At 51.9% G+C, this 142,203-nt stretch overlaps 2 protein-coding genes across 2 annotated transcripts; both read right to left on the bottom strand.

The window, feature by feature from the left end:
- Window positions 1–28,448: 28,448 nt before the first annotated feature.
- On the bottom strand, window positions 28,449–39,906 carry SLC29A3 (solute carrier family 29 member 3). The gene is made up of 6 exons (XM_072871008.1): window positions 39,807–39,906; window positions 38,772–39,032; window positions 34,551–34,633; window positions 33,259–33,485; window positions 31,938–32,100; window positions 28,449–31,221 (listed from the first exon to the last, which is right to left on the bottom strand). The coding sequence occupies exons 2-6, from the start codon at window positions 39,018–39,020 to the stop codon at window positions 30,552–30,554; spliced, it is 1,392 nt and encodes a 463-aa protein (XP_072727109.1). The 5' UTR covers window positions 39,021–39,032; window positions 39,807–39,906; the 3' UTR covers window positions 28,449–30,551.
- Window positions 39,907–43,013: 3,107 nt separating this feature from the next.
- Window positions 43,014–98,923, bottom strand: UNC5B (unc-5 netrin receptor B). Its single transcript, XM_072869340.1, has 17 exons — window positions 98,754–98,923; window positions 59,904–60,125; window positions 56,024–56,167; window positions 54,166–54,269; window positions 53,103–53,283; window positions 52,406–52,573; window positions 51,895–52,059; window positions 51,096–51,128; window positions 49,856–50,050; window positions 48,985–49,377; window positions 48,810–48,897; window positions 48,552–48,720; window positions 48,201–48,434; window positions 47,102–47,251; window positions 46,660–46,824; window positions 46,385–46,569; window positions 43,014–45,897 (listed from the first exon to the last, which is right to left on the bottom strand). The coding sequence occupies exons 1-17, from the start codon at window positions 98,848–98,850 to the stop codon at window positions 45,732–45,734; spliced, it is 2,859 nt and encodes a 952-aa protein (XP_072725441.1). The 5' UTR covers window positions 98,851–98,923; the 3' UTR covers window positions 43,014–45,731.
- Between the last annotated feature and the right edge of the window lie 43,280 nt (window positions 98,924–142,203).

Raw genomic sequence — 142,203 nt, 5'->3', positions numbered from 1 at the left:
AGGCAGCCTTGGCAGAAGCCCTGGGGGAGACCGGCCTCCCCACCTGCCAGGCATCCCGGGCACCTTTCCCAGCTCTGCAGCTTTCACCAGCATCTTGTCACACTCACGTTGCCTGGGGGGTGGTCAAACCTTGCAACTAAATCCTGGCAGGTTTCCCCCTGTCGTGCACTGCTCAACCTCAGTAGGCTTTACAGAGGAGATCAGTCCTCCAAACTTAGTCCACTCTCCCAGTTTTAAGCAGGGCACGCAGGACCAAGGTCCAATAAGGAGGGATGACATGTTGTCCCCAGCCCGCCCAGGCAACCATGCCCCTGACACAGCCTGGTCCAAGAGCAAAGCCAAGTGCATGCTATCAGCTCGGGTGCAACAATTAAAGCGTTTCCCACTCTTTTAAGACATTATTCTAGTGATGCTAAAATGTTATTGCTAGGATGAAGGGAAAGTGGAATTGCACTCGTCTGAATGGCCTCTTTTGTCATGCATTTTGCAGGGCATCGAGGCATGAAAGCTTTCAGAGAAACTCGGGTGAATCCAAGCTAGGTGGTTATAAGGCTAGTTACAGACCCCACATGATGGATCGCCTTCATTTTCCCATTCCTGTCCTGCATGCAGCAAATCCATTTGCTGGGCAATTAGACTCCAGTCATTACATTATGCTAAGAAGATGTTGCTTTTGCAGCAGGGGGGACCCCAACCAAGAGAAACCAAGAGCACTGCCTGCCCATCCCCACTTGCTGACAAACCCAGGGCTACTGGTAACCCCACCTGCAGCAACGCCACCTCCCCGGCATGCCAGTGAGCATCTTGCCAGAGACCTCCAGCAACTCACTCTGCATCGCTATCCACGCCGCTCTCCCTTACCCACAGCCCTCTAAGAGGTTTGGGATTAAACGAAATGGCCCTCGGAATGATTTTGCCTACGGCAGTGTGTGGCACAATAAAGACGGATGGTCCCTCTTCTCCTGCAAACTCTTTTTCTAAGGGCTGTTAACTAGCCAGTACTTCTGCTTTCAGAGTAAAACACACCACGATCCAGCTACTGGGGCTCACCCGGTGTCCCACCTTGCCCATGCCACCGCAGCCCAACCCGTCATTATCCCTCCTCCTCCTCTCCAGGCATCTCCCCCCTTCTCCTGCAAATTTCTTCCCCGGCCCCTTCAATCGCTTTCGCCTTCCTCCAGCTCACATCTCCTACTCCCCATGCTCCCCCCTCCACGTGTGTGTGTGTGTTCCATTACTTCTGGGTGAAATAACTGACTAGAGGGTCAGTCCACCTGAAAATTGCTCTCCCTGGACCTAAATGAAACAGATGGGCATTGATGATGTTTTGGGAGAAATTAATCAGCCTGGACCGGCGGCAGCGCCAGCAGCTCCCTCGGTCCAATCTCGCCTAATGAATTCCAAGCTCTCTGTCTTAATAGCTCCTGACAAGACTAATTTACTCTTGTAAGTGATTAGAGGGGGAATGATCTCTTAATTGTTGCTTAAGATTCCTTTCAGCATGGCAGGCAGCAAGCAGGGACTGCTCGGTTTGGGGCTAGGTAGGGCTGCGCCCGGGGATACTGTAGGGAGGGGAGGATGGGGCTGAACAGGGGCATTCACTCAATGCCACAGTGATGGGCACTTCTAACAGACCCCAGAAAAGAAGCCCTGTTTTTTCTAGGTAAGAGGCACCACATACCGTTCTGCTACTTACACCCCAGTCAGGATATAAAGAAAGGTGTTTCCAGATGATGGGGGTTTTTTTTAAAAGTTAATAATCCTAACTCCAAAAACATCTACCAACAGCAGAAAACACAGAAATGCTGTTTGTCAACACTTTCAAGGCTGACATTTCCCTCTGGTGCATCTGGAAACAAAATCCCAGGGTGCCAATACTCTTAAGAGTGAATTTCATTTCTGTACAGTGTAATACAAAGTTTAAAAAAAATAAAATTCAACCCCAAAGTAATTCCAAGCACAATTTTACTCACACAACATCTCACTCAAAAGCAGACTGTCAGAAATCTTCCCCCATTTTCTGCCAAAATAGAAGTTCAGTCCAATTCCCACAAGGTATTTCAAGCTCAAGTACTTCAAGAACCACGTACTCGGTGAGGAAGCATTTCCATTAAGATGTTCCCAACCAGCTCTCACTCCTGCTCTTGCACAGCTGCTTCCTTCCCTGGGACTTGTCCAGGGCACATTCAGCACTAAGTGTGTTTTCAGAAACACCCGCAATTGAGGGGCAGGGAGCATACAGACAGCAAAGCAAAGAAACCAGGTGTGAAATGTCCTGTAAGGGGTGGGCTTGCTAAAGAAGGCTGTGAAAAGTGACATGGACGCAAGTCATCAGGGGTAAAAACTTACAATGAAGTCAAGTCCTTCCTTTCCTTACATTGTTCACAGCTTGTCTTCTGCGGCGCTGTGAGTAAAGGCACCCGAGCAGCGGTTTGCAGTATTATTTCCCATTGCAAATAAACCTGAGCATCCCTGCAAGACAAAACTCCCCAGGTAGATGGCTCCAGCTCCAGCAAGCCTTCTCCTGAGGACGCATCTCTGCGCAGAGCTCAGCTACCACTCAGGAGCTTCCACACCATCTATCCAAAACTCAGCACCAAGACTCCACGTCCTGCCTCCTTGCTCAGACACCACCCCAAGCCCCAAAAGCAAGACACTGGGGGCTGCAAAAGATGCAACCAAGGGGACCCCCCCATGAAGAGACAGAAGACTCAGCTGGAAGCCCTGGTTGAGCTGAGCAGTCACTAGAGGAGACCTCTCCAGAGTCCTCCAGCCCTTGACAGCTCCAGTGACAACTTAGGTGCAGCAAGAGCACTTTAAGGAGGCTGCTGCTCGGCTTGCATGGTTGAAGGCAGCAGTAGATGTGAGAAGGGGCCTCCATAGCCTCCATCCCAGCTGCCCTCCTCTCCTAATCGATTCCTCCCACATTAAAAGCCAGTCACAAGCCCTGATTGAAGAGCACAAGTTTAATGGACTGAGAGTCTGGAAAGAGGCCGAGAATGACCGGGTCGATTTCTGCATTTACTAAAAACTGTTCCCTAGCTAAATAAAGAAAGAAAAATAAGCTACATCTGTCAATCAAAAGAAAAGCATTTCTTTAATCCTTTTCCATCAGGGGGTCGGCAGCAGCGGAACTCCTGCCCACAGGCACACCCTACTTACCTACAGGAGTATCCTCGTTGATCAGCAGGTAGGTGTCAAAGAAGTAGTTTATGAAGTACGGCAGCCGATTGCCCTGACCTAGGAAGAGGACAAAAGCAAGATGTTATTTCCTTGGCATGTTGTGCACAGGCAAGCACAGCTAGGAAAGGCTCAGGACACAGAGAGGTGCATGCTTGCTGCTTGGCATTGTGATAGCGAGGGGTACCACCCCTGAGGTAAGGGCTAACACGAGGACAGAAAGCATGGCATGGTCCCCCATAGAAGCTGGCTGGGGAGCCACTTCCCTCCATCGGCCTTTCTTTTTTTAGTATTTTCTTTTGCAGGGTGGAGGCAGAGGGGAAGGGGGAAGCAAACAGCTCGGGGACCAGGAACATCAATTATTGTTTTAGCGCATGATTAATACCTTCGCTTTGTTCCCACGGTTGAGAGCCTTTCGCCTTGTCAGCCATCCCAGCAAAACCTGGTGCACCTCCGCTCTCCCATCACCCAATCGCCTTTCCCTCTAATTGCCTCCTTTCACCTTAATAACTAGGCTCACTTCTTTCTACTCCCTTTTTAAGGAGCTGGAAGCTCACGAGCCTGCCCCCAGACCGCAGCACCCCGTGCCGCAGCCTCATTAGGTGACAGAGTCAAGTGCAGAGCACGTAGGAGAAAAACAACCGCAACCTGAACCAGGGAAAAGTCAACCAGGAAAGATTCAAGGGATGCAGGAAAAGAGGTGCTGGGAGAGAAACACAATGATTTTCCAAGAAAGTTTGGCATTGACCGGCCTGCTTCCGAGGGATGGATTTTCCTCGATACGCAGCCAGAGCCAGCCAAGCCTGCAGGCTTTAAGAAATGCAGTTCAGCTGCCAGGCATCAAAAACAGGGCTGCACATGGGGAAGCAGAAGTTTGAACTGGTCTGGACAAAAGAGTTCACGCCCGTTGATAGGGAGTCCCAGGAGCCAGCCCCAGGAGGGGAAGAGGCAGGACCGGGATCCTAAGCCCAGCCCCTGTTAAGGAGACTCACTGGAAGCGATGGGGCATCACTTCCCCACTGTGACCCCTCATAACTGCCTTTGGTTTGAGCCGAGCCAAAACCCAAGATCACACAAGTATAAAAAATTGCCAGCAAAGTGGCAGCGTGACACCCCCTCACATACCCCCACCACACCAAATGCAGATCCAGCCAGGCTCTTTCAACACAGCCACCACAGAGCATCACCTCCATCATTACCCCAGCCACGCTGCAACAGCTAAGACGTTGCTTCAGGCAAAAGCATAGCAAACCCCAGATAAGATCAGGTGTCCAGGTTTTCCTCCTGACCATGCTACACTTTGCTACCACCCTCATGCCCTGCGCTTCAGCATCCCACCTTAAAAAAGAACCACCAGACCACGTTTCAGCATCCTCTTCACCTGCCCAAGCTCCCAAGGGAGGGAGATGTTCGAGACCTTTCAGGCGCAGGTCCCAGCTGTGCTCATACACAAGCCTGCTTAGCACCCATGGGAAACCCACCCGGGGGGAAGCGTGGGCACAGGATGGGGGGGTGCAGCCTGGGCTCCTCTGGGGCTCCCTCCATACCAAGACAGGGATTTTCAGCACTGCCCTCTTTCCCAAGGCACCAGCTTTGTTAAACACCTCGAGAAGTGGGAAAGCACTAGAGGCAGTGCTCTTGCAAAGGCACGTTTAAATCTCAGCCTCTGGAGTTGAGTACCTGGAAAGAAAATGAGAAGGACCCTGACAAAATGGGTTATTTAGAGCTAATGGCATCTCCAGAGGCTTCGAAGCACACTCGTAGCTGGCTACCATGCTGGGGCCAGCAGGCTTTGAAGGGGGCAGATGAGGCTAAAACACACCAAACAGCCCTTCCCACAGGAGACTGGCTTCTGCAAACCCCTCTATTTCAAAATATATTTCTTAAAATCTCTAGTTTACTAAGTTGCATCTTCCAAATCCAGCTGCATCAGGTGCTGGGAGGCATTCAACCATCAGTCTGCAAGGACACAGGGTCTATGTGTTAAGAGAGGAGGGCAACTGGCACCTGAGAGCTGGGGAAGGCTGAAGGAGGGTCCGGAGGCAGGACTCTGCTTTGGGCTGCAAATCCCAGGATAAAGAGCAAGGCTGTCACCATGCTGCCAGACTGTCAGTGTTCAGAAAGGCAGTGTGTGATGGGAGGGGATGGAGAGAAAGCATCTGAGTGATACAAAAATGTAGGTCAAAAGGTGCACACTATGACAAATGGAAACCATCCACCAAAAAATAAAACAGGGATGCTGTGGCTGAAGCCACAGCCCCATCAGCCCTGTCCCCCCGGTCACTCACATCAACACCCACGTCCTAACCACAACTATTTCCCACTCCCCCACAGCCCAGAGCACTGCCAAGGGCTGCATCCTTGGAGCACCTTCAGGAACCTTCTCCCCATCTCAGATGTGGCCATAAGCTCTTACCCTCATAACCTGGGTGCTGTCAAAAGCCAGTCTGTGAAACAAGTCTCCCACACGTACATCCTGCCACCTAGTCTAGGATGGCCAGAAGTTTTCCTTTCACATTTAATCCAGGACTGTCAATGTTTTGTTGGCTTTGGGCATGCCAGTCCTTTCACAGAAATTAATTTGGGAATCACATCCACACACCACATACCTTGAAAGCAAGTTCACGCTTTCCCAAAGGCATCACTGTGAACCAACCATCATCTGTGGCTTCATCTAATGGATCATCAGCTAGATTTTCCTTCTGCAAGACTGCTGCTATCACCCAGCCATACCCTGGGATGTACCATCACTGTGTCCCTCAACACAGCTCTTGCCCACGGTCCCCCAGCAAGGTGCATGGCAGAAAACCATCACTTCCACCACACACTTGTAACCCTTTATTCCTCCTTCAGGTGCTACCAACAGGCTCCAAGGGATCACGATCAACGTTGTTTTGATGTGCTGGGAGATTTTCTTCCCTACGTGTATCTTCCACACCTGCTGCACGTTATTCCTGTAAAACCTGCTGCTTCTTTGCCCTTCAGAGTCAGTACTCATGTCCTTGGCCATTGCTGGTGTGAGAGCTTGGTAATCAGAGCCGTTCTTCTAGCTACCATCCCTCAGTCCCTCCTAACCTAGAGATGATGGTCTTTGCCCATCTCTGGTGACTGCAGTGGTAGCTGGGTAGGAGCAAGCAGACTCCACTGCCATGCCAGAGCTAAACCAGCCTCTTCCAAGCAGCACGAGTGGGCTCGGTGTGTACTTCTGCATCTACCCTACCAAATTGCTTCACTAGGAGCTTTGCAAGTCTTCCAGGGGAGGAGCTCCCTCACCCGCAGTCCCCAGGCTGTATGGCAGGGCATCCACACATCTCTCCTCCTGATCCCAGGCACAAGCGTTGTACCAGAGCTTGCTTATTGGTAGCAGGCACTCCTCAGCAAGACGACAACCAAGTCCTGGGTGGGGCAGGGTTTAAGAGAGAGGGGCTGACACACTGCTGATCTGCAAGCTGCTAAATCCCCATTTCCCTGCGCTGCCTCTCCAAGGCTTTGCAGCTTGTTGTTGCCTATCTGCTGTGTCTACCCAGGCACCCAGAGCAGAGTCGCGCACACACCAGCTATTGGTGCTGCGACCATCCACACAGGGAGGGATGGAGGAGCAAGTCCCCATCCAGGCAAGCAAAACCCACCATCCCACCTCCAATGGGATGTACTGGACCACTCATGGCAAGTGGTCTCTCCAGGAGGCAAGTTTCAGGAGGGTCAGACTTGGGCAAAGGACTCACTGGGTTGCCTTTTTTACTTATTTTTCCCCTTCCAGAGGAGTGACAGGGCCGTTAACTGGTGAGGCTATACTTGATCCAATACAACACCAAAGGGAGATTGACTGCACTTGTCAGTCACAGCTAATGTCATCCACTGACTGCTTAATCAGGCTGCCAATCTGGGCAAGCCATCTTGAGGCTTTAGTACAGGAGAAAGGAAAAAAAAACAGCTCCTTTATTCCAAAGGGCACAGTGCTATCAAATGGACACATGCTCACTGTTGTTTATCAGCAAGCGCCACACAGGCACACCCCCCTCCCGGCCTCCCTTCCCCCCCCCCAGCACCAGGGGGCTTTAGCCCATTCATGCAACAATCCCAATTTTCACGGGGCTTTGCTGTATATTTACAGTACTTATGCATCCCGGGATACACCAAAGCCCGGCTCAAGAGGCACATTTGCTGCACCAGAAGGCAGTTGTCCCACAAGCTCCCACTCGGCAGCCAGGCTGGACCCCATGTCCCCCCACCAGAAGCCCACACACCGGGGAAGACCAAGAACATCATGCCCATGGGACAGAGCCTGGCAGTGGGAGGAAAGCTGACCACAGAGGCTCTGCCTGCCCAAAGTCCTGCCCTTCCCTCCAGCTGGAATTAGAAAAGAGGTTTTGCAGCTCGGAGAGGAGTTATTTCCCACACAGCATATATTAAAGCACAGTTCAAGTAATAATTTTGCTGCTGAAAGCACGGGGAGAGCCCTGCCAGTAATACCTCTGCTGTTGAACAGCTAATAAGCTTCTGGTTTGCATCCTTGCCTTGTGTCCACTCCCTCTAATTTCCTTTAGGTTTTATTTACATAAAATACCTAACGCTGTGTCTATCGCCAGGTTGACCAACAGCTTTGACTTCATGAACCCATATCTGGAAGTTGCCAAAGTCTTCCCACTGAGCTACACCAGGAGCATCTACCACCATTGGGTTCACCAGCACATCCTCCTCCTCCAAGCCTCTTTCCAGTCCCTCCCAGAAAGGGCCATCTGATGCCACGTGTGCCCTTTTACTGACTGCAGGAAAAGCAGCTGCAAGGGAGCACAACACACAGGTCCCCAGGACCGCATGCAATGGAGATGGGCAGTCTGCTTACCTGTACCATCCACATCTCCCCATCACCACAGCAAGGCTGCTCTGCCTTTAGATATTCACCAGGAGACCACAAACGCAGCACATATTACTCTTGTACCTTGCAAACATGAGACCCAAGCAGGGAGAGGAGAGCACGGCACTGGACAGACAGACAACTTACCCAGAGAGACCAGCTCCAGGAGCAAGAGGGGAAGCAGAAAGTTGCCTGCAGCAGTGTGACGCTTCATGGTTCCTGTCAAAGAAGAAAGGCAGCATCAAGTCCAGTGCTTTATGGATATTACCTTGTCTCCCCGAAGTAGGCTCAGGGATGCGGCCTTGTCCCAGCTTGCACCTTAGTGCCCCAATGCCACAGGGGGACACCCTGAAGATCAACATTTTGTTAACACTTGGCTTTTATACAAGGCATTTCACTCAAGAGTGCCACCACCAATTTCTTGGTTCATCCAACCCCAACCATCCTCTTGATGAGCGCCAAATCAAAACCAGGATTAACCTGGCAGAGGTGATACATTTTTTATTTTCACTTTCCAAAGTGTATTTGCTCATCTTGTGTGAGGGGATAAGTCACGGTGACCTCTGTGGTCAGGCCTGGAGCAGAAGCAGCCCCAGCTGAGACGAGCTGCTCGAGCACCGAGCAGGATGTTGAGGGTAAAGCAGAGCTGCTGCAACCTGGGAGCCATGCAGCAGCAAGCAATCAGCACTGGGATTTAAGATGTTTTGACGGAGCTCCATGGGAAGCTCAACCCAGAATCACTGAAGAGGCACCAGGATTTTGGAGGACATAGCAGAGCCCCTCAAACCTCTCAAACCACCCGGGGGCTGCAAAACAGGCATTGCAAGAGCACTGGGAGCAGACAGGCTTGCAAACATGCCTGCATCCCACTCTGCCTCTCAAATTTCCCTGGCTTTGCATTCAATACAGCACATGACTCCTCACAACGAGACAGCAGAATAAAACAGCAACAAGGAGCTGCTTAGCACGTCCGCATCCTCCCATGGTTTTCAGTCCATTTAATATGAAGCCCTTTCCGAACCAACCCCACAAAACCTTGGCAAAGTTCCACTTTGCAAGGAAATTCATACATGTGATATTTTAAAAACATTCCACCCCAGAGGCAAGTATAAATCATATGTTACACAGCATATAGGCACAACAGAAACCTCTGGGAAGCTCACACAGAGCCAAAGACCCCCTCTCTGCAGCAGACAGGACATATCAGTGACCTGTCTCCAAAGCTCTCCATATTTCTGCAGGTGCTATGAAAGGTGTGGGCCAGGGGAACATTTTCCTACCAGCTCAGCACATCTGTGCAGCAGCAGGCCCAGGGACATGAAAGACAGAGAGCATACACGGCAGCCAGCCTTTTGGGCAGCAAACACAGAGATGAACCCATAGTTAAATCCATAAGCAGCTCCCACTTGAGATCAAGTGCTGATCTGAGCCATGAGAGCTGAAACAAGTAATAAATCACATCTTCCATTTACCAGCCTAAGCAGGCACTTGTTATACTTGGAACTGGTTATATACACAGCAAGTTTTGGTTCACCCAGCGCTCGCAGCACTCTGAAAACAGATTACTAAAGCAACAGACCTGAATAAACTGCAGTGATATACACGATTCCCACTTGGGGAGCACCCAAACAGACAGCTTATCCATAAACCCAGGGTACCGCCTCGCCCACTATCGCTCTCAGTTTACCCTCAAAAGCAGCAGCTCAGCCTTCCCTTTACAGCATCCTGCTCTATACACACCAAATGCAAGGGCAATGTGCAGAGTTACCCAAAAGCATGGTGCTGTGATGGGCACAGGCTGCATCTGTAAGCCCAGCTAAGGGTGGAGGGGTCAGCACCCCATCGCCACCTTAAGAGATGCACGGGCACCCCATGGGGTGGTCCTTACCTCTGCAAGGGAGCCTGCACCCCAGCCCCACCTCTGCAGACACTCCTAAAGGAGCTTCAAAGCAATAGCTACGTGTATTTTATTTTTACTGCTGGATGTGTCAGGGAAGACAGTTCATAACAACTCTGTCACCGTAAAGGGTCCTAAATTCTAATTTCTTCAGCTATTTTGCCATGAGAGGGTCTCTAGGAGAAGGTCTGTGCCTAAGCAAGAAAAACAGTGCTGTGGTCTTTTTTTTGTGCATCTTTAGGCAATTCAGCAGAAGCCTGAGAAGGTGTTTGGCTTGTGCCAAAGCAGTGTGACACTTCATGCTTCCTATCAAAGAAGAAAGGCTTCAGAGATCAAAAAAGATCAATTTGGGATCAAAGTTAAGTGCTGCTTAACTTTTAGGTGTATTGTGCCAATCTCCCCAGAAGACTTGCCACAGGTCTGCGACACATGGACAGGGCAGGAGAGTTCAATCCTCCACCCCTTGACAAGCTTCTGACTTCTGAGTGTTCAGTGCCAGCAGTGCATCGAAAAACCCAGTTCCTAAACAAAAATTCCCTCTTCCCCAGGAGCCAGGCATCCTTATCAGGCCCTTTAAACCTTTAGATTCAGCCAACAAAAGCATAATAGACTTTTCTAACAAAGAAAATCCCCAAAGTTTTCCATTTTCCCCCTTCTTTAATAGGTTTCAGGGAGGAGAAAATCTTGGACATAGACAACACTGCTGTTTCAGGCCCCTGCATCCCCATGGCCAGCATCAAGCCCAGGGTGCAGAGCCAAAGCTCATCGTGCTGCCGCCAGAAAGGATGAGATGGACATGAGCAAGGCAGCACAACCCCGAGCTCTTCCTCCACCTTCTGCTGTGCCAAAATGCCATTGAGGAAAACGCTAACTTTCTTCTAAAATAGCACCGCTATCAGCCCAAGTGAGCGGAAACATTATTTTCCAGCTTCACAGACCATGTTTAAAAAGCAATAGGGCAGTGGAAAAACAATTTACGTGATACAGAAATAAAGGCAGTTGACAGCATCCCCTTTCGAGTGTCATGATAAATCTAAATATTGTATATTCCAAGTCAGTCACTTCATTACGTAAGTAATTGCCTGAAATGTCATTTTGATTTTGTCTGTCTTCATTAATATTGCAGCTCTTCACTGGTTCTCTGAGATGGTTCACTCAAATATTGCAAATTTAGGAATGGGATTGAGAAGTCTCCAGAGAGAACTTAAAAATTGTGACTAAGAGCATATTAAATTGCACCTTCTGCCTGAAAGAGGCTCTTTGTAGGAAGCATTCAGTGCAGTTTCCAGCATAATAAAGTCTCTGGGCAAGTCATCTCTGGGAACTTAACTGTTGTCTCCTGGCTGCAAAAGCACTAACGTTAAACCAGAGATTTCCCAGTCCGCTGGCAACCACTCCCCAAGGCACGGGAAGCAGCAGACAGAACGGCATTAAATGGTGATGGATGGGAACCCAAGGAGCCTCTACCACTGAAACACCACTCTACAAAGAAGTCCAGGGCTTGAAAGTTTAGGAACCAGCTCAGGTCAAGCAGAGGTTTTTCAACCCACTTGCCCCAAATGCCTCCTTCCCAAGCCCAGGAAGTGGCTTTTTTTGCTTCTTAAAGAGCATCACTGCATCCCTAAATGTGGCAAAGATCCCACCTTCTTGGCTACACAGACGAAGCCTGGCCGGCGCATGCTCCAGTCCTCAGCACACGTTAATCCCAGTGAAGTTGGCAATGAGGCTCCAAGAGCCTTCTAGCATCTCACCTCCGTGAAACATTGGAGTAGAGATGCTCCCACTTCTCAAGCCTGGGCCACATATTGCTCTTGGAGTGCTTAAGCATCGGCTTTCCAGGCTGTGCACCTGTATTGGTTATTTTTAAATGCACTATTGGGGTGCTTGCTCATGAGAATGGCTCGCACACATGCAAAACACTTAATTGCCTCCATCAGAGCAGCAGCAGCGGTGGCAGCTTCTGCAGCGGCTGTGCCTTACTGGCAGGGATGCTCTCACGTTCGAGCTGCTGCTGGCATCTTTAATCTGCCCCCGGCATCTTTAATCTGCCCCCAAACTCCCAGCCCCTCTCCCCCCCACCTGGTCTTCCCTTCCCCAAACAGCACTGCAACACTTGCACCTCAAAATTTATAGTGTCATCCTCTCTGTTTGCTCTGCACTGTCCCAGGAGCATAAAGAAGAAATGAAAGCATAAATCAAAGCGTCTCCCAAATGGCTTCCATGCAAGGAAACCATACGCGCCTTCCCAAAGAACCCCTTCTCCAGCAACGTGGCACAAATGACATCCCCCAAAGAGGGGAGCCAGGCAGCCAGTGCTGCCCACCCGCAGCATTTGCTCCTTCATAGGCAGAGTGGAAGTCCCTGAGATGCTACCAGGATCCCACCTTGCCTGTGGCATGCGTCCAGCCAGCTGCTGGAAGACCCCTCTCCCCCCAGCGCACCATCCATGCCCACTCTGCCCAGCTTCCTCCATCACATTGGCCACCTTGGAAGAACAGCCAGGAGACACTTCAACAAGGGCCACCACCAAACAAGCCTCGGAGAAACTACCTCCACAATGCTCTTCAGCAAAGCACACTGCCTGGCACCAACCCTCACGCCAGAACACAGCCCGCTGCAGAGGCACAGCAGCTCCCGCTTTCCCATCCCTCTGCTCCTCAAATGGAAGCACCGCTAGAAATTCACCTTTTCTTCTTCGTATTGCTTCTTGGCCAGGTCTTTACAATAGGTAGTATTCAAAAGGAAAAAAGTAAAAGTTAATTTTTTTTTCTCCCCCTCTACATATTGGCATGAGCTATACACAAATCATAATTCCTAAAAATAACAAATTACAGAACAGGGTAATCAGAAGTAAATTGATATTGATAAATAAGCTTTTCTTCAGCGCGGTAGGTGGTTTATTTTAATCTAATGAGTTTTATATTTTCTGAGCTTTCAGATTCCATGATGAAGAGCCGTCTGCGCTAGAATTACGAAGCACTTTGAAATATTGTAATTTTATGGCTCATTTTGTCAGGAGTCTTGAAAATGAGATTTGTTCCCAGTGAAAAAATTTGCCCCTTTTTTTTCTTCTATTCCCTGCAGCGAAGGAAAAAATTTCCTTGTTAAATAAATACAAGCCAGTATATTTGTATGCGGGGGGGGTGGATGCACACAGAACAAGGAGCAAGGGGGCATGGCTGCCGGCAGCTGCCACAACCCACCTAAGCCCTGAGACGGTGCTTACAGGAGAAAGAGTGTGAAAGATGCTCTCTCCCTTTCCTTCACCCCAAAAGCAAAGCTGAGGTTGGAGACACGGGTGTTTTCTCCCCACCCAGCCCAGGGGATGCCCACAAAGCTGACACTGAGTCCAAGCTGCTCTGCGCATCCCAGCTAGCACCAATTGGTGGTATTTAAACCTTTCTTCTAGCAGGGAAAAAGCTAGAGCTGTTACTTACTAACAACTACTAACACCAAAGTTTCCCACATTTCCAGCAGTTTACTCCCATTTCAAAACAAGCCAGGAGTGGAAACATTTTGTTTGGGGCTGTGAGATGTTTGCTTTCCCACAGGAAACAAGCATTAGCTGCAAGACAACATTAACACATTGTTTAACCAACAGCCCAAGACCAGAAGAAAATGTCGTATTTGAACTTCTCAGTCCATGCAGGAAAACTTGGTCTAGGTTGGAAGTGAAACTGGTTTTCAAAGTCACTGCAGCTGCCATAAAATAATCCCAATAACTGCCCATCTGCGTGTTAGCAACATGCAAACCCTCCACTGCAGCACACCCCAACCAAGGTATCCCCAAGGAAAGTCATTTAGTGCTACAGGTACATCCAATTCACCTCCTCATTCATGCAATATTAAAACAACACCCTGGGGGCTTTGGGAAGGGGGACCCCCATTCCCTGCTGCAGCAGGCATGGCCGCCCATCCTTCCACAGCAAAGGCAGTATCTTTCTTGGGTAGATGGAAGAGGAGATGCCTGATTTTTTTTTTTTTTTTTGAGTGGGGCAGCTCTGGTTGCTATGATGCCTACGGTGACTAGCAACCATTTTCCATCACAAAACCTCACTTAAGCTGGAACAGCAGCTCCTAAACTAGGAGGCAGACTAGGATGGGGTATGGAGACCAAGCCAACAGGCTCCCAGCTCTCCTGGTTCCTGGGCCACACCAACACAGAAGCACAGCACGTGGAGGCAAGGCAGCAAAGGAGCAGCAGGGCTGCAGAGCAGATGATGCTAGCGTGGGATGAAGAGGTGGAAAAGCAGCCAACACCAACAGAGCTTAGCTTAAAGAAAAAAGAGGGGGGGGAAAGGAGGAGGGAGAAGAAGGGTGGGAATTATTGCTTTAGGAGGAGGTAGAAAGCAGAACTCAGTGAAGCGACACTCACAGTCTGGTCTCACAAGACAGGAACCTCTCTCCAGACTCTTAAAAACATACAGCGATGGACAAAGTGGCAAATGTGAAGATGCCCAAAGCCTGACCCAAAGCCTGCTGTGAACAGGAGGCCAGACGCTTTCTTCTTGTGCCCTGCCTGGAAGACGGAAGGCTTGCCTGCTGACCGGGGCTGGGCAGTGCCTGGCTGGACTTCCAAGCACCACCATCAAAACGAAGCAGGAGAAGTGTCCAACATCCTCAGGCTCTGACACAACATTTTTGAGCAAGTTTGTAACGCTGCCATGCAGCCTGTGCTCACATATCCTAGGGCACTCCTGCCTGCACTGCTTCAGATGCAAGCACACAACTTCTGTTTGGTTTGGGTTTTTTAAAGAAAAAAAGAATAGAGGACATCTGTGAAGTGGAATTAAAGAAAAAAAGGCATTCGTCTAAATATTGCCCACTCCATTTACAGAATAATAAGCACACGTAGCAGACACACGGTAGATGACTATTGCTCAAGCCCTCTGGCTCAGGCTGGCCCCTGCAGCGCAGGAGAGAAGCCGGGGGCTCAGCAGGGCTGTGCACTTGCAGGGACAGGGAAGGACCGGCACAGCACCTCCCTCCTTACCACACTCAGGTGCAGCTTTCAGTGTGAGCATCATCTTTTTGCAGCAGCAGGAGGGAAGCATGCTATAAGCTTCACTCTAAGAAGTACACCCGTAACAGCGTGAGCAATGCAATAAGAAATTCAGCGTCAACTTCAAGAGCAAGCCATCAGCCACAGGACCAGGAGCTCTTGGCAATCAGTAGCCAAACTACATTTCAAAGCCCTACCAAAGAAGATGGGTTAGTTATTTCACTCCATCTTCCTTGGCAAACACTCATTGCAGCAGACACCACTCCAAGCCCCCATCAGCGCAGGGCCCCGGGTATGCGCACACCCAGGACCTCACCCCGTCCCCCTACCTCCAGCTACTCCTAAGCTCCAGGCTGGATGTTTGCATCACTAAAAAGCAGCAACAAGGCTATTTGTTCAGTCCTCTGGTGACTCAAATTGCAGGCTGGAAAGGTAGATCTCAAAAAGAGAGAAATAGGGGTTCTTCAGAGGAAGGGAAAAAAAACCACACACCAACCCAAACCAAAATAACACCTTCACACTGAGCAACCTGAGCTGCAAAAGCTCTCAGGCCATTTCTTGCCTCATCCAAATCAAGAGAGAAGTGTCCTTGCTGCTTTCGCACAAAGCTCACTTAACTTTCAGCAAGAGGCACTTTGCTGCAACAGACCTTTTCAAGGCCCACTGGCTGTTCAAGCTAATATAAGTGAGGCTTTTCCTGATGGAGTAACACCATGGGCACACTGTGGCTAATCACTCACTAGCTGAAATTTTAGGAGGGGGAAATAAACCCAAAGTGGTAAAGACAGCAAAGGGGAAGGAAGATGGGGCTACTGAGGAGGACACCCCCCCCAGCCCCAATCCCTCAATCCCAAACAGCAGCCCCTGAGAGCAGGGTGTCACATTGAAAGACAAAGGCATTCAGCAGAGATGAAGTTATTTGGAGTAATGACAGTAGTTCATCACTGGTGACAGGCTTGTTCATGCAAGCCCTCCTAGGACCCCAGCTGTGGCTGAGGACCCTCTAAGCTGTCCAGTCCCTCCCCTACATGCCCTTTTCAAAGCTCCAGCAGCCCAGGCACCAGCATATCCCCCTATTGCCATCAGGATTTTGCCCCCAGTGACTTTCTCCCCAGCATACTCCAAGTAGGACCTCTTTTTCCCCTGGAGATATCCCACTAGCAGCTGTTAATCAAATGTACAGATGAGGGCAAAGCAATTCAGGCTAAGGATGGAAAAAAGCCTCACTGCAACATTGGCTCTGGCAGAGGCTGGGGAAGGGACATGACGGCCCTCCCACGGCCAGATCAGAGTTTCCATTGCAAGACACATCCAGCAAGGTCCTTGGCCCTGGGGCGTGGGTTCAAGCAGATGCTTCTGCGAGGCTGTCTAGCAGAAAAAGAGAACACACATGCCTGGGATGGCCCCTCTGATCATTTATGGAGCACACCGTAGTGAGCAAGCACCCACCAAAGCCACGTGCTAACATCTTCATGGACTGAAAGCCACAAGGTTCCACAACCAAAGGTTTCCTGCCCACATCGACCAAAGCTTCGAGCTTGGCAAGCTACATGGCACAACCCATGCATAAATGCTATTCCAGCCCCTGCTGCAGTGTCCTGGTCATTAATGAACCATGGGCAAGATCGAGGACATCTGCAAGATTTGGGTGAGTCTTAACCACTGGGATTCCCCATTTCAGCTGCAGAACCTGAAATAGGGTCCAATAGCAACGCAAGCATGAAGGCATGAATTTTCATGTTTGTAAGTCTTGGGTCATAAAAGCCCCAAACTAACCCTCATCCTCCTGTAATATTATTAGAAGTCTTATTGGAGGAAGCAGGACACTGTAGAGGGAAAAAACACAGAAGTTTTGAGATGCACTTTGAACTATTTATGCTCACAAAGCAAACCTCCAGCTAAATTAGCCAGGCTGCAATAGTCCAGCTGCAAGCAGCTGGGACATTTTACACCCTAACGAGAGGCCACGGGCCAGCCCCTCAGCAAGCCAACCCCATATCCTAAAGCTTCTTAAATTTAAAAATAATCTGTGCTCAAGACCATTGGCACAGAACATCTAAGAAACTTCATAAATTAAATTATTTTTAAGATGTCCTCACCACCCCAGCTGCTCCTGGGGTGTGCTCTGAAGAGGATTGCAGTGCCCTTTTTCTTCATATACATCCACCAGGTCAGCAGAGAAGCTACCTTACCATGGACATTATTCTGGATATTATTGCAGCTGGACAGCAGAACACATTTTTGGTGCTACCTCCCTGCTATAGTCAGGTGATGCCCCTGGGAGGGACACGCAGCCTCTTTGCACATGGGCTGGGTGCCCTTCCCAGGCCCAGCTACAGCAAACAGCCAAGCTGCACAGCTCCCACCTCTTGCAAACATTGTTTCGCCCACTTACCACAAAAAAAAAATTAAAAAAAGATAACATCAATTTTTACAGTTTCCCATAAAGGGAGTGTTTTACAATTTGGTCTTAAAACAAAACATTGTATTTTCACGACACGATCTTGACTTGGTGCTACAAAAACTACAGTTTGCCTTCCGAAAGGGATTTCCTCTCCTCCTTCCTCAGGACAGCAGAGAAGGAGAGGCAATGGTAAAACTCTCTCCCTTGAAACACCTACATGGATTTTCACAAATATAGGTTTCCCATGGGAATACCTTATCCCACCAAAAAAAAAAAAAAGCCCAAGTTAAAAAATTCACACACCAGCTCTATCCTGTAGCCCGATCGTGCACCAAGGCCACACACACAAGGCATCCCAGGCTGCTGCAGGATGCGCTGGGAAGACCCCAGGAAGGAGCCAGGCTTGTTGCATGCAGCCCAGCCATGGTGGGCACCAGGACGCGGCAGCTCTGCCAGCCCTCCTGACCCCCTCGACATCTATCATGCCCGGGGGATCTGCCACCAGACAGGGCTTTACCCACAGCACAGGGGGGAAAACAAAGAAAGACAACCAACAACAAAAAACCACACACCAGTACAGAAAACTTCTCATTCCAGCATCACCCCCCCACACACAGAAAACACTGGTAGACAAGAGGAGAAGCAGCTTGGGGAAACAATAGTGGTTGGCAAGAGGGTGCTGGCAGCACCCCCAGGCATCGCTGGCACGGGACAGGTTTTGGATTTGCCCTCCCGACACAGGGTACCCACGGGAGAGTCCCGGGCTGCGCCCCTGCCCCACCCAGCTCCACTATTCACCTGCGCACAGGCAGCACATCACCCCGTCCTCCACATCCTTTTATTTGGCCAAATAAGCTACCCTAGCTCCGCTTTTCCTTCCTTTTTTTTTTTTTTAAAGGACTGTTGACTTTTCTATCAACAGCCTTATTAGTTTCTTTTTCTTTTTTCCAGACAGGTCTTTACTACCAACACCCCAGATTTTGTATTTTCACAATTAAATGCCCACAATGAAGACCCACACCTGTATTTCTAATTGCAAGCAGGCACGGGCTGTTATTTACCTTCATGTAGCATCCAAAAATCGTGGATCAGAACAAAGGGGCTGGTGCCGTGTAGATCAAACCGAAGAACACCACCAGGGGAAAAGCTATCCCTGCCGCAAAAAGCTTACAGCCAAAACACCCCTAACAAACCCCAAACTCTGCAAGTTAAAAGGAAGGGTAATGTAATTTAGCTGGCCAGTTTTAATAGGGACCAGACTCTTGAAGTTTGAGCATTTTCTTTAAATAAAAGCTCCGGCGACGACTCCAGGCAGTTCAAAGCTAAAGATGTCTGGCCAATGCCAAGTTGGATGCATGCAGGGGTCGGTGTTTCAGGTGGTCAGGAAAACATTTATTTAAATAAAAGAGGATTGCCGGTTTTGTCAGAGATTAAGGAGAAGAGGAACAAGCAAAGATGGGGGGGGGGGGGGGAACTCTCAAATACAGTGTTTTCTCAAGAAATAAAAAGAAACCATTCGGGGCAAGTTTGTAATTTTGAAAAGCTCTTTTTCCATTTAATATGTTTTTGAAGGGATTAAAAAACCCCTCTTTCATTGCAGTTCAGTCCCACCGGGCTCGGCTCAGACCCGCATGCTTCTCCCCACGCGGGCTGCAGCGCGGCACCCCCGCACGCCTCCATCCCCACGCCTCTGAAGAAGTTCAGCCCTGCCTCGCCCGAGAAACTTTGCAGCTTCTCGCCGCCTCCTCCTTCCAAGCCAAACTCAAAATTATAACCGAGGACGGGTTTGGGGGTGCGGCGGGGACGGTGCTTTCCGTTTCAGGGGCAGGACAGCAGAGACCAACACACGGTATTATAATTTTTTGCTATAAAGGGAGCAAGGTTGGGCTCCCCGCCTCCTGCCATTGAAACCACCGCGCTGAGCGAGCGACACCCCCCCAATAATAATAACGATGATGATGATGATGGCAGCGCTCACCCCAAACAAGTTGTCCCCTCGGTGGAAACAGATCAGCGAGGTTTGGGAAGGACGGCGCGCAAAGCCGCCGCCGCCGCCGCCCCTGGGGGGGGATGCCGGCAGCTCCGCGCCCGCGCATCCTCCCCGTAAATAGATAAACGCGGAATTAAAAAAAAAAAAACTCGCGGGGCATTACCTGTGGCGGCCGGTCCCGGTGTCAGCGGCGACCCCCCATGCCCCCCCCGCCGCCCTGCCAGCCGAGTGAGCCGCCGCGGGAGGAGGAGGAGGAGGAGGAGGAGGAGGAAGGGGTGGGGAAGGAGCCCGAACGGCGGCTGAGGCGGGCGGCGCAGCGCCCCTTGCCCAGGTAACGGGTATTTCAGCGCCGGCTCCCCCGAGCCCACGCTCCCCCTCCACCACCCCCCGGTGCGGCAGCCGGCCCCCCCCAAATCCCGGGCTCACCCCCAGGCTGGCGGGGGGCACCCCGAGACAGCGGTTGCCTCTTCAAATACAACTTCAGCCCGGGGCAGGCACCGGCCATGCGAAGTTTAACTCAGCCTCTTTGGTTTTAATTTTTTGTTTTTTATTATTATTATTTTTCTGACCTTTGTGCCAGGGCGGCTGGCAGGCCCGAGGAGCACGTAAATCATACATGAGCGGGAAAGCGATACGGGCAGCGCGCTGGCCTCAGCGGCGTGCTTGCAGGCATGCACAGCGGTTATTCCTCCCGAGCTCCTCTCCCTCGGGCACTCAGAGCCTCGGTTTCTACAGACACGGTGTTATTTTTGCCGTGCCACTGATGCACGTTTCCACCTAGAAACATGCTTCGCACCCTTGCCACCAGTCCCCTCTGACCCCCAGGTCCTTCTGGCTTTCCTAAGCCCATCAGGGCATCACAGGGCAAACCCCTGCCTCCAATCCAAGTCCTCCCTACTAACAGCTTTAGGGAAGGCAGCTAAATCCCACCACTTCACCCCATTTCTTGCCTTCTTAAAAGTGATAAAGCCATAGAAAGCAGCGTGCAACAACACCAGTCCGCAGCAACACTCCCTGTCCCCAGACCCGAAGAGGGCCAGGGCTCTAGATCCTGCCCTGCCACACACACATACACAAGCCTCCAGCCACTTACAGCTCGGAGGAGCTTTACCTTCCCACCAGACCCCATCCCGAGCAGCTTTAATTAAAACACTAAACAAGTGCGTTTGCTGCTGCTAAAGCCTCTCCTGGAGCTCTGCTTGGCAATGTCAGGAGCCTTCCCATCTACTCACCTTTGCATCCCTCCTCCCGGAGCAGCAGTGGGCAAGTGCCTCTGCAGGAGCAGGAGGGGATAATTAAGCCCTTGCCTCTCTTGAGCAGCTTCTGCTAATCATGCAATTACCACAGCTCCTGATTGATTTGAATTGGGCAGCCGTCTGCTCCTAGTGCCCTCACCTCGGCCCTGGGAGGGGGGCTCTGCAGCAGCCCCCCAGGTGTGGGGAGCTCCCCAGGGTGATAGAGCCCCCTCCCCCGTGCTGGGCAGGGGCCTCCCCCAAACCTGGTTAAGCCGCAGGAGGGGGCTGAGCCAGATGTTGCACACCAGAGCCAGCCCTGGCACACCTGTAGCAGCTTTGGGGTTCAAACCAAAAGCCCCTGACAAACAGCTGAGTGTGATGAGCTGCCTGCAGTTAACAAAGATGTTGGCAAATAATTTCCTCCCATCACACCTGTGTTGTACTGGGTTTGCTAAGGATTTGCCCTCCGTACCTGAGCTTGTCCTAAAGTTGTGGGTCATGAGGAGTACAAACAAAGGGCGCAGGCCTTACCGATGCAGGGCTCTGAGCATCCCGCCGAGCTGCGCCCGAGCTGGTCCGGGTGGTTTCTTTCTCCCAGGTTCTTCAACCCTCCCTTGTCCTCTTCATTGGCACAAGGCAGTGTGTATGCAGCCAGGATACCTACGCCATGCAGATCCCAGCTGCATCCATAAAATTAGGGGAAGAAACAACAAAAAAGGGGGGGGAACCCAAAGATAAATCATATGTTAAGTGACTTGAAGACACATTTCAGGCCTGCTTGTTGTCTGCAGCCACTCTGACTTTGCACAAGTGATGTCTCACTCAATGACTCTCATGATAAATTCAGGTCAGGGTTTCTATTTAAACAGAAACACACCTCTCCTCTGCTTAATCATTGTCCAGTTCCTATGCCTTGGCATCACACCACAACTTTCAGCGTGCAAGCCAGGCAGCTGGCTTTCAGCTCACATCCTAACCAGTTTGAAGGGCTGTCACCTCTTTTATGTAAGTCAGCTCTAACGAAGCTGAGTTCCTCCTGGCCTGTGGGTTCGGCTCGGACTCCTTGTCCAGTTCCCAGTGGAGCTTAGGCTGCAGCCTTTCCCACTGGGGGGAAGGAGTACTGGGATTTCACTGCCTAGATTCACAAAACCCACAGGAATTCAGTATCTTGTGAGCTGTATCTCCCTGTCAAGCTTGGTTTAAATCAGACAGCAACAGCAATAGCTGTGTGCAGGCTGGACCTCAAACCAACTTACTGAGTTGACGTACCCAAGCACCTGTTTGAAGGAAGCAACGCTGATCTGAGACGCAGCCCACGGGGGATGCACCGTCACAATTGCCATTTAACAAGCTCATAGCTAGGAAAAAAGGGACTAAAATGAAGTCATGCAATGTGAGCAGAGGGATGCTCCCACTTGCCATTCAGATCGGAGGCCACCACAATTAGTGCCTACCCTACAAGGCAGGGAACACAGTGGTTAGCAGGAGGGCTAGGATAACCTCCCTGCTATCCCAACCTTTCTCCACGGGCTCATTACTAGGAAACCTTATTTTTTTGAAGCCAGATCCCTTGACCTCCCCTCTCCACCCTGCCTGTGAAAGCGGAGCGGCTAGGCAGAGCCTTCACAGCCTCCTGGCACCACTCACTCAACCTTGAAATTGTACTGCAAGGCTTCTCCCCCTCTCATTTTCTATCTAACCACAGAACATTTCTCTATCCAACTATCCTCATTGTGTATCACTCTTCTCTCTGCCTTCCATGGCCCTTCTGCTGCGAGAGGCGGGATTGCCGTTCATCTCTAAATCTTTAAATAGATGAAATATCACATGGAAAGCAGGTAAAATGTAGGCATGTGCAAAATCCTGTCAAACTAAGGTACTGAATTATCTCTGCTTGCCATGGACCACGTACTGCCATGGACCCCAGGGTCTGCACGGACATCAGCTGCCTGACAACCAGCGTGTGCAATATAGTACCATCAGTCATTTCTTCACGCCTCCTTTTCCCCAGGAGTCTCCCACAAGGATCCCTTGATGTGCTTCCCCAAACTACCATCCTTTTTCCGTAAATAAAACCTGTGCAAAAGTGCAGGAGGGCTTTTTGCTCAGGAAGAAGCAGCCCCTGCCCCCTGCTTTCACTTCTTGGGGGACATGGTGATTTTGTCCCCCCAGACTGCAAGCCCCTTGGGGATGGTGGTATCCTCCACAGCCCACAGCTTCCCAGCACCCCACGTCGCGGCGTGGGTCAGGACGGCAGCACAAGAGAGGCAGCTCCCCTGTGCTACCCTCTCACCCGAGCTGCAGAATTAATTTGTAAAGTGGTTGCAGGGTTTTCTTTTTGACCACCTGTGCTGTGGCTGATGGCGAGCTGGTTTTTCCGGTGTGAAATTAATTTCCAGGTCCATTTCACACAGAATTTTAAGGCCAATATTAGGATCACGCTGTTTGTTTAGGAATTTATGAGTGAAGGAGGCTGGAGAGGAATCTGAGCAAAGTTAAGGGATTGCTCGCTTTTTCTCCTTCTGTAGAAGAAAAGCACTGAAAGAGCAGCTGGTTTCTTTTTTTCCTTTAGAAATATAGAAGTACTGCATTTCAAATTGCATCTTTATAAGGTGATAGTCCATATGGAGGGTAAAGCAAACATGTTTAAAGATGGTGGGAAGGGCAGGAGCTGGGCACACATTTGTAGCACGTAGCCCAATTCATGCAGCACCCTTCATCGGGGATCTGCCAGCTCGTGTTTACAGGTTGGTCCAGCCGAGCTACCCCTGGACCGGACATCCCCAGCTGGGTCAGGGTAACAGGGACTAGACAGCCAGAGCTGCAGCATGGTGATAACACGCAGCCAGAAGGATCAAGGTGTGAGCTCCAAAAAGCCTTGCGGGACCACCCCAAACAGACGTGGCTGAAGCCCTGAAGCTCTGCCCTTTGCAGGCTCCAAAGCAGCCCGTTTGCAAAATGCATTGTCTTCCTTTGTAGCCCAAGTTGGAAGCAGGCAGGACATGTCCCCTGCTAAGGACACTCAGAGCACCCAGTGGCCCCTGGCTGGGCTTGTTATATCCAGAAGGGGTTAATGAGGGTAAAAAAACCCTTCACACCAACTCTCTGAGCAGCTGGAGGTGCTTTTCACTGGCTTTTGAAGCAGCCCTCGGTGTAATTTCCTACTGATGGGGAATGTTAGTAAATTCACAGAGTAGCAACGATTTGGCGATGATTGCGACAGGCAATCTTGAGCAAGAGCAGTTAGAGTGAGAGGGGCAGCTTTGGGAGCCCTGTCCTTTACTCCCCGGGGGATGACTACCCTGAGTCACTTCATGCCACGCACCAGAAGCATCTTTCTCTTAGCTTGGAGCCCTACCTTACCAGCCAGGTTTTTTCCCGTTTTTCTTTCCTCCTCAGCAGAGTAAAAGGTGCCATCTACAGGCACAGCATCCGCACGACAGCCCCTGGATCTCCCCTGCCCGGGCCGGGCTGGACGTGCCCTCCTGTCACAAGCCACCATACCCTTGGCTGTGTCACCTTCCCTGCAGTGGGGCCTCCGAGCTGCGTGTCCGGGTTGCCCGCTTTTTGGGCTACCCAGAGCGCTGGGCCAGGCAGAAGACGACCTCCCTCTTGGCCAGCTCTTGGCACCCCTGTCTGTAAACGTGATGGTAACTCAGGGGAGCAGCAGGACAAAAACACAAAGGAAGGTGATCTCCATTTGCACAGCTGGGAGGGAAGGAGCAAAGGGGACACAAAGTAAATTCGGTCACACAGTTGCCTCAGGGGAAACCTGGAGGGCACCTATGCTGCTCGCCCAGTGACCCAACTTCCAGCCCCACGGGTCTACCTGAGCTGCCCAGGCCCACGTCGTGCTCCTCTTCTGTGTTGCTCTGCTCTTCCAGTTGCCTGTCATTAAATCCATTTTGGCGGGGTTCACACGCTTGTAATTTAAGGAAGTAAACCAGGAAAATAAGAAACTGTAGGGAAAAGTACACCTAACACCTGATAAATTCTCCTCTATGTGACTACAGGACAGTGAGGGAGGACTCCTGACCAGCTGGAGTGAGGGTGCATGCAAGGGAACACGGGCTTGGTGTGAAGGTACCTGCACTTTGGTTGTGAAGAGCTGTTGCTGCTGTTTAAAGTAAAAAATGAGGCTAAGCAGGTCTCCGAGGTGATGCATTTAAAATGGGAGTCAGGTCCTCAAGATGAAGATCCAATGGGCCAACCACACGTTGCTGTTGAAGCTCCCAAGGTTGGCCCCTGTAGAGGTGTAGGAGAGCTCTAACCACCTCGCCAAGCCGAGGGCTTGCCAGAGCGGCAGAGAAAAGGCGATGCCGAAGAGCAGAGCTAATGCCAGGCACACGCACTTGCTCCTCGTACACAGACGCAAGCCTGCAGCTTGCTCCGGCTTCAAAGCCCCTTCTCAAACCCAAGCCTTCTGCTTCATATTAAAAGCATTTGTCAAAGCAGACGCTCCATCCTGTGCTGTTGGGTACCCGAAGCTGTGCAGCACAGAGCGAGGCAGGGTTACAAAATCTGGAATCGAAGCTGAGCTGGGGAGGGGGTTGTGTGTGCACCCCATCCATCAGCAAGCAAGGATGGCAGAGGGAGCAGACCCGCCAGCTCTCTCAGCTTTGCCCAGCCTGCTACAGGCATGCTGGAGTTCGTGCTCAGCCAGCCCCAGATACTCTACCCCCCTGCCATGGCGTGATAAATTAGGAGGAAAACTTTCTCAGCTCAGTTTGTTCTCACAGTGCCGTCCAACAGAGCACAAGCCTGTCTAATCAGAAGCTACAGTCCTTCACCATCTGTTTAGAGCCTAATTACAAATGCAGAAAAATAATGTGCTTTACAATTGCACCAGTAAATGCTGTAAATGATTTAAATGCATGCATATGTTCCCTGCAGAATTCAGCATGCATCTGCGACTTCTCCTCACATTAGGCACACAAATCAAGGGAAAAAATACCCAGATCTGACGAACAGCATGTCCCTAGGATGGTGATTTTTATCCCTTTTTTTCCCCCTGCTGGAATGGCAAACAGGGCTTTTTTGTAACAATCCATTCAACAGCGTTTTCTTTGCTTCCATTTTAAAAACTGTTTATCACCGTTGTGTAAATATAGTACAAATTACTCCATAAAACATGTAAAAGGAGAACAGCAGCCAGGCAAGCCTGCAGCTGGCTGGCAAGGTTTCAAAGCTGAGGTTTTTTTTCTCTGGGGCACCCACAGAAGGGCAGGATCAGCTTGGCTCATCTGCTGGGGACCGCAGTCCTCCCCAAGCCCCTGCCGAAGACGACAACCACCAGCGTTTCAAGCCCTCGGCTCGCGTGCCCCTTTTCAGGAGGATGCTCGCCGGAGGCATGCCGCAAAGCCACAGAGGTTGGCGAAGGAGAAAAAGGGCCGAGAGATAAAATACCTTGAAACAGGTGTTTTCTGTGGCTGTGGAGGGCGAGGCAGCAGCGTTTTGGAGGGGCAGGGGTCAGAGAGCATCACCCCATCCGTGGGGGGGTGATGGCTCTCCGCGCACTGCCCGAGCCCATGGGGCCACACAGAACAGGGCACGGCCTGGAGACCCTGCTGCCCATACCAATGAAGCTACCACAGGGCAGTAATTAGGAGTGAGGTCAGGCACACCGGCCCTTGGCTGGCCATGGGGACTGCCAGAGCTCGTTAGGAGCTTTGTCTGGATGCCAGGGACAGGCACAGATGCAGACGTGCAGGGATGGCTCTGTGCTGCTGGGCGGAAGCTCTGCCGGGTGCCACATACCACCACCCTTGCAGCCCCTGCTCCCACAGTTGAGCCACCAAAAGCAATTTCACTTCAGCCGTGTAGGCTTTTGACTGTGCATCCCGGTGAAACACTGAAAGGGTGAGTCCTCCCCCAAAACACGTACAATGGAGCAGCTGAGAAGCAGCAGAGCTTCTTGTTGGTCACCACCAAGGTGATGCTGAAGGACAGTGAGGTTGTTTCAAAGATGCTTCCACCTCCCAAAGGGTCATAGTGCCGCACCAAGCCTCTGTAATGCAAAGGCTGGTATCACAGATGGAGAAGCGGCAGCATTTCTACCCTGTGGGGCACTCCACCGAGTTGGGACAGGCTAAACAAGGCTTTGGAGATCAGAGAGAAAGAGGGACAGTCACTTGTGACTGATGGGAGATGAGTATCACTCCATAACAAAAGTTTCCTTTCCTCCTAGGGTGCATTTGTTTGCTTTAAAACCCTCAATACCTACACTTAAAGGCTCCAGCTCTGAAGCAGGAAGGAGTAGTTGGCACCACCAAGCTGAAAGAGAGGACAAAAAAAGGTCGGGCATAGGCTCAGTTACTCTCCTTTGAGCAGAAGCTGCAACAGATGTGTCTCCTCCGCTTTCTGCCCTTTCATCCAACCCCCTCCTGCTCCCCGCACCCTCCCATCTTGCTGGCGTTGCTTTGCCAGTTCACAGCTTTCATCTCCCCTCGGCCAGTTGGATTTAACACCAAAGGCCATTTGAGAAGCCAGCGTGGGACAGGCGCAGCATCCCGACCACGCCGGGCTGCCAGCCCTCCGCAGAGCTGGGGGAGTGCGGGGCTCTCCATCCTCCTGGCTGCCGTGCCAGCAACGCTGGCCCCGAGTGCTGGGCAAACAGTGGCTTTGCCACTTGGCACTGAGCAGGGATTTGTGCACATCTTTGATTTAGTTTCACTTTGTAGGCCCACCTTCATGAATTTTGCAAGCGCCCACATTGCTCATTTTATGCCCACTGGTGAGAGGAGGCCAAGCCCTGCAGAGAGCACATGGTCCTTCCCCCGCCGGCCAGCTCACACCCCACATCCCTCAGCTGAAAGATGGTGAAAACATTTACAACCCTGCTAGTCTCTCTTAAGCAGCTGAGGGGATGGTGTTAATTAAAGATACAAATCTGGCAACGCCATTTTGGACAGGCAAGGAAGACCCATGGATCCAGCTCAGCTCCCAGCCCTCGGGTGTCCCAGGTCCAAACAAAGACCTGGGGAGCCACGCTCTCTTGTAAAGCTCTTTGAGACCTAGAAGTGTTATCTCCTGGCTAAATACCATGAAGTAGGTTTTGACCCCTGCAGCATTTCTGCTGGCTGTCCCACCTTGATGCTGGTGCAGAGCAGTGAGCATGTGTCATTCCTGAACTGGAAAGTGGGGTCAATGGCTGCATTCCTTATCAAAGATACATTATTTAAAACCATCAAGAAATAAACCGTGGTTGCATTTCCACTAACACGTCTGAAAAACAGCTCCACATGGCAGACACAGCATCCTTTGTTCTGCCTTGCAACCACCATTCCCCTTGTCATTCTGCATTTTCTTAGCTTGAGCTCTTCGATATGGCCTATGCAGAGCATCAGATGCGACTTTGCCCAGGCAGTATATAGCAGTAATTACTTCCCTGCCGTCATACGCAACGCCCTATGAATTACCTGTCCCCTTTTGCAGGGGGATCACCCACGTGCTCATGGCTCAGGCTGCCTGTCAGCATCCATCCCCGTACCATGGCACTCCCACCAGCAGCCCCTGCTTTACACTCAGACCTCATTCTTGCCCAATTTGAACCTGTATTGATTTTCCCCATCATTTCTCTAACTTTTCTTAGCTGAATACCATCAAAGACAAAGGATAAATTCCCTTTTTGCCTGCTTCCCCTGCAGATGCAGCAAGTACACTCTCCCCACCTACCTGCAGGTCATTTGGAGATATTAAATTAGAATAACTGGGCTCTCAAAGCAATTCTCTCGAGGCTCCTTCACCCGGCCCTTGTCAGTGATTTCTCCAAGTTTACAATCCAAGCTGGGAGAGAAGGATGACCAGAAGGAAAAATGCAAACTAAAAGCACATGCATCGGTGCATCTCCAAGAGAAATCACTTCAGACAGCAGCAGTTGGACAGTATCAAGAATTAACTTTATTAGCAATGGTACCGGATAATTAAGTTCTGTATCAAGAGGTATTCAGTCTGTAACATGAGGGAGAGGATCAGCAGAGGTGTAAAGCAACCAGCAAATGAGCAGAATCCCATTATACCTGGGACCGGGGGAAAACGAGTTGAGGAGAGAAGACCACGCGGCAGGCTCTCGAGTGGGAAGCACTGAAGGCCACAAAGGGACATTTCGGTTGCCAACACGAGGTTGGCTTAGGCTTTTCAGCCATGACCAACTTAGTGCATTACCCCAAGCAACATGGAGGCAATGGGAGCGCTCACCCTCGTGAGTGGCACCCAGCCGGCTGGCCAGCATCACTACCTCAGCCCTTGGGCTGCCCTTCGAGCTGAGGTCGACCTTCACCTGGGTCAACACTGGCCAAAGCGGTCTCTCGCCAAGCGTCGAGTGCCAAAGGGCTGCAAACCTAGCAAAGCGATAGGATTAAGAGCCCGCACGTGCAAAGTCGGGTGCCGTAAAGGTGCTCCTCAGTACCGCACACCCTGTAAATTTTCCACTCATGTCTGGATTTTATGTTTAAATAAAAATCAGCCATAAAGCAAAACTGTGTGTGTATTGCCATTGAGCCCAAATTAAACACTGGAAAGGATTTGTGTAACAAAAAAACCACCCACCAAGCCTACATTCCACCCCGTGGCAATAACCACTGTCAATCCTGCAGCTCTCCCAGCAAAGCCAGGGCGGCCGTGGGTGGAAAGGCACCAGCCCTGCATCCTCCCTCTTGCTAACCACCACATCCAGCACAGCAGGGAGACAGGCTGGCAACCCAGACCAGCAGCTTCTCCACTACTCGGTCAAGCAGGAGATGCTGAGAGAGCATCCATTAATGACCCAGACTTAAAGGAAGTATTTTCCATAGATAGCATCCCTGAGGTATCAGCTGTAATGCCAAGTTATGCCATTACATCCTCACTTACCAGTTCACCTCTCCTAGACCATAAATCCATGCAATTTGACTAAATAAATACAATAATTGTATTTAGTCCAGGCTGCATTTGCATATGGAATTTTAAGTGACTTTAAAAGCCGTTCCCCTTTGGGTGGGCCATCTTTTTGGGTGTCACAGTACCCCACCCCTCTGAAAGCATCTGGACACCATATGCCGCCTGTCTACCTAAATTAATCAGCTTTCTGCTGAGAACATCACATCAGAGCCTGTCTAATACCTCTCCCTGGCTTTTACAGACCTTTCTCAAGGCAGACTAAAGGCACCTTAAAAACCTTAGGTTAGGACCACTTAGCATTTCACTTTCCTTGGGGTTCAGCTGCAGACAGTAAGTTAGAGTCCACAACCGTCACACCGTGGTCACAGCAGGAGAAATGGTCTCAGGTTGGCCACGACATACAGCCCCGGCACTAGTAGCACTGTGCTGGGAGGTGGATGATCCCTCAGTTCAATCTTATCTGGAAAAATAAAAGCAAGAAGTCCAAGCAGAGAGGTTTCCCTTACATATGCTTTTTTGTGGCATGAATGTATGAAGACCCCCTGAAACGGTGCCCTGCTCCCTGGTGTAGCTGCTATCTGCTCCCGAAGCTCGCTTGAAGGTGCTCCAGGGCTCAAATCCCCTTTAGCTCACCACCACCATCACAGCTTGATGAAGGGGGGTCCCCCCGAGACCACCAAAACACTGCAGGGCTAAACTCATAACAGCGAGGCAGCAAAACCTGAGGTGCCATCAAAAGCCCTGGTTTCAGTTTAAAACCAGCGTGGTGGCACCAGCAAGCCACCCTTGCCCACTGGCACTGGGGTTAGGGACAGTTTTCCCTGTGCCCCTGGTGCTTCCCTGAGCTCCCTGGGGAGGATGAGGCTTTTTTGGTCTGTTTGCTCTGGTTGAGCCGGGGAGTGACAAATGTCCGACGGGACCTCCCAAGCACAGGGGACACACCTTCCCAGAAGGAGGACTTTCCCACTGGATGCAACCCGCCCCACCTCCCCACCCCAGACAGGCAGCCTGCCCTAAAACCGTGGCGTGCCTGGCTTTTTGGGGAAAAAATCCTTAAATATGCAACAGCAGCACTGCAAACCAAGGGCATCCCCCCCCGGCTGCTCCTCTACATGAGGTGGACAACAAGAACGGAGCAGGCAGACCCCACAGCCAGCCCCAGCATGAGGTAAAATGTCATCACCACCCCCGCCGCCTCGGCCAGCTCTTTTGGCACGATCTTGGGGCCATAGACAATGACCAGCGTCCCCAGGTAGCCGTTGCTCAGCCCCAGCAGCGCCGTGAAGACCACCGGGTAGATGTCTCGGTTGAAGACCACTGTCCGGATGTGAGCCCGGGGTTGGTAGTTGCTGAGGATGAAGAGAGGGAGGAAGATGGTCCTGAGGAGGACAAGGGCAGGCAGCATCTTGCTCTTGGGGCCGGGAGCCTGGATCCAGGCTGTGATCTGCCTCCCGCACCAGTCGGCAAAGTTGTAAAGCAGAAAACTGGTGAGCGGTGCAAAGTACTTGGTGCTCCACAGGCTTCCCGAGGACTTGCTGACCGACTCGATGTTGGAGGAGAGAGAAGGGAAGATGACAATAGAGATGAAGAAGACATAGAAGAGGCAGAAGCCGAGGAGGGCGGTCTTCTGCAGGATGGGGCAGAGTGGAGGGATGCCGGTGCCTTTTGCAAGGTAGGAGGTATTTGTGGTGCCTCCTGGCTCTGCCTCATCCTCCGCAGAGCTGTCGGGTGGCATGGCAGACAAAGATGGGCTCTCCTTCTGGCTGCTCATGTAATACCTGGAAAAAGAGAAGGAGGGAGATTATTAGCCAAGTGTGGGGGGGAACCCAAACTAAGATTTGGAGAGAGAGCAGGAGAGAAGTTGGTGACGCAGGGATGTCTGCTGGACCCAGTGAAGGCGGTTGCAGCGACCCCATCGCATCTCCAGCTCCCACCTCGTATGGCAAGGTGACCCTCAGGGACCCACCACCCCTCTTCCCCACCACGGGGATCCCTTTACACCTTCGGTGGTTCACAAGGAGCCCTACTGCATGCAGGAATTTGGGGGCCAGGTGGTTTCGGGGGTTGCAAGCACCAACAAGACCAATGGGTCGTACACATCAGTGCATGACATTACAGATATGGACGCCCTACAGGGACCCACCTAGCTGTCTCCTTCCAGATCACGGCTCTCTGCTGACTTCATGCATTTTAGAAGCCCCTGCATCAGCACCCCTCTCCCCCCAGGGGAGGCTTGCCAGAAACTCAGCACGCGCCGGGGCAGGCGCCCAGTTTCGGTCTGTGGTTTCAGTCAAATGGGGAAGTGTGGCTGGTGGAGGCACAGTGCTGGAGCCGGAGCATGTGCGGTGCCGGGTGGGATGCCGGGGGGCGATGGGGCAGGGACTGGCACAGCAAGCATCTCATGGGTCCCCCCAGCAAGCCTGCTCAGCACCGACAGTAGCAAACCCTCCCGACCCATGCTTGTGAGATGCCCACGGCAGGCTGGTGCACACACCTGGAGTACTCCAGCCTGGGAAGGAGGAGGTACACCATGATGCAGATGACGATGAAGATGTCGGCGGTGAGGAAGTAGGCCAGGGCGCTGTCTGTAACGTCGGCTGCTGCCGCCAGGTCTATCACGGAGGCGACGGCGCTGATCGTGCCGCCCATGGCCTGACCTGCGTGAGGGACCAGAGAATTGGAGCTCAGTGCCTGGGGCACAGTTGAGGGACATTGAGGTGGCAGAGAGCAACCCACAGCACCTCCAGCAAGGAGGACTTTGATAGAGGGGGAACCCAGAAACAGCAGCATCCTCTTATTAATACCTCCTGGTGTGCACAAACCCCCCAGGGGAAGCAGCTCACCCCCCTGCCCCACACACTGGTCCCCAAACCCAGCTCAGGGTGCAGCCGCACACACCACCTCATCTCCATTTCCATGCCTTGCTGCAACGCAGCTATTTGTGGGGCTGCATCACAGCCCAGGTCCCATCCTGCATCCATTCCAACACAGCTGCAGCACTGCACAAGGGTCAGGATGGGACCCAACCCGCTGGGCTTGCATGTGCTGAGTCCTGCAGAGAAGGTCCAAACCCTGCCCAAAGCCTAAACCTGGCTTTCCACTGGCACACATATAACCGCCTCTCTTCTGCACTCCCCTAGACAGGAATTCAAGCCACCAGCAACAGGTATGCCATCTCGGGAATGCAGTTATTTCCCCCACTGGGCTAAACTCATTAAAACACTCCTGTCTCAACCCCGGGAAAAAATTCTCCATCTTGATTTTTTTCCCCTTCCCCTCTTGGTTTGTCATCCATTCCACAGCACATTTATAACGTTATCAAACCTCCAGGGAGCTCATCACTCATGACTCCCAACGCCCCTCATCACTCATGGAAATGCACGGAAATGCTGAACAGAAAGGAGGAGACAATGCAAAGTTGAAGATTCCTCCAGCTGCAAATGGAGGAGCTGAGGGACGTATCTCCTTCCTCCCTTTCTCCCTGCACAGAACAAATAACCAGGTCAAGCCATCACGCTGGCTGGAGCTACTCTGCAGGGTGTTCACCCCCTGGGCAGGGACGGTGAAGGACTGCCACTCTCCTTGTCTCTGCTGAGCCCTCAGCACTTTGGTTTATGGATATTTACACAAACGACAGCACTGGCTCATGTGACCGAGCATGTTTCTCCTTCAGCAACTTCCCTTTATCTTTAAGGCAAAGTCAAGTTTCTAAAATAAACCCCATGTGATGAAATGCCAGATGCAGGAAAAAAAACCAACCACAGAAAACCCAAGAGCACGATCCCACCAGGACGGTGTGGCTGAGGAACACCAACCCGAGATCAGCGCCTGCAAGTTCTTCATGGGGAAGCAGCTGCTCAGGCCGAAGATGCTGCTGGTGAAGACGGTCGAGGCGCTGCTGACGATGACCACGCAGCCGATGGTGAGGGCAAAGAAGCAGGTGGTCCAGGCGGAGGTGTCGACCTTCACCAGCACCGTGATCACCAGGAAGACGGCCAGCATGACGAGGAGGGAGGACACGATCCGGACACTGGCAGGCACCCTGCGGACAAGGGGAAGGAGAGACTCCTGCGTTTAAAACTATAACATGAAGGCACGACGCAGAGGACACCAACTCCTCTGCTTGCAAGAAGCATCAAAGAAAATAAAGAAAGGTGGGGGAGATGAGGAATAAAAAGTACTGCTTTTTCTCAGAAGCCTTTAGATGTTAACCCTGCGATTTCCACTTCTGCCATCAGTAGGACTAAGTCTATCAGCCCAACTGAGCTGTAAATACCCATTTCTCCCAGAAATCAAGAGCTATCCCCATCACTGGCTGGAACAACGTACAGCAGCAGCGATAAAGCCTTCCTGGGGAACACGGCAGGCTGGGTGAAAGCAATCCCAGGCACATCACTACAAGTAAATTAGTTGCTTGAGCACGGAGGTTGCTTATTACCCAGCTGGGAGACTGGGGGCTGGCCTGGGGGCAGGACGAAGGGGGCGAAGGAGAGAGGTGGGGAGCCGGAGCGGCAGCCAGGATCTAGAGATTAAGCACACAAACACATTCCTCTGGGCCTGCAAACATGCGGGAGTTTGATCTGGGATAAGGAATGGTACAAATGAGGGGAAGCGGCTATTTTAGATTTACGTCAAGCTTGCAACAGGGCACAGATGGTCCGTTTCTTAACCCAGTTCAGCGGCTGGTAGGACTAGAGCAAGGCGTTACTCCTGCCTGGATGAGCCCAGCTCTTGTCAGTCAGCCAGTCCCCTGGTGACAACGATGGCATTTTTAAGAGGAAAGACAGTTTGCCAAGCAATTAACCAAGGAATTTATTAGGAATTTATTTACAGTGGTGCAACTCCAGGCACGGGTGCTGCTGGCAGGGAGCAGGGTGCTTCACCCCGCTTCATCGCAGCCGGCTGCAATTCAGGCAGGGACAGACAAGGGGATTTTGGCTGCACAGGGAGGCTGCGCTCACGATTCCCCGTGTGCCCCATCGCTTCCCCCCAAGGGAAGGGGAGGCTGAGCGGGGGGCCACAGCTGAAGCTGCAGAAAGGCAGGAGCGACACGGGCAAAGCCAGGGAGAGCCACGGCTAATGGACCCAGGAACGCAGCAGCACTTACTTGTTGACGAGCAAGAAGTTTCCTATCAGGCACAGCACTGAGGGCACAGTCGAAGCGATGGAGATGTAACTCTCAAAAAAGTCCTGCCAGGGGAAAAAAAAAAAAAAAAAAAAGAAAAAAAAGGTAGGAGGGGAACAACACATGAATTTCAAGTCCTACATACGGCACAATACAACACGCATAGGGAGTTGTGATGTAGGTGTCCACCTCATTGCATCGTAGCACGTGTTGCAAAGCTGCTCAGGTTGATGGGGAAAGGGAACGGGCGATGGAAACCACCCCGGGGCTGTCTCGTCCTGCAACAGGCCTGGGATATTTCAGGAAATTAGGGACATAAATTCAGAAGTAAAAATGGTGAAGGAAATACCTGCCTTACTGCTGCGCTGGCCCCGTGGGGCAGCAACCAGAATAAGGAGGTCTGAATTTCTCTGGCTGGCTCCAGTGGCCTGGACAAACCCCGTGAACATTTTACCCTACTTGGGCTCTGTGAGGGCTGGTTTTTATAAACTGGGACACAAAAGCATTAATATTATTAGCTAACTGCCTCAAAAGCCCAACCTGCGCACCCCTCTCCACCCGGAGCGACCAGGACACCATGCCTGAGAACGTGCTTGAGCAAAAGCAGCGCGGGTGGGGACACAGGGACATTATTTTCGCTTCCGGTCTCGCCCTCTGCACACACAAAACTCATTGAGAAACTATATTGAGACTCAACACACATTTACTCTGGGGACTCGTATATCGTCCGAGCAAGTCAGCTGCAGCATCAGTCAATATTCACCAGCCCGCCTCACACAGAGGTCAGGCTGGGCACGCAGAAAGCAATAACCACAGCAGAGAGAGAGATATTTCTCTGCCAAGATTGCAGCCAAACGCTTACATTTTCAATCCATTTTATGTATTATGTTGTTAAAGCATGTCTGCTCCATCTCCTCCCCTCGAGGTGCTTAATCCCCTGTTTTTTCTGTGGGAATCTCAGCCAGCAGGTAGGACGATGCTCACAAAGAGGATGACCTACATATCAACCCCCACCGTGATGGACTTTCATTTTCTGCAGTTACCTAGCTACAGAGACGGGGCCATGTCATGTCCGAGTGCGAGAAGGCACTTGGCACGTTTTCTCTGCACTTTTTTTTTTTTCAGCTTTGCCTCATAGTCTTTTAATCAGTTTACAAGCATGTTCATTTATTCTTCCCTATCAGGAGCTTTACTGTAAGCGACGGAAAATCTAATAATCACTCCTAGAGGGTCCATATAGATGGAGACATAAATGCCTGCACTTAGATCAGCTTGGCGAAGCAGGAAGCTCAAAGCTCTACGGCCACGTGATGAATTATAGGAGAAAAGACAAAGCAAAATGCAAAGTTGGCTGCTAAAACTAAAGCTTATTTATCAACCTACTTAAAACAAACCCCCAAACCAACCCAGGGATATTTAATATACTTCAAAGTTAATTTTCTTTTTCTTTTGGGGGGTGGGGAGGAAGACTTTATAATGCTTTCCACCAAGCAGAAGTATATCCACACTTGCAGTAATGAAGCATCTCTGCTGGATTACAAGCACCCCAGGGAAACATTCATTTGCTCCCAACAAACGTGCACACACCAGTGGTGGGAAGAGAACTGGGGAAAGTATTTAAGAAACTGAGGAGCCTGCACTGCACTAGGAAATTTTACCATGCCTTACCCACGGCCAAACCCTGCTGGAAAAGAAAAGCCAAGTAGAAGGGTTTCAATTGCTGTTGTTTCTGTGAAAAAGGAAAGCCCTCATGTCACATTTTTAATGCAGCAGCAGAATGGCGAGCGGCAAATTTAATCCATGCCTGGATCAAGGGAAAAATATCAGGCTCCAATACTCATCTCACCTCTTTGCTCCTGCTCATTAGGTGTTAATCCAGCTCAGATTGTAACTCTTCTCCCCGAGTGGGTATTCACACCCATCACAGACATGCTTTCAGAGCAAATTTTTGGCTATGCAACATATATCTAGTTCTTCCCCCTTTCTGCTGAGCGCTCCCTGACCAGCCGGCTCATCTCCTCCGGGCATCCCTTGCTTGCAAGGGCCGAACTCCCCATCACTGACATGGTTTTAGACGAGAAACGCAGGCACTGAAAGACTGTCACCCCTTTCCTTGCTAATAATAAATAATAATAATAATAATCCACAAAGCAAACCCAACACCTTCCTCCCACCTCTGCCTCTCGCGGGGGAAGGTGTCATCCCTCAGCCATGGAGCTGAGGTGTGTAATAGAGGTGTTTGACCCTGTATTAACTACAGCATCTTCAAACACGCTGCCATGGTGCACAGCACACACTCAGTACCTTAAAAAAACCCCAAACAAGAACAAAGCATCATGGTGGCAAATTAGTCACTGGCATCAGCCGGTGCTGCCCAGAGTTGCAGAGGTGCTGTGGCAAAGGAGTTTTTATTCTGCTCCAGCCTAGACTCGGCATCTGGGCTCCTGCCGGGCTGGAAAAGCAATCCAGGCCCACAGCGGCGGCTGAAGGCACCGGAGCATTACCTGGAGCACAGGGCATGAAGTCAGCAGCAGCGAGCAGGCTGGAGCCAAGAGCAGGCTGCCAGTCGCAGGTGCATCTTTCCGCAGTTGAGCTCTGTTTGCAGGTAAGCCCTCCTGCCACAGCGCCATGGCTCGCCATCCCAGGGCAGAAACGGGGCCGACTGGTTTATTTTTGATGAGACTCAACTGCCATGGAAAAGCCAAGTTGCTTTTCACCAGAGGAAGTAAAAAGCATTGCGCCACGGCCATACAGAAAGTGGAAAAACATCTTTTCAACAAAGTAATGGCTGATCCGACCAAAGTAATGGCTGTATTCCTATACAGCTGTGCAAGTGTTTTTAGGAAGAAGACACCTGGCGATACTTACTCTACTTGAAAACAGCTTTTCAAGAATTGCCTTGGCTAAGCATGACGTAGAAGCAATGAAGAGTGGGTGGGATGCAGGGAATGTGGGAGGACATCATGCCACGTGGTGGCGGAGCACCCTTCGCCCCTCTCTGAGCACCCTTGCTAGCAGAGGGGCACCTGTTTGTGATCTTTGGGCACCACAGGGGCTTGGTCTCCACCAGTTTAATGCACCCAGTACTCGATTTACACCAGCACCTGGTTCAGCATCCTGGTACAAGCACTGTTGGTGACACTCCGCTTCCTCCCCATCAAAAACACAGCCGGCTTAACAACTATGAAAATTAACGCAGCTGTGGGTGCCGCACTGGTGTGAGAAATCATAAAGAAAACATGAGTGTCACACCTGGCTCTGTGTTTATACAAAATTAAGATGTGCCCAAACCACTTCAACAAGCCTGGCAACAGGAGGAGGTCACGACGCAGCCTCATCACACCAACACTTTTTCCAGCCACAAAGAAAATGGCATTGCTTTGTCAGGGGGGCACAGGGAAATAATCCTGCTGTGGCAGGAGAAGCAAGAGAAGGCAGCTTTTTTGGGGAGAAAAAGAGAGGCCATCAAGCCTGCCGCCCCAAGGCTGGCTCATCAATCGCCCCGTGACAAGCTCCTCGTCCCATATGCCAAAAGCCAGATGTTTATCGCTGCAAGGAGATACTCTGGTCACACCTGCCAGATCTTGAAGGAAAAGCAGTAAAGCATCCGGGGGGGCTCGAGACTATCACAAGCCACGTGCTCCGGGGCTGGTGCTCCTGCAAAGCCCTGCTGCCACCTCCAAATGACGTGCTGCACCAGCCAGTGCAAGGGAGAAAATGCCCAAAATGTGTTTGATGCCTCACCACGGAGCCAGAAGTTCAGGCCAATTTATCTCCCAGCCCACAGGGAGTTGCGGCCGAGTCCGGCTGGAAAAGCACAGAGCCCTGCAGGGCTCAGGGGCTCACCAAGCATGAAGTAAAAAAAACCAAAAAACCCAACACAAACAGATTTTTACCTTGCACCGTAGAAATTACCCTATGAAAGGGAGCCTTGCTTATGGGGCAGGTTAAGCCAAATTTTTTAAATGCACCTTAAACCTTAGCACTTCAAATACAGGTAAGAGACAGACCTCAAAGTGCCACGCCTTTCAGTTTTAAGCACCTTTCTTGCTACTATTTGTGCTCCCCAAATAAACCGCTACCCAGGTTTGTGGCAGGCAAAACCCCAGAGGACATTCACTCACCTTTTGGGGAAGTGGAGGGGAAAAAGAGCAAGTAAGGAAGGAAAGCAGCTTTTTTTCTGCTTGAAAGTAGCACACTCACCCGCAGATCGGATGCTGCCTGTCCTGCCGGGCCTGCCTGACCCGAGCAGTTTTGCAGCTTGTACATCCAGTAGTGCTTTGCCGTGATGAAAAAATTCCAGGGCAGCAGGGACCCGATGCCCAGGAGGAAAAAAATAAGGTAGGCCCCATGTAAGCGGTCGCTGGGCTTTTGCCGGCTGTATCTGCTCACTGAGGGCTCCTCGATCAGGGGCTCATCATCCAGGGGAAAGCTGCGGGCTGCCGGGTGCATGATGCTGGCATGCTGCAAAAAACAACCACCAAAAAATATACTATCACGTGAGGGGTGCAAACCGTTGTTCGCAAGCCACTGTGCGTGGCTCCCTCCTCCTTTGGCCTGCGATCACGCAGTGAATGCCAGATGAGTGAGCTGAACCGACTTGGCACAGGGACAGCTGGCTCCCCGGAAAGCGTGGGAGAGGGGACCCGAGACACGGCAGGGATGGGCTCTGCCGTGGCAGCACCCACGTTTCCGTCCATAACTAATAATTAACCCATCCCCTTGGCCTTGCAAAAGCAGGAAACCTCAGCACGTACAAGGCTCCAAAAAAAATTAACAGCTTGTAAACTAACAACGCCATCAGGTTTTGCAGAGTGACCTATAAACTAGCATAACACCAGCGGGCTTTCTAAAACGACTTGTAAACTAATGCAACACCACCAGGCTTTGCAGACCGGCTTGTAAACTAATAGAACACCATCAAGGCTTTGCAAAAATTACTCATAAACTACCATTACACCATCGGGCTTTCGGCAAGGACTTGTAAACTAATGCAACACCAGCAGGCTTCGCGAAGCGAGTGTAAACTAACGCGGCTTTGCTAAACGACTACAGCACCGTCAGGCTTTGCAAAGCGGCTTGTAAACTCTCGCCCGGCGGCCCCGGGGGAAGGGCCGAGCCAAGTGCAGGGGGAAATGCCGGAAATCAGGGATTTTGCAAAAAGCGTTCCATTTCAGGAGGGGGAAGCGCCGCACCCCTCCCGCCCCCCGCGCCCGCGCCCCCCGCCGCAGCACTTACTGGGGCACCGCACGGCCCCGCCGCCTCCTTCCCCGCCGGGCCGGGCCGCCCCGCTCCGCTCCACCCCGACGGGGGTGGCTCCGGCCCGGCCCCGCGGGCGGTGCTGCGCGGGCGGAAGGGAGGCGAGGGGCGGTGCAGCTCGGCGGCGCTCGGGCACAGCCTGGCCCCTGCTCCCCGGCATCCAACAAATTCCCCCCCCCCCCCTTTTTTTTAACTATTAACTGCATCTGTCCCCAGCTGACCTCTTGCAGATGCACCGCAAGCAGCACCGGGGACCCCACGGTTTTAAATAAGCAGCGCTCTCTTACAATCAGTGTTACTTACGGCCTGGCTTACGGTGTGGGGATGATAAAAGCTTTCCCCTAGGCTTGGTTTTTGGTGGAATTCATCAAGGCGCGAGCACATCATCCACTACTGAGGTTGTGAGGGCTGAGAATGGGGAGCATCTTCTGGAGGGTGAGGGACCCCTTACCAGAGCTGGGACACGAGCTCCTCCTTCACTCGCTTCACTTCCTGCAATGCCCCATTAGGAAGAATTTCACTGTAAAGTCCTCAATTTCTTCCAAACTACACTTTCACAGTCACCTTGAGGGCACCGTGGGACTATGAAGGAAAACATCATTAGCCTTCTTCCTCTCCCCCACTCTTCTTCCCCTTTTTCCTTCCCCAAAGATGGGTACGGCTCCTTGGCACATAGGCAGCCACATGGGAAAATGATAAACTGGTGGGGCCCCAGCTTCTCTGTAACCCCACTACAATCAGACATGCTTTGCCAATTTGTTTGCACTTGTGTTGGCAATTAGTAGAGTTTTACATCTTATGTTTCCTGTTGCCAGCTGTTTGCCTTTAGCCTTCCCCATCTCCATAGCTAAGATAATTATAACCAACCTGGATCTCTTCCTTGCTTTTTCCTCCATTGCATGTGTATGCAGCCTTTCTTCATCGAAGCAAAATAGTCTCAATTTTTTGCAGAAGGCCCCGAGATGGTCTAGTCTGGATTTTTTTTGATTTGTCTGGATTTGTCTGCCTTGGGGACAAATGCAGATGGACCCAGATACCTCATCTCCCGGCAGCACCAGCACACGCACAGCTGGCCACCGCCTGGGAACCAGGGCCAGCCACCACACATCTCCAGCCTCTCTGAGCCTTCGAGGAGAGCAGATCAGATGGCATTGGCCACCCAGATGTCAAAATAGCCCAAGACACATGCACACTCTATCTTTTTTTTCCTCTTTCACAAGCAAACAAGCAGAAGCACATGACCAACCCACCGGCGATGTGCTGAAATTGAAAGGCTTTAGAGGAGCACATGCATTTCTCTCCAGAGGTTTCTCCTTGGGATTTTCATCCACATTGACATGCCAGGCTGGGACATCAGCTCAGAGGGATTTGCCTGATATTTCTGACCTGCTGCCATCTATCATGTCAAAAAACCCATTGCTGGAGAAGAGCCTCAGATCACATCAGCACAAGGGACCATGACAGCCGAGCAGGGGAAACAAAGCCAGTCCACGCTTAACCGAAGCCGTGACGGCCCCTCGAGACAATATTACCCACACTCGAGAGACCCTCCATAACGCAGACCCCCACATGGGCTTGGAGCAGATTTTAGGGACGCCCCTATGCTCAAAGTGGGGTTTGGCTGCTTCACTTCCACCCCAACCCCACATACAGGGCCAGCACTGGTTTGAAAGCAAGGCGACCTGTGCTGGAGCAGAGAGCGTTTCATGGTTATCCCAAAGGAATACCAGGCATCCCATAGTGCTGCTTGCTGTCGCTGTGCTGGAGACATAACGGAGCGAAGGGTGTGTAAGTAATGGTTAAAAGATTGAAATCTGTTAACCGGGACTTACAGAGCAGCTCTGCCCACCCCTCGGTACAGCCTGCTGCTGTACAGAGCGGCTCACGGTAAGTGAATTGTAAAATCCAGCGGGACTGGCCCAAAGGAAATTTCCTAAACGTGCAATGGAAAAGTCAAAGAGACCCTGATGTGGGCTGCTCTGGTGCTTCTGGGTGTCCTCTCTCTGGCAGAATAAATCTGTCAACGCTTAGCGATGGCATGGCACTTTTGAACTCTCATGGGGACCGAATTCAATGTATATCAACTGCAGAGAAGATTTGGGCCAGTTAAATTTTAAGAGGAATGAGTGAGCTGAATATTTCAATAGGAGAACATCAGATGAAATCAGTCACCAGTTGGTCAAAGCTATCCACAGATTTGGGCCCTTGGAAAGATGGGTTAGTGCAAAAGGTGCCTAGTTGAAAGCAACTTGGAAGACTGAGGTTAAAGGAATTAATATGCAAAGAAAAGAAAAGGTTATCACTTCTGAGAAGGTATCTGCCTCAGCATAGCACTTGGAGCTGGAAAGCGCAGCTGGGGGGGTTTTGCATCTTCGCATGGCTATGTTAGAATTGCTGTGGTGACAGGGCAGCAATTTTTTCCCCATTTCTTTCACTGGTCATAGAATCCCCATGCCTGCCCGGAGCAGGGACAACGTTGCCATCTCCTGGTGGCACCTTGTCCCCATAAGCTGGGCAAGGCGAGTGGCCCAGGCAGGGTGGGCAGGGGCAGCAGGACCCTCACCTCGCCCTGCAAACCCTTCTGGCTTTGCTTGCTCTGGCAGAGCCGGAGCGATGGGACTGAAGCAGGGGAGCAGCATGGCAGAGGTGGTCCCAAAGGGAGGTCCCAAAGAAGGATGGGGCAAGGCGAGGAGGCAGGGGCGCGAGGCGTGGGTTGGAGGACAGGGATGCCCCAGTCACGAATTGCACCTCCGTGCTCCATTCCCCCCTCCCAGACTAGGCACCCTGGTCCTGCTCCTTGCTGGAAGGGGCATTGCTTTCTGCAGGGCTGGCAGATATCCCCTGGGGAAGGAAATTAACTGCTTGAGATGGTGGCTTAGCCCACAGAGACACAGTTGTAGTGCTCCCCTCCTGCCTTGTAATCACCCATGCGAGTCCAAAACAAACCATAAATCAATCTCTGCAGCTCACCTCCATTAGGGACTCTGACAGCAACATCCTCCTGCTGCCGGCACTGGCATTCCTGCAGCATCCGACCCACAAACAGGTCGGAGGGATGCTGACGGGGATCCCCATGCTGCCGCCGCTGCTCAAGCTGGACCCGAATCCCTGCAGATGCTAAACCCAGCAGGAACTGGTGAGTGATGAACACGAGAGGAACAAGCAGATTGTTTCTTTTTTTTTTTTATTAGACTAGGAAATATAATTTATTGCATAAAAATTAATTTGTTACAATAGGAATGCTAAACTTTATTTACAGTTCTTTAGTTTACAGAATAAACAGATGCGGTTTTAGAGGATGCCACCAGGCCCATCCCCCGGACATATAAATATGGAAACAGACTGTGGAGCAAGAGACGGACACTGCCAGCACGACACGGACCATGGGTTTGCCTTCGCTGAAACACCCAGCCAGAGAAACCCCTGGTCGTGGAGGGAGGCACACTGGGCTCCCGGGAGCTGGCACCTGTGGGAGATGGGCACAGGTGCTTAGAGGGCCGGGGCGGGGGGTCAAACCCCGCTCCTGACGCACGTTCCCTGGTCTGAAAAATGGGGACAACCCCCCCAAACATGCACCTCGGCGGACCCAGGCGGCTGCTGCCCACTGAAAGGAAGGGGAAGATGAACACAGAGGGATGGGGATGGAGGCAGAGGCGCCCGCGGGCGGGATGGACGGACTGACGGACCGACAGGCACACACACCGGCGCAGAGTGATCCGTGAACCAGACACAGTGAGAATGACAGCAAGAGAGATTCAGACGCGACCCGAAAGAGCAGCATCTCGTCTCATGGAGAGCACTGCGGCGCTGAGAAAGGAGCCCTATAAAACGCCACCAGCTGGTTTGATCCATCTGTTTTTCATTTCTTCCCAAATTTGCTTATTCCCCCTCAGCTCAGAGATGGGGTCTCAGAAATCAGATGCTCAAATGCAACCTAAAGGATAGATAAAACCCTTCCTACGTGACACAGGAGTTCACCCAGCAGAAGTCTTCCCACCCAACACAAATGAAAAAAATCCCCTTTCTCCCACAGCCTTGAAAACCCAGCAAGAAATGAACCCCAGAAACCCTGAAACACAACAGGGAGTGGCTCTACACATTCAATCACCGCTTCAAGAGCTGTCAGAAGGAATCAAACCCGAGTCCGAGCAATACTTAAAACTCCCCCCGAGCCGTCCTGTGAAGGCGATGCTCTTGCTCATGGCAGGGCTCCCTGAGTTTGCTCCGGTCCCCACCATGCTGCAGGATGCTGCAGGCACCCCACGACACCGGTCCAGGGCTTTGCAGCCAGCAGGACACCGCGCATCACAGCCCAAAGCAGGACCTGCTCTTGGACCCTGCTCTTAATACTTTCACCGATGGAGAATCCACAGCCTTGCCGTGTGATCTAGCCTAATCCTGAGCTTACCATCCCCTTCCTATTTTTCTTTTAAAAACACAAATTTCTAAGATACAGCACTTGCTGAGTAACTATTTCTATCTGCAGGCAATCTAAATTTTTACCTTCATTGAGACACCGTATCTTTGTGAGGAACCTCGTTCCTGCCTACCCTTTGATTACTTTCCATTCATCCACAACTTCTCCATCGTTATAAAAAGTTTATTACGGGGAAAAAAACCAGAGCTGCAATGAGAGGATGGAAACCCGATCACCACTGATGATGCCATCCCTCACGTGAAAACACTCAGCCTGGCTCGCAACATGGAGATATCAAGGTCTCCCTCCCCAAATCCCCGCTGAAATACTGCATCAAAAAATGGGCATGAGTGCTCGGACCCAAGACCGATGTGGTTTGCAAGCGGCCGCATCCTGGCCCGCCAGCCCTCTGCTCTCCCCGGACCCCTCCACAAGCTGCTCACCTCCCTCCAACCCCAGGACTGAATTCTTTGGTTTGTACTGAAGTTATGTAAATGAAGGCATAGTCGTCCTAAAAAGCTCCCCCAAAGGATGCCAGGGAAGAAAGAAGTCATTAAAAATACCCATATCTGGATGTACTCCCCCCCGAACCCTAAATGCGGGGCAGCATCCCTCATCCCTCCTTGCAGGCGGAGGCAGACCCCTCACTCCGCTGGGCACTGCTGCTGGGGAAAAGGGGAGTTTGCAAGGAAAACACCTTGGGGAGGGTCTCAGCTGGCCCTGAACCAGAGGGGCGTAGAGGCACTTCACCCTACGGACTCCCCGGGGGTCCCAGGACATGTAAACATGTTTTGCTCCACTTGGATCGCACACTCTTCCCTACAAAAGTGTGTTCATTTAAATCTCTCTCTCTGCCACCCTGACCACAGCAACGCTCTTGCTCTCACGCACAAAAAAAGATTTATAAATCTGTCTTTTTTTTCTTTTTCTTTTTTTTTTTTTTTAAAAAGGACTCATCCAAAGATCTGGATAATAAATTATTTGCGTTTCCTAAGAAACTTTTTTTTTCCTTTTTTCTTTCTTATTTGCCTTGTTAAGCTGTCTGAAGCTTTTGACAGAAGTAAGCCGTTTGACTAGATTGTACTCATCTCTTCAACGCAGAAATGCTATTAAAGGAGGAGGAGAACCGGAGTGGAACCCAAAGAGAGAAGAAGGAAAGCCCCTGTCCCGACTTGAGAAGCCCTAATTCCTCCCCACGCCGCGAGTGCCACCAGCTGCCACCCTGGGGATGGCCAAGGAGAAGAGGAGGAGGAGGAGGAGGAGGAGGAGGAGGAATGCTGTGTAACAGTTGAATTGCTTGTAAACGCTGAGGACGGGTCTCTAAGGCTGACAGTGATGCAGGGAGGGAGGGAGGGAGAAGCCATGGCCTTGGCCCTTCCTCGCCCAGCCGCTGCCCAGGGATGAATGTGCCTCCCCCCACCGTCGGGAAGGGTCCCCCCTTCGCCTCTCATTTCGTCCTCCTGGCCCGTCAGCCACGGGGAGCATCATCAGCAGTCCCCCTCCGTGGCCATGACCACCAGCATCTCGCTCTTGCCCATCTCTTCTAAGGCACTGGCCAGGGTATTGAGATCGCCGTCGTCTTGGTGCTCAGCTTCCCATAAGTCCAGGAGCACCCCAGTGGGGCTGGCTTTGGTGGCGAAGTAGTTCAGATACCTATGAAGGGGAAGCAGAGAGGAGGTCCAGGTTGGTGCAGTGCCCTTCGGGGATGGAAGGAGGGAGGATGCCAGAGCAGCAAACCTGTTTGCAACGTGAACCCTGATGGAAATGCCATAATGCAAATGCCAAAGCCCTTGAGACATCGTCTTCAATTTTTGATACAGGCATTCATGCAAAAGCAATGCAAGCTTTGTTTGGCTGAAATTACCCTCCCTTCCTTCAGTCCTCAAAGGTGAACCCAGACAGGAACAGCCCAAGCACAGACCCAGATAAATAAGGGCCAGTTCAAGAGACCCAGGACTGTGGCACAGATGGATGCATGGATATAGATGGGTATAACTATGCATAGCTATATCCATATTTATGGGTGGACCTATATAGCTGGACATAACCTAGCTGGATGCACTGCAGCAGGGAGGGAGCGTGGAGCAAAGCCCCCCTGCCCAGGGCACAGGAGGGGAAAGCAAAACAAGGGGAGACCCACCGGTCCATGGAAAGCTTCTGGGCGAGAAGTCTCCAATCGTTTCCCCTGGAGTTGGGGGCATCCAGGCTGTTGCAGATCTTCTGCCGGATGGAGAGGGGGATTTTGAAGGCATAGGGTCCCAGCTGGGTGGTCGTGGTGGTGGCACCACTATGGTGGGAGCGGAGGGTGTCGAAGGAGCTGGCATGCTGTAAGGGGAAGGACGGGGAGAGATGTTGCAGCACAGGGCAGCTCCTGAGCACATCCCCTTGCTGTCCCCCCACCTCCCCACCACTCACCTCTCCCAGCATGACATGGAGCTGGAAGATCTGCCCTTCCCCTTCCACCTGCCGGACGCAGATCTTGCAGGTGAGCTCGGTGGAGGCCTGGCTGTACCTCTCCAGTGTGAAGGTGCAGTGCAGGGCTCGCTGGCTGCCGCTCCAGATGTGATAGAAGGGAATTTCCTGTGGACCACCAAAGCACGGGCTTAGCGAAAGCTCTAGCAGCTCCCCTGGGAGATCCCACCTCCTCTGGCCGCCCCATGGGGATGAGATGGGACAGAGGGACCCCACAGAGAGAATCCCACCAGGAAAGACCACATGAAAACCGGTCCCCCCTCCTCCTCCATCCCTTTGGGAGATAACTCTGGAGACAAGACCAGGGCACTCACAAGCTCATGGTGCCTGGCTGAAGATGGTGTCCCCAGTCTGGGACGCCAGCTGCCCTGCCTCAGCCCCTCACCTGGTATTTGGCCAGCAGCTTGCTCCTCCACAACGCATGGGGGATGTCATGGATGGAGAGACGCAGGTTGTGGTAGCTGTCCTTGAAGGGCAGGGGCTTGGGCTCCTCCAGCAGGTACCCGCCCAGTGTCCGCTCCAGCTCCAGCACCTCCTGTGGGCAGCGGGACAGGTAGCGTGAGACCCAAGAGACGAGCAGGGGCAGCTCCTCTCCCCTCTCCATACCCAAAGCCAGGCATGTTCCTGCCAAGAGGAGCCAGCAGCAGCAACAAGCCCATAGGGAGTTCTCCCCAGGAGAGCAGCCTTTGCCATCCTGACAGCCGCTGTCCAAGAACTTGCCAACTTATCTCACACAACAGCCCAACCTACGACTCGAATTTTATAACACATGAACATCTGTATATCCCTCTGTACTCCTCAGATGATGCAAAGGTCCAACACAAAGGTCAAGCACTTTAGTGGCACTCTTGAAGAGTGCCACCCAATCTGTTTTTAACACCATCCCACAATTACACTAGCAACTCTTAGGAGAAAAATGCAACCCAGGAGCCAGAATGCTGCCTACATCTCCACCTAGAGGCACTACAGCAATCCTGACGCCACAGGACAAGTCACAGGGAATTAAACAGCCACCGCACCAGTGGTCCAGGCAGCCAAAGCATCAAAACTCAAGCTTCCCGTGCTGCACTCGATGTTATCTATGCCACAAAACCCTCCCAAGGAGGGGAGAGACACGTCTCCCTGCAGGAATAACAGGATCTATAGAAAACCGAGGCAAATCACAGCAGCAAGTGTTTTTTGTGTAGGAGAGAGAAAACCCACCCAGCGGCAGCAAAACCTCTCGTGTAATGTCTGCAGAAAGGCGGCCTAGCATAGGAGCTAAGCAACACCCTCATTATTTCCTTCAGAGAGGGCGAGGAAGGATGGGGAGAGCAGTAAACATGCTTATTATTTCACTGTGGTCACTTTGCAGGCAGTTGCATCAGGTTGTCTGCTCCCTGGGGCCAGGCCATCCTGAGAGGCACCAGGCAGCATCTTGCCTCCAGCGCAAACAGCTTTGGGAAGCAGGGGCAGCCCGCGCCAGCATCACAAGGCGATGTTACCTTCAGAGCATCTGGCGTGTCCTCCAAGCAGTAGACCTTGAGGCTGTACTCCAGGGAGGTGCAAACGGTGGGGGCAAAGATCGCCAGCTGGAGCCTCTTGATGGCTGACCTGGAGTAGGACTCCCCCACAAAGACGTAGGTGCCAAGCTGGTCTAGCAAAATGTGGCAGGACTTGGCTTCCAGCTGGCAGTAGCAGGGAGTGTTGAGGGTCTCCTCATCCAGGGTCACAACTTCCTACAGATGGGAAATCAAGGCTGGGGGTCAGCCCGTCGTCCAGGGGGGTTTGCTAGGGGTTGTGTCCCACAACGCTCGTGGTCTTCACTGCCTGCAGGGTCTGGGTTCCCACCTTACCTCCCAGTTTCCCTGGTGGGACTGTGTTTTCAGTTGGTAAATCCAATCTGAGGAGCCGACATCTGCGCAGTGGGGAATGGTCAGGACGACAGGGCGGCACAGGAGCAAGCCGGTGGGTCCGCAGGTCACTGCTGGGCTCAGCACCGTCTGCGTGCCTTCGGAGGGCAGGCTGGGGAGGGGAGAGGGAACACCAGTTGGAAAGAAAGCCTCACAGCCACCAATGAAGAGCAGAAATGTGGGTGGCGTGGTGTGACTTACAGGGCGCTCTCTGCCTTGTTGAGGACCAGGTACATCTCGTAGAACTTCCCCTGGGGGATGGCCCCGTGGGGCACCAGCAGGCTCACCCCTAGCATGGCACACACAGGCTTTAGTCACAAAATGAGGGAGAAACCAAGGAGAAACCACCCCTCCACCCCAGCCAGTGAGGGCTTACCGGTGCCCGGGATGGTGAGCCTTCCCCCTAGGTAGCCAAAAGTGCCGCTGGCGCTGTTGCCGTGCTCCCGGGGCAAGCTGAGGAGATGCTGGGAGCCCAGGCCTTTGCTCCGCATGTTCGCAAAGTGGCTGTCCCTGGTGTTGTCCCCCGCGTAGGTGCCAGTGGCGGGGGCCACCCCGAGCAGGTCCGTCCCGTCGTGGAGCCCCGGCGAGGAAGAGGCAGTGGAGGAGTTGTACACCTTGATCTTGAGGTTGGGGAGGGGGTCGAGCAGGGGGGAGTTGGTCATGGGGATCTTGTCGGAGGAGTCCTGCAGGGCGTACATGGGGCCACGGTACACCCCCGCGCTGGCCGTCAGGTCCGGCTGCATCGAGGGGTGCAGCAGCTGAGGGTTGTCTGCAGGAGGAGGAAACGCGGATGGGATGAACACAGCAAAGTGGCCGTCAAGTGGAAACAAGGGGACGTAAAAGCACTGCTTGACTGGAAGAGATGCCTGTGAAAAGCCCTCCTCGCCCGGCAAGGGATGGAGGGTGCGCAGGAGGTACAGTGGGTACAGCTCTGGGCTACCTCCTGCTATCTGCTTTCCACCAGGCACCTGGAAAGGAACTGCTCAGTTCTGCATCACGACTAAGTGAGGAGCAGCATCCTGCAGTAAATCCCCACTGCATCTGCTTTGCAGATGCTTTGCCCCGACTCCCACCATCAACACCTGACCACCTCCATGGAGCCCTCAGCCTTCAAAAAATCAGCATATTCCCCTAGAAAACTGGGGCCGGGGGTCCACCAGGGACCCATCCCCTGCTGTGATTTGCAACCTGACTTTCTGCCTGGGCTTGAGCTGGCAAGCAAGGCCTGCATGGGCTACAGCTCCTACCATGCCGGGAGGTCTTGAAGTTGACGGGGTGGAAGCCTCCGGTCAGAGCAGCTGATGAGTCTGTGATGTCCGTGTCGAAATCCCGGCATCTCCTCCGGTACACCACCACCCCCACAGCCATGAGGATCACGATGAAGACGAAAATGGCCACCACCAGCCCGGCGTACAGGGCCACGTCACCTGTGGCCTCCAGCACTGGGAGGGATTAAAGAAATGGAGGTGAAAAAAGGAGCACCAGAAATGCACGTCAAGACGCGCTGGTGTTCCCCAACCCTACCGCTAACTCAGGACATAGGCACGAAGGGGAAGATGTGTACTGGGCCTGCTGGAAAGGCTGTGGCAGGAGGACGGAGGGTGTTTTCTAAGAGCAGTCCAGAAGTCAGAGCAATGCCAGAGAATGAGATGGGGTGAACCCCTCAAACCTTTGGAGGACACCTTACCATGGCTTGTGCAAACTTTACTTGAGCACCAAGAAGCCCAGAAACATTAAGTCTGTGCAGCTCAGATTTGTGAAGCTATCAACCCTCACATCCTAACAGAGGCAACCCTGAGGAGTAATTGTAACGCCTATCCATGCATCTCATACATATGTACCCACAAGGTTCTCGATCTTTAAACGCCTGGTGTGTCTTGGATACATCTGACCAGAAAGGGGAGGGATGAAGAGGGAAGGCAGAGCATGGTAAAGCCTCCAGCAGCAGGAGCTGAGCACACACAGCCCATCCTTCTCTCCTTCCTCCCTCCGTGCTCGCCCGCATCTCTTGGTTTCTATGGTTTCGTGCTGTAGCGAAGCCCTGTCCTAAGCCCAACGATCTCAACCGCGTTAGGACTATGCCACTTCTGGGAGGTGTCACTGAGTCCCCGAGTCCCCCCATCTGGATGCCAGAAACAGGAACCCTGATGTGCCCTGGGACCCCCGGCTTGAGGAAGGGAGCACTCGCGGGGGGTGACGCTGCCCGGAGTAGCTTTGGTGGTGTGACACCGGCTGCGTCGTGGTGCACCCAAGAACTGCAGGCAGCAAAAGGGGGACAGGAGAGGGGCTGCAAAAGCGGGTCGTATTTATAGCTTCAAGCAGAGCGTGTGATTTAATGTAGACAGGAGTTTTGGGGTGGGCTTTAGTTGCTCCCTCTTCTCACCCTCTCCTTCCCCAGCTGCTGAGGAGCCCTACCATGGATGTGACAGAACAAAACCAAAGCAATGCCTCGCAAAGAAACAAAATGGCCATGAAATGAGCACTTACGGTGGCTTTTGGGTTCGCTTAGAACTCTTTTATCTGTTAGGAAAAACAAAGTTAGAAAACAAAAGGTGAAGGTGGTGATGGTGAGATGGGGATGAGATGAAACAAAAGGCGCGGGGGGGCAGCCAAAGCTGGGCAGAAGCGTGGTGACAAGGATATCCCCATGCCCAGCCAGACCCTGGGGTGTGCGTCCCCGGCTGCCCAACCCCAGCTAACAGGTCTTTGGGCATTTCTGGCCATGGCAGCATCAAAGGGGACAGTGGTGTCACACAGCAGCAGGTGGCAGCATTGGCTGCTCAGCCTTCAGTGCATCCGCTTATAGTGTGGCAGCACCATTATTATTATTATTATTGGGTTTCTTCCTGGCTGCTGCTAGCTCCACGGCTCCTACCAAGCAATGACCCAGGTCAGGTGTTTTCGTGGTGGGGCTGAGAAGCCCCCTGGCTTGCCCCCACTAATGACAACCAGCCTTATTTCAGCAGAGACCCCAAACTTAGTGCTGTTTCAGAAGGCTTCGTGATTAGATCCCACCAAAAGATCCACATGTGGGATCCACATTTAGATCCCACCAAAAATCCCCCAAATCTTTCTTTCCACTGGGTGAGAACTAGCTTTGGAAGAGGTGAGTCTGGTTAAAAAAACCTTGTTAAGGACACAATTCAAAAACCAGGTGCTAGCGGCGCTGCTGCCCACTCTGTCAACTTGGAGGTACAGCCAACAACAGCGTGGCCAAGCGCCGGAGCACCACAGCCGCTGGCATTTTCTATGGCACGAGTCCCTGCCCGCCTGCCCGCATACTCACTCTGCAGGCAGAGCCCATCGGTGCAGTTTTTGGAGTCGAGCAGCACACCGCTGCAGTCCTTGCCGCCGTTGCGGGGGGCCGGGGCGGCGCACTCGCGGCTGCGCCAGTGGGTGCATTCAGTGCTGCATGCTGACCACTTGCTCCACTCCGTCCACGCGCCATCCACTGCGGGCCACCAAACACAGGTGCGTCGGTACACCCCTCGGCACGGCCCTGGGGCTCGTTCCCCAGTGCCGGGATGCCTCTGGCAGCAGAAATGCGCCCATGCCCATCTCAGAGCTTCCAGAGACCTTCAGGGAGCGTTATCCCAGCAAACCCAGCCCTGATACTATCTGGGGAGGCTAAGTTGTTTCTCTGCAGACATCTCCAGCTCTTTCAGGTCTTGGCAGACTAAAAGATGCTTCAGACTGGTCTCCTGAGCCCCTGTCTCCTTGGGGAGCACCAGGAGCACAGTTGGACCGTGCAACCTGGGGGACAGGCAGTGTGGGCAAGGTTTCTAAACCTGCCTTACCTGGGCAGAGGGTGGTGCAGGTGATTTTCTGGAAAGGCTGCCCATCGCAGAAGGAGCCGCCATTCAGCGGCGCAGGGTTGGTGCACGTCCGGGTGCGCTTCTGCCAGCCCCGGCCACAGCGGTTGTTGCAAGGAGACCACTCGGACCAGGTGGACCAGCCACCATTCACTGCAAGAGGAGACAGACAGCGTTAACACAGCAACGGAGCCCCTTTCAGCAGGGCTGAGCTAAGCCTACGGTTCACCAGGTCCTCTGTCCTTACATCTTCTTTGACACCCTGGCACAGCTCACCCTCATGAAAAGCAAATCGTGAGACTCCTTCTCGTGTTGCACACCCCACGCACAAGATACTCAAGCCTGCTTTGGTCCTTTTTCCACTTTGGAAATATTTTTGCATCTGGCCACAGCAGATCTTTGGTTTCATAGCAAAGTTCAGCCAAATGCAGCTTTTCAGCTGCTTTGACAGTCAAAGCAATCCAGCTCAGTCCAACCTCCACCCACCTGCAAACACCTCTCCTAACGGCCTGTGCAAGCTGGTAGAGGTTCCTGTTTTGCAGATGTTGGGTATTATACCTAATTTAATGCAATGCCCTGGTGGGGTTCACTCCTAGCACTCCCAGAAAGTGCCTGTATTTCCCCTTGGCTTGGAAACATGGCCGGCAGCAAAGGTCCCCTCCCCAAGAGCAATGGCTGGTACCATAGACAATGACGGCAGCCGTGGTGCTCCGGCGCTTGGCCACAATGTTCTTGGCCATGCAGGTGTAATTAGCAGTGTCCAAGAGCCGGGCCTGCTTGATGATGAGGTTATGATCGATGGTGATAAGGAAGTTGGTGTCCTGGGTGGGATCGATGACATCCTCGTTCCTCAGCCACTCCACCTGGCAATGCAAAGGAAGGGATGGGTAAGGACGGCGATTAAGCTGAACAAGAACTGAACACAGCCAGGAAAAGCACGTCATGGGTTTGGGTAGAAATGCCCATCCCATGTGCTCCCCACCACAAGGGTCTCCAAGGGCCCCAAAACTAAGCCAGGACACAACTGCTTAACTTAGGCTGTTTGGGAAGGGCGTGAGTCGATACTGGCACTGAGCATGGGTGTGGGCACAAGCAAGGACAAACATCAGGTTGGAGGGGCTGAATTCACCAGCCCTGATGGAGAGCAAACCCCCCCCAGACCAGCCTATGACCTGCCCCAAAACCCTCCCCATCTTCATCACTGAGACCACCGACGTTCTCAGCACCACAACCACTGGCTGGCCAACCTTGCCTCTGACTGTATTTATTTCTCCTTGAAAGCTGGGCCAAACCAGGCCTGACTGGGGCATGTTACTGCTGTTTTGGCCAAGGATGGGACATTGTGGCTACCAGGGAAAGCACCGCTATCGTGCTAGGGAAACCCATCTATATTGACTTTCCCAGCCCCTGTCTCTTGCTTGTGACTGCTCCCCTTCAGACAAGTCATTGGGTGCCTCCTCATTAGATCTTCCCTCTAACAGGTTAATGGCACATCAGGAAGCATGGGAGAGGTGGGTTGAGCAGGTGCTGAGGTTACATGTGTTATTAGATGTCAGAATAACAGAACCACTGCCCAAAATAAACAATTCTGCTGAATAATGAAAGCTGACGGTCTCGGTGCGAGGCCATCCATCACAGCCGCAAGCCATCTGCAAGGATGTGCCCCGTCTCTCCTCGGCCGTGGCTGCAGACGGTCGGGAGGGGACACCCCACTGGGCATTTCTTTGGGCTGCTGAGCTGCTCACCTCCGCCTGCGGCACCCCCTCGGGTGGGCGGCACTGCAGCAGGACCTCGTGCTCTAGTGGGACCTCCTTGCCCAGCGGCTCCTGGTCGAAGTTCTTCCGCAGGTCTGGGTAGGGGGGAAGGAAAACCCAGGGGTTACTAGCCCGCTGTGGAAGCAGGGCAACCCACAAAACCTTGGTGGGGAGAGAGCATCGCCTCAGCACCAGGAGCCCACGAGTAGGGAAATTGCTGTGGAGTAACACAGCTGGAGCAAAACACGTCCTGGGAGGAAGGAGCTAAAGAAGCATCTTTCCAGGATGGATTTGAGACAGCACGTGGTGCTTGAGGACAATGCCTTTCCTCCTTCGTGCGCTTGCTTATATCCCCTCCTGTCTTTTACTTTTGGGGCTAAACCTCAGCCTAACCACTGTTTCTTTCCCCCTCTGGGCTCTCTACACGAGCACCCTTCTTTGTTGAAGGGAGAAAAAACAAGATTTGCACAGCAGCCCAGCTCCCACATCAGTGCCAAAGCAAATCCCCAAATTTCAGGGCTACAGGGGGGTTGTTGCTCAGCTCTGCTCCAGTTGGTCCTGGCTGAGCCATGACCCCAGACGTGCTGGAAACCCAGACGTTACACTCCAGTGCCAAAACAGGGAATAGCCACTGCTGAAAAGCCAGGCTCGCCCAGCAAGAGGGGCTGGCCAGTGCTTTGGGGAAGGGGGAGAGGGAAGAAGCCCAGCAGAGCCCCCAGGGACGTGGGGGACATGGCAGGGTCCCGCTCCAGAGCCTTGAAAGGAGCAGGAGCAGGAGCATCACTAGATGGTGCTGCAATCCTCTGCTACAGCACTCAGCTCTACGGCTGCAGCTCCCGCTCGTCCAGGGCAGCGAACTCTCGGTTCATCTCATCTGCTCAGCTCCGAGAAACACCAAACCCTTGGTGGGGCCGGACAAAAGGGCTCCGTCAGTAGCCAGCCCTGTGCCTCGTAACATTTTCCTCATTCAGGCTAAATCCTTCAGCAGCATAGCTGATTCACCAGCCCCCTCCGTTTTGGACAACATGCTGGATTATTAGCCCTCTAATAGCAAAATCTGTTTACGACTAGGGAAGCCTGGTCGTTCTCCTATAGCTTTGCCATCTCATTTGCTAAGAGAGCAAATTCAGCCGGGTAACAGCCTGATTAACTCACCCTTAATCAGGCTGACACCCACAAACAGCAGCTTAGAGAAGTGACATATGACAGCAGGGACTCCAGGGACATGGAGTCGCTGATTCAGGCAAAGCATGCAAGGTGCTAACCGTTGGGTTATTAATGATAATAAAGCACCGGGAAGAGCTGAGCACGCTGATGGGCAACGCGGTGTTAACCTAGCTAGTGCCAGGGCCTCTCACCCAGGGAGGTCGGGATGACGCCCACTCAGATGCAAAGCCAGAGCTGGGATGGCAGCTAAGACCAGGGCCATCCAGCAAGGATGGGTCACCTCCAACTAATCAAAAAGCACTGCTTTTTGCTTACAAGGGAGGGAGCCAACTTTTGGAGACGGCTAACCCCACTCAGCTGCACCCACCGAGTCTCGGGGGTCATGGGAAGCTGGGAATGAACAGCCAGAAGCAGCACACACCTGGCTTGACAGCACTGCTTTTTCAGCCTAGGATCCAGGGATCACACCTCAGGCTTTGCAAACAATTTCTAAACCGGTGGGTTGTACCCTCTGGAAACCTTTTAGGGCCCTCAAAGTGGAAAAAAAAGTGGGAGAAGCATTCATTTAAAGGAAACAAGAACCAAGGCAGTGCAGGTAGGTGCACGCAGCTCTTGCAGAGGGGCAGGGAGCACTGCCGGAGGGGTCATGCCTGAGCAAGCACTATGTGTATCAGGCACTTACATGCTATGCGGACGTACGCCCTGCGGCTCTTCGTGGTGCCCGCGGAGCTCCAGGCCACGCACTGGCACCAGTAATCTTCTAAGCCGAAGAGCTCCTCCACCTGCTGCCGGGAGACCTCGATCTGCACTTCCCGCACCAGCATCCCTGGAAGGGGACAGAGGGACGGCATCAGCTCGGCAGGAGCACCTGGGAGGAGGGAAACTAAGGCAGCACCCAGGAGGAGGGCTGCTGGACGCACAAAGCTCGAGGGCGGAGGCAGTGGGTTGAAGGCATCTCAGAGGCATCCAGGTTTGGCACCTCCGCAAATCACGGAGATTGTTCCCTCCGGAGGGTGACGTGAAGCCAAAGTCAGGGCAGTGGCTCACGTGGAGGAGTCTTTTCCACCCTGTCCCCATCCAGCTCGGCAGGAACAGGACCTCTTGACCATTTCAAGAGGCATCACCCTCCTCTGCCAGCCCTCTCCCCCAGCACCGATGTCCCTGTCCCTGCGCAGACTCCTTCCCACCCGCCAGGTTTGAAGGATGCCTTGGAGGCTTTGCTGCGGGGAGAAACCATCTCCGTCAGCTGCCGCTGAAATACAATATAACAAGACAAACAAAAGATCTTAAGGAAATCATCCAACGACGATGGCACTTCATGCCCAATGACCCCAAAAAGGGTTACACGCCTCCGTCAACCCCCCAACACCTCCATGAAGTCTGCCAGGACACCCTGGCCTTGGCAGGGTTGCGATGACAAAGGGCGCTGCCACATGCAGGACATGGTCCCCTGGACCGCAGGATGCTGAGGCTTGCCTCAAGCATCAGCGCCTCGCGGCGTGCCCAATGCCAAGGGCAGGAGGGACTCAGGGCTTACTTTTCCTTATTTTCAGCAATAACTGCCCTTTTTTTGCAGCTTCTATTTATAAAAAGCCCTCAAGTTCATGGCAATAGAGAGCCGCATGCTCCACAGCTGTAATTTTGTTAGCTCGCTCCCAGTGCTGCGAGGAGCAATTACCATCTCTCTGCCACCTTCCTGCGGAATAGCTGACAAACGCGCACCAAGGAAATAAAATTTATTTTGCCCCTATTAAGGGAAAAAAAAAAAAAAAGAAAAGGCATTTGGGCCAAGGAGTTTTGGAAAAATGAGGGCTCTCAGAAGGACCCAGGACTGAGATGGCTCAAAACCATCTCGTCTCTCTGGAAAGCCCCAGTGGGGTGGGTTGAGCAGCCCTGGAAAGGTGGGGAGCATCCTGCAAATGCCCTGCTATCTCCGTAACCCCCGAAAGCAAAGCCTACCCAAAACTGTAGGCTGAGCTTACAGCTCACAGGAGTGACTATTTAAAGGGCTTACAGGCATCCAAACACAGCCGCTCTTACTGACCGTCCCTTTTCGCCCAGCTGAATTATCCTCTCTGACTTGGCCTATTTTTGCTTTCTTCCGCATGAAATGTTTCGGATCAGACACAGTCAGAGCATTACCGAGCCCGGCTCATTCAAGACGCGTCATCTTAAAAGTTGCCTTTTTTTTTTAAAGATCCCTTCTTCCAAGCTTTTAACTGAGGATACTTAAAAAGCCGTGAACACCTAACCATGTTAACCCGTCGCTTCATGGCCAGCTCTCCCCGGTGCCCTTTGCAGCAGCTTTCCCTACGGACGGCACGTGCTGCAAAACACAGGTTTTTTTAGCACAGCAAACCATTTTGGTTCCAGCTCCCTTTCTCAGGGTAGCTGCTGGGCAGATATGCCCACACCAGCAGAGTTTTACATGCACGGCATCACCTCCATACTGAAGGTATTATTGGTTTGTTCACTGATAGCAGCAATACCATCTTTGAAGCCTGGGTGACAAAGGTGTGCGTGCTGTTTCCTCCCCAAATTGCTGGCACGTGTTCTGCATCTGCAGACTGGGATCTGAGAGGGAGATGCTAGCCCAAAGCAAATGAGTCCCCCCTAGGCGATGAGTCCCCCCTAAAACAGGGTAAGCTCCTGCTGCACAGCACTTTCTGCTCCCTTTCTGCTATGTTTTCTCCAGCCTGTTTTGCTCAAGAGTTGCATGAGGCAGGTTATTCGGTAAGGGGTGTTCACCCAAGAGGTGGATCAAGCAGTGCGGCGAGAAATATAGTGCTTTTTCCACACTGCACATCGCTAAGCCATGAAACTCCCTGCTACAGGAGGCTGGGGCAACTTGGAGGAGAAATGAGTCCTAACAGCATTTAGACACATTAACAGGGGGAGAATCTAACCAGGGCTGGACCGCACTGCTAAGATATTGCTGCCAGACCATGGAGTCCCTAATCATGGACTGCAGGAAGCTGGGAGGGCATCAGAGCGGGGTCCATCGCTCCATCCTTGTCCCGGTTCAGTGCTCTTCCCCTAAGCATCCACCACTGTCACATGCAGGCCGCATGAACCTTTGGCTCGGCCCAGCGCGTTGACACGTTATAAATAAATTCATAACCCCTCGAAGGTGGCTGCTCGGTCACTAATCAGCACTGACTTTGCCCTAGAGCGGTGAAGGTTTCAAATCTGGCTTCCACGAGAGCTGGGAGGTGGAGACGCACCCCAAGAGAGAGAAACGGCGCTGCCGGTGTTAGCGACAGCCTCCAGAAAAGCAAGGGGACAGCCTTCCCGTGCACTTTCGACCATCCTTCACAAAGAGATCCTCTGGAAGAAAAACATCCCAGGAACAGATGAAGCAGCTTTAGGAGGAAAGGCTCAAAAAGCCACAAGAAATGATCTTCCCTTTGCAGAACAGGTTCAGAGACAAGGAAGGACCAGATCACAGCTAGCACTGGATGATACCGAGGAGATGCTGGGGAAGGGCAAGGCTGGGGAAAAAAATAGGGACAAGAGAAGATTCTGTAAAAGCACTTGTGCTCTTCCAGGCTGACAAAGTCTCTCCTCTAAACCCAGCCTGCCTCTAGGTCCAACACTGCAGCAGTTCAAAAGGTTGCTTTGGCTTAAAGCCCTCTGGAGATGAGGGATGCCACAGGCTCAGGATTTGCAGAGAACAGATCTTACACGAGAAACATGATCATTTTCCTCCCCTCCTGATCAGGACATGGGTACCAAAATTGGTGCAGAAAAGATGGGAGCTGAGCTAAAGCATCCCAATTTTAGCAGATCTACTTGACTACATGACATATCAAACCCCCACGCCTTGTTCTCATGCCAGGACGTTTTAAAGAACGGGGCAAGCACCTCTGTGGAGCCCAATCCCATGGAATAAGATACCCCGTAAGATGCCTAAACCGCCTTTTTGGCCCCCATTTCAGGCAGCCAGAGGCTGACTTGTCCTCTGAGGCAGGGGAGAACTCATCTGCCATTAAAGGGCATTTCAAATCCAACCTGCAAATGTTCTTATTACCCATTAAATATCTAATCCCTTTGTGAACCTGAGTAAGCTGCCAGCCTTTGCCACCCCTTGTGGCAATGACTCCTACGTGTTGATCAGGCGTTTTGTAGGAAGGCGTTTCCTTTTTTTAATCAGTTTTAAATGTGCTGCCTTTCATATTCCATTTAACAACCCCAAATCCTGCAAAAGCATAAGCATGTAAGCATGCAGGCTGACTTCCCTGAGCTTCTATGGGATATGGTGACCCATACCATCATCATGCCTTCATCAATAGTCTGGAAAGAGGTAGCTCCTCTACTAAAATTCACTGATGATATGGAAAGAGAGACAAGCTGTACATGGACTGAGGAGGTGGAAAACATACAAAAGTGACCTCATGAGATTGCAATCACCTGGGAATTATAAAAATTAATCAGAGACACCCGTTGGTCTACCTGGAGGAGAATCATCTCCAGCAAGGATGTGCAAGAGAGAAAAGGGCAGAAGTGCCTGGAAAGAAGAGAGGGGAAGGGCAGGCAGGGGATGCCGGGGTGGGTTTGCTCACCAGTGACCTCGTCCAGGTTCTCCTTGGTGACATGGTCGTTCTGGTTGACCCACTCCCCGTTGCACTTGAAGTAGATCTGGGTGGCGGGGTTGGCACGGCAGACGAGCTCCACCGGCTTGTTCTTCACGATGTAGGCATCCTGCGGCTCCAGCAGAAAGTGAGGGAGGGTCTCCGCCGGGGCCGAGGGGAAGGAGTCGGGCAGCACATCGCTGTACTCCAGCCCTGCCAGGGGAGCGAGAGGGTCGGGAGGTGCCATTAGTCCTGTCCCAGCAGGGACGCAACTCCTGCCTACGCCGCTTCATCCCTCCCTTTCCTTTCTAGGACTGCCCAATAAGCGGTGGCGTCACCAGCAGCCCCAGCTGAGGATGCTCGAAAAAGCAAAAGAGGGCTGGGGGCTCCTAAAAAAAAGAAAAGCAAATCTCTGCTAGCTAGAGAGCCGGTGCTGCGGGGCGCATCCCGCCCAGGCTGCTCTTGCCCGGGTGCCAGCGCCCCCCCATCCATACCCCGAGTCCTGGCCGACCCCAAAGCCTGGGTGATCTCACTAGAGGAGGCCACCAGGGAAAAAAGCAAAACAAACCCAAGTCCCGGGATGGTGATGGGGACACAGAGAGGCTCTGGAGGAGCAGACACTTGCAGAAATGCCTCTGACATTGGGGACTGAGGCATGAAGATGGGATGAGATGGAATGGAATGCTACCCTACCTCCCCCCCGGCGTTCAGCTCCACACCAGCTCTTTCTGCAGGGCTCCCTGTGTGAGTGCAAAAGCAGAGGAGCTGGCGTGCCACCCTCCCAAGCTTCCCTTCCGACAGCCCTGAGGAATGCATGGGTGTGCTCCGAGCAAAACACGGGCAGCTCTTCGGTGGAGCTGTGTTTGGGATCCCACCCCCCACCAGCGCTCAGATCTCAGCATCACACAAGGGTGGGGGGGCACCGGCAGCCCCTGCCAGCGCAGCCCACGGGGACTGGCCATCTGCCCATCGCAGGCGAGCAATTGCTTCCAGCCCAGCCACCTCCAGAGAACATCACCCAAAAATGCAATCAGGATTCGCACTATCCCACCCCAGAAACCAGAGGGGGTCAGTGCCCTGGTGATCTCCATCTTCCTGCTTGTCTGCTCTCAAAACGAAGTTCATTGCAAAAATAACCAGAAGAAGAGGTCACATCTGCTCAGGCTAGGCCACGAAAAGGGGTAAGCACCTTAGGGCTCACCCAGGGACATAATCCCTGAGACCTGTGAGTAGCAGGAGCCTCATGGTGGCTCATGCCCAGTACTGGCTTGAGAAGATGCTGTGACCAACACCAAGGAACATCTGCAGCATCCAACATAGGAACCCTGTTTCCAACCATTTTGACCATAAAGATCAAACCCAAATATCGCAGGACTGATAAAACACATACACACGCTGGGATGCTACTGCTTAACCTGTTGTTTCTGGGCATCTCACTAGCAGTCAGGTCACATCACGAGGCTTATTTTTTTTTTACACCTAAAAGAGTTATGAGCTTTTCCTCCTCTTCTCTTCCCCCAGCGAGAGCTGTGATTCTCAACTCCAGGCACTGCAGCATGCAGGAAGACAGTAAATATCCCCAGCCCTGCGATAACATCTCCGGAGCTGGCAGGGAAGAAAGGAGCCCACTCCCTTCGTCACCCTTGGCAAGGAGCAGTGCTGCACAGAGAGGATCAGAGAATCCCGAGATGTAAGGAGAAGAAGAAAAAAATAATCAGATGCGTCAAGAAAACAAGATGACCAAGCTGCCTCCCGAGCAAAAATCAGTGAGGGAAAAAAAACACACGAGGTCAGTCATTTAAAATCCATTTAGGAAAATTGACTTTCTATTTCCATTTAACACAGCACTAAGGGAGAGCAGTAGGACATTTGTCATAATCCATTAACTGCTCTTTTGGAAACAATGAATTAAACTCCGGGCTAATTTCTCTCTCTCTGGCTGGCTCTTCCCCACCTCTCTACCTCTGGCCATTTCCTCCCCCATCTCATTTGCAGACCTGTAATTTTCCCAGCGTCCCGCCATGGGCAGGGGGATGGGGGCGGCGAGAGCCCCCCGCCAGGAACGGTCCCACAGTTCTCCCCGTGCCCACATCAGGCTGCTGGTCCTGCTCCCTCTCCTGCTGAGCAGCCTCTTACCTGTATCACAGCAGCAAATATACCTTTTTTATTTTCTCTTTTAATTTACTGTTCAATTTTGCATCCACTGAGTTGTTGTTTTGTTGGTGGTTGCTTTTTTTTTTTTAAAAAAAAAAACAAAACCCACTTTGATGCCACAAACCTAAATTCCCTGGCAAAGGGGGCTGGCAGGAGATAATTCAACCGGCAACAGAGGCAGCCAACAAAACTTCACTCATGGGCTCGTGTGAAAACGTCTCTGAAATGATGCTCTCTGCATCCCTGCAGCATGCAGCCTGCGGTCGGACCCGAGCTCGGCAGCCAGGAAAAGGCAGAGGTAGCTCACGCTGCAGAGCATCCTCCGAAAGCCACTGGTGCAATGCCGGGGGGGGGGGCTCGCTCGCCACACATCCTGGGGCAAGGGTGGCTCCTGGGCTTTGTTTGACAGCTCTAAGGGCAGGCAGGTTTAGAAGGCAGGTTTGCCATAAGGAATGTAAACACTTGAAGCACATCAGTCTCTTGGCAGAGTGGAGCCCCCCTCCGCTGCCAGCCCTGCCCCAGACCAGTGCCAGCCTCTCCCAGGCACCGCTGAGGGCAGTGGCAGAGATGATAACTACTCCAAGATATATTAACCCTGCCTGTAACATGCGTATGAAGATCCCCATTAAGTTTTTCCTCTGCTTTTTTTTTTCTTTTCTTTCTTCCTATTTTTTTTTGTTTTCTCCTCAAGCCAGGTGTAACACCCCAGGAGGCAGGTGAGGAGTCCTGCAGCCCGCCCAGCACTGTAAGGGTGACCCAGGAGGACCTGACATCCCCAAAGAAAGTGATTTTCGGAAGGACCTTCCCCTTTCGAGCTTGCCTCTGGCAAAGGTGACACCCCAAAGTGCACATGTCCCCGACCCAAAACCATGGGCACGGACAGGTCCTCCTCCAGCAGCCAACATCAAAGATGCATTTTCTCCCACCCCACCACTGCTTTGGTGATGCTAAACAAGACTTTAGGTCACCCGAGAGGATCTGGGAGCAGGGAGGGGATGAGTCACAACCAACAGGGATGAAAATCGCAGATTTGTGAGTCACCTGTGATCATCTGCAGCGGGATGGGTGATGCTCTGGGCTGCAGTGGGGGCCACCTTGGTCCCCCAGCACAGGGTTCAGGGATGAAACTCCACCAGCGGTACTGAAAATCCGCCGACTCCCCCATCGACGGGTCCCATCCAGCCCCCCACCCCGAGAGGGGTCTGCCCAAATCTGTGCTGGGGGTCTCAAGCTCAACGCTTCAGATTTCTTCTCCAAGGGGGCACAGTGAGTTTGGGGATGAGGGTGGTGGAACAGGATGATCTCCCCAGCCCTGGCCAGATCCAGCATCTGCTTTCAGTGGCTATAAAAACCTGCTCGGTTTAAGGTTGGAACCCAAAAACCCTGAACCTTTAAAGCTAGGAGCATCCTGGCTGCTGGGAAAGTTTAAAAACTCGCAGCAGCTGAGAGATCTTTTATTTCTGACCAAGAGAGGTCTGGGGCCAAAAAAGCAGCTCTAACACGAGATGGGGAAAAAGCTGATGGGTTTTTTGTGGCAGACTCGTAACCGGGGCTGTGCCGCAGAGCCCCAACCCCACGGCTCCCCCCAGCCTCCTGCCCGCTCATGAACAGGAGCAAAGCAAGGGGGAGGACAATTTCTTCATCCAGAAACCAGACCTATGCGGCCAAAGAAAAGCATTTGCAGCTGGGCAGGGCGTTTGGCTCCAGCACGACACAGCCACTGGTATTTAGATGCACTGGGGAAGAATTAAGGCAGAGGAACAACGGGGACTTTGGATGAGAAAAGGGAGGAGAACCATGCTGGGTACATTTATCATAAGCCATCAACCCGGCCTTTCATCCCCCCTCCTGACACCCGGCCACCCGCCGCATGGGAAACCTCTCGCTCTGCTAATGCTCATGGGGAGGGCCCCCAAAAATCCACATACAGTTGGTGGGGGGCAAAGCACGCCTGCTCGTGCTGGCTGCCCTGAACATCCAGCAGCAACTGCTATACACAAAAAAAATGCACCTTCCTGGGGGTGCAACACCATCACGTCTATGCGGTCCCTCCCCCATAGGACGGGGGGCACATAACTCCAGCACAGCCAGGATGAGGTGCTGTCGGTGCCAGGATTAAAAGTGCAGAGGATGGAGAGGCTGGGGAAAGGTTTTGGTCTGTTCCAGCATAATAAGGACATTGATAAATGGCCCCATAAAGGCGGGAGAGTGTATCCTCTGCCAGGACAACCTTCCCCTGCAATGGTCTTGCATAATATTATTATTATTATATTATAGTTGCATTATCTATATAATATATAAGAAACTTTGCAAGAAGCAGGTCTCTGTCTTCTCCAGGCTGGGCAGCCAACCTCAGGTTGGGTGTATGCACTGGGACATTCAGATTATTTTAATACCGGTGAAGACCATGTCAGCAGGAGGGTTTGCACGGGTCCTTGCAAGGAGTTGGCCATAAGTGTCACCCTTGGGAAAGGATGCTTTAACCCACACGTGCACAGAGGCCACTTCTGCTTTGCCCAACACTGCTCTGATCCCTCCTGAGATGACCATTTGGCCCATTGACCGCGGGAGCAGCACATGCAAGAGAGACACTTTGGCATGCGAAGCCAGGGAAGGAGCCCTGCACAGCCGGGATTTCCAGTACTGCAATCAGACAAGCAATAAAACTCCCAGCAGCGACAAACTAATAAATATTTTAGAGCGTGCTACACTGACTGTAATCATCATCTCCCTGGCAGACGTCTACAGGGGGTTTCCATCTGCCGGCTTCCCTCCTTCCCACTGGAGGTGGGTGCCTGCTTCTCAGCTCCCTTTTGGGGTTTTTTTTGGAAGTTCCAGGCTGTCACCGTCCCACAGTCTCACACTACTCGGGGCATGCGGTCGGGTGCTGCGGCGCAATGTGCTACAGGACAGGCTGGAGCACTGACTTGAGTGCTATATCTGTATTTGGGGAAGGAGAGGCAAGGAGGGGGCAGCTCCGGGCTCAACCTGTGGGACGAAACCCTGAAGCCCTGAGAATGAGCGTGGTAGGAGCAGCAGGAGCAGCGAGACGGAAAAGGGAGGAGGGGAATAGGCACCGACGACTTCTTTCCTCTCCAGCCTCTTCTCCCCCATCCCTCATCACACATTTTAATCTGATGGGGTTGAGCTGGATTATCCGCAGCATCTGTTCCCCGGGGGGTGACTTGCAGATGTTTGCAGCCAGCGTTTGCAACTTGGTTGAAGATCGATGACCCCAACCATCCAACACCACCAGCCTGCACGGGGAGCAGCACCGGAGCCAGGGTCGAGCACTGACCTCCCCCTCCATCACCCCAAACACACGGCACACGGGATGACGAGCCCAGAAAGCAATTCCCCTTGCAGCAATGGCCGAGCAAACCTCCGCAGGAAAGCGTTAAAATCCTCTCTCCTGCAATTGTTATCCCTCCAAATATTTGGAAGATTACAGGAGCATTACATTAGCATTAGCCCGGTGCCCATCATCCACGGCCACGCATCCCTCCCCGCCGCACGGGGCAGGCAGGAATGTGATGTAAGGATTAAGCCGGGATGCCTAGGTTTCTCTGGCTGGGTTTCTCTGGCTAAATCTCAGCGGCGGTCAGCGCTTAACTCCTTCTGCCTCCATCTCCCCCCACTCACGCCTGTCTCGAAGTGGGTGCTATTTCGTGCAAAGGCCTGAAAGGCAACGGTTAAACTCATTCCCGCCTGCTGGGTGGGTAGAAATCCTCCTGTAGAAATGAAAAATAATATGACAGCTTATCTCCAGCACCGGAGGAAGAGAGCCGCCTGCCTTCCCAACCCCCCCGGCGGGGAGGGGGACGGCTCCGGCTCTGGAGGCCCAGCTGGCGAGGATGCTCCGGCCACTGGCTTGGCTCAAGGAGGTGTCTGAAAGGCTGGAGCAGGGCTCTCCTCCCACCTCAAATCCCCTCCTATCGCCTCCAGGGGAAACATATGAACAGACTCATTTAGGGATTAGTGCCGTTGCCATTTAAGCTCCAGCAAATTGTGGTGCCAGAGCCACGGCATGGCTCACTCCCACGCCAGGATGCTTCCTGGACCGACAACATCCTGGCTGCAAGCCCTGGAGGGACGCGGAGACATCCCCACCCAAGAGAGGATCATCACATGGGATGCAGTCCTCATCCCACCACATTTCAGTCCATCCCGGAGCCCAGGGGGAGCCAGCATCACCGGTCCGGGGCTGCCCTGATCCCAAAGGCTGCCCATCGCAGAGTGCCCTCCTGGGATAATTTCGGGTCCAGCAGTAAAACATAGCTGAGCTTTTCCTCCTAAAAGCACCCTGAGCATCCTCTCTCCCCAAAGCATCATAATCTCTTCCCCGAGCATCCCCTTCTCCTCCCTGCTCTGCTCTCCATTGCACAAATTCAGCCTCCCGCACACCAGTGCAGTCTCCCAACACGAAGCCCCATCACCAAGGAGGTGCCAGTGGCTCATGGCATCTTCAAAAGGCAAAGCCATGGCCCAAACTCCCTTCTCTGGGCATGCATCTGATGCCTCAAAATAAAGGGTGTCGCTGAGGATGAGTTTGGAAGATTTGAAGCCACTTGCACTGAGTGAAGTTTCCTCCCCAGCTCTCTCCCTGCTGCCTCCTTGCACAGAGCCCGCAAAATTTCGTGCCTTTGAAACCCTCCGATTTGTTTAAAGTGGGTTGAGATGCGAGCTGGGAAGTGCTGACAAAAACAAGATGCAGGGGATGTAACGGGCCCTCAGCACCGCCGTCCCAAGGGCTGCTGTCACCTCCGAGTCCTTGCTTGCAGCTTGCTGATGTAACCCCCTGGCCTCATTAACTCAGCACATCACTCATTAACATCTCCCTCTGTGGGAGGACCAAGAGGACGGGATGAGACGGACTGAGCTGCCCACAGACGCAGCCTCAGGATGCCAAAAACTGAGCACGGGGTAGCTGGGGAGGGCAGGGAAAAGAGAAACACCAGTGCCTAGCATCTCCTCTCCAGCCTGGCACAAGGTTGGGTTTAAAAGTCAAAAAGCCACAGGGAATGTCCAGCCATTGATGTGCTCAGGGAGTGCCCATCCCCGTGGCGTCTGACACCTTCCCCAAGCACATGCAATGGTAACTCAGCAAAGGCTGGACCACAAAAACACAGCACTCAACATGTTGCCGTGTTCAACCCTCACTACCAGTGGTGTGCTCGGGTCCGCAGAAGGTGTTGCTCTACCTCGGGGTTGTGCATTTATAGGGTCTTCCTCTCCACCCCCCCAAAAAGCAGAGCCCACCCCTCCCACTCCCACTAGCTGGGAAAGCACCTGCAAGCCTGGTTGCATGGGCTGAGTTTGGGGAAAATCCCCCAAACCCTGGAGCAGCAGGACTCAGGGGCAGCATGGACAGACCGACACGCTGCCCCTGTGGCACCGCAGGCTGCGAAACTCCTTGTCCCCCGCTATGCAACACAACAGAACCTCTCTGTTCTCACCAACCTTTTATTAATAGCTAAATTTGGAAAGAATCACTTAACCTTTTTCCCAAAGCATCTCTGGCTGACAAACCAGCTCATTTTCCTCCATCGATTGCCCTTTCCTGGGAGTTTTATGGTCCCTTTGCATCCCTTCCTGCCAAACTTAGCATCATCCCCTGGGGTAAATCCAGCCATGAGCAAGCCCCATCATCTCCAGCTCCTCCTGGAGCTCACCCAGCCCGGGACAGAGGACACCAGGGACAGACAGACATTAGGACAGCATTTCACGGTGGCATCCCAGACAGGTTAGCAGATCCCCCTGCCCAGCGGCAGGCAAACGTTAAATTAGAGAGCATTCCTCCCCAGCACGGGTAATGAGGGGGTGCGCCCAGCCAGCCCTAATTACACCCTTGATAAAAAAATAAGCAGATTCCTCTCCAGGCCAAATGAAAAGCCTGTAGCCGGCCTCCCTCGCTGAGCACCTTTATTACACAGGGACCAGACGGGCAGGGGGAAAGAAAAACAGAAAGCAAAGTCGGTGCTGAGGAAAGGGTGGGAAGAAGGAGCCAGGCAGCACCAAGGGTGTTTTTGCATGCAACGGCCTTATCGATCAAAAACCATTTCACCTGACCAAGGAAAAAAAACAAAAAAACAAACAAAAAACCCATCTCTTTAGCTAACTCCCCAGGTCAGGCTTTTGCAAAGCAGCCCAAGAGGAAAACTAAAAGCAGGGTGCGCTCGCACAGGGCGTCCCACCAGAGCATCCCTGCATCACTGCAAGCCACGGCGGCTAAAAGGGTCCAACCCAAATCCTGACCACCGCCATCCCTAGAGGAGAAACACCCAGGCTCTGCCAGCAACTTCCCTTGCTGGGAGTTTGGAAGAAAGAGATTTATCTTGTTGATTATGCATTACGCTGGAGTATTTATGGAGCCACTACTCTTTTGTTTATCTTTATGATTATGATAATCAAAGGCAAAGCCTCCTGAGAAGTGTAAACAGCTGAGATCCCTTATGGTATGAACCTCCTCATTTTTCATTATATAGATTTATAACACGGCACAGGCAGATTGGAGTAAATTGTTACTTATTTCTGGTTTTAAAAGAGCAGAGCTGTGAGCCTCGCGAATCCCTGTAAATACCCACGGAAAGGAGAATGAATTAAAAAAAAAAGAAAGAAAAAAGGAGGAGGAATTATGTAGCAAATCCCCGTTACACTCTATTGTGCTTGCTTCTTTTGTGCTATTTTATACATTTCCTTCAGGGAAGCAGTTATGTTTGAAAACTATCTCCAAATTTCATCTAGTGCTGGTTCTTGTTATGGGCACGGACACTTTTCTTTGTGCTATTTTAATTCCATTGTCGCGGTATTCTTGTATAGTTTGTTCTGTTTACTGAGCTACAGCGTTATTTTTAATGGATATAATAAATAAAAGTTCATATAATTATTTGCTTTGGCTCATAAAAGAAAAAAGCCAGCAGCGGATAATGAGGTAATATGCTGTTTATTCACATGTACGGCATGTACTGTGCTTCTATTGTGAAAAGAATAATAATTTCAACAAGAAAAGAGAGAAGGGAAAAGAAAAAAGGGAACAAACAGGGACTTGTTGCCCCAGTTAACACTAGAAAGTCCAAGGAATTATTAATTATCATTCAAACTGCAGTAAATCAAGTGCAAGATGCAATCTCTCCTCGGAAAAAAAAAGGGCCTCCTGTTCAAATGAGCAATGCAGTTTTAAAATGCTAACTCCGTGAGAAAGAAAGTTGCTGGTTTCGCAGACAGAAAGCGATTTCCCCTTCGCCCAAATTACATACATATTTAAAAATGTAAATTCCCCAGCATTCCCCTTGAGAGTACAATTTCCAGGCGGCTGTTTTGCAATGGATTTTTTTTTCTCGACGTGCAAATCCGGAGGCGACCGCCTTGGCTTCGGGCACAAAAAGCAACTTTAAACCAGCAGCAAGCGGGACTGCAAACCGCCCAGTGCTCCTTGGGAACAGGAGGATGCTCTGCTGCCCACTGGGCATCCCGGCTCCAAGCATCCCTGGATATGCACACCACACCGGAGGGGAGCGGGTTTCACCCTCTGAGCACCCAGATGCCAAACGTCAAAGGGGGACAACCCTGCCATGCCTTCTAAAGTGGTTCACAAGGTTTGATGGTTCTGGATTTTCCCAAAATCCAGGGAAGGAGGGCGATGCGTGCTCCACCCTAATGAAGCTGATGCAGGGAAGCGAGGGATGGCATGAGCCCAACAAGGTAAAGCAAAAAGTTTAAGGCAGCTGGTTGCAAAGAAAGGAAAAGCAGTGCAAAAGGAGAAATCTTTTTTTTTTCTTTATCGTTTTTGTCTTTTTCTCACCCACTCTCTCCTCCTTAGAAGCTCACACAAGTCCTGGGAAGCCAAAGCAGGCTGCAAGGATGCTCCCCACCGCCTCCAGCCAGCCTCTCCACAGGCCCCTCCGCCAGACGCTGCCCTACTTTCCCCGACGCTTTTCCCACTCTTCTGCAGCTCGCTCGGCGGCAGGCGTGGGCTGGGAGCATCACCCGCTCCCTGGTACCCACAGCACCCGCTCCCTGTGCCGGGGCTCCCACTGCCAGACCCACCGGCCGGGGTTATCTCCCACCCCGCAGGGCATTCGAATTCAATAGAGGAAGGTGCTTGGTGCAATGCTGCACTGTTTTTAAATCATTTTAATCATTGCATTATTTTTTAATCATAAAAAACACAACAAAAGAAGAGGTCCACTCGATGCCCCAAATTCCCCATTAATTCAACTGGGGGAGGAACATCACAAGAGGAGCTGATTAAGGCCCCTTTATTAAACAGTCTTTAAAGTTGCCCTTAATCTTTCAGATTGGTTGCTACGATATAAAAAAAAAAAAAAACCAAAAAACAACCACCACCACAAATGGAGGCTGGAAATATTTTGCTTTTCATTGTCCTTTCTCTGCCCTTTTCTTCCCTTCTCATTTTACTGAGACAGTAAGGGACAAACAGAAGGAAAAAAAGGGGGGAGGGGGAGAATAGGGATAGAAAAAGATTTAAGAAAAAAAAAAAAAAAAGAAGTAATCCCTTCCAATGTTGAATATCAAATATTAAGACTTTTCTCTCCCCCCTCTTTCAGCAATATCTTTCAGCAATCCCTATTAAAGAATAAAAAAACCCAAACAATCAGCGAGACTAGCTTAGAGGACAAGGCTTCCCCATCCCCTTGCTTCTGTTATACTTTAACCCCTGCAGCCATGAGCAGGTAGGAGAGCAGGTACCAGAGACCAAAACTTGGCTTTCCCATGGCAGCACGGAGAGAGGTCTCCGGCTGGTTGCAAAAGGATTTTAGCAATTACCTTGATTAGTTTTATTCTTTCCCCTCTAAACCCCGAAACCAGCTGGGCTCCTAGCACTTCACACCTGCTTTTACAGAAAGCAAAAAACTGAGATGTGATTAAAGCTGGGAGGGTTTTGGGTTTTTTTGTGGTGGGTGCCTATTTTCAGTGCCTGCCTTCCCCTGGCATCGCTGCCTCCCCACCTGCACCAGGGGGGAGAAACACCCCATGCTTCAGCGGAAGGAAACCCTTACAAAAAACAAAGCTTTTACCCTCCCACTCCCATTCCCATTGATGGCAAGGTGGGAAGCCTTCGGGAGCTTCCTAACGTTGTTTGGCACCCTCCTCCTCTCCCGCGCTCCCTGGCATTTAAATACCATGGGACCCCAAGCCACCACAGCCGGTTTCTTCCTTTCTCACCACCGGGAATTTCCACCTTTTCTTCTCTGGACGCAACCCGTGTTCCCGCAGTGCTGAGTTTCTCTTTCCTCCCTTTGTCCTGTGGCACGCCTGCTCCCGCTCTGCCCCATGGACCAAACCCCGACTCCCAGGTGGGCCAGCCTCCCCACGAGCATCCTCCCCTTCTCAGCACGGGTACCACTTGGTGCCAGAGGTGCCAGGGCTGGGAATGCCCCAGCTTTGGGGGTCTGTGCCACCCCACATGGGCAGCACCCCCCATGGCAGCTTCCCCACTGATGCTCCAACCTGTATGGACCTACACATAGTGATACACCGACACACAAGTCGCCCTCCTTCCCACACCTTCCCCTCCCTCCCTTCTCACTTGGTGCTACAGGACCGCAAGGTATTGATAAAAATTGCCCTAAAAAATGAGGATGCTTGCTAGCAAGGCGTAACACTACCAAATTAAATGAAGTTTGGGACACTGAATCCAGAGACTTTACAGTAACAAATGCACTGAGCATCTCAGACCTCAAAATTGGAGCATTACTAGGATGGATGCAGGACACCCAAGGCATAGCCTTAGCCAGGCTAGCAGTGAAACAGCTCTTGCAGGGCTCGGAGGCACCTCCAAGGGATGTGCAGCAAGAGAGAGGGACCAGAGGTGATCCAGAAAGGTCTCAGCGGAGCAGGGGCAAAGGATCATGCATACTGAGCATCAAGCATGCAGCACACAGAAAAAGGAGCCCCATGCCCCCCAGCCTCGTCCTCTTCTCCTCTCCAACCCCCAGCAGCTGCATTTCCATAAGTGATTTGCACTAATTGCTTTAAATATGGCCATGCTGCGGGTAATCAGAGTCATTAAGCGACCTCTGCTCCCGGAGGGCAGGCAGGGCTGGTGCAGAGCCCTGCGCGCAGGGCCATGGGCCAGCCTCCCCCCTGAGCAGGGCACGCTCCTGCATCCCTGCGTGCCGCAGTGACGGAGCTTGGCTCCAATTTGCTCTTCCCTGGAGCCCAATCAGTAAATGGCCTCCCTCCTGCCCTGGAGCAGGGAGTCTAGATACTGCCTGACACCCGTGCTGCAGCAGGGACAGATCCTGATGATGCCTGGCTGGACTAGCTGCCTGCAAGCTGCCAGCAATGCCACGGCACCATGCCGTGCCATGCCACCAGCAATGCCATGGCACCAACCATGCACCAGCCATGCCATGCCATGCCCCAACAATGCCATGGCACCAACCACAGCTGCCAGAGAGCCCAGGGCCGGTGGTGATCAGGTTGGGTGCAAACCAACTGTGTACAAGCACCCAAAAACCCCCAAATGCCCCCAAAATGATATTTCTGAATGCAGAAAATAGGTATTGCTCTGTCCCTGTCCTGGGGCAGGGTGACAGGAAGGAAGAGCCAGCTGTCACCGCCCAGGGGACACCAGCCTTTAAGGCTAAGCACCAGCCACCCACCAGCCTGGATCCGCTTCTCGTCTATAGGCAAGGATTGCAACGCCCACACTCGCCAAGGAGGCAGCAGACGGGGTTGAGGATCCTCCAGCACCTTCCCACAGGTCTCTCCCCACTCCTAGATAGACGAGTTTTCCTGGAAGCACACTCAGCTCCTCCAGTTCAGCCACTTGGTGCCTACAGGAGCCCCCAACCAGGATGCCTCAGTGCCAGTAAGCAGAAATCATAAAATGCAGACCCATGCAGAGATACAGCCCTTCTGGTTGAATTTAAAGCTGAGGTTTACTCTCAAATCTAGTGCTAAGTATAAGCTAGAACCTCCTAAGGACAGCGTTGCTTGCTGCTGAAGTCAGAAGGGGATATTTAGATGTGCTCCATATAGTGCAGGAATTGCACTGGGCAGTGCCAGGCTCTTGCAAGCACAGCTCAAACTGGAAGGAAAAAAAAAAAAAAAAAAAAAGCTGCATCAAAACCCAAGCAACCCTCTCCCAAGGAGACAGGGTTGCATTTGCCACCTGCAAGCGTGCGGGAGCATGCCGGGCTCCACAGCAGCCCGACCCCGCATGCGTGCAGGCAGTGGGCTCCCTCCCGGGCGCTTGAAATAAAGGCTGGGAGGTGTAAAGAAACGGCTGTGCTTCCAGGAAAACGCACTGCAGCACGGCTTCTGCCCGTCCGCAGGGACCCATTACACTAACAGTGTGTCCATTCAGCCTGATATATAAATTACTAATGTAAATTAATGGATAATTGAAGCCCTTTAGTCCTAAATGTTTAAATTATTTAACAGGCAATTAAGAAAGAAGGAGAAAGAAAAGAGGAAAAGGGGCCTTAACCCCAACGGGCAGAAAAAAAAATATAAATGAAGTGAGAGGAGACCAGAAAGAGCTGAACAACACACATTTTAAAGGGATGCTGCCAGCTTCATTTTGTTTCCCCGCGTGTTTGAGCCCGGCAGGTGTTATAGTGGATGCCCCGAGACCCACGGGGACGGGCAGGGGAGCATCTGCTGAACGAGCCCGCCGAGCAGCAGGACCGGTTCTGCTCCGGGTCCTGTCCAGGAGAGGAAAACTCCATGGCTGCATTTGTAACAGCTCTTGGTTACAGCCATTGCCGGGACTTCCTGACATGCCAGAACATACAATACTTTTAGATAAGTTTTTTTGCTCCTCCCTACCCCTAAGCCGACAGCATTCCCTTATAGACTACCATTCCTGACCCCCTTTTTGATTTTTTTCCCCTTTTTAACCCCTGCATTCACCTGATCAAGTACAAACACCTTTAGTGCAAGTGTTTTAATCTTTTTTTCTTTTAAAAAAGTGGCTATTTTGCTCTCTCCGCATGCCCCTCATCCCTCTCCACACATCCTCAGGAAGGCAAAGTGCTGGCACAAGAGCAATCTATCAGTATGCTGGATCCCATCCGTGCAATGAGTTTCCCATCCTCAGATGTACAGGAAAACCCTCCTAACAGTACAGCCCACTGCAAAGAGCAGTTAAGGACCGAGAAACATGGCATTTCCTCCTCCTGCCTCCATCCCAAACTGGCCAGGGATACTCCTACCGCTCCCGAGTGCTGCAGGAGGTCATAAGGAAAAATGCCCAGTGGCCCATTGAGAAAAGACGTCATGTGGGAAAAAAACCATTTTAACAAAAGCAGCGTGTGAGTTTGTGCGTGCCCGGGGACGACACCGAGGGCAGGGGAGGGATCAAGACAATAGTGAATAGACTTCAGATTATATCCTGAACTCGCAGTCTCATGGGAACGGGGTTATAAAAACCCTTTTTATTTTGTTTGTAGTCCAAAACAAACAAGTACATAAAAAGCTAAACACGGAGGAGCCAGACAGGAAGTGAGTAACATCTGGGAAACATCTGTGGCCCTGGCCATCCTGCAAGCCAAGCCCCCGGCATGGCTCCAGGTACCTGTTCCAGTGGTCCAAAATCAGCAAGGGTACCCCAAACCCCCTCCCGCTGCCCCAAAAGGGCACTCCTTGGGGAAAGCTGTGCCCATCACTCAGCTTGTCTCATTTGCCAAGTGATTAAATTCCTGAGCTTCCCAACCCTCTCTGTGCCAGGTGAAACAGGTAAACCCTTGTGCTATTCCCACACGGGTGCCCAGCAATGCATGGACAACTCATCCCATTGCAACGGTGTGCACGGGCAGCCCCTCTGCCAGAGGGACCCCTCTGCCAGGGTCATGTCACCACTGAGCAGGATATCCCGGTGCAGGACTCTGAGCGTTGCAGGACACTCCGAGCATCGCAGGACACCCCAGTGCAGAGCTCTGAGCATCCCAGGACACCCCTGAGTAGAGCTCTGAGCATTAAAGGATGCCCCGAGCATTGCCACAGACCCTGGTACAGGGCTCTGAGCATTGCAGGACCGAGGCAGGCTGGTCGGCTGGCACCAGGGCACACTTTCCCAGCCCCGAGAGATGCCCCACATCCTCCTCTGCAGGAGAGAGGAGGTCCTGCCCAGCAGATGCAGGGGTTGGAGGTATTTTCTTCCTTCTGTTTCTCATCTCCTGCTCTTACTCCTCCAAAAGAGCTGCCCGGCACACTACCCCATGCACAGACCCGGGAAGCCTGGGGAGGTTGCAGGGCCTGATGCTTGGGCCAGCTCCAGCCCGGCTGCGCAGGAGGAAAGCCAGCTCAGCAGGCTCGAAGCCGAGGCCCTCCGCACAGGGGAATTCCCCCGTGGCCGCCAGCCCAAGCTGCCATCCCATGTCTTCCCTCTACACCCACCCACAGCAGACGGGGTGCTCGAGGGCAAGAAAAGAGGGGAGCACAGGGATGCAAGCAACCCCACAGAGCTGTTAGATAGCAGCAGGGAGTTACAATGAAAGAGCATTGATGCTCAGGACTGGTCTGGATCACAGCAGGAGTCACTGCTGTGATCTCTGTGCACCTCCAGCTGCGTTTACAGCCGGCAAATGCAACAACCACACTCAAACACATGGAGCAACTCTGCTGCCTCCTTTGCTGTTACACCGGCTGCGCCGGGGCATGGGGCAAAGCACCAAACTTCTGGCGAACCAGCTTTACTCGGCTCCTCAGAGCAAACCAGCCACTTCCTGCACAGGATGGGATGCCCCCAGCTCACCAGATAAAACCAAAGCAAATCCCAGTTCCCCCCAAACATCTTCTCTGCATTTCCTGCGCAGGCAGAGACATACTTTCCACTTGCTCTGGCAGAGCCCGGGATTAGCATCTCGCATTTTCCAGCAGGGAGGATTAAAGCCAGTCAGTCCGGCGCTGGACCACGCCAGCAAGGAAGCGGCAGCGCGGCTGCCGGCTGCACAGCATCTGGCACCCGCTGCTTGTTTCTCATCGTGTACACATGGGCAGCGGCATGCAGGACCGGTGAGGATGGATGGTGATAGTGCTGGTGGCTCAGGCGTCCCGCAAGAGCAGGAAGGACAAGGACATTTTTGGGGGGTGTTTTGCAGCCATGTTGGCAGCCTGCCTGAATTTGGAGCATCTCCCCTTGGAGAGCCAAGACAAGACGCAGGGGACTTGGGGAGTGAAAGGGAGACATTAGGGATGAGAACAGGGATGTCACAGAAGAACAAGGAGGAGGAAAGAAAAAAAAATATCAGAGGAGGAAGGGTAGTGGTTTGGGAAGGGAAAGAACCAAGGCACTTTAAAGGAAAAACATATCCAGCAGGCTGGCAAGGTTAAGAAAGCAAAACCACTGGGACATTGGAGGATATAGAGACCTAGTTAAAGAAAAACACGCCACTAGCAAAAAGCATCCAATATGTCAGGGACAGAGACATAGGATGCTGCATGCCCAACCCCACGTCGCTGCACACCCTGCAGCAAAGGGCACGACTCCCAAAACCCAAGCACCAGGCACCCCGAGCCACTGCAGCAGCGAGGGTGCTGCAAAAGCCCGGTCCTATTTTGTTCCCTGATTTTCAGTCATCTTTGCATCAGCTGGTGCACCCACCTGTAGCCTTTTTTTTTGTGCTATTACTTGTCATCTTTAAAAATAGCTAAATTAAAAGGCTACAGCAGCAAGTAACCGCCCAGACGAGTTGGACCCCATTGCAAGAGGCGGTGAGAGCACTGAGCCAGTCCCTGGTGTGCAACACCACAGCTAAATTTGGCCCACCGAGCAGGCAGAGCGGCTCCTGAAGATGTCTGAACACGTTCAGGCCATGGGGGCGAGGAGGGTGATGCACAGGAACCCACCGGAGCCAGGCAGCCCGTTCCCACCATACCTTGCACGTGCCGTTTCCCTGCTTTTTCTTTAAAATTCCCAGCCTTATTTAGGCTTTGGGGAGGAAATTAATGAAAACCAAAGCTGATTACAAAGAACAATACAATGACTCAATCTGTTTCTTTTACCTCAATTGTTTAAAGCTTTTACATTTATAAAGGTTTCTCTCAATACACAATGAAATGCCCTCCCAGGGAAGTGGTAATGGCCCTGGAGACTTTTGAGCAAGACTGGACAACACACCACCGAAACAATCCCAAAGGAAGGGCTAGATGATCTAACAGGTCTTTTGCATCTTTAATTTCTCACCCTTTTCTTTCTCCTCCTGTTTCAGGCACGTTTTTTTAGCTGCTGCTAATTAGATGTTAATGCAAGAGCGGTTGCATTTTCAGCACATGGTGTAACAAAGAGAAAAATATTGGGGCCCTAAATGACAAACAGATCACAGGGATGGGCGTCCTTACTCTCAGTGTGGAAAATATCTCTCAGAAGGAAAATAGGCCCTAAAATATTGATATCCTTTCCACACCAGGATGGATTGCTTCTGCACCCACTGGTAGCTGCCTAATGCCCATGGGTCACAACAGTGCCTGCTTCAGATCTCCTCCGTCTCCATCCCCACATCCAAACTCTTCACCAGGGCATGGGAAAGATCTCCAAGGTTGTTTTGTCTAGCTGTAATGCAGCCAGAGACAGTGGAAAACCCCCACCAGAACAACACACCTCCCAAAACAACCTGTGTTTACGTCAACCACCAGCCACAAGACCAACCAACCCTCCTGGCTGCTCCTTTGTAGACCACCTTCCAGGAGAAGGCAACAGGACACTCTTCACCACCACCTCCTCCTCCTCTCTGCTGTTTGCTCGGCTGTTTATTTGAATCATCTCTAACTCCCGCCTCAGCAAGTTGCAAGGAGCTGAGCTGAGCTGTTTGCAATAAAATCAGAGGTGCTACAGAGGCAGGAGTCTGTGCCCTTGCCTGCGGCGCCTGCCCCCACCACAGGACAGTCAACGAGGTCCACTGCTCATCTTTGCCAACACAACTGTAAACCCAACCATGCTCAGGGAGCACTTGGCTGCGATGCTCCATCATCCTCTCCCCTTCACCCTACTTCCAAGACCCTAGCTCACCATTATCGGAAGAGTAAATCTAATTTCAAATTTAGTATTTTTCAACCACCCTACCAGAGGCTTTATAAGAGAAGCCAACACTCTGCAGGCCTTGGCCAATAGGGATGACCCTGATCCTGCACCAACACACCAGCAGACAGAGCCCATGCAGAGTCTGTGCTTCACTTCAGCTCCACTGGAGCACCATCATACCTAGAGATGATACCCCAAGGTCCATGTGGAAGACCAAGGCACAGATCAAGAATGGATGGCGAGACTCAAATTTGTGGTGGTGGGATGCTACTCCCTTTGTTAGTGGGGTCAGGATCCCCCCCACCAGCTCCTGGTGCCCCTATGGGCAGTGACCACCCTCCAGCCCCATGGAGGACCCGGTGCCTATGCCCCAGCCGAGACAAGAATGAAAGCCACTGCTAAGAGACACATTTACGACCTTCCAAGAGGGAGCCTGCCGACAGCTTAACGACCTTTTTGTTTTTCAAGTAGTGGTTTTATATTTACGACCTGAAAGGGAAAGATGCAAGTAGGCAGACCATCATGGGGCTATCTGCTCCTTCTGCTCCTGACCCGCTGCTGTCCAACCCACATCCAAGCCGTTCCAGGAAGCCATAAAAAACGATTGCATTTTAGCTTTTTCCCCCCGCTTCTTTCTCTCTCCCCACTAAAAACAAAAAGTACCTTTTTTTTTTTTTTGGTGGTGGTAGTCATTTCTTTTTAATGTTCACCCCAAGGAAGAGCATCAAATATTAATGCGGGAAGCTTCAGAGAGATCACACCGGAAAACAGAGGCCCCATATGTTGTGGAGCATCCCAGTGGATGTGAGATCCCACCAGTTCATCTCCAAGGCCTGGCTCTTTAATGCCTGGGAAGGAAGGACAAAGGAGGAGGCCAGAAGCTGGACTTTATGAGCGTGAGAGATCACATTCCTGGGATATCAGCCCAGAGTTGGAGGAAGAAAAAAGTTAAGGGGAAAAAAAGCAAAACCCACCACCCCTCCCTGGGATGCTGCACTGTTACTTGTAAGCTTAATAGTGAAAAGAGAGGGCAAAGCTCCCTGTTTTTTTTTCCCCAGATCTCAGCATTAGAGCAGCACAGAAATGCCTTTGGGCTGCAAGAGCATTCCAGGCACCAGCAGGAAGATAAGCTTCTTCCTTTGCCTCCAGATTCCTTGGCAGAGAGGAGACACATGGGGTTTAATTGCATACAGAGATGCCACAGCCGGGACACAAACACGATAAGAGCTTTTGTCCAGTTGCGGGCTCACGCAAATGATAAAGCCCCTGCCCTATAGCTCATAAAACTCAAAGGGCACCTTGGCCAAGCCCAGCTTGAGGAGTCGGTGGGGGACATGCAAAGCGAAGACATGCAATGTAAGGGGCTGGCGGGGGCCAAGGAAGGTCAAGACATGCAATGCAACATCTGGTAGGCAAAGTGTGCAACATGGCAATGTCCCACACAACACAGTGCTTGCTGCACCATGGCACACCATGTCGGACATACACATCCGCCTTTCCAGGGGAGGAGAGCACCATTGCGTGCTTGGTAGCAGCATCCTTGTGCCGAAACCTCACGCGGCCGTGGACAGGAGGCAAAGTGCTGTGCTGGGAGGCAACTTCTTGCTGAGCAAAGGTGGGAAGCAATGAACCAAGCTGCTGAGCTCAGACCATCTTCTCCCTTCTCCCCTTATCCCTCTCCATCCCCACAAAGCCCTGTCTGCAACTCCTCACCAGCAGCCACAAGGCCACAGGAGCATAAAAAAAGGAAAAAAAAAAGGAAAAAATACCCTTTCAAGCGGGGTTAACAGCTTCCTAAGCGCAGTGGCGGTGTTCAGCGAGGTCCGGGGGGCTGCGGGGTGTGGAGTCGAGGGAGCAGTGGGGCAGGGCTGGCAGCAGCCCCCCCCTCCTGCACTCCCCCGCCCTCTTTATCTGCTGCCTGGGGCTCTGCCCCGGCGCCTGCTGATAATCAGGGAGCACATTTGAAGCACCGGCGCCAGACAGGATCCTTATCTCCTCCCGAAGAGGAATGTGGGATGGGGGCAGGCCCTGCAACAGCTCGGGGAGGGGAGAGAAACCCCCTCACCATGCCCCCTGCACACACTTAGCAGGAGCAGGGAAGGGGAGGGAGGCCGGGACCCCTCCGGGGTAGGTGACCGCGGCTCGGTCTGCTTGCACGGAGCCACGTTTCCAGCTGAGCCGCCAGCACTCGCTCCCGGGGCGGCCGGAGGAGTCGGAAGCAGCCACTGCCTTGCACAGGGGCCGTATAATTATCCCGGGGATAATTGCTCTGCTTAATTTCCCCATAAAGTCAAGTCCTGGGTAGGCCGGCTCCAAAAAAAGCTGAGCGAGGAGCCAGGGCCAGGCTGATCCCACTGGGAAAAGCCCAGGGCATGGGCCTGCGGGACATGAGGCAACAGCCCGGGAGAGCCACGTTTCCCCACCCTGGCTTGCAGGCAGCTCTCCCTCCCCTCCCACCCATGAAGATGCAGGGTGAGAGCTGTGAGCCACCCCCAAAAAAGCCCAAGACCTTCAGGGCTCAGCGTGTGGACCCTCCGAGACAGCAGCAGCCTTTAGGGTAGGAGGGAGAGGAGGACTGGCCTCCCAGAGCCTTCCTCCCCTTGCGAGGAGGGCGACAGGCTCTGCTCAGACACTGGTGCTAGAGCTGCCCGGGGGCTGATCTCCATTACCAACAGGACCGACAGGAACTTCAAGCAGCCTAATAACAGCAGGGGGGGGAAGGAGAGGAGGCGAAAGCCAAGCTGCTGGCTTTCCTCCCGCCTGCTGCCAGGCAGGACAGGAGCCATGGCTCCTGTCCCCAGCCATGTCCTGTCCCAGTACTCCTCCCAGTACGAGGGCTGGATGCTCTAACACCCAAAAAGAGCTTCAAGTGGTTATTTTTGCAATTAGGAACCCAGACCTTTCCCCGCAGTGGCTGGAAAGCATCACACCAGCACCTGCGGTGAATTTGTACTCGCACAGTGCTGTAGGTACATGGCTGCCACAGGCAGCTGAGTCCCAGCACCCCTCGGCTTCATCCCTGCCAGGGGTTTATGGGCATCCACCCAAGAAGGACTCTGTTGATGCCATCAGAGCTCCAAGGAATCTGCATCCAATTAAAGGCATATTAAAAAAAATAATCATAAGGGGCTAATGAAGTTTAGAAGCTGCCGACACCAGCCATATGCCTCAAATATGCACGGTACAGTCGGTGCCTAGGTAATGCAACTGCAGGTATCAGCTCGCCTAATTAGCTACCAGAAGAAAGTCTAATTTAAAACAAAGCTCTTATTTTATTTATTTGCTGACAGTAGCAGAGCAATTCCCTCCAGCATGATGTGAAAGCAAACACACTGTCCTCAAAATAAACCACCATGGGCTTTTTAATTTTATCCTTCAACAAGTGTTCCCTGGTTAGTCGGGGGGTGGGGGGGGAACAATAACCCACACTCTGGGGAGCACCAACCTGCAGCTCCCATTAGCATTACAGAGGGCTTGCAAAGACAGCTTCCTACTTGTCACCTCCCTGCCACAGAAAAAAAAGCAAGCGCACACACCACCAGAGCTTCTCCGCTGTGCCAGGGAAGGCAGGGAAACTGCCTTTAATAAGATGTCCATAAGAAAATGTGTGTGTGTGTCCCCTCCACTGTCATCATTTGGGGTGATGAAAGGAGCTCGCTGCATGCCAGCCCCCTCACTGCCATCACCCTGCAGATGCCCATAAAACAGGGCTGCTGCTTGCTAGAGGCACAAGTAGCAGCACAAGTTCGCACGAGGCTCCAGACCGCTGCTGCGGGGTGTAGGTCATCCACCCAAACTAAGAGACTCCTGATAGTCCCCATCCCTTCCCCACCTTTGCTTTAAGATTCATCCAGAGGCAAACATGGGGGAAAGAAGTCCCTAGAAGCAGGGAAAGACTACAGGGCCGCTGTGATTTTATTTAGTATCTTTATTTATTGAAGTGCTTTAAATACATATGGATTGACTCTCTCAGCTCTGGCTATTACAGCTTGAAAGGGGAGCTGAAGGCTCTTTAATGCACACAAGGCTGCTTCTGTAGATGCTCAGTATCCAACACTATGCGGTACCTCCTCATGCTTACCAAACTGTGACTGGGACCGCTGTATCACCCTCCCCATAGGAGCAGGAGGGTGGCACAATCCCCCACCAAATGTGTTAGCTCTTGAGTGCCACAGTTTTGGGCAGGGGTTGCTCCAGAAGTGGCACATCCTCACTTTGGCTGGGCAAAGCTGCCACAAATGCCCACTCTGACACCATTTTAAGCCACAAATCCCTCCAGCCACCCAGGCACATCCCAGTGGGTGGTTGACACATTCATTTATCACTGAGCAAATGACCCACCGACCCACACCCCACACACAGTGGGTCCTGGGGAGGCTCTCCTCAATCCCAGCACTGCAACTGCATCCCACCAGCAAGACCCAGGAGCAGGGTGGGAAGGGGAGCAGCAAGATGCCAGCTTGGGGAAAAACCCTTCTCTTCTGGGCATTGCACTTCTCTTGCAGCTGGGTGCCAAGCCCCATCACAAGCCTGTTCAAGGGATGCTTCAGCATCTCTCCTCTTGGAAAATCCAGTGTCCTGGTGCCTACACCGCTCCCCCTTTACACCATCCACATAAAACCATCATGCCTCTCCACCACCACCACCCTCAATCATCGCCACATCCAATATCAGGCCACCAGCTCCACAGCCCACCAAGACAAACCCTTCATCCTTCCCCTGCCACCTTCTTCATACAGTCCAAGCTCATCCAAATAATCAGAGATTTATTCCTTCCTAACAGCACATCCTGCCACCCATTTATGAATTTATGAAAGCGGGGAGAGGCATCACAAGCCTTTATGGACAACATTGGCTAGGATGTGCATTTTTCTTTCCAGTGCTGAAAGTAATTCCATTCAGTTAAGGAGTAAGTAAAAATCACACTATTCTTAGGCAGCTGGGAAAGAGGAGGAAAATCTATTGCAGCGACCCTGAACAGGCACTTCCCCAGGGCTTTGAGGCAGAAAACTTATCAGACACCGTACTGATAACATATTCAGGCTGAACCATAAGTCTTCAGCACATAAAAGGTATTCCTAACTGCAAACTGAATGAGCAGGGGGGAAATAAGGTTAAAAAACCCACAGAGGCCAAAGGCTGGAGGGTGGCAGCAGGTCTGGGGCTTGTCTGTGGGTCAGGCAGCATCCCTGGCACACACTCCCAGGGGATAAGGAGGAAAATGCTGATGCTGTGCACCCATCTCCTGCTACTAAGACATCCAGGGAAAGTTTGTCTTCTCTGTGTTCAAAGCTGCAGAGAAGTGGGGAAAAAAAAAAAAATCAGCATCCACACCACTATCAGGCTGACGAAAGGTTTCTCCCCCCAGGCCAGCATCATCCTCAATCATCGGGCCACCATCCTCAATCATCCCCAACAATGTGTTTGCTCATTACAGTCCCATTTGCCTCCCCCTGCTATGTCCCCATCCCAATACCCGTCTTACAACACCTTCCACCCCAAACCCGCTCCTTTTCTTCCCTGTAACTCCAAACCAACTCTTTGTCCCAGGCACAAAGAGCCATGACGTTTCCACTGCGGGTTTCTCTCTGTGCCGGTTTCCCATCCTAAAGAGCTGGATTTCCCATCCCACCCCTGTGATTTGTAGCTGCTTTTTAAGAAATAACTCTGCCAAAGTTTTCTCCACGCCTTGTGTGATGGAGTTTACAGCACAACCTCAGAGGGGTCCACCTTCTCCTTAGCAATCACCTGCTCTCCATTCACCTGTTAAATCCCATGAGGATTGCCCCAAGCTGGGGAAGCCAAGCGACACAAAACAAGCTGGAAACAAAACCCCGTTCTATTTCCAAACCACCTTAGAAAGGCAAGGAGCAGCACGTGATGCAGCTGTATGGTAACCTGACCCACAGGAACCACATCCAAAAGGGAGGCTGTGCAGCTCCTGGCTGCCCCCCATGTCCTGCAGCTACCCACAGACCGAGTTAGTTATTCTTCTTGAAGGAAAAGAAATAAAAATCCACATTTGCCATGCCTTAGTACCCCCCATGCATGGATGACAAGCTCATGGCACGAGCAAGCAGCGACCACAGAGCTGCTTTTGCAAGCTTCAATTACAACGCCTCAGGCTCAGTCTTCCAAGCAAACCCCAGGCTCCAGCCAAACTGCTCCCCATTTCGAGGGGTGATGACCCCCCAGCCAACAACCCACCAGCTCCACGGCACTGCCATCCCTACAAACGTTGAAGGCCACCACCTTCCCCAAACCCGCAGCTCCATGCCTCATCCAAGGTCCACCCACAGCACCATCTCCACCAGCCTGCACCCGCAGCAGGGTGCCGGATCCCGGCATCACCCAGCCCAAACCATTGTTCCCTCCCTCCAAGGCCGGTTTTCCAGGCAGAACAAGGATGGGAATTACTCAGGCAGTATGTGACATGACCACCAGAAGGAGGGCATTGCATTACTGGAGCTAAAACTGGATCCCAGTTTCTATTGTCTATTCTTTTGTAGTGATGGGAAGAAAGAGCTGCTGGTCTAATCAGGCCTCTTCTGGCTGGTTCACTGCTTTTAGGACCGACCAGGATAATGCAACATTGCTTTCATGTGGCAGCAGAAGCTTATAAACAATACTATTACACCGATACACCACTGAAATTAAAGCCCTGCTCTGAGACTCAGTTGCTCCCAGAGGCAGCCTGCTTGCCTCGGACTTAATATCTTCTCCAACAGTCTGTAATACAGACTAAATTTCATTCTAAATAAGCACTCATGAAATTTAATTACTTCAAAAATAATGCCTAATACCTCTTTCTGAAGAGTAATTCCTCCCAGCTTTTGCTAATGTTCTTTTAGCAAACGCTCTGCATTTCTTGTTTCACTTCCCTGTGTGTGCAAAGTTACAATTACAGCAGAGCAGCTCCAGATCACGATTCACCCAGCAACCTGAAAGTCTTCTCTTCACTGATGCTTCTTCATAGCTTTATTTTACTTTTTTTGGTCCAGAATTATTGAGATTTCCCCCCCACACCCCCGTAAAAATTCAGATTCTGAGCTCACCCGTACAGACAGATTGAGACTAAAACCTCCAGAGTGGATTAATTTGTCCAGAAATTCTCAGCTGTGAAACATCACAAGGGGCAGTCACATTCTCAGCAGCTTCAAAATAGAGTTGTCAGGTTTTTTTAAATTAAAAGGGATGCTATCTCTCTGCATTTGTGTTTTATCTGGAATAAACATCCTGGTCCTGGAAGAAATAACACTTTTGCTTTCCTAATTCCAGGTTCTCATTTTCACCACCTTCTTGAGAACCTCTTCATGGTTTCTGAAGCCTTCTTCTGCACTGCATTAAGAGACCATCTCTGCAAATAACATGGTTTAAAACCCAGGGAACTCTGCAATAGGACAAGGACTCATTTCACCACCCAAGTGACCCGACCCCGGAGCAGCCCTTCCCCAGGCTCAGCGCCTCTTGGCTTAAAGCATCTCCTGGGCAGCTCAGCTGGGACAAACCAGGAGGCCACCCTGCCAGTGAAGCAAGGGCCAGGTTTATTGCAGCACTTGTCTAGGGACAAATGCCAGCCATATCAAACCCCACAGAGACCCTCAGGACCTGCAGAAGCAGCTGGTACCATGTCAACAGGAAGATGCTCTTTTCCCCCATCTTTCCCCTCGATGCTCTGTTTTCAGAGAGCTGCTCCCCAAAAATGTGAAAAGCCAAAGCTGCAGAATACCATTGACCCAAAGGTCTATGATAATCCAAACTCCTCCAGCCTTTAGACCCCGCAGTTTACATAAATGCCTTTAACTCCTTTTTTTTTCCTTACACACACTGGCAGAGGAAGTCCCGAGAAACTCTGCCACATCCAACACACCTAGCAATCTCACCACAGAGCCTCTTCTAAAGCATGTGCCTATGCTACAAGGAAGCCCACCCTTCGCTCCCTCTCTCCCTGGCTGACCCAGGTGTAGGATGCTCTCCTCCTGCTTCCCCTTCAGCCACTCAACCATCATTAGTGAAGGACCATTTCCTTCTGCAACAATTAAAGGTCATCAGCCAAAAACAGTCTTTTGCCATGACCTGAAGGCATCCTTCAGAGCTTCCCTCACCCTCTGCCTAAGGTTTTTCCAACATTTTTCTCAGTCCTTCATGTATTTTGAGGTACCCCATCTCAGCTCGAACTATGCAGTCCCACAAGCGGCAGAACAAAACCTGCTTTCCTATAGATGTGCTACTCAAAATACTCACACCCACATGGCATTTGCGTTCCCCGATAGTAGGTGGCAAGTGTTATACTGTTGGTTTTTTTAGTGGGATATTAATAGATCCCCCTCACTGGCCGACCAGCTTGCCTAGATAAAAACTTTGTTGCTAATTTCCTAATCAGGCAGGCACTTAATTGCGAGACATCTACTTGCAAGTCAAAGAGGGGGAGGGCTGCAGACACACAAACAGCATGACTGCAAAAAAAAAAATCTGGATTTTTTTAGGAAACCAAGCTAAAAAAAGAAATCTGCCCCAAACAAACAAAACAAAAAAACCCCAAACAAATAAGCCAGACAGCCAAAAGATAAATCCATCAGGATTTTTGGTGTCTTAGGCACAGGAGCATGGGCCAAGGAGATGCTGTGCCCTGTGGTCCCTTCTGCAGAGGGGCTGGAGCCCGCGGCTGTTCCCAGGGGGGCACGGCAATGCCTCTCTCCTCCCGTGTCCCATATATATAGCACAGTCCCCATGGGCTGCAAGCAGAGGGTTACCAAGCTGACAGGTTGCAAACAGCTCCGTAGAGCCAGTCGGGGAATCAGATATTGTCTCCATGCCTTTAGTTTTGGAAGCAAAAGATGTCTCACAGCTAAAAAAGTTTGCTGTGGGACCTCGCCACTTCCCCTATTTTCGGATTTCTTTTTAAAAGCACTTCAATCCAGCTCACATTACTTAGGTCTGAAGCCTAGACAGCTCTCAGGGCTGCCTGCACATAACTTTTTCCACTCCAAGAAGGGAAAATGGATCTTTTCATCTGACTCCTCTCTGTAGCTGGAAGGAGAACGCAAGGACAGCCATGGTGCACGGCACATCAACCTTGCTTTTCCAGTGAGCTGCAGGTACTCCCTTCCCTGCAAAAAGTTTCTTCCCTTGACTTCCTATCAAACTTGTAAACACCATGAACTCAGGGCAACCCAGAGAAGCTTCTTCCCAGCATCCCTGCCATTTATTTATAGGAGCCCAAAGGGCCTCGAAACAGTCCTGGACCCCAACCCCAGCCCTAAATACACAGGACAGCAGTGACACCGCAGAGTGCCAGGCAGGGACCCAAGTCATCTTTTAGGGTGGGTTTATTTTTTTAAAAGCATCCTTCGGTAGGCCACGCTAGGTACCCGCCCACACCTACTGGGATGCAAAGCGCAGCCAAACTGCAGGACTCCAGCTTCTTTTGCTTCCCCGCTGGTTTTAGCTCTGCAACTTGACCCTCACAGAAACATATGGTTTGCATTCTCCCCCCTATACTTCCCATAGACTCGCACACGCTCTCCTTTCCCCGCCTCCCATAGGCACACAAATCCAAGCCCTTTTTTCTTTAAGCAAGAAATCGTGTCACTCTAAGGGAAGGAGTCCCTCCCCGTCACTCTCTAAAGGAAGGAGATGGGCACAAGCAGACAGAGAGGTTGTAGTAAAACCCCTCGGCCAAGACCGCTAAGTGGGCTTTGCTATTTCATGCAGGGGTCATTAACAGCCTGTCCGGATCTGCTGCATCCCCTTATAGCCAGTCCATAAATACTAATGAAAACAGAGCCAGTATGTCATTGGGATACAGAGACGGAAAGGGGGAGGCAGCAAGCGCGTGCACAACAAAAACTCGCTCTGCAAGCGGAGCTTTGCCTTCCCCAGCTGGCGAGGGACCACCAAAAAGCCACCCTGCTCAAGCCTCCAACCTCATCCCTCTCCACTAGCAGGAGAAGACAGAAACAGCAGCAAGCCCTTAGGATTCGGGGACAAACTGGTAAAGTGATGCCAAGGCACTGCGGGGTGCCGGTGGTCAGAGGATGCTCTAAGGGCAGGCACCGGCCGTCAGTGGGGTTAAGCAGCAACTTTGCCTCCTCTTTTCCCCCTCCCCATGTACAAAAATCATCTTTCTTTTCCTGTTAGGCAGTTTACATCTAATTTTCTGCTTCATCCGGCAGCTGGGCTTTTCCCTGCAAAGAGACAACGGCAGCCTAAGCCAGTTTTTGTTCAGCCCAGAGGACTGATCCAGTAGGAAACAGCAAGAGGGATTTTTACGGAGCATTACTTTGCCTTACCGACAAGCAAGGCATTGCCTTCCCCCAGCCCACGTTGTGGGATGAAGTTAAAAATTCATGAGGGCCCTCGCACCCACTTTTTTCTAGTGTCCTTAAAGCACCGCACTCGAGAGGAGCCTCGCAGAGCCTGGGAGGGCTGTGGGATGGATAGATGGATGCCCCTGGCCAAAACAGTGCAGGCTGTGATAGAAACCAGAAGCCTTGCGGTCTGCAAGCCCGACTGCCTTTGCAAAGCATACCGAGCATTGCTGGCGCGCCTGCGTACCCCACACCATCCTCCCGGCCACGGACAATGAATGCTGTGGCAAAAAACCCGAAGATCCTCCTAATTTATATATTTTCAGCTGCACAGGACCAGCAAGCCTGACAGTTTCTTGGAGCCAAGGTCACCACGAATACCTCTTAGCAGGTATTATAAAACCACACTTTAAAAAAATCATCTATTTTTGACCCATTGTGTTTTTAGGATTGGCATTACTCAAGGTTTTAGCTGGACAGTAACCTATGGCTGCAGGGATACAGTAACTGTATCCCTGCAGTAACCTGTGGCTTTCCCTGCCACTGACCCCCCGGGATACTTCCTCATCAGCTGGGACCCTGGTCTGCAAAGCCGGCGCATGGGTTTTTCCATCCCCGGCAGGACCAGCCCCAACACGCCCCAGACTCCCGGGGTTTTGTTGCAAACTACAAAGGAACCTGCCCAATTTGCCCCGGTTTGCATAACCAGTTTATCCCAAGCATTTGTTTTAAAAACTCAACTCTTGTTAGTCACTGTTCAGCCCAAACAAAACCCAACCCTCTTTCCAGCTTTTGGATCTTGCTTTTCCAGCTTTGGGCAGCGCCAACATTTTTATCTTGGTGTATAAATTTCAGAGTCTGAAATGCGTGCCTTGATACTTGTTTTTTATATTTATATATAGAGAGAAAACAAGATAGCTGAAGCAGCCATGACCCAGGATAGGGATTAACCACGTGGCTGCAACTCCTTCAATGCAACGCTGGGATCCCTGAGCTACGGCACCACAGGATTTTAATGCGCAAAGCCTCCACAGCCACACCTCCCAGCCTTGCCTGCTTCACCCAAGCACAGACTAGTCATTCACCAGTAGCAATTCACTTAGCATAGACATACATGAAAAAAAGAGGGACTGCAAATGGGGAGAAAATAAAAGTTTTATAGCCCTTGGCAGCCTGCACCCTGGCTCCATCACACTCTGGACCCCAGTCACCCAAGCAGCTCTGTGCTGCACAGCCATGCAGCCAAATCCCCTCTCCTGAAACAAATCCCTTTACAGCCAATGTCGGAGCATGGAAGGAGGCATTTGCAGGGCTCTGACTGCAGAAAAGCAGCCAAAATGATGTGCAGTAGGCATCACACGTCCTCCAGGAAAACGTGCTTCCACAACCAAGTCAGACATCTCCTCCTAAAGACCAGGGGAGGAGGAGATGAACCGCAGACCCGGGTGGAAATGCATGGGTGGAGATGGCAGGGGAGCCTGAATTGCCACCTCTTCTTCCTTCCAGCCCAAAGCATTAGCCTGCAGCCCCAGCAATGCTGACAGAGCCAGGCGTGCACCCAGCAGCAACACCGTGTCACCAAGCGCTTGTCCCCAAAGCGGATAGATCAGTGCAACTCAGAGGAGACACTACAGAGCCACATAGGGATGCCACAGTGGTGACGGGGAGCTCCCGAGCACAGGGAACAGCTTACTTCCAGCCTAATGCAGATTTTCAGCAATACTTGACCCGCTCTAGGAAGACGTCCTCCAGTCAGGTCCCAGAAAATAGAAGGGACAGGACATTTAAGCTTCTCCAAGGTGGGCTGGAGGAGGAAACCCTTCAATAAGTCTAGTCTCCAATGCAGCGACCTAGACTACTGATTACTTTTAACTGCTGTATAATTGGACTTTGGAGCCATGCTTTCATTTTAAGCACATCTCTACTTTTCACATCTGTCTAGGGGGAAGGAAAAACCTTCAAAATAATATTCCAGTGCAGGAACACCATAGCACCATCCAGCAACTGTAAGAACAGCCACACCAGGCGGGGAGGCGAGGGTACCCGCACCCCAAGCAGCATCCCCAGCCTGTTTGGGATAAACAGGGGTGGAGGGAGGCTGCTGGGATCCCACACCTGGGCAGCAGCCATCTGAAACGAGGCGATGGCCCCAGGCCAGACCACAGCAGACAGCATGGCCACATTGCAAGATCCACCCTCATGACCAGCACTAATTACTAGCTTCACTTGCAGGCCCTGCAAAGCCTTCAGAGATGCCCCTCCAGGTGAGGGTGGGGACACTTGCTTGGCTCCAAGGATGAAAAGCAAGCAGCAGACCACATTTTTTTTTTGGTTGTTTTAAATAGCAACCACTTTCTGGCTGCTGGAAGACACCCTCCTTCTGTTCTTCAAGCCAACCCAAACAGATAGAGCCAATAACGCAGCCAGGTGATGGTGTAGGATGGCAAGGTCTCCATGGGGGATTAACAAGCATGCAGAGATCAGCCTCCAGAGCATACAAGGGGGGGACGAGACCCCCCTCAAGATGGCAGAGAGGCAGAGCCGATCACCCCAGTGGAAGGAAGCTCCATTCATCCACCTCCACAAAACCCTCCGAAGCCCCGCTCCTCTGTCTCAATTGCTCACTCCTCCAACTAGTGGTCACCATCATCTAAAGGAAGAACTACAACTTCCCAGAACATCACATGAGTCCACAGGGAAACTGGACAGTCAACGAAGCAAAGTCTTCTGCTGAGGACCTTCTTGGTGCCTTCAGCCACTGCGGGGTGGCTGTGCCCATGTGTGCCACTGGTCATGGATAAGCCCAAAACCTCACAGCCTAGAAAGCACTGAGGACACCCACTGACAGCTACTTCAGAAAGGAGGAGACAGCAACACTGCATCCCAGCTTGTCCCTTCTCCCATTTAAATCTGTCCTGAGGAGTTTCTGGGCTCTCTAACCTCCTGCCTAAGGAAAACTCCCACGCTATACAATGCAACACAACCCTTTTAATAGCCTCCCGCCTCCACAAGCCACCCAGCCAGGAAGCCTGGGTTTGTTTTACAACGTCTTGTCCCTCCAGCCTGCCACCGCCCCAGGAGATGCAGGTACACCGAGGAGCCTACCCAGAGGTGGACAGCCCATACTGCTCCTTGTTTAAGTCATGGAGGAGGACAGGTAGAGGCATTTAAATGCTGCCAACCAAGGAGGAAGCATGGCAAGAAGGGGGCAACTGGGGATAATTCCCAGGCCGATGGCAGCTCCCAGGGAGAAGAGTTGCTCTGCAAAAGGGAAGAATCACAAAGCAACAGCAGGACAAAGTTGGGGTGGAGAAAAGCTTGCTCTCATCTCAGCTACTTTCTCACCTCCCTGCCTGGTGCGAGCCTCCCCCTTGATGGGCTTGTATCGTTCAACAGCCACCACATCCATCTCCATGCAACTTCAATGGGGAGGGAAGCCCAGTGGGGAGAAGCATCATCGTGCCTTACGGCAGCACTCCCCGTGCACCATCCTCAATGTGCTCAAACCCTCTTGTGCACATTTTACCTGCGCCTGAGTGCTATTTGGTTCAATATATCAGGTGGTGTGCTGAATCCACCCGTAGGGCAAGCCAAAGCATCCAAAACAATCCTGCACCTGCACGCACTGACATTGATACCAAGAGCATTTCTCCACCTCTGTGGAAGTTTTGTGGGGGTCTCCCCCTGCCACCCCCCCTCCTTTCTAGCACCCCACGCTATCCACTTGCACAGATCCTCTGGTCGAGGATGCTGCCCACAGCATCACTCCTGCAGAGCCCCAAAGCCCACCTGGGTGCTGGGCACCTGCCCTCAGAGGTCCTCGCCTCTCCTCCTGCGGTGGCCTCCACTTGAAAGGCGGATGGATCTAACATGCATTAAACGTCTCAAAATGAGATTTTCCACGCTCTTTCAAAGGGGAACAATCCCTCAGCTTTCACACTCAGCGCAGACTTGTGAAGGCAGGGAGCCGGGGGGCAGCAAAGGTTACTCAGGGGACCTTTATGGAAACCACACCAGCAGGACCCCCCGGAAGCATGAGAGATGCCAGGATCTAACTTTTGTGCCTGGCTCGATGAGGGTTTTGTAACAATTAGAAGGACAGCCCATGCTCACAGCCCTGAGTATTTGGGCAGGAAAGGGATTGCTCATGGTGCTAACAAGCCCTTTTCCTCCTCCTGGCTCTTAGGGGAATAAATGAGAGAGAAGTGAGGGCAGCTGTGCTATACATGTGTATATCCATGTATTATGGATTGCTGCTGATCAGACTTGAGGGGCAAAGGGATGGAGGGGGAGACCCCCAAAGATGCTCTGCAAATCTATATAGGTCTTCCTCCCTACCTGAAGGGAATCACTCCCACAGGGAAAAGGACAGCCCAGACTCCAAATGCAAGCAGAGAAAAGCTTCAGAGTTTGAGGCTAGAGCTCTTCTCAGTTTGTTCCTTGTATACTGGGTATATTACTCTTTAATAAGTGTCTCAAGTTGCATAAAGAAAAAAAGAATAAAATAAAATCACTGCCTTTAACTTAAAGGGGAAAAGACTGGGTCAAAACATCTGCTTTTCAGATCCTGAGGGATTATGCCAGCCCCATCCACCCAGACAGAGCCCTGTGTGGCAGGCAACAGGATGTGCCTCCTGATAAATATTTTGCCTGCACAAATCCGGCTCCAGGAGGAAGCCTTGTCTCATGGTCACAGCCCAGTTTTAGGACTCCTGTGCCACTGCCACACCTGCCTCACAGCCTGCCATCCCCATGCACATGCCCCAGGTGGCTCTACAGCCACCCCCAGGGCTTGGGACCTGGTAATTCCTCCTCCTCCTAGCAAAGAGCAAGGTCAGCAATGTATTACCTGGAAAGGGGATATTTCCCAGCACCTAAACAAGTGAGTGCTTGGCCATCAATCCCCTCTGGAGAGGGGCTGAGGGCTGAAGCAGGAGGGAAGACACAGTGGCCTCGGTGGATGCTCCAGGCAGGCAGGCAAGGCAAGGGACCCTGCAGAGCCCAGGCCCATGGGCTGAGGAAAGATGGGAAGCAGAGTCCACACCAAAGACGAAAACACTTTCTTCCTCTTGAGCTGTAAGACACTCTGCCTGCTGCTGAGCATCATGGTGGCACGTGGTTTGCTTTGCTTGCATGCTTTTTCCCCCTCCCCCACATGAATTTCTCCATGGAGCCCAACACTGAGAAACACAGGGAGCCAAACTTGTCATCACAGTCCCTTTACCAGATTTACACCGAGGTACACTCCCAACCACCAAGAGTTTGGGTTAAGGCTTGCAGCTTCAACACCCCCCCAAGTTACAGCAGGTAGCAGTGCCTGGACCCCCAGTTTCAGGATGAGGGCCAGGACCCACCACCCTGGCCATTTCATTACAAACCTAGCCCAGATACAACACACCCGTGGGGGTCCAGGGCAGCTCACTACAATGGGGAACAACCCCCCCAAAGGCTGAGCTGAGCCAGCAGGTCTGGGAGAAGCCACCAAAGGCAGCAGGGAGCAGAAGAGACCCGAGCAGGGCCGTGCTGGGCTGCAGTGGGGAGGGACTTGCAGGAGATTAAAGGCAGCATGCAGAACACGCTGGAGCAAGCCCCGTGCTAAATAATTCCTGTTTCCCTTCCCTTTCCTCGTTTTCGAGTGTGGCTTCGCCCAGCCTTTCCCAGCCTGGCTCGCGTTTGATCTCGGGGCTCGCTCTGCCTTTCCCTCGCCTCCAACCAGCCAGCGCAACCCAGAGGTGCCTTGCTACGACCCACCGAGCTGCCCCAGCCCCATCAAAAAAGCAGCCCCTACATGAAAAAGCAAATAGCAAAGGGAAAGGAAAAAAAAAAATCCCTTAAAAATCCAAGCTCAGCAAACATGTGGGTGCTACCAGCCCAGCCCAGCGGTTTGGGAGGAGAGGGGATGGGGAACGGGCTCGGGAGGAGGAGACGGCAGCTCTTCCCCTCCACCAAGGAGCAGGTCCGGGGCTGCCAGCCCAGCGCATTCCTGCGCCGTGAGTCAGGCCTCCGAAAAACCAGGAGGCTTCAAAAATAATACTCCGTGCAGCCGGGATGCTTTGCTTGCCTTCTGGCTCCCCAGCCTCCCCCGTGCACACAGCCCTGTTTTTAGCACTTTGCTCCCCAACGGGACCAAAACTGATTTAAACCAAAACCCAGCTGGGACCCTCAAGAACAACAGCACCCTCCGTGCTGGGACCCCAGCATGAAGCTAAAAGGAAACCCATGCTCCAAAACTGCCTCGACAGTAAAAATTCAAGCATCAGCCAAGCCTGCAGGGCTGCAGGGACAGCGAGATGGAGGATTTAGGGAGCGTTAGGGAGGGTGCCGCATTCAGCTAGGGGCCTCCAGGCTCCCACCAAGAGAGGTTCCTCAGAGGGTGGGTGTGAAACCAGGCATCAGAGCAGCTTTATGGGGCTTTCTGCCTCTCCCAAATCAAAGCTCTGCATTTCCCAGCCCCAGTGCAACCCCACTGCAGGTCATACAGGATTTTTTCCAGTGCCCCAGCCTGATGTGAGGAGCCACATCACTCAAAAGCTACTGGTTCACCACTCCTGGGGCACCACAAAGGCTCTGCTTTGGGGGGAAAGCATCTCACACAACATTTCCTTTAGGTCCTGAGCTCTGGCAGGGCCAGATGACCCGAGCTCCTTTCACCCCAGGATGAACAGCAGGAGGAATGAGTCTTCATGCCACCAGACACAGACCTCCCCCCAGCATCCAAAGGGCCAGGGCTGTGTCAGCTCAGTGCCACCACGCTCTGACTCACAAGCAGGGGTGGCTTGCACAATACAACTGATTACAGCAAATTACAGCTCTGCATATTAAGGAAACCCAAAATCAGAGGCAGTGGGCCTTAAAATGCCATGGCGGGGCTGACAGCAGCCAGCAAGCGGCTCAAGCATCCCTTGCACCCGTATTAATCTCCCCACTTCCTAAGGCGAGATGCTGGGGGGGTGGCAGGAGGCGGCAGAGGGAATGGGCTGGTGATTTATGCCCCCCCCGCCTCGCTCGCTCCGGCAAATGTTTTCACTCGCATTAGCATCGCTAAAGCCGGGAGGATATAAGTGAATAGGAAACAGCAGGAACCTGTGGCTTTATGGCACCAACATCTGCTGTAATGAACTCCTCGCAGACTCCATACAGCCCCTTCCATCCTCACCTCGCAGCCCAGCGCTTCCTGCCGCCTCCCCGGCACCAGCCTGCAAGCCTGGCTTTTGCTGAGCAAAGCCCAGCTCACGGACTCTCCTGATAACCTACAGGGCTGGCAGGCTGATCCCACCAGCCCCAAACACTCTGGGAGGGACAAAGCCACAGGACTGAGGACTTGAAAGCACTGCTGCTGCTAGAAATGGAAGCAAAACCAAGCTCTTTGCATCATCTTGGCTTGCTTAACTGACCCAAAATACAGATTTACTTTTTTTTACTCCTGTATGGCTAGGACAGGGACAGAAAGGGACCCAGTGTACACAGCACCAAAAGGACCCACGGGACCTTACACAGGAGAAGAGATTGAAGGACACAGCTGGACTCTCCAAGCTGCTTACTGGGTCAGCAGTGGTGCACTTTTGATTTATAAAGACAAAATGCAATCTGGATTTCTCCCCTACCCCCCGCAACTACCACTTCCAAGAGATTCTGCCTTCTTTAAAGTATTATTTTTCCATTTCTCTTTTTTTTTGGTTGTTTCATTATTTCATTCTGCCACTATTATGCACAGAGAGCACCCGCTTCTAAGAGAGAGGGCTGCATAACCAAGAAGCTAAAGGAGAAGGAGACAAAAAACCAGAGCAGATCCTTCCACACACTGCTGTCCTCAAGCGAGCAAGCCTCCACTTCCTGCAAGGGCAGGCTTTGCTGACGAGCAACAGGTCTTGGAGCATCTCTCCCCTGGCCATCTGCTCGCAATGACAGCAGCAGGCAGCCTCCTGCCACCGATGCGCAGGAACCCACAACCCACACCGGTGGGGGACAGCAGTGCCCATATCCCCCTCCCTCCCACCCTCCTTCCCCAGGTGTTTTCCTGATGGTGGTACAGCAGAGCAATGGAAGGACAATCCTTCACCAGGATCACACTGTCTGCAAACACCCTTGTCAGCTAAGCCCCCCTCCAGCATTAACTTCTGGATTTCAGCAGCCCTTCTGCAACCTCCGTGCAGCCGGCCTCGTGGGGAAAGGCCCTCAAGCAAGCTCAAAATTCTCACACCAAGTTGTTTTCCTATTGAGAGTAGCACACACAAGCGGAACGAAGCACGGTGAGCAGCCCAGCAGGCAAAGCCCCAGGACCGGGAGAGGGGGGACGCGGGTGGGAGCTGTGGTTCCCCCAGCAGCAGAGGAGAGCACAGCAGCAGTCCTGGGGAGGAGCAGGCCAACTGCTTCTGGGTTTCAAACCCCAATCCAAAACAACACTTCTCCCCCCCCCCCCCCGTTGCAAAACCCAACACAAACAATATGTACATTCTCTGTTATTAAAAGAGAAAATTATGTTCTGGGTGACGTCTCTCCCTCCCTCCTTAAAACCAGGCAAAGATGGGGAAGGGAGTGGATTATCACTGGGGCTAAGCACCCATCTCAGCTCCCTCCTCTGCATCATCACATGCAATCTCTACACTCCTGGAGAAACACTAATTATAGCTCTACAGCTAAAAACTTTATACACGTTTACATATGCCAGATTAACAGCATGCCTTTAGAAAGCTCCCCAGACTCAAACTGATCCAGCTTTGTCAGGTTTAACTAGTTTTTTCTTCTTCATTCCCTCCCTCCTGCCCAGTTTTATTTCAACCCCTGCATGAACTTGGTGCAAATAAAGAGCACTGCACAGGACAGAGCCAGGTGTGGGGGTCCTGTGCCACCAACCCAGCCGACATTCCCCCTCCCCAAGCATCCCCAGCAGCTCCAGGCTGCTTGGCCACAGCTAAACCCTGACCCACAGCAGCCTGGCTAATCCAGCCTTCCCAACCCCCTGCCATCCACAGCATCCCACGCCGTGCCGAGCCTCCGGGCCCCTCACTGCTCACTCCCACGGCACAGGACCCTCCGGCACACACCGTGCTGCTCCCAGCAGAGCGGGACAGCAGTTGCCAGCTCTCAAAGCTCTCCCTTTCCAGCAAAGGGAGAGTTTCTTCTGGCTGGAGGATGCTGCTGCAGCAACGTCCAGGCCACTGAGTAAGTCAATAGTGCCATTTCTGTTTTCCATTTGCCGAAACACACTAGATCTTTGTGTGGCGGAGGCGGAAAAAATATTAATCTAATTAAACTCCCTCCCCAAAATTCCTCATCACCTTAATTACGCTTCAGAAAAGAAGGCTCGGTTCATTTTCCTAGAAAATCAGCTTGTCAGGCGACTCTTAACTACTAACAAGACCGATCTGTGCAGCGCGCAGCTTCGCGACGTGTCCTCAAACCCTTGCCAGAAGCTGCGGGAAGCGAGCGATGGGCTCTCCTCCCGAGTTCCCACGGGGATGACGACCTTGCCCATCACCGGAGCCCCAACGGTTACGGTTATGGTCTCTTCCAACCACTAAAAGCCATCAAACTTTATAGGGCTCCACTTCTGAGCTCTACACTCGAGGACATCTTTTTACACCTGCAGGATTAACACCGGCACCTTTGCTTTGCCACCGCCGGAGGATGACAAAGGACAAAGTCCTGAGATGCAGAAGATGTTCAGGAGTTGGCGGGGGGTGGAGGGGAGAAATATAGCAGAAAGGCTGAATTTGATCACAGGAGTCCTAACGAGAGAGGGCAGCAGGAGAGACGCGCCTCTGGTGATTGTCTGTGGCAGGGATTACCAACGGAAGGGCTGGATTTAAGTGCATCTCAATCACAAGATTGGGTTGCGCACAGGAAACTTTGAAGAGCCATAGGAAAAGACCACTTAGCTGCCCGGCCATCAATAGCCCGGTTTATAAAAATGCAGATTAAAAAAATACCCAGGCTGAATAATTACTTATTTGAGCCGCTGGGGAATTGCAGCCGGCGACACTACAAACAGGGCTGGGTTTGTTTTGCTTTTCCCAAGGAAAAAAAAAAATATATATAAAAGATAAGCAGGCGGCAGCGGCACGGCAGGGCGGGCGAGGAGCGGCGCTGCCAGCCCGCATCCCCCGGAGCATCCCCCGGAGCATCCCCCGGAGCATCCCCCGGCCCCGAGGACAGCCCAGCTCCCCCCGCCCAAACTGCGCTCCCCTGCACACCCCTCAACCTTCATATTAAAGAAAACAAAAGAAGAAGGAAATAAATGCCCCAAGGTTGGAAACCCCCTCGAGCTACCCCTAAAAAAGGGGTAAACCGCAGCGAACTTTTTTTTGGAGGGGAGGCAGCCAGGGATGCTGCCCACCGCCCCCCCCGCCCCGAAAAACTTCTGCCCCCTCCCCGGCCCCCCCTTACCTGCGGCGGCCAGCGCCCGGCAGAGCAGCAGCAGGAGGAGGAGGAGGAGGAGGAGGACGAGGAGGGCGGCGGGGCGGCGGGGGCCGGGCGGCGGCATGGCGGCGGGGCCGGGAGCGGAGCGGCGCGGCGCTGCCTGCCCGCCCGCCTCGCCACACTGCCGGGCTGCCCGGCGCCGAGCGGGGCGGAGCGGGGCGCGGCCCAGCGGGGCGGAGCGGGGCCGGCACCGCCCCGCGCCTGCCATGAGCTGCTCCCGGCCTCAGCCCCCCCCATCATCAATCATCATCGCCACCGCCTCCTGCCCCCATCCCGTGCAGCCGGGGGGTACGAAGCCGAGCCAGGAGAGGGGCTGCGAGGCAGGGATGGAAAAAACACGTTAAAGACGAGCCGGCGGAGCCTGCCCTGCAGTGGGGGCGTGCGGGCACAAGGGGGAGCCCCGCAACGCGCTCGGCGCCGGGTCCCCCCCGGCCCCTTCCCCGCCCCCCAGCGGGGCACCGGTCCCCGGCCCCCGGCGCGGCGCGCCTCGCTGTGCCCGGTGAGGAGGCTTGCCGCGGGGAGCAGCACGGCGGCAAAAGTACTTTAACGCGTGAAGCGACATGTTCTTTTGCTGCTAACGATGCGAGCGCCATAGGATCACGGAATGGACTATTACACCCCCCCATCACGAACCGGCATTGAAACCCAGGCTGCAAAATGTACCCACAGGAGCATAAAAAACGCAGACGCACACACACACAAATAATAAAAAAATAAAATTCACACATTGGAGGAGGTATCCTGCCACTACTCCTCAGTATCTGTACATACCCCTTCTCACAAAGAATTGAAAGCAAACTTACAGGTTTGCAAACTTTGAGCGGTGGGGCTGCAGTTTTCCATACGCTAAGTCTCTCCTTAGGCTGGGTTTGAACCCACCCTACCTCCTCACTCACTGGAGGGCAAGCAAAAGGGCTCAGCAGTGCCCAGGAGAGGAGGCAACCCCAAGTTCAGCAAAGTTGCATTACGACAGAGCAGCACTGCTTCTCATGCAGCAGCATCCATGCAAGGAGGGCTGCAAAGTGCTGGGTGACAGCAAGAACCACTCCCTCCCACCAAGGAGGAAGGGCCTGCCATTGCTGCCTGTAAATGGTTAAAATAGCATGGGAACTGCTAACTACTTTTAATTGCTGGCAGCTGCTCAGTTCCTCCGGGGTAGGGCAGTGGGGGCGAAGAAACCCTGGCAGGCAGGCAGTAATTACAGCCTGTGCCTCACCGCCAGCCCAGGGGAACCAGGGCTGTGGGTTTGGCACGGGCTCTCTCCAGGCCCAACGTGCTGCTCCAGCCATGGGTGTGCTCCTTGCCCCGAGCTCAGTTGTCACCTTCAGAGGGGCAGGGCAAACCTGAACAGGACAGAGAAGCTGGGGGATGGCTTCTGCTGTTGAATCGGGGTGTTGCATGCAGACCATGGGGTTCTGCCTGGGGACGCAGGAGCGCCAAGGGTGGCCTTTGTGCTTGGGATGGGCATTTTGGGCATCACCCAAAACCAAAAATCCACCTTTGGAAGCCTTTCAGAGCTGTCATGAGCTCTCCTTGCTGCCCAGTTGCCTACTCTCACCTTTGCAGAGCACCCTCTCCTCCCAGCCTGGCTGCCCCTCGGCCAGTCCCATAGGTAACCCCAGCCAGACCCCAAAACAGGGGGTGCTCGTGCCACACTGCTTGGGCCACCTGCACATTGCTAGCAATACAGCTGCCTTGAGTGCTATCTCCAGCATCCCACACTCGGCTGCACTTCAGCCTGTATTTACAGAGCAGTGGGATGTGCCGGAAAAGGCTTAAGAGCCAAAAAAAAAATAAATCTCATTTCCAGTTGCTGTTGACGGGGTGAAGCTGTAAAAGAAGAGCCTGGCTGGGCAGCAAGGAGGAGGGATGTGCCTGATACAGACACAGCGGTGCTGGCATTGGAGAGGGGCTGGGGGTGAGAGGTCTGGGAAAATAAACCAGAAAAAAAGGCTATTTTCTGGCTGGATCGGGCCACGCGTTGGGCTCATGTACAGTTCGTGGCAGTGTAACATAAGGGTGCATCAGCACTTGGCTCTGGCCCCACGTGCAGCCCCGAAGCCCAGGCACTTGCACCGGAGCTCAGTGACCGTTCATGCAAGAGAGGGCTCTGTGCGTGGGTGGGTGTTTATTCTTTTACTAAGTAACACCGATAACACTTGGGCATGTGTGTAAAGCACTTTGAGGGGCTATGAAGAATGGTTTGGTACCAGCGCAGGTATTTGTATTAATGAGTGGAGGAGCCGGCAGGCATTCAAAACGCCTGCTTTTGGAAGCAGAGTGCACAATTTGTATGGATTTTCTTGTAGAAATGAGTGAGAATGTGTGGGTTAAATCGGGTGGCGTTTAAGTCATTGTCTGGTATTCAAAATATGAATTAAAGCAATGCAAATTAATGGTTAGCCTACCACTATTTCGCAATTTTAGGAAAATATGACATGACAAACTATCATTAAGGCAAAGGGCTGTTTTTCCTCCCAGGTGTTTACATATTACCCCTCGTTTCCCTCTCATGGCCTGGTGTGCAGAGGTCAATCAAATCCCCAGCGCAGCGGGACCACTCCCAGCAGCCGACTGGGAGGTGCGATGAGTTGCACAGGACTCAGCCGCCCAACCACAGCAGGACTGGCAGGGCCCAGGCCTTGTCACCAGCCCTGGAGGGACGGTGGGTGGTGGGGCCGGATGAAGCTGAGGGGAAGCAGGCGGCACATAGGAAAGGGTCCGCACCACCCGGTTCGGGTATGGCTCAGGAGAGGGGCAGCATCAGAGGGGATCCCTGATTTTTGGCATTCTGCACCAGGCACAGGGAGGGACTGCTCCTGCTCAGGGATGCAGGAGTACCAGCAGTTCACATCCCACCAGTGATGCACACGGCATCTGAGCAGGGACCCTCCAACTCCTGTGGTGCATGTCTCAGGTTGGGCATTCAGGTCTCTAGCATAGCCGGGAGGGGGGGTGCATTAAAGCGTTAAAAAAGATCGCAATCAGATGAATAATAAACAGAGGAAACTCCCAGAGTATAATCAGGAGGTGAGACAAAGACTCACTTGTTCAGACTTAGAGGTCACAGCGCCCTTCAGCTGTGATCGCACTGTCACGGGAGGAGTGGGTACTTTTCTCACCCAAGCTTTAGAGGCAGAGAGGACCTTAGGTGGGCTGAAATGTCCTCTAAAAGTGCCTTTTTATTTCAGATGGTGACCATGCTTCTCACTAAACAGCTATCTGGGATAAGGCTGCACTGAGATGCTAAGACATCTTTATGGTATAAAGAGTTTTCTATTGGGGGGAAAGGATGATTTTTTTTTTTTTAAAGAACATTTTCTCTGAAGCCCCCACATGCTATTTGCAGCTGTGGTCAGCTGGAAGGGCCACAGGCAGCTAAGTGCGGGGGTAGCCAGAGGTGCTTATCTGTTTGGGGGCTTGTAGGTCTTCAGGACAATTTGCATAGCATTATCCATAACTATGCTATCAGGCCAAACAGTCCCTCCAAACTAATTAGGCATTAGTAAGAAGAGAGCATCCGAAGACACGCACACAGGGGAAGACGAGGGGATATGTGGCAAAGCTACAGATAAAGTGGGGTTGAGACGCTGGGAAGGGCTTCCCTGGCAAGGAACAGCTGCGGCTGTACAGAGTTTTGCTTTCCCTGGGATGCTGCAGCCCAGACGCCCTGGCATCCGCTCCCCACTGCCTCACCCGCAGCAACAGGGGCCAAAGACGGAAAATTGCCCGTTTCCAGCTCAGGGAAAGCAGCCGCCGCTGAAATCTGCCGGTCCTGCTGCCACAGGAGGCTCGGCCGGCCCCTGCCACATCTCTTCTTGCTCCGCAAATAGCCGCTTCCCTCCTCCAGGAATCCAGCCAGGCTGAAATCCCGCTGCTTTTTTTAAAGAGAGGATTTTTCTAGGGAGCTTGTTGTTACCAAGAGAGCCCCAGCACAAAGTAAACACTGAGTTTAGCAGTGATTTTTTTTTTCTTTCCCCCCCCTCCCGCTACTGACGATTTCTGTGCCTGTGTGCTTTGGGTGCATCAAAGGAGGCTGCAGAAACTGCTGCTGACGGACCTGCTGCAAGGATGCTGTTTACTGCCATGGAAAAGTCCCAGCTGCTGCCTGTAAAGGATGGGGAATTTGAATCTCTCTGTAACGCAGGGAGAGGTAGGAAAACAGGTGGACCAGTATATTTTGCTGGGTAGGTTGTTTCTGTTGGGCACCTGGATGGAGCCAGCCTGTTCTCTCGGTTCGACATTAGCCAGCCTCTCTGCTAATTTTGCTCTGTGCACAGCTCCGTGGGGATGCTTGGAGGCAGCAATGTACTTGGTGCTTGATGCACCGTCAAAACCTGAATGAAGGGCTTTCTCAGAAACGTCCACCTCCATCAGCACCTCCCGTGCTCTCTGAAGGTGAAATACTCAGCACCAACCCTTCCTTCCCCCTCTCTGTGCGCTACCCCACCACACGCTGGGAAAGGTGTCCTGCAGTCCATGGGTTACCCCTTTCAGCTTGGGCCAGGGAGGTGAAGGCAAGGGACTGTCCTCCTGCCCCTCACCTCCAAATGGGGTGGCTGTACACTGCACAGCCCATGCTTGGGCTGGCAGGGACTTGTGAAGGAGCTGAACAAGGCGCAGGAGAAGATGGAGCATCTTCACGGAAGCTGAGGATGGAGAAGACCCACTGGACTCGCGAGACATGATGCACGCCCAGTGCCGGCTTGGAGGGAGACATCCCTGTCAGGGAGATGACCAGAGAGGGCAGAGCATCCCCAAGATGAAGACCAAGACCGTGAAGCACCATATACATCTCCCAAAATCCTCGAGCCCATGGGATACCTAGTGTGATGGCCCTGCACCAGGCATGGGGCACAAGGTGGCATCTCTGAGCCCCTGCACCAGCTCCCTCCCAAACCGTGTTTGTGGACAAGAGATGGAGAAGAAGAGGTGCAGGATCTCCACAGAGGCACTGGGGAGGGAGGGGGTGTTTGTGGTTCAGTGGCTCCCAAGTCCTTTCTGCTTTGCAGAGCTTTATGAGTGACACTGGCGTGTGATTCGATTAGGGAAAGCACTTCACTTTCTACTGACTCCAGAGCCTCCTCGGCTTCAGCCTGAGATGCGATGGAAATCCCGCTTGGTGGGGGGAGAGGCCGACACAAACATCCCCCCTCTCCCCATCTCCCCCTCGCACCGTCATGCCACCTCTCTCCTTCCACCCTGGATGATACTTCACAGCATCTCTGTCCCACCGGGGGGACAGAGGTGGGAGCCACTCCCGTGGGGCCAGGAAAGCCTGGTTAGGAGATAAGTAATTCCCAAGGTGACCATAACCCACGTTATGAACCCTTCCTCTTGCAAGGGGCTGGGCTGGGTGGCTGGGGAAAGGTCCACATATACACCCATGGACCCAACAGGCAGGAGCGAGCACCCAAAAACACCAGAAGACGCTTTGGGGATTTTCATTGAGACCATGGTTTGCTCCAGAGGGAGCCCGTCAACATCTGGACCGGGGTCAGCAGTGCCTCCCACGCATCTCTCCCACATCTGTAAAAGAGGAGAGGGGAGAGAAGTGGAGATCAACACAGCCATGAAGCAAAGCAGAGACCTTTCTGGCTCCGTCCTCTGCACGATGCCAGGCCGGGCTGGCAGGGGAGTGGGAAATTGCCAGGAGGTATGAATGAGGGAGAGGCGAAAGAAAAGCCACAGCAGGCCAGTATAAAAGCACCAGTGCCGTGGAGCAGGTGGAGAGGCAGTGATAATTCCCCATTTCTTCCAACAGAGGAACTAGGAGTGTCCAAATCAAGTTATCGGGCAGCAGATTTAAGGACAAACAAAAGACAGTGCTTTTTCCACGCCACCCATGATTAAATTATGGAACTCATTGCCACAGGATGCTATGGAGACCTACAGCCTAAATGGGCCCCAGAAAGCATTTAGGCAAATTGAAGGGGCACACAGGTCTGTCAAGGTCTGTTAAACATGATGGAGCAGCCACCTCAGGGAGTCCCTAAGCCCAGGACTGCCGGGAGCATGTGTGGGACAAGGGGCTCGGCAGACCTGCCATCCCCTGCCAGGGATGCTGGACCAGCACAGCCTGGGAAATAAATAGATATTGTGTCTTATTGCCTAAATAAACTGTTCCCCAAATCCTCTTGAGGGCAAGGGGGAGGTTATTGGACCTCAGAGGTGTCAAGGATGATGCTACAGGATAGGCAGAGAGGGGCATAGCGGGACACCAGGGTTTATGTCCATGTCCCAGTGCAGGGTGGCATTGAGCCCTGGGCACTGCAAAGCTGCAATGGAGTGGCACTAGCAGCCCTGGGGAGTAAAGCAGCTGAGAAACAAGTGTGTCTCCGTCCTGTCTTGGGACCAACCCACAGCTCTGCTTCACAGCTGAACCAAGCCAGGCTTGGAAACCACGGGATGGCTGCTCCTGCCGCCTGCCCCTTCTCCAAAGCAGATGCTGGGGGTGATTAATGACCACTTCAGCGAGGTGCCAAATCCCCGTCCCCGCCAAGCTGCTGGGCAGGCTGCTCTGGGGAGATAGAGCAGGAGGAGGGGCGAGCTGGCTAGCCAGGACCACAGCAAACTTTGGGACCAGGCTGTGCTCAAGCTGAGCACTGGAGCTGATTGCACAGCTCCCTGGGAAGAGTCCTCACGCCTCATGTAAGAAAGATGAGTGTCCGGTCTGATGAAGCATGGCCATGGTCCCCATTAAATCCTTCTTGCTAAGATGTTGGCCGGCTGGTTTCCTGAGTCTATGTACACAGCAGTGTTTGAAAGGCACCCTCACATTTACAGAATTGGTTAGCTTGCTTTATCTTCCATCTCCAACACAAATATTATGCAGCTGACTGTATACTGAACAGACTTAGTTTTCCCTCTTCTGCAGGCAAAAGCAATGCCTGATGCTATGGGGGGGAAGAGGCTGCTGTTTGCAGCCAGGGGCCGGCACACTGCCCTTCCTCCTGCTTTGAGTGAGCATCCCTATACCTGTTTTTTTAAGGAACCCATCTCATTTCCTTTTGCAGACCAGCGTTATCCATTCTCAAACCTCTGGGATTGGGGAGGAACCCCCCCGAAACTCCTCCGAGATCTCTTGCCAGGGATTTTTGCCTGCGGCTGCCCTCATGGCTGACTCAGTGAGTTACAGTGGGCAGATCCCTGCTGTTTCCTCAGCTTCAGGTGGAGATGCTCTTGTTCAGAAGGAAAGGAAGAAAAACATCCGCACCTCCCTGCAAAGACACCACGTGCAAGATCCGCCTGCCGTAAACACAGCACCGTCTCCTCGCTCTCCATCCAGCATGTCAGCTCAATAATTTATTGTCCAGGAGGTGCAATAACTATCCATAATTCACGAGCAATAATGTTCTACAAATTTGAACTGGCAATTTGGCTCCCCGAACTGCGCGCTGTCTTCCTGGGCCTGCCTTGTGCCACGTCCAAGGTCTCATTTCTTCTTGCCAAAAGGCACGAAGGTAGCACCTTCGGGTTGATATGGCTGTGAGGGGCATCCTAGAAGCAGCAGGTTTTGGAGCCATGTCCGTTTGTCCCTGCTCTTCAGGTTTCCAAGGGCTTCCTCACCTTCTGGTCTCAAAATTATGAAGAACTCTTGGTTTTTGGTCTGAAAGGCTGATAAAAACAACAGGTTGTGGGACTCCGTATTAGCAGAGCAATAGATGGAGGTGCTTGGGAGGAGCAAGAGAAGGTGCATCCCTGATGCAGAGACCTGGCATCCACCAGCAGCTCATTGCAGCAGTGTCTGGTGTTCATCAGCGACCCCCTCAGCAGCAAGGGGATTCCTGTCAGCGCAGAAACCCTGCACCAAGGGAGTGTGCAGGTCCCAAAGATGTCCTGGAGTGAGATGTACAGCCATACCTTAACATCCAATGGCTCAAAACCATGAGATCCAAGAGATGATCTGGGGTTGGGAGTGGGTGGGGGGCAGCAGAAAGGGCTGGGGGAGGTTGCAGCAATGGGTTAGACCCCAGGAGATAACACAGAAGCATCATGATATCAGCCCTTCAAGACATGGGGAAGCAAAGCAGCTTTGGGGAGAAGTCTGAAACGTGAGCTACTGAGTTCTCAGATTAGAAAAACACCTCTTGCTCTGCAAACTCTGTTAGTCAGACGTAAAACATGGTGAAGCAGAGCATGCTGGAGCTCCTTCACTCCCGGGGGAGATGTTTATTAACTCGTCAAAATATAACGTCTGTTGTTGCCAGCAAGAAGCTAGAACAGCAAAAAAAAAAAGAGAAAATAGAAAAGGGGGAGGAAAAATAAAAACCACACACACACAAAAAACATCGTTTGCTTCCCTGTGCTTGACTGGAGATGCTTGGTTTATGGAGCGTGCCTGAGCCTGGACCGTGGCAGGAGCTCCTGTAGCATCATCCCGGTGCGGCAGGAGGAGATCCCGGGGAAGAGGCTGTTGCAGCACCCAGCTGCAGCTCATGCGCAGTTTGCAGGAGCCGCTCCCCGACCTTCACATAATTGGGACAGTTGGCATACCTGGCCTGACATAAATTAAAGCTTCTAAAATAAATAAGGTGATAGCTGGAAATGAGATACCAAAGTGATGTTGAAATAGCACAGGGCCGCACTGCTGCAGGCATTACATCCCAGTGACACTCCGTAACAAGAAACAGGAGAGCAGCCACCCAGCTGCAGCAATTATTTTAATCATATTTGTTTAAGCGCTACAGATCAGGGACTACCTTCCTGCACCAGGTATTTGCTGTTGCTTTGCTCACCTTGAAATGGAGACTGAGTGCCCAGGGGATCAACCGGGGGCTCGTACCATTACCCCAGTTTTGGCTAAGTGCATCCCTCTGAAACGATGCCTCATCGCTCCCAATAACCACACTCCTCTGTAGTCACACATGTTGCAGGCAGCATTACCAGTTTATTATTATAAGTCCAAGTGGCTTCGGCGGGGTGATGCCAGCCTTGATTCAGCCAAGCTATCAGGGATTTTTTTTTCCAACCTGTATTTCAGGATCAGGACCTTGGTTGCTAGCTGTCCCTCCGTTTGCAGGAGGCTGAGGGTGGAAGATGGTCTTCCAGGTGGGAAGATAAGAAGCAAAGCCCCCACTTGATGAGGATGGCCATTACAGACCAAGGTTGTGGTACTTTCCATGCTTGCTGTAGGGTTTTTCCAGCCATTTCAGCCTCCAGTACTGTCAATATGTACTTTAAGGAATAATTTACACTTAAAAATGACCCCCTCCTGTGAAAGTGCCACCGTACAAAACAGCAGATGGTGTTTGAACACTGCAAAATGAAAAATATATCTTTAAAAAAGATATACAAGAGTCTTCCTGGTGCTACGCAGATGCCTCAGGGTCTCGATTTGCAGCTTTCGGCATGGGGGAAAAAAAGATGGAAAAGTGCTATGAGATAATATCAGTGGTGGGAAAACACTCTTCCTGATGGGGCCTCGGAAAACATGGCATGGGCATGACCTGAAAGGACCGTGCAGGAGGGGCTCCCTACCCGGTGGCACCGACAGCCCCCAAGGGCCACCACGCGTGCCCAGCTGGGGATGGGATGGTGCGAGCCTCTGGGGAGAAGAGCAGGATTTTTCCTCCCTTTTTCCCCCCTCCTTGTGCTCATCCTGTTTTCTTCGGGTGAATGTTGTTTACGGAGAGGCAGAGTGGGGTGGGAGAAGCATAAATCATCTGGCTCTGCTTCCATTTGGGGCTGCTGGGAGAAGCCGGTCCTGTTGGGATGATGACCCTTACGCAGGTACCAGCCCCAGGCAGGAGCTGCAGAGCTGATGTGGCAGGAGGGCCTGCTCCCGGAAAGGCACACCCGAGCGTTACAATAACACTGGGTTTGTACATGAAATATCAAAACTGCTCCTTAAAAAAATCCCTCCTGCTTGCAAATCTTTCCTCTCTCTCCTCATCCTGGAAACAAACCCCCACCGAACCCCCGTCCTCCAGATAATGCTCCCTCCATGTGAAAAAACCCTTTTTCTTAGAGGTTTTATTAATAAAAAAGCTTGAATGCTGCTAATTTCCAAAATAAACAGCAAATCTTCAGAACAGCAAATGCAAAGGGCCCCTGAGGCATCTTCTAAATGTCACCGAAAAGCACTAGTCCTAATGTGTGCCCGGCTGCCACTGCCTCCCCGGCCCCTGCTCTGGGCACAGGGGAGACTGGGTAGTTTGGTTTTGGTGGGAGCAAAGAAAAACCCCAAACTCAGGCGCCCTCGCAGTTGCTTTGAAGCCAACAGGCTCTGCAACAGGGGAAAAAAGAAAAATCAAGTTCGGCTTCACTCCTAGCAATGACATTTTGACAGATTCTATTTTGGGGATGGCTTTATTGTTTTCCCTCTGGTCCTCAATTAATGCCTTACCTCAAAATAGCTACAAGCCAGCAGGACTTTTCCACTCACTAGGCTGCGAGCTGCTCTGAGCTTCCCCTGTGTCGTTATTGCTCACAGCTTGGGCTCGCTGTCCCCAGCCGGACCCCAAGCCCCCAGTTACTCTCCCTCTCCTTCGAATGGGGACAGCCTCCCTGCCAAAGCCGAGGGAGGCTTAAAAGTCAACCCGGAGGAGAAAGCAGCTTGCAAACTTGTTTTCCATCAATCTGAGGGTGCTGTGCCCGAGCACATAGAGGCCAGCATCAGGTCAAGCTGCTGGGAAGGAGCTATAGCCAGTGCACGGAGGAACCGCAGGGTTGGGATGCTCCAAAGGCTGTGGTAAGGAAGACAGAGCCGGGGCTGACTTTTACATCCCACACTTGCTTTCGGAGCAGGGAAAGGTTCAGCACATGTTAGCCTCGAGGATTTTCCCTGCAGTGCTGGCTTAGCTGGACTGCGCCGTGCAATGGGACGTGCTGAGCCTTGCACTGGGGTATCACCCTCCTCCCTAGGGCAGCACACCCCAAATCCCCTCGGGCTCCCTGCTCCTCTTGCCACAGAATAAACTTATAAACACCCCTCTCAAGGTTATCCAACACTGGTTAAAGATTTAAGGAAAGCACTGTACAATGTATACGGCTCCTCCTGAAATATTCATCCCCTGACATCAATGTTTCATTAATTTTCTATCATATATCACTCTTGACACCAGCTTCAATCATGGTGGTGCAGATTGTGAAAAATAGATATGTTTACAGAACTGCCCGCCTTCAGATTCCTCTTTTCCCACATAATTTAGTATCAATTAGCCCATGCAGATATCACCTGTCCCTCTGCTCCAGGTGAGCCAGCCATGGCCCCAGCTTCCCTCCAGGAGCAGGCGAGCTGGGGAGGGCAGCTGGAGGCATGCGGTGGGCAAGCCAGACCAAGCATGGGAAGCCTCTTTGCAGTGAGGAGCTCAGCACTTAGCTGGAGCCACCATGCAGCAGAGGAGCCGTACCAAAGGCTGTGGCTTATAATTTATCTGTGAGAGCCTCTGTGCCCCCATTGCAGGATGCCAGTTGCCCTTTCCCCCTGCCCCGGGCTCCCAGGAGCCCCATTTTTCACACAGTGGCCACACTCCTGGGCATGTGCTGGACACGAGGTCCCATGGCAGAGAGGCACCCTGGCCCCAGCTCCCCGAGGGACCCCAGCTAGGGGCAGCAAGACACGCAGTGGTGTGCATGGGCTTGCACCCTCCCCGGCTACAATGGGAACACTTCACCTCTGTTTGGAGCCTGCGGAGGAAAGCCCGCCGCTGCTGCCCATGCTGGCGGTCAAGCAAGCACGCCTGCACACAGCAGCATGCAAGCCCAGGTCCATTAGCAATTTGTGCTGCTCACCCAGAAATCCCAGCCTGGGCCTTTGATCTTTCCAAGGAACAGATTTCAGATTTGACCCCATCGCTGGCACAGGCAGAAAGGCCTTCTAGCCTTTTTTTTTATTCCTTTCCTTTTTAATTCCCATAAATTGTTTAACCTGTGTTAAGCGCCTGCCTGCGCCTCTCCTGGCCCCACTAAATGACCGACAGGCTCCTTCAATCTGCCCATCAGTCCTCGCCCGGCTGCTGTGGCAAATGGGGGGGAAAGCGCTCTCTTGCCGCAGTCATCTTTTGCACCGCAACATTTCAGCGCAGCTAACGAAGTTAAGGGAGACCTTTCCTCTCCCCCCAGCCTGAGCCAGAGAAGCCAGAACATTTTATCCGTTATCTGATTTGATGTGCAAAAAAACAGAAGGAGAGGAAAAAAAAAAACAAAAACCCCACCGCTGGCTCCTTCTCGCCTTTAATTGTGGTGTACAAATGCCAGGCTTGTTTTTGCTCTCTCTGAAATTCCCTCTGTCAGTACAGGGCTCCCTCCGGATCAGGACAAAAATTGACTTAATGTCATGAATGAAGTAATTATTTCCCTCCACAAATGAATATGGCAATTATTTTCCTTTTCAAGAAGCGAGGGATGTGTGTGAGGTTTAAGCTGCCGAGCGGAGCCGCTCTCCCTGCCCGGAACAGGGCTGCTCTCGGGCTTTGCTCACCAGCCAGGCATCCAGACCACCATACGCGGTGCTTCTGCCCCCTCCTCACCCCACCACAGAGCCACCTCTTATCTTTCCCAATGCCATGTGCAGGCTCAGTCTCGCTGCCCTCCAGCAAAGCCGAGGGTCCCTGCTGGGCACAGGCACTTTGCTGGATCAAGGGAGCTGGAGAGGGCTGCGGTTAGGAGGGCAATTTCTCTCCCTTGCAGCTCTGCCTTCAGCCTAAGGTGATCTGCTTGAGCCCAAAGCAACTTTCCCCCTCTGTGCTGGTGCCCCCAGCTCAGGAACAAAGGACATTTCCTAACATGCCCATCTTGCATCCCTTCACTGAGGAAGAGCAGGGGTAAAATACTGCCTCGGGTACGTGCAGAGGGGTAATATCAGAGAGTTATCTATCCCAGTTAGAGAGATGACCATGGAAAAGCTATGTCTCTGCTTCTCTATTCACTGGTGCCCTATTCCCTGCTTGGACCAAGCTCTCCCTTCTCCAAAGAAAGGACTGGGGTGATGGCCAGGAGACCAGGATTAGCCTGCCATACCTGCCATTGCTGCTTTGCTGTTCTCACCATCATGAGAAGGTGGTGAGGGGCCATCCACACACGGACCCTGCAAGAGGTCAACGCTAAGCAAGGACAGGGTTTTCCCTCAGCACCCAGAAGGTCCTCCTCCTGCAGCAGGGCTGTGTTTTGAGACAGAGGTCTGCCACACATATGCCTTGCAACATCCTGGCTCTTTTTTTTCCTGGCCATTTTCTTTGTGCGTGCCCATTTCTGACTCAAGCAACAAAGGGTTTTACCAACTCGTAAAGCGTTTCTTCACCGTCTCTCAAGCATGTTGCAGCTTCTGCAGGTGTTAAAAGCTAAAGTAAAGAGCTACACAAAGAAAGCTATTCATGGCACACGCCAAGATCTCTGAACCCCGCAAAAACACCAAAGCGATGCAGCAGTGTGTACCGACAACTGATGAACCAGCTCCATAACTATTAACTATTTCCAGAAACACAAACCCCAGGCAATCCTGTAAGAACAAACACTTTCTGTGGCAGAGCAGATGGGCCATCATGAGGCACTTGTACCAGCACTCAGAAATCCTGTCTTCACATCGAAACCTTCTGGGTAGAGGCTGGAAGGAGGGTGTTCAAGCAGCTTTTCCAGAAAGTTGTGCCCCATTCCCCTGCCTGGCTGTGCCCTACCACCATGGCGAGCCTGACTCCAGCAAGACAAGAACAAGCAAGATTGTAAGAGGGAGAAAAGTGGTAATAAATGTATTTTTTTTTAATAGTTTACCTGCACCGTGCTGGGTCAAGAAGTCATGGCAAGCCTCCACTGCAAGCCAACAAGCACCTAAAGCTCCGTCCCACCAGTCTGGAGATGGGTGTTTGGTGGCACTTTGTGACTTTGCTAATGTAGAAAGCATAAAGCTGGAGAGCTCTGGGCTACAGCACACCCACCAACACAACCCCAAATACTGGGGTTGTGAAACAGCGGTGGCTTTGCCTTGTCACCTCAAGTAGTCCTTCCCACCCTTCCTAACCAAGGGGCTACCTAACCTGCATGTAAGACCTTCAAGGACTACCTCAGGTGTTTGGAAAGACCCGCATGGACCACCAAGGGCAATGTTGGCACAGGGTTTCACCTATGACCAGGCAAAAATCAGGGTAAATACCTATGGGTTTTTTTACCTACATGTATGCACAGAATTACATATTCATTTTATTGCAGGCATTTCATAACGCACCATCATGTGTCCTGTGTGAGCCACCACCAAGACCCAGCCCCAGTACTCCCAGCGAGACCCCATCTCTTTACTCTGTGAGTGAAAACCACGGGATGCAAGCATCGCTCCCCAAGCAAGCTGGAAAGTCACTTGAAGGTTGCCAGTGACCTTGAAGAGAGCTGGACATTGGCTTGTTGGCTGCGGCGGCAGAAGCGTGAAAATGTATTGCAGCCCTTGGGCAGCCTTCAGTTCTCATTTAAGCTGTTAATCAGAGGGGGAGAGGGAGGAGAGCAGCAGCAGCAGCTTTCCCCTGTGAGCCTGACTGTAAAAGTGTGAGTGGCACTGGAAGGGCCTTCAGGACACGGGCATGGGGGGTGGGAAATCAGCTCTGCCTTGCTGCAAGAAGGAAGGGCTCTAGGAGCCGAAAGCACACATTTCCCTTATTCTTGTTAGTCCTTTCCTGGATGGAGTTATTCCAGTAACTAGTTTTCCCGTGGTTTGTTTAGTTGCTTAAGTGTGCACAGCAGCTCTGTGGGTCTCTCCTTTGAGGGTGGCATCACCCCCGTGACTCTGCCATGCAGTTCGGGGCCACCTTGTGATGAGACTGATTTTTTGCCCCCATGGACGAACGCTAAGGCGCAGCTGCCCCAGAGCATCCTGCCATCTCTGTGTCGTGGGGAGAAGGATGCAGCAGCGGGACCTTTCTGCTTTCAGTCCACATGTCACTGTGCCATGGACCACATCCATTGCCCCAGCATCCCTGAGGAACAGCGCAGCTCCTGTGGGGACCTTGGGCCATGAAGCTGTTGGAAAGGGACAGAGAGGGACAGAGGCACAGACTCTGCTCCTCAGGGGAGTGGGGTTAGTGACCTGCCCTACCAAGAGGACTAATTCAAATACAGCTGAGATGCTCTAAGGGAGAACAAGTAGAGTTTGAGCAGAGCAGAGAAACAACTTCCCCACTCACCTAGTTTGCTTACCCTTCTCCAGCACCACAAGGGTTAAGATGAGTCTATTACTGTTTGCTTGTCACTTTGTCGCTGATCTAATGACCATCGATAATAGTTGAATAAGAATTGATGGAGAGATGGATTTAATTAACCCTGGTGTCAGCAGCTAGCATTGCTGTCTGTTTGTGTTAATGGAGCAGCTCAGGAAAAAAACTCTCTTGAGCTTTGCGTGGCTCAGCCTGCAGCAAGTAAAACAGTCCTAGTCATCAGCTGCGCCCTCCAGGTATACCCAGAGCGTGTCACATGGAAATTGCTTCCTCCTTCCCCCAAAAGAGTAAAATAATCACCTATTTGGTCGCACTCCGAGTCCGCGGCTTCACCCGCCACCCCATCTCTGTCTCTCCCTCCTGCCTGCTGCTGCCAGATGCTCTGACAGCATGGGCAAGGTCTCAGCAGGGTGGGTCGGAGCCCGGGACTGCCTGGGAAAACAGCGTGCCGGTATTGGGAGGCTGGAGATCTTTATTTAGCAGGGGAACAGTGCAAGGGAGCTTGCTAGGGGAAGACCAGCATGAAGGCAGCAACTGCTTGGTGTTATCTGATGGTGCAGATGCCAGGCAGGACGATGGGATGGGTCAGGGATGCAGGCAGAGAGGCTTCCCCAGCCAGCCTGCTCTGCACCCCCTTGGGCCCTCCTACAGTCCCCCTTATGCCAAAATCCAGCTGTTGCACACACTCCGGTGGGATTTATCCTCCTCTTCTGGGTTTCAAGCCACCCGTTCGGGAGCCAGCTCTGGGCTTACAGGCTCATGGCGTGGTTCCCTCTGACTGCTCCATCTGTGTTGCAAGATCCTGCACGGTGCAGGTGCAGAAGCATAGCCTGCACGGAGGCTGGAAACTCCAGCCCAGACCATCCCAGTCCCAGTCCCACTAACAAGGCTGGTCCTGCCTGCTCCTTTATTGCAGCTGGTAATTGGGAGGGAGAAAACTGCGTGGGCAGCCTGGCATGTAGGACATGTAGTGTCAGCTGGCTCATTCCCTTTCTTCAGTCAGTCTGCAGGTACAGCAGATGACAGCTCGTATTGCTCCCCATCCTCCTGCGCCCAGCTTATCAGGAGGATCACAGGGGAAATTCCAGCCTGGAGGGACTGCAGGTGCGTGGCCCTTCTCGCCCCATGGATTTATGCATTTCCATGGGTGAGTGCCTGGCAGCTCAGGGAAGCAGCGGCTCAGCACGATGCCATGCACTGCAGCAGCATCCAGCTTCCCCAGGCCACCAAGCTTTGGCACCAATTTCCTGGGGCAGAGCAGTAATGCGAGGGTGCACACTGGAGCAGCTCCCTCCCTGGGCGTTATCCGATGGGGAGACCTCTCAGGGCAGGCTGGCGGGGGCTTGTCTGACACCCGTGAGGTTTTCTTCACACTTCCCCTTCTTCTCATTTTCAGCTGCGATTGCTTTTTGTATTCTAACACATGTCCAACCTGCGCTGGCAGGCGGGCAGGTCTGGATCCGTCCACGGTGCTGGGGATGCATGGGGATGGTGCCGGTGCCGGCGCAGTCCCCGGCTGGCTGGGCTGATTCTTTGGGCACTGCAGCTGGAGAGCCCGTGTGCTTGCTCTGACAGACCAAGGTATTACTGTCTGAAGGAATAAGCTTCCCAGTGCAACGCCTTGCCAGGCTAAAAATATTCCTTCCAGTAAAAACGCTGGCTTCTGCTACCAGCATTTTCTCATGGCTGGCATTTCCAGGTAAGACGGGACGCAGATCTTTCACGATATGAGGTCAGTGAAAATACCAGTTGTTGGCAAACTTATTTCCTGCTGAGAAACGATAAGGTCAGCTTTTGGCTTTGGCACCTCATTTAGCATTTGCAGGGAACTCCAAGGGAGCAAATGTCTCAGCCAGGATTCCCACGGAAAAGACAGGCATGGAAAACACACGTGCAGACAAGTGAGGCAGAGACTATTGCTGGGGAGGTGAAAGCCGGTGTCAACAGAGATTAGGGTTTTGTTCATACCCTTTGGCCTCACTCCTCTGGCTGCAGAATGATGATAACATCACCTAGTCACAGAAAGGTGAGGAGCTTAATCCAGTGGTGGCTAACTGGGAGTTTCTAAACCCTTAACACAGCTCTCCAAGCAGCCCTTGGAGCATTTTGGGTCTGGCTTGGGAGAGCCAGTCTTAGTGATGCAATGGGGTACATGGGTCCCACCCTCCCTGTCCCAAGATCTTTCTTCTATTAGACCAGCAGAGATCAGTAACTAAAATAAGCAAAGCTGGCAGTGCAATGCAGAACTAAGCTTGGCCTCCTGAATGCAGTCCCTGAAGCAGCAAAATTCATCCTGCCATGGCAGGAATCGGGGAGCCTGGGAAGGATCCCAAGACCAAGCAACGTCCCAAGTCCATCCTAGCCTGGCAGTGCTCCCAGCTGCCAAGCTGGGGCTGAGCTGGAGCCTCCCCCCCCGCCAAAAAAAAAGCCAAAGTAACCCAAAATTTTCCTCTTTTAGGCTCATCTGCCCGGTGGAACATCTAGTGACTGCCCACAGCCCCACTTCACCCCCAGCAAAAGATGTGCAAGGCACAAGCAAGGTCTGTCCTGCTCTGGAATAGTCTGAGCCTTTGGAAAGATGCTGATTTAGAGAGAAGCAGGCTTCCTGTTTTGCTCATCCCCATCCCAGACAGAAAGGACCTTTGCCAAGTACATCTTCAAATCCCTGCCAGTAACCTGCAGTCATGGAATACGTGAGTGTGGAAAAAAAACCCCACCACCCAAAACCCAACAGAATTTAATTTTGAAGACCCAGCTAGTCTTATAGCTTTTCAACTGCAGGAGCAGGTGAGCCAATAATAAAATCAACTGCCCAGAGAGGAAATGAATATTGGGTTTTGTTCCAAATGGATGAGTTCAGCCACAGTCTGAAAAAAGGGAAATAATAATAGTAAAAAAAAAGAGAGTAGGAATTGTTCTGTGACAAACGTATTTTGACAATCCAGCTGAAAGGGCTGACAGAGTTATGAGTGAGGGGGAGGAATTACTGATCACTGAGTGTCATCTCACTTGTTTTTCTTGATTCAGCCTGGCCTTGCTAACAATGTGTGTCACTGCCCAGCACTGGGAACATCCTTTGCTGAATGACACCTGGCACTCTCCAGGGCAAAGCCCAGTTTCCTCCTGCAATATACCTGCCAACGGCACCAGCACCGGGGTGCTGCAGGGGGTATCCGCCAGATGGGCCGGATCTGGGAAGGGCATGGGGCGGAGGGGCCGGGGTCTCTGGCCACATGTCCCGGTGCATTTCTATTTGCGATGAGCCTCAAATTGCATCTCCCGGTCTTCCAGCTGGCTGAAGCCATCCAGCACTTGGGGATGGTGCTCTGTGATGGGTCTTTGGTGGCTCTGGAGGTGCTGAGTGCTCCAGGTCTCTGCTGGCGGGTTGCAAATGCAGTGCAGTTTTCCACCACCATGGAGGCAAGCAAGCAAGAGTCTTGCAGCTCAATCCAGTGCGCTTTGTGTTATGTCCTACATGACCAAGTAAGTGGTAGTGAAGTCAAGGGAAAAAGCAGTTCCCCATAAATGCTGTTCTCATTGTTGTCATCCACACATGTTGAAATGGCAGTTAAGGTCTCCATTTGCAACCCCAGCCCCACATTGGGTAAAGGGGAGAAGTGTGGGAGGATGGTGGCCACTTGATTTTGGGCTCATCAGATGAAAACAAGAGCTGCTCAGGAGGAGGGGCAGCTGGCACAAAGCCTCCTGCTGCCAAGAGGGTGGGTGAAAATCTACTGGGCAGCAAAGGAGACCGTCACAATATCTGGAAAAAGACCATGGCAGTTGACCAAAGCTGTGGCTTCCCAATGGCGTGGAGGTGCCCACTGCCCACACCTGCAGGCATGTCCTCTGTGTTGACTATTGCCAACACTGGTCTTTTGGATGAGTCACTAAGGATGGTGCCATGCCTTGCTGGTCAGCCTGGAGACCTCCCTCCCCACCCCAAAACCAGGGCAGTGTGTGTTTACCAGGAATGGGCTTGAGGGACCGGAGCCTTTCCTGCTGACACTAAATTAACACCATGCTTACATTGACCTAAATCCAAAGTCCTGAAGTACAAGAGGTTTGGAGGTTGCCAGAGCCTGACGTCTCTTTCTGTGAGTAACAGGGCTGGAGGTGCCTGGTTTTGAATGGAGTTTGTGTTTCTGGAGCAGATGGGTGTTGGTGAGGAGTCTTTAATCTACTACTGGCTGTGCTCCCTAGCTAAAAGTTATGTCTGGATTATGGGCCTCAGGGATTGTAAATGTCCCTTTTTGGTCTGAGCCGTGCAGCTCAGGGAGTGGCTTGTGCAGTGACCGATCCTCCCGTGGCATCTGTTACCTGGGAAAACCTGGATGAAGCCAAGCTGTAAGAGCCCATTGATTTTAATTACCAGAAAAGCACCTCCCTTTGGAGCAGGACTCAGTGCCGATGTGGGCAAACCTGATGGCATTTCATGGCATCCAGAGAGGTTCTCTCTGGTTAAAGGACACCCATCAAGGGCTGTGTCAGGCCAAGCTGTGACCACGCTCTGGGAGAAGGATGCTCCCTGTGACTCGTTATGAGTCAGTTTGAGTCACCTGCCTCCACTTGCTGCTGCTAATTTATTACCAACAGCAATTTTGAGAATTTGGGATTATCAGCTGCTTATTCAAATTTTTCCTCTTCTAGAAGCCAATGTGAAAAATATCTGGACTGGGGGGTCCTATGGCAGGAGTGGGTCCTACAGCAGCTTTCTTCCTGGCTCTCCACTCTTTGCTAGGACTATTATCGACACTGGTGAGGGGAGAATTTGAGACCTTCCTCCACCTTCCTGCTGTTTGTTTCCCCAGCCTGATTCTGCAGCTTTTCAGACAAAAGCATTTATGCCTTGCTTCCCCGCCAAGTGACATCTTTCGGGACATGTTTTCCGAGGGTTGGAGCAAAGGGCAACCTCCTGGAGAACAGCACGATGCTTCTGAGATAAATAAAGCGCTTGGAGCGAAACCTCCTGAGGGGGACAAGGGCAACGTGAATTTCTCTCAAGGCTTGGGGGACGGCTCAGTGTTTCCAGGAACAACCGGCTTGCGTTTGCACTAACAACCATTAAAATCATGGGAGGAAGTTCAACAAATTGAAGGTCAGGTTGTCTGGGATGGGAAGAACTCCAGAAATTTCCAGTGATATATTTATATTTTTAAGCATTTGTCCATGACCGTCTCTTGCAGGTCTTTCCCACTCAGCTTAATGTCTGTGCCCAGCCTGGCCTTGGAAGAAAGAAATCCATCCATTCAGGTTGTTTTGAATAATTAGGGAGAGCAAAATAAGCAAACCCAGACATTTTCAGTTGTCATGGTTGCTCCGTTCCTCACTACAAGAAAGACATTGAGGTGCTGGAGTGTGTCCGAAGAAGGGCAACGAAGCTGGTGAAGGGTCTGGAAAACAAGTCTTATGAGGAGCGGCTGAGGGAACTGGGGTTGTTTAGTGTGGAAAAAAGGAGGCTGAGGGGAGACCTTATCACTCTCTGCAACTACCTGAAAGGAGGTTGTACAGAGGTGGGGGTCGGTCTCTTCTCCCAAGTAACAAGCGATAGGACAAGAGGAAATGGCCTCAAGTTGCACCAGGGGAGAGTTAGATTGGATATTAGGAAAAATTTCTTCACCAAAAGGGTTGTCAAGCATTGGAACAGGCTGCCCAGGGAAGTGGTTGAGTTGCCATCCCTGGAGGTATTTAAAAGACGTTTGGATGAGGTGCTTAGGGACATGGTTTAGTGGTGGACTTGGAAGTGTTACATTAATGGTTGGACTGGATGATCTTAAAGGTCCTTTCCAACCTAAATGATTCTATGATTCTGCTCCCACTCCCCTGCTTCGTGCTATTACTCATCGGTTGAATGCAGGGAAAAGGCAAAATAAAGCCAGGGCTCCTGTTTGTTCACCCTGATGGAGGTTATATGTTAAAGCCTCATAATTTCTCTCTCTGCTGGTGGATAATGTCTGCTCATGATGACACTAAAGCTGCCCAAGCTCCTAAACAGCAGCATTTTGCTCCAACTCTGTACATGAGCGTCCTCAGGAAGAGCCCAGCCGCCTTGCTGGGCAGCCAGCTCCCTAAGGACTGCTGGGGAGGAGCACTGACATCCAGTTACGTCCTTTAGTTACCCTGGAGGATAAATGGAAGTGGCGCTGCCAGGTTTAATAACCCCTCATGCCCCACCAGCCGCTTCACAGGATGCAGACCTTGTTAACATGCAAAATAATGTAAAGATGCAGGTGGGGTTCTGGCTGGTTAACCAGGAGATGCTTCAGTGAGAATTATCCAATTAAATCTCCATCTCTCCCTTGCTTTCATGTTTTTTTTCCCCCACATTGTAGTGGCATTATCAACCAAAGCAATAGACACAAGTCCTAATCAAGTACTGTCCACGTTAAGCAATCACCACGGGCATCGGGTATGCCTGCATGTTCCTGCAGCGCTGGCCTGGGTCTCTGGGGTACCTCTCTGGGGCTGCTGGGAGGCAAGGAAAGCTAACCAAAACCTAAATATATATACACTGGCATGCACCACATAGTCTCAGGAGGGGCTGAGCCTGACCATTTTTTTTTCTTCCTCTTTCTGATAGCACAGGTCTCTTCTTCAGCCCATCCTTTTTCTCCTTTGCCACCACGCCATAAGCAAGCCCGAGCATGGCAGAAGTAGGTGCTGCTGCTCTCCTTAAGTGCAGATGCTAAAGAGCCCTGCTCTTGCAAAAAGAAGGGCTAATACCTTTCCAGTCCTGCCTTGCAGCGAGAGCCGTGGCCGGCATAGCACCGAGGTTTGCCCTCAGCCCACCCCTGGCGCAGGCTCGTCCCTGCGGAGCTCTTCCTGGTGTGCCAGGAGGAGCTGGCAGGGTTGCACTGCCTGGTTGCTGCGCGACTTCTCTGTCACCCCTTGGCCCCAAGTATTTCTGATAACTGCTTGTCTTGATGACTCCTTTTCTCCAAGCATTTCCACTGTATTTTTATTGTGGTCTTTCTGGTGAAATAAGAGCAAAAGAAATAAGAGCAAAGCAGCAGTTACCAGATCCCCTGGAGCTAAAAAAAAAAATACAGCTTTGGAGTAAAGATTAGGTTCATTTTATTAGATGTACTACCTGTTTGCCGACAAAACACAGATTTCAGATGTGAAGCTGAAAAGTTTTAACAAGTTAACTCTTTTCCCACCCATCTGCTGGAGTAACAGCGTCTGGCAATGTGTCTGGGCGGTTCAGTGTGGTGGTGGGATGGCAGGTCCTACATGAGGGGGCTCAGTGACATAAAGCTGGGGGCTGCTGTGCTGCCTACCGGACAGAGCTCTGGGGGCAGGGGGTGTCTCCCTGTGTCCCTACCCCAGCACTTGTTGGGGGTACGGATGCAGCCCACCGATGCATCCACAGAGGGGGCTGCAGGTGAAGCAGAGATAGCATCTGCTGTCCCTCTCACCATTTCTGGTCCCCTGCCAGGAGCTGGGATGACTGCTGAAGCCTTTCCCATGGAGGCAAGGCTGGTGGCTGGGTGGGAGGGGGCTCCTGCAGCCCCCATCTCCCACAAGAGGCGACCCTGCTCTGCCTGGCCACCCCACGAGGGCAGCCCATGCCATGGGATTTCTTCCTCTCCCTCCAGCTGCGTGTGCAATTACAGCAAATCCCTCTCTTCAGGAGCTGTGAGAGTGGCTAAATTTAAAATTGAGCTCGGTGCCGGGGGGAACCTCTATAATCTCCACTCACCTCCCCTGGCGCCAGCACAGCCATGCTGCCTGGATCCTGCTGGGCACTAAGTGCGGCTGGTAAAAGCGGCAGTAAATGAAATCACATCAACCTCCTCAGCCAAGGCAATAATTTGTTTCCATGAGGCCATCTGACACCCAGCAAGAACCCGGTCAGGGCGCCCAGTGGGGGAGCTGGGGCCCGCAGAGGTGGAGGTTGCCATCATGCTGAGGACTCTTCCCTCTGTGTCACCTCCTGAGCCCTCCCAGGGAGGATTGTGTCCCTTCATCCTGCTAGGAGGGCCTGGGCCCTGATGGATGCTATCCGGTCATGCCCAAACCATGCCAAAGCAACCTGGTGCTGATGCATCCTGGTCTCTACATCGCCTCTTGCCTCCACTCTGTGTGCTTTTGCTCTGCGAGCAGAGGAGATTCGCAGCAGAGAGGAGGCATCTCCCTTGCCCAAGAGCCAGAGCAGGCTGAGCACCCTGAGATCCTTTTCCATCCCCACCAAAGAAGGGTGCTGCAGGCTGAACACCACAGGATCCCATGCTCACCAGGCATTGTAGGAAACAGAGCATGTGCATTCAGCAAGCCCTGGCACAGACCAGTATTTTAAGCATGAGGTGATGCTACCCTGCTCCCAGCAAGCAGCCCTGGACATCTCTTAGTTGCACAGGGGAAAAGGGAGGTGACCAGCAGAAATACTGGTTCCCATCCAAGTTTAGCCCAGCATTACTTGTTTATCCCATGCAGAAACCTAAAATGTGCTTTTTTTTGCTAGCGTGTCATGAGGATGAGGCATTTAAGATGTAAGGAGCAAAGAGCTTACCCAGGCAGATAACCAAGCCAGGTTCAGGAGCTGTGTTGGAATAGGATTCTCCCTGACGGCTGGGTGGGCAGGGAAGATGGGGCTTTTGGGGCAGGCAGCTCATTCCGACTAATTTTGAGCTCATTTGGCCACGATGGAGTCTGAACATCACTTGGTGCATAGCTTGGATTTGCCTTCTGACAGGAAAACAAAATGAAAGAGAGCAAACCCAATCAAAGGGCTGGGGAACTGGAAGGAGAAAGCAGGATTCAAAAGTATAGCAGACACCTTCAGCGTATGCCTTTTTCCCACCTGCCTGGATGTGGAGTGGGAGGAAGGCTTCTTCCCTCCCTCAGAGAGAGCAGACCTTTGCTTTCTCTATTGCTGTCTTTGAAATCACCCTCCCAAAGAGAGCGAGGGCTGAAGGAAGGGCTGTGCCATTTTACAGCATCTCGCATGCCAGGGAGGCTGGCGAGTGTCACTGAGCCATGCTGCTCCCCAGACAACCTTCCTTCTGGAGACAAAAACACACCAAGCCCTAGCCAGCAGGCAGAGAGCATCCTTGGCTGTCCTGGGGAGGAGCTGGGACACTCTCCCGCTGCAAAACTGTCTGCCGGGGTATTTCGGTTGCCCTCCTGCTGCCCATCCAGCTGGGAAGGCAAAGGGGGGAGTACGCCAAGGAGCCTGCTGCAGACCGCAAATGGACCAGCAAGTGTGTTGGCAGGTCCTGTGCCATCAGCCCTTCTCGCTTTGGTACCCCAGGCTGTCAGGTGCTGAGGCCACCTGCCGTACCCAGGTTTTACCCAGCAGGCTGACTTTGCACAGGAGCAGATGATGGGGAGCCCTCCAGGGTGCAGGAAGATGGTACTTGCCATCCAAGAGCAATTTTGTCCCTGCTTTTAGAAGCTAATGACCCACATCTCACAGGTCTGCCAGGCACATACACAACTTACCAAAGGTAAAGGCATATACACTAAGCCAGAGATAAATTTTGGCATACTTTTTGAATAGCAAATGGGGCAATATTTACTAGATGTAAGGCAACGGGGGTCTGCCATACAGCATTCACATTATACACAGGTGTTGCTATACCTTGCTTCAGGCTCCTCATTTCTTTATCCTGCTCAGGTAAGTACTGAAAATGTCACCTTCCCACACCTGTAATTAAACCCTATGACTTTTGTCCTGGTGTGTGCATGCAAGACACAGCTTCTTTCTCTCCTTTTTAAGAACTACCCCAAAACTTCATTTTTGCTCCAAATCAGTGATGCAGATGTGCACCACATAGCTGGAAATTGCCATGGCAACAGAGTTTTCCTCCCACCCCTCGACCCCTTCCCCCAGATGAAGAAAGGGGAAAAAAACCCCACCAAACAATTTTAATAATGTCACGAAAAGCAGACAGGGATATAAAAATCCATTAAGAGCTGGAGTGGTCCTCGCAATGGGAAGTGCTCCAACTCCTTCCCTTTCTGTCGCTCGCTCTCTCTTCAACCCCCTGAAAGGTAACCTTTAAAACACACTCGGCAGCATGGTACTTAAACCTCTGGCATTTACCTTCATTTCACTCCGGCTTTTATTTCTTTCGAGGGGAGGAGGGCTTTTATGTTATAAGAGGACAAGCTGTTTTTTTCCTTCCCCTTGGCTTGATTATTTTCCCCTCCTGTGCATGTGGTTTCTTTCTCCCCCCTCTTGTTTTGCAGTCGTCACCATCCATGCACGCAGCCCCAGGGTGCCTGGACCCCAGTGCCTGTCACCGTGGGTGGAGCAGGATGGGGAGCCAGCCTAGCATCCAAATCCCCCCCAAACACCCCAGACTAACATTTTAATATCTTAAATGCAGGGGAAGGGTGAGATGGGTGATGCTGGAGAGGGAACGGTTGCCTGGGGTCCCCAGTGGGCTGCAGGAGGGGACCTGTGCCAAGAAGGCCGTGCTCCATAAGAAAGATGCTCAAGCCACAGCAGCTTTTTGGGGGGCTTTTCCTTTTTACAGCCGCATGCACGCATCCCTCAAGCTCCCCCAGAAAAGAAAATTCTGCAAACTCTCCTTAATACTCCTCTCCCCTGGCATCTCTGCCCACAAAGTAATCCTTCTTGACAAGGTACCTGCCAAATACCCATCTTCAATGCGGTCTCAGAGAAACACCACTTCTCTTGCTCCTCTCATCCATTTGTAACAAAAAGCTCCGTGCTGGGTTGGATGCCGAAACACTTACACTACGCTGCCTCGCAATCAGGGCTTCGTTTCAGGCTCCCCCTTACAGCCTCCGGTCTTTTGGTCCATTAAGACCCGTTATGAGCTAAACCCAGGAAGCCATCCGGCAGTGAATGCTTTGCAATGACTTCATTATGGCCCTGTGAATCCTGACATGGGCTTTTATGTCTCTTACTGAAGGATATCTACACATGCCAGTCACACCAGATCATGATTTTATCACAGGCTGCTTACTACATTTGCTTTTTTCCATCCCAAAGACCCTGCTTCAGGAGTCGTGTGATTAGTAGAGCATCTCAGTTCTCATTACAAAAGAAAATCTTGTATTTTCTAGGTTGCAAGAGAGCTTGAAAGCATGACCTAATTGTGCCTGGACACCCACGGGCAGAGAAAGAGTCCAAACTATATTAATAAAAGGAAACTTGCCCATTTTTTCAAAGCCATTCATTAATTTCAGGTGTGACCCAGGCACAGAGACATGAATTATTATTTCTTTCTAACGCAGCAGCAGCACCTGCGATCCCAGGCTGACTCCGTGCAATGTCTTGCACAGCAGGAAACCCGAGCAGCCCCAGCTCCCAAACAGACACCCCAAATACCTGGGAGGGATGGGGGAAGGGGGGCAGGTTTCCCCACGCTATAGCCGCACCTGGGAGATGGGTGCATCCCAAGGGTGATGGGGATACCCAAAAGCTGTTGGCCCTCCCCAGCCTCCCTTCTGCACCAGAGTTATGCTGCGGGGACTTCTGCCTTGCAGCTCAGGCATAGGGGCATGGTGAAGGACAACCTCATCGGTGCAAAGACATGGATGTGTGTCTGCTGGGTCCTGATGGAGTCAGGTTTTTTTTGTCCCCATCTGCCCACATCTCCTCCTCATACAACTAGAGCAGCAGTGGCAGTGTACAGGTGATACAGATTTTTGAGTTTATATTAGATATAGCTGATTATTTTTAAGCTCTGAGAAGCCCAGGTGGCTGATGCTCCTGTCTCTTACGTGTCAGGCCTCCTGGGAAGGTCTATAACACTGGGAAGAGTTTGCTGGGAGACCCTGACTGATGTCAGCCGTGCAGTTAGCGAGAGAGAATCATAGAATAGAATCGTAGAATGCTTTGGGTTGGAAGGGACCTTTACAGGTCATCTAGTCCAACCCCCCTGCAAGAGCAGGGACATCTTTAACTGGATCAGGTTGCTCAGAGCCCCATCCAACCTGACCTTGAATGTTTCCGGGGATGGGGCCTCCACTACCTCTCTGGGCAACCTGTTCCAGTGCCTCACCACCCTCATTGTAAAACATTTCTTTCTTAAATCCAGTCTAAACCTGCCCTCCCTTAGTTTTAAACCATTGCTCCTTGTCCTGTCACAACAGGCCTTGCTAAAAAGCCTGTCCCCATCTTTCCTATAGGCCCCCTTTCAGTACTGGAAGGCTGCTATAAGGTCTCCCCGCAGCCTTCTCTTCTCCAGGCTGAACAACCCCAACTCTCTCAGCCTGTCCTCGCAGGAGAGGTGCTCCAGCCCTCGCGTCATTTTCGTGGCCCTCCTCTGGACCCGCTCCAACAGCTCCATGTCCTTCTTCTGCTGAGGGCTCCAGAGCTGGACGCAGTACTCCAGGTGGGGTCTCACCAGAGTGGAGTGGAGGGGCAGAATCACCTCCCTCGACCTGTTGGCCACGCTGCTTTTGATGCAGCCCAGGATACGGTTGGCCTTCTGGGCTGCGAGCGCACATTGTTGGCTCATGTCCAGCTTTTCGTCCATCGGTACCCCCAAGGCCTTTTCTTCAGGGCTGTTCTCGATCACATCATCCCCCAGCCTGTATTGAAACCGAGGATTGCCCCGACCCAGGTGTAGGACACTGCACTTGGCCTTGTTGAACCTCATGAGGTTCACACAGGCCCACCTCTCCAGCTTGTCCAGGTCCCTCTGGATGACATCCTGTCCTTCTGGTGTGTCAACTGCACCACTCAGCTTGGTGTCATCTGCAAACTTGCTGAGGGTGCACTCAATCTCACTGTCAATGTCATTGATGAAAACATTGAACAGCACTGGTCACAGTATGGACCCCTGAGGGACACCACTCATCACTGGTCTCCATCTGGACATTGAGCCATTGACCGCTACCCTCTGGATGCGACCATCCAACCAATTCCTTATCCACTGAACAGTCCACCCATCAAATCCATATCTCTCCAATTTAGAGAGAAGGATGTTGTGGGGGACCGTGTCAAAGGCTTTACAGAAGTCCAGATAGATGGCATCCACTGCTTTTCCATTGTCCACTGATGTGGTAACTCCCTCGTAGAAAGCCACTAGGTTGGTCAGGCAGGACTTGCCCTTGGTGAAGCCATGTTGGCTGTCTCAAATCACCTCCCTGTCCTCCATGTGCTCTAGCATAGCTTCTAGGAGAATCTGTTCCATGATCTTCCCAGGCACAGAGGTGAGGCTGACAGGTCAGTAGTTCCCAGGGTCATCCTTTCTACTCTTTTGAAAGGTGGGCACCAGGGACTTCACCCAACTGCCATGACTTTTCAAATATCATGGAGAGTGGCTTGGCAGCTACATCAGCCAATTCCCTCAGGACTCTGGGATGCATCTCATCAGGTCCCATAAACTTATATATGTCCAGGTGGTCACAAACCTGATCTTCCCTTACAGTGGGAGGGGCTTTACCCCCCTGGTCCCCAACATGGTATCCATTGACTCAGGAGAGGTGAGGAGAGTGGTTGCCAGAGAAGACTGAAGCAAAAAACTTGTTGAGTGCCTCAGCCTTCTCCTCGTCTGGTGATACTAGGTCACTATTCTTTTTCATCAGTGGAGGTACGCTTTAACTTTCCTTTTCTGGTTGATATACCTGTAGAAGCCCTTCTTGTTATTCTTTGCATCCCTTGCCAAGTTCAGCTCCAGCTGCGCCTTGGCCTTCCTGACCCCATCCCTACACAAGTGGGCAGCATCCCTATACTCTTCCCAGGTTACCTGTCCCTGCTTCCACTGCCTGTGCCGTTCCCTCTTGCTCTTTAGTTTGACCAGCATGTCTCAACCAGCCATGCTGGTCTCTTCCCTTCCTTGCCTGATTTCCTACATCTGGGGACTGAGAGCTCTTGAGGTTTATGGAAAGCATCCTTAAAGATCTGCCAGCTCTGTTCTGCTCCCCTGTCCCTGAGGACCATTTCCCAGGGGGTCCTACTGACTAACTCCTTAAAGAGCTGGAGAGACCTTAAAGAAGGGTCTGGAGAGCTGGAAAGACCTTGAAGAGAATCAGACTGTGTGCATCCTGGAAAAAACAGGACCAGAAGAGCATGCAGAGCAAGGCTGGTGTCTACATCATCACCTCCAAATGCTTTCAGGCAACACCTATACCACTCAGACTTCTCCACTAATCGGGGCATCCCAATTCCTGCAGATGGGCAACTTTGCAGGTTCCACTGAGGACATGCTCTACCTCCCAGAGACAAATTTGGTCTTTTAACACATCCATCCACTCCTACTGTGCCAGTAGCACAGAAGAGATTTGCAAAGCAGCCTTCAACTGTTTTTTTGGTTCCCAAATTTTGAAAGCAAGTTCTTATACTCCTTGGCCTGCAAGTCTTTTCTGAACTGGCAACAGTCAGGTAACTTAAGGAAGACTTAGCAGTGATGCCTTCCTCCTTCTGCAGCTGACAGTCTTATGGAGCAACCCCAAAATTTGCATCTCCTGTGGACCACCATCAAGCGTGAAGTCTCCTCAACTCATATTGAACAGTTATTCACTAGTTTTTCAGTGTAAACTGGACCTGAAGAAGGAGCCAAACATTTGAGTCAATGAGCAGAGGCTTGGGTTTTGGGGGGGTTGTTGTGTGGGGGGGTTCGGTTTTGGTTTTTTAGGGGAGTGATACTCCAGGCTGGTAAAGATCAAATCTTCACCTCTTCATGGCTCTGAATCAAAATAAGTCATCATAAAATAACCTGTGCATCTGTCCAGTGCTCTGACCAGCTTCAGGTACCAGCTGGTTTCCAGACTGCCACTCTCTCTGGCTCAGGCCCAAAGATACATGGCAAACAATCAGCACTACAAATGGTCATAAAGAAAACAAGGCTTGCTAGCTAATTGCAACAGATTAAAACACCCAGAAACAAGTAAAACACAAAATTATGCAGATCAGCCATCTCACAGCTGCTACACGGTGGACTTTTCTGCAGCTCTACAGGTTGCAGGGGGCAGACAAGCCTCCTGGTGAATGAGGTTTCCTTGGGACACATAACGCTGGCTCAAAGGGCTGTGCCACGTCTCAGGCTTGAGCCAAATTAGATGCCTTCAGAAACCCTTCAGAGCAAAGATCATGGTCCCCATCCATCCCATGACAAGGCAGCAAAGTGCAACAGAGACAAGCTGGGTCTTGAATCAAGGAGAGCAGTGTTACAACGCAGTCATGAGTGGAAGAGATTAGAAACCATCAGAAAGATGCTCCTCTCAGCAAAAGTACCCACGACAGCCAGGTGAATTAGATGATGGATAAACCCACTTGGTCATTTTTGCCAATCCCTCAACCAGGAGAACAGGAACAGGATCAGTTAGATTTAGATGGTACATCTGCTGACCCTCTGGACAAGGAGGGAGTTTCATCTAAAGAAAGGAAAAAAAGTGGAAAGGTATGAAATTACCTTAAGATTTTGTCTGAGTATGATGGGATGTCGCTCTGGTGGCACTGAAAAAAAAAAGATAACAAGACAAATCTTGACTCTTCAGTGTTTGCAGAGATTAAATTGGAGCCTTCTGGTCTGATCCATCGATTGCATTTCACTTCCACAAACAGTTGTGTGGCAGTACAAATTACAGAGGATGTGGAGTGCAGATTTTTCAGCCATCCAGCAATTTGCTCATTTGTCAGCGAGGGTCTCCTTAAAGCGAGCCATGACAGTCAGGCAGAAGGCTAGGATCTATAGGAATTCAATCCAAGGGAAAAGGCAGAAGTGGCTTCCTTCCTTTGTGCATGGGCCAGCTGAGGATCTCTAATATGTTGTGGAGGTGTCATTTCAAAACACTTTGGTACGTGTCTAGCAGTGCATCAAGATGAACTTGAACGTACAGCAGCTCCTTAGTCCTGAGTGTTTGCATTTCCGAAGAACCCACTCATCAGATTCCCTAACTCCTCAGAGGATGTATAATATATGGCTGCATTTTTAATCCAAGAAAAGACATAGCAGAAACACAAGAGGTTAAGAGACAAGTAATAGAAACCAGCAGAGACAAGGAGAGATTGATCGCCAGGGACTGGCAGTTCCAGAAAGCAGCTGAATAAGAGGGCCATAATAGAGCACAGACATAACTTATGGTTCTGGGAAGGTATTTCCCCTTTCTCACAGCATGAAAACATGCAGGGGTGGGAGCTTGATTTAAATTTAAAAGGGAAAAATATGCCTTTTTTTGAGTGGGTGTGATGATTTACTGCTGGAACTCACTGCCTCGGGGTACAGTGCCCCATGACACTGTCTCGCTCCAACCTTGATGGCTTCATGTGTGGACCTCTTGCCAGCCTGAGCATGACTGCTCCTACCTTGCTAACTCCTGGAGTTTCACAGGTATTAAATGCAAAGGTTAACAGAGAGGAGATGTTGGGAGGATGACGGGGAGAGGAAGAGCAGCCAAGTTTAAGTTGCACGCAGCCCTCTGGTAAAGCATCTCTCCAGTGCCTAACCAGGGTCTGAGCTTTTTGGGAGGTCTGGTTGGAAGGGTCCTGCCCTTGGCATTCAGGCTCAGAGGTAATGGTGAAGGCTGCATGGCACGAGATGGCTGCAAAGGATCTCGCCTAGAAACATCGAAATTGGCAAATATCTCCAAACATTTACTTCTGCCAATAAATACATTCAAATCAGCCAACAGGAATAAAAATTGGCGTAGCTAGTGCTATGCAAGCTGGTATTCAGATAAGTCCCTGCTGGGACTTGTGGTTCAAACTTCAACATGACATTCGTGTTGGCAAAGTCTTCCCATGGGCCAGGTTTTTCTTCTCCTTCTGATCAATGGACTTCTCCCACTGATACCTGCAAACAGCGTGCTGCTGGAGATCCTCACTGGTCCCGGTCCTGGAGTTCCCTATCACCACCCCAAGCCAATTTTAGAGCCATCTTTTCTGGTTTTGCAGGCAAACCGCTGACACAGTGCTAACATCTCGTTTTTCCTCCTCCAAATCTGCAAAGCCAGATTTCAAGTGAAAGCAGAGAGAAGGTGTTTTACCATAAAAGGTGTCAGGCAGGGTGACAAGGCACTGTGAGAAGTGTCCTCGCAGGTGCTACTAGTGTCATGTCAATACCTTACCATTTCTTTTTATCATTGCCAGTCTTTAATTTCACCCACTTTTAAGAGCTGTTAGCATCCTGGAAATCCTCAGCCACGTGCAAGGAAACCCAGAGTCATTCCCCAAACAGCAGAGAGCAGTGACAAGTGTGAGGAAGGAGAGGACCTTTCCAGAGAAGGCCAAAGGATGGATCACCCTGTTGGCAAGAGGGGAAGAATCACAAAGCAGACAACAAAAGCATGTTGACCACATAACACAGTCTACCTATTTGCACACTTTCCTGCTCAGGGGACCAATTTAAGGGCCAGAGGGCTTCTCTTTTCAAAGGAGAGGCGAAGTCTATTAGCATTATTGCCATTATATTAGCATCAATGACACAGGCTTTTAACCCTTCACCTGAAGAAGTGGAAGATATCTATGGTACCAACTAAGATTTAATAAACAGAAAATCATTTCTAACAGCTTAAACCACCTATTAGACACAGGCAATCTCCTTCTGCCTATTCCCTGGATGCCAAAAATGAGCGCAAGACAACAGCGAAACGCGAGCTCTGCATGAACCCATATAACTGCTAATACTGAAGCTGAAGGTACATTTTGGCTGAGGAGAAGGGACTGGGTGTCTTTCTCTGGCATTGCTCAGGTCCAGGCTCTGGAGGGATCTCCAGAGGATGGGGGCTTCAGGGATGATCAGCTTTCTTTTTTCTTTCCATCACATTTGTCCAGACGGGCTGGGAGAGCATGATAGATAGACAGGATAAGGGAGCCTTCAGTTAATTCCACTTCAAATCCAATTTAATTTCCTTTCTAATTAGAGCAGCAGGCATGTTTTAACAACACATTATCTCTCCTGGGCAGTTGTGTGTATTCTTCTTGGCTACTTTTTCAGTTTTTCCAAGCAAAGCTCTACTGTGACTGTAACATTAAAAAAAAAATAAAAGGGGAGCAAGGCAGAGCACAGGCAGTTTGGAGAATGATCTGCCAGGAACTGGGACCAAGGTTTCTTTTTTCATTCCTAAAGGTGAAAACCAGAAGGTGCTCACACAGTTCTGGTAGTAGCAGCATTGGTAGCAGAGTACAGTCCTTAGCAAATGATTATTAAGGGCTATCTGTAAAAAAACCCAAACCCCTCTGCAACAGGCATTCAATGCTCATGGCCATGCTATAGCTGCCATATCTCCCACTTGTACATCCCACTGTACCCAGGCAATGCAACTTCTCCCAGCAGCTCCAGAGCTCCCAAGCACCCAGGTCTGACACCTCCTGTTCACCAGACCCTAGAGCTAACAGCAGCATCTACAAGCCCCCTTTAAAGCCGATAGCAGGGCTAGGGCACAGGTGATGGGATTACAGCCCTGGTTTGGCTAAAACCTCCACAGGTGGACATGGTTATCCCTAATGCACATCAGGAGAGGAACCTGTGCCCAATTTTTGTTAAGCCACCTCAGATTACCACCTTGCTGATTTCTCAGCCTTGTGGAAGTAATCCTATAGCTCCCGTTCTCCTGGATGACTCTTGCCTCCTGCATCCGCCTGGCACGGCACGGCTTGGCGGGAGGGCAGATGGCACTGGGAGACAGTCGGCATGTTTGCGCTCCGATGTGCTCCAGGGCTGGTGCTCGGCTGTGCCAAAGCCCCTGGCTAGAGCTCGCTGCCTGCCCGCACCGCCAGCCTGCTCGCCTCGGCAGCCTCGGCAGGCAGAGGAGGTGCACAGGTGCTCCTCGAGCTGTAAGCCAGGCAACAGAAAGGCAGGGACGGATGGTCGCCGGTGCTTCTCTTGGGCACTGAGCTCTTTTCCCCAAATTTGTCTGCCTTGCTGCAGCCTGTGCAGTGTCTCTGAGAGCAGTGAGTCCTGCCAAGGGTTAAATGCTGTCATTCCTTGCCTCCAAATCCGGCTCCTCGCAGTCATTTCTTTGTTGTTTTTCTAGGATGTGTCATGCTTCTACTTGGCTTGCTCCTCCGACCATGAGTGCCAGCACTCGGCAGCACTTGGCTCCTGCTGGAAAGTCACGCTCTGGGGAAGGGGTGATGGGCTGGTGCTGGAAAGTGGATGCCGAGGACCCCACCCTGACACCCCTGCCTTAGCAGGGGGGTGCATGGTGCGTGCATCAAGGGCATAGCACAGCCAAGCCCCTGCTCACAGCCCTCCGGCTTGCTTTCTGCACAGAGAGCAGGGCTTGGCAGGGGGCCACTGTCCCACACCGAGTGGCAGCAAGCTGTGTTGGTCCCCCGTCCACACGTGCGCTGCTGGGTGTGACGGAGCAGCAGTCCGTCAGCATCCCCCAAACTCGCCAGCTTTCTGGCATCTCATTACAAGATGAGCAAACCCAGAGTGTTTTTCTCCAAAGCTTTGGGTTTTTATTTTTTTTCCAAAATAAATTCATTTGAGTAAAAAGACTCAGACCACAGAGTTGAGCATCCCACCCCCTCCTCATCCCCGGGGCTGCCCCAAGCCCTCCGCCGCCAGCAAACGGCTGGGAAGCCACAAAGCCCCTTTTTCCGACCTTCTTCCGTGCTGGCAGCCAATTCCCAGACGTGAGACGTAGTTTGTTTTCCCTTTTCCATGACCTCACCCCCGTTTCTCTTGGCACTGCCTCTCCCTGAGCCCTTGCCCAAGGGTGCATGCTGGCCACCAGCAGCACCCAGGGCAGGTATTTTTTCAGGAAAAGGGTTTTTTGGCACAAAAAATGAGTCTGCATCCAGGGATGTGCTGCTATTGCAGACACTTCACGTTGCCAGGATGGCGCTTTAAATATTCCTATCCTCTTCATCACTGGGACCCAGATGAAGTCCGCGAGGTCTCATGCGCCCATCCCACAATAAACACACAGCCACGCAGAGAAAAGAGCAGAAAAATGAAAAGCAATGTAAATACCACCATTCCTAACATACATTTTTTCCCCTCTCCAAAACCCTGGACTGGCACTTAAGTTTCCTGCACCCCATAAAAACTCATTAAACAGTTTTGGTGCAACCGGAGCGGTCATCTTGACGGCATTTACCTCCCTCAAAATGGGATGCGACAGCTTAGAGTTAGTAAGTCCAGGAGGAATACTTACAACATAAGATAGTGTCACAACATGTTGTTAAAATAGCAGGTGAGCCGGCCCATTTGGAGAGCTTAATGGCCCCAGGTTTTAAAAATATCTGTGCTACATTTCGCCCGACAGATAATAAATCTGCGGCAGATATGGATTTTCCTGCCTGGCCGCTGCACTGACCTCCAGCTCAGTCTCTGCACCCTGAGGGGGATTTCGCCGCCTGCGCAATACTCTCCTGCTTCCCCCGCCCGGTGCCTTTGCCACCGTGCTTTTGGGGACGGTGGCGGCAGGGACGGTGTCTTGTGCATGGCTATGCAAAGGTGATTTTGGTGGAGGCAGCAGTCAGCACTGTCCCCGGGTGGGGGCCATTGCCCCGCTGTTGCCCCTTCTTCCCAAGCGTCTCTTCTTGCTGGGGCCAAACTTTTGGGGGATTAGCCAGGGCAAAGCTGCTCCTGCCCGGGTCTCCTCTGACCCAGGGACCTTCCTGCGCTTGATGCCCTGCGCAGATCCAGGGATGTACTGAAAACAGTCAGCTCGGGCAACGATCGAACGCGGTTCAGAGGAAAGACCCTGTGCTGTGAACTGAATGTATAACCTGATGCCACTGCTACCGCATCCTGGGGCAGTACTCGGTCCCCTGCTGATCATCCCTCTCCATCTGTGCCCTGGCAGGGGGACTGGCAGCTCCCCAGCAAGAGAACCCCATCACAAAATAACTGCAGCTTATACCATCCCACAGCACCAATGCTGCCTGGAGGCACAAGGGGCTGTTTTCATGGCGGGGGTAAACCAATGCCGCTGCTGGGAGCGGGAAATGGGAGCTCTCCTCCCATCCGGACATGCTAATAACACAGACCGGAGAGCTGAGGAGGGGCCAGTTATTTTATTTTTGTTTTTTACCTTGCGCTATTTGCAAGAACTTAATGCACAGCATGAAATCTTCCAACTGACAAGTGAAATTTAGTTAGCAGAGCTTCTATTATTCCCAATTTATTACTCCACTGGAGAGTAGTGCAGGCTTAAGGGCTGGAGAAAGGAAAACACAGGCACGCACTGACAGAAGCCAGCAAACCAAACCCAAGGCTCCTGCTGAATTATGACTCACAATTTATAAACGATTACGTGCAATGGATTTCAACTATATTTATTGCAATACGACTGCTAGCAGTTCAAAAATCAATTTGGTAAATGTGGAGGGAAAGGGCGAAATTATTAATATGTTTTATATAAACGCCATAGCTTATCCTTTCCTCGGTAAATAACTGCGAGCCCTCTGCTTGCTAAAGGCAAGGAGTTTGCCATAAGGGATGGGATTCACCGCAGGGTGCCTAACACAAGGGGATGGGAAGAGAGGGTAGACGCACAGGTTATAATAAAGGAAAGTGTGCCACAAAACCAGTAAGATGAGTGATGAGCCTTGGGATAGGCAGGGAGACACGAGGAGGTGACTTGGTTGGTGACTTGTCGAGGCGGTGAAGGGTCACTGGGGATGAAGCAGAGCGCACATGCGTGCAACATCTGTGAAAGCGGGTGGGTTTGGGGTTAAGGACATGGCAGAAATGCTTCAGAAATCCCAGCTCTAGCTGATAGGTGAGATCCCTCACCCCAAGCAGGTGGACAAAGCAAAATATGGTGGGTGCGACCCCCCTCCTGCTGCCTGGCTGTCACCTGGAGGTCTGGTCCACTGCCTCCACGGGAAGATGCTCAAGTGGGGAAGACCTGGCGTGAAGGTGACCTGGCACATTAGGTGAAGCAGCGGTTCTGCATCCAGCCAGCTGCTCTGTGCCACAGGACCCTTGACCTGCCGTACCAAACCCCAGCCGCTCGAATGCCTGAGCAGCTTTACCCCCGCGCTAGCCTCTGTCCAGGGTTGGTTCAGAGGAAGCTCGGCTTTCTTCCGCCTGACTGAGAGCAGCGGTAGCCCCGGGAGCCCAGGTGGACACAGCACATGCTGTTAGGAAGCAGTGAAACAAAAGATACCCACAGGGCCACCTGGGACTGGGAGGGGGAGGCATGTGTATGGCGAGGGGAGGGAAGCACTGAGGTCATCTGCCACCATGTCTGAAGTACAGCTGCAGAGAAGCACACTGCACATTTGCAGGAAAGGCTTTTCTTGGCCTTGTGAAGCAATGAGATGTTGCTTCAAAATGTATGATTGGGGAAAGCAAACAAACAAAAAAAAGACCCTTGGTCATGAGGTCGCATCTTCTGAGGTGGAGATGGAGCACAGAGGGACATGGATATTAACCTCCTCCATGTACCCAACCAAAGGCCACATGTTTCTCAGCACTACACAGCAGATGTAAAGAGGCTAAAAGCTGGGAAGTGTAAGAAAAGACAAGCTCACGGCCACAGTGAAGGTCCCTATGAGGTGACATTGTCAGATGGCCTGAAGAAGTAGGCTGCATCATCAAGGCAGGCAAATAATGCACGGACATGGCATCCCAGGGAAGGGCTGACAGCAATTCTCCTTGCACGGGGACAGAGCGGTGACGAAGAAGGGGGAAGATTCAATTTATACACTGGGAAGTGATGGATGGAAACATCATCCTCAGTCCGCACACCTCGCTTACTGCTTTGGGAACTATAAACCCAACTTTGTCATGAAAGTTCTTGAAAGACGTATGTAAGGTGGTGGCTGGCATGTCTGCTGTTGAGCACCCTGGGAAATTGGAGCATCTGCTGCAAAAGGTTGGATGATATTGGCTTTTCCATTTTGGTGATCTGCAACCATATGGTGCACTCCAAATGAGAGGGTTTCTTCTCCAAATTAAGAAATGGAATGAAAAAGTATGAGATTACACAAGAAGCGGAGGGGTGTTTTACATGTCTTTAAGGATGACCTTTTTCCAGGTTTCTTCTGTAACGTCGGGAAGGAAACTTACTTCTATTTTAAAAGAAAAACTGGGTTTCTCATATGTTCCCATGATTCCTGATGCTGGCACTTTAAATTAATCATTGCAAAGAGCCACCACGAAAATAGCGATACCAGGAATGAATATCCTCTGGGAAAATGTTGCAAATGCTGCCTGATGTGTTCACGTTAAAAAATCATTCCTCTCCTTGGCACCTCTCCTCTGGCTCATCTTATGCAAAACATCTAACTAAGGAGAATTTCCCAGGCCTCGACAGAGGCCGGTCAGTGGGGCAAATCGAAGCAGAAAGTTCACAGGTAATTATTTATGTGTGAACTCAATACAGCAAGATTAAATCTGAACTTTTTTCTCTGCCAGGATCCATTTTCCCTTGGAGTGATGTGTTACACAAGGCTTAATTGGTCGGGAAGGCAAAGATTTGAAATGCTCCAAAATTTGGTAAACCTGTGTGTCCACCATTTCTCTCCAGGACACATCCCACCCCACTGACTTCTGGCATGTTTAGGAACAGGAAGAAAATGCCTCATGATTTATGTGAGCAGCCGCTGCCAATCTGCGCGGCTCGCTTATTGAACGCCATAAGCCCAAGAACAAATTTTGAAGTGGTGAATGATTTCCAATAAGTGGTTTAACTGAGGACATCATGGGTCGCAGCGTGTTCACAGGCAGTCTGCAAGAGGCAAGAGAAGCTCTATTCACTTAGCAAGTTATTTGCAAGGAATTATTTGCCGGGGTCTACTCATCACCTAGCAAAGTTTGGCGGTGGAGTTTTATTTGCATGACCCAAAGTCATCCTGGATTCAGCGAGATTTGTCCTTTTCTCCCTGGGATGAATTGAGAGCAGAAATACCACGGTGGTCCTCGATCGGGGTGGAGGTGTTTTGGCAGAGCCCATGGCTTGGGAATGCTGTCAGAAGAGGATAAGTGATTCTTCACGCAACAGAGGGTATTGGAGCATGAGACCAATTCCTACAGGATGCCATGGATGCCAAGAGATTGCGTGGGCTCCAGGAAAGACTGGGCAAGGTCATGGGTAAGGCTCGACTACAGACTGTTAAATACACAGATGTTGTATTTGGCTCCAGGTATCCCCAAGGAAAGCGTCTGCCATGGGCTCACTATGAGAATCGCTTCCTCCTGCCCTGACATGTGAGACTGAGGAGCAGCAACCAGGGTTTCAGGGAAGAGGAGACCCATAATTTCATCCCCCATTCAAACTTGGGGCAGGTGGGGAATCACTCAAATCAGAATTTGGCTCACAGAAAATGCATCTGCCTGTTGGGATGAGTATCCCCATCCCTGCCTGCTCCTGCCCGCCTGTGCAGCCCAGCACTGCCCACTGCACTGAAAATATTTTCTTGGCCTTTGCGGTGTGAAATGACAGCAATGGGAAATTAACTGTTTTTACATGAATTGTTACTCACCATTAAGCTTAAACTACCTGGAAGGTGGGCTTCCCGGCGTATCTCCTCCCCTTACTCTAACCCTTTCCGGTCCACTGCTTTCTTATGGCCACCGTGCTCACGAGCTGCTGGGATGACTTTTGCTGTGTAGAAAGCAGAGCTGGCGCCTCCGTGCCCAGAATAAGGAGGCTCTGCTGGGGTACGTGAGTTTCTTGAAGACAGCAAAAAGAAAGAAAATGGGCCTTTCACCACTGAAAACATTTACCCTGAGCTCATTCCCATGCATAGAGCTGCAAAACTTGGAGGAGAACATGGCCATGGCCTTTGGGCTGCACAGAAGGAGCTGGGGGCTGGAGTTGATGGGTGCTAGGAGGATGGGTGCCCACCTGATGGGCAGATAAGGTGCAACTTCAGCCAAGGAAGGCAACTTGAGGAGAATGGGCTTGCTCAGCTCAGGTACCCGTACCAAAAGTGAGCAGGAAGCTCCTGGGAAGGGATGGAGGGGCTTGCAGCCCCTCCAGCTGCTCCTGACCCCTGCAGTCCACCACTGCTTGCATTCAGCAGTGGCTTGCTGAAAGAGCGTTCGTTCAGCAAAGGTGGAGGGTGCTGAGAGTTTGTGCTCAATCTCTGCAGGATTCAGTATTGCACAGATGTGTACCCATCCAGACACCCATCTGTCTGCCTGCTTTGGCTGCTTTCTCAGTGCTTGGGTGGTTGCATGCCTTGTTTCCCCCCAGTTTTATGCATGCGTTTTTCTATCAGTGCTGACAGACCCACCCAAGGGACATGAGAAGTTTAGCAGGATTCACGGCTCCCCTTCGCCCCTCTCCCTCCCTGTGCTTTCCTCTCACCCTCCCTCCACCCAGAGCGGTTTCAGCTTAGTGCCAGGGAGAGAAAAATGTGCCTTGTATAAGCCGTGACGGCTGATGACTTATGACATTTATCTTCCCTCCTGAGGAGGATGGGAGAAGTCACTTGTGGCTGGTTTCACCTAGGCTGTCAGGTTTCTCAGCGCTGGGTTTAGCCTCGGGGTGACAGTTGCATTTTCACAGGCCGATGCAGCGATGCGCTGCAAACACTTTAACAAGGGGCTCCCTAAAGTTTGGCCCCACACCTTTTTGCCTGAGTGCAAGCATCAGCTGTAAGTGCTTGGAGACCGGTGAGAGATACAGGTTGCTGTTGTCCCACCAAAACAGCTTCCCTTTAATGAAGAGACCCCTTCCAGACCAATTTGTTAATCTGCCCTTTCCTGGAAGATGTGATAGCATGTGGTTGGAAAGATGGATGGCACATGCAGTGTGTAGCACGGCATCCATCGCACGGGGCTGGAGCAAGAGGGGAGGAAAGCAAGACTCACAGAGAAAGCGTTGCTGGTAGGGGCTGAGTTTCCCAAGCAGAGATGTCTGCCAGGCGCTAAGGAGCTGCTGCTCCTCCCTTTGGCTGCCCAAAACCAAATGCAGAAGCGATGCGGGTCTTTTCTCAAGTACCACCAGTGCTGCAAGGTCAGGATGCTCTGCTGGAGTGGAAAGTCCCTGGGGAGGATTTTGACGGCAGAGCATCCTTCGAGCAGAGCACTGAAGGGTCTGCAGCGTGGTGTGACCTGGTTCAGTCCCAGGTGGAAGAAAGCACTTTTTCAGGGTCCCGTAGGACTGGTCCCCATCGTAGGCAGGAGGACTGCAGCCTGCATCACTTGGCATCAGAAGATGTTTCAGGCAGCTTTAACATCCTGCAAGCATCAGGAATAAACTTCATTCCCAAGGGCAAGAGGGGAAAGGCAGGGAGGGTCCTCCTGTACACTCCAGGCCGAGGCTTTCTGCTGGTGAAGAGGACAGCAGCACATACCAAGGTAAAAGGCTACAAGGAAATTTGACCCTTTAAGGAGTTTTTGACTTCCTCCCCCCGCCCCCCCTGCCCCCCCCCGCCCCGTGCTCATCTGCAAACTTCAACACCATTGTTCTGTGCCTTTAACATCTTTGGGAGGAAGATGTTTGTGTGGGCTCACAGGGGAGCAGAGCAAAGGCAGGGAGGAAAATCTGTTGGGTGTTACTAGGCAGAGAAATCACATCAGACCCTGGGATTCCCCAGAGAGGAAAACAGTTGGAGGTCAGGACAGCCTTTGTGGTAAGTACAGATGTGCTCTTCAGCTGAACCAGAAAGGCCTTTCTTATGTCCTTACAGGCTTTTCCCCATTGCAAAGTGCAATGGTATTGGAAATGTTCCTTTTTATTTTTTAAACTGGTAATGTGTTTTGTTGCTATAAACTCCCACCTCTTTCCATTGAGTATTTAAATACTTCTGGTATGCTCCAAAATCTGTTTTCTGGCTGTCTCTCTGGTTTTCCCCCTTTCTGAAAACAATGAAGATTTAAAACAAGCAAACTAACCGACCTTCCCCTGACTGATTTTTCTCAGAGGCTTTCACCTGAATAATTCTCTGCCGGCTTCCCATCAGTGGCTGTACCAACAGCCACCAGAGGTATTGATCAAGTACTGAGTCACTTTTGAGCCAGCACAGACACTCGGAAAGAAAAAAATAAAGTCCTCTAAAGGAAAATCTATCTAATTACAAGAAAATAAGGAAAGAGAGGGCTAAATGCATGGGTATTAAATGCAATACAATCTGGCTTTATAGAGAGTCCTTTGTAGGTAATTCCAAGTCGCCTTACACGAATTTAAAAATGATTAAAGGTAATACCTCCTTGAAAGAGCTATTCCATTTAGGGATGGTTATTCTTTCTGTATTTGTGCTATTAATGCAGGGCCTAAAAGGCCTATTCACGGGTCCTATTGTACTTGGTGAGATATTAGTGCAGAACAAGAGGGTTCCACAATGGAGGTGTAAGAGAAGAGCCACCAGATAGCTACTGATAGCCAGGGGAGAACAAGACCTGTGGCCCATCTGATCCATAGCAGCCTTAGCACATCAATGCCTACTTTGCCAGTAGCTGAGGGACCTGGCACGTCTGCCTTGTGCACAGTGGAATAACCTCCACTGCTGAAGGAGATAACAAGCGATGGCATGGGGACGTGAAGACGAGGAGATTAGGACTGGTGTTATCAGCTTGCCTGTTTTTATTCTTCCCTGAAAATATACCTATAGCAACTGTAGAAGAAAAGACACTGGTCTAGATGGACCTTGATTTTACCCTGTTACAACCTTTAGAGGTGAAGCTGGTGTAAGGAGCTCCCATAACTGCCCATTCCCCTTTACTTCCTGCCTCTTACCACGCTCCATCAAGTAGCATGAGTTTCACTAGATTTGGGGTTGTGCTAGTGAAAACATTCAGGTGTGAAGGGTAAAACACAGCCCTTATGGAGAGGCTCTAAAAAAACCACTGCCCAATTTCCCTTGCGGGGCACGCAGCAGCCCATTTTCCCCCTGAGCAGAGCCATCAGAAAGGGGCTGCCCAGTGATGCTGAATAAGAACTGACCCAGGCTGCCTAAAAGTGGGGGATGCATTGGTGCAGGTGTGAGAAATAGGAGAGCTCTTCTAATGGAGGGGCAGTAACCAACTTTTTTTTTGGTGGTGGTAGGTGCTTGGTTTTGTGCTTTTAAAAAAAATATATAAATAGATTCTATATTTAATTCAGCTCTAGGGGTAACGTACCTTGGAAATGAGAACGTGATTGGTGAACTATTAAATATTGCCTTTCCATAATTCTGCGTGTGTTTATCTCTGATGCCTGCAGTTTTTCTCCTCTCTGTTCTCTTCCTGAAAGCATAATAGTGGCTTTTGCTTTTTTATTACACAGTGCATCTGTTGCCACTTCTGTTCAAATCTCCCACACAAATGCATTTCCCCCGGATCATCAGCACTAAAAAAAAAAAAAGGAGGCATCATTTGGGTAGCTGTTACCTACCCGTGCCCTTTGCTCGTTGCTTGATGCAGGGCCAGGACCTCTGATGCTCTCCCTGGCATCACTTGCACTGCTGGGGTCGGGGGGTGCCCAGACGAGCAGTCCCATAGGTGCACATGAGGAGCTGGGTT

The sequence above is a fragment of the Ciconia boyciana genome, chromosome 8 (assembly GCF_034638445.1).
Source record: "Ciconia boyciana chromosome 8, ASM3463844v1, whole genome shotgun sequence".
NCBI lineage: Eukaryota > Metazoa > Chordata > Aves > Ciconiiformes > Ciconiidae > Ciconia > Ciconia boyciana.
Note: the sequence above shows the minus strand (reverse complement) of the source record. Positions and strands in the feature narration are given on the sequence as shown.

Bases quoted from the DNA above. Each gene is read 5' to 3' on its own strand.
- SLC29A3 (XM_072871008.1), bottom strand. From the start codon at position 39,020: ATGCACCCGGCAGCCCGCAGCTTTCCCCTGGATGATGAGCCCCTGATC. The intron at 34,634-38,771 runs GTGAGTGTGCTA...TTCCCCTGGCAG, and splicing joins AGGCAGCATCCGATCTGCGG to GACTTTTTTGAGAGTTACAT. The intron at 33,486-34,550 runs GTAAGTGCTGCT...CCTTGTCCGCAG, and splicing joins AACTTCTTGCTCGTCAACAA to GGTGCCTGCCAGTGTCCGGA.
- UNC5B (XM_072869340.1), bottom strand. From the start codon at position 98,850: ATGCCGCCGCCCGGCCCCCGCCGCCCCGCCGCCCTCCTCGTCCTCCTC. The intron at 52,060-52,405 runs GTAAGGCAGGTT...GGTGGCCCGCAG, and splicing joins CTGCACCACCCTCTGCCCAG to TGGATGGCGCGTGGACGGAG. The intron at 49,378-49,855 runs GTAGGAGCTGTA...CTCCTCCTGCAG, and splicing joins CTTCAAGACCTCCCGGCATG to ACAACCCTCAGCTGCTGCAC.